The sequence below is a fragment of the Esox lucius genome, chromosome 12, assembly GCF_011004845.1.
Source record: "Esox lucius isolate fEsoLuc1 chromosome 12, fEsoLuc1.pri, whole genome shotgun sequence".
Classification (NCBI taxonomy): Eukaryota; Metazoa; Chordata; class Actinopteri; order Esociformes; family Esocidae; genus Esox; species Esox lucius.
In genome coordinates this window covers 34906538-35050716 of record NC_047580.1, presented here as the reverse complement: position 1 = coordinate 35050716, position 144179 = coordinate 34906538, and the positions used below count along the sequence as shown (strand labels likewise).

Here is a 144179-nt window from a genome sequence, read left to right as displayed (position 1 = left end):
TTAATATAGATTGCTAGCATTTCTGTGGCTAAGATGAACCGGTATGGTGAGATGGGGCAACCTTGAGGAATACCCATATTAATCCGGAAGCTTGGGGTGGTACCGCTAGGTAATAAGACACAACTACTAATATCTTGGTATAATCCACCAACCCATTCCCTAAATTTGATTCCAAAACCAAAGTGTTTGAGCGCCGAAAGAATAAATGGATGCTCCACGGAGTCGAATGCTTTATAGAAGTCTAGAAAAAGAAGGAAACCATCATCCTCTATTTCGCTTCTATACTTGATGATGTCCATTACCAACCTTATATTGTTATTGATTGATCTTCCTTTTAAGAACCCTGATTGTGTATCTGCAATAAGATCTGAAATCCCTGTTTGAAGACGAGAAGCAAAGATGTAAGTTAGGAGTTTGTAGTCTGAATTTCTGAGTGTAATGGGTCTTCTGTTTTCTATAATTCTGGGATCCTTCCCAGGTTTTGGAATTGAGATGATAACTTCATGTCTCATTGTTGGTGGAAGCACACATGTTTCAAATATTTCGGTAAAGACTTGTAGCAGCAGGTCTCTTAAATCTACCCCAAAATGTCTGTAAAAATCACCTGTGAGACCGTCGGACCCGGGGGCTTTGTTAAGAGAAAGACGACCAGTTACTGCATCAAGTTCTGTAATTGTTATTTGACTATCACATGTTTGTTCGAGGCCATCCTCTATTTTTGTAATATGTTTTGCTATAACCTTAAAAAAATTCTGACAGTCCACGCTAGAAAATTTAGAGCTATAGAGCTGGCTATAGAATTTCCAGATTTCTGAAGAGATAAATTTTTCATCTGTGACTTCATTATCATCCACCATCAGGGATCTGATGCTATTTTTTTCCTCTCCTCTATCCATTTAGCTCTGGATCTCACAAAGGCCCCATGGGCCTTACGACTATAAATGTCATCTAGTTTAGGTTGGAGGTTTAATATCATCTGTCTATCATCCTCAGTGGGGTTTGGCCTATTGCAGTACATATTCAACTGATTAATAATGTCTAGTTCTTTTTTTTCACTATCTTTTTTAATTATTTTACTGAATGAGATGGTAAATTGGCGTATTTTATATTTTGATTTTTTGGCAGTAGTCATTATTTTTGAGCAGGCTGGAGTTGAACTTCCAGTATGTGTGTGAGTGAACATTGTTGTCATTGGGTTTGATCTGTAGTAAAATAACACTATGATCTGTTAGTGGTGCAGCAGACATATCAGAGCTAATATTATAAACTAGCAAATGATTCGGAATTAACCAGTGATCAATTCTGGATTTATAAATGTGGCTTGAGCTAAACCAGGAGTATTTATATATTTCTGGATTTAAGTGTCTCCAAATATCAACCAAATGTAGTTTTTCGCAAAAGCTTGTGAATATGGTGTTCGGATGACTTGCAGAGTATCTGCAAGGGTATTTATCAAAAAAATCATCATGAACTAGGTTTAGGTCTCCACCAATGATGATGTTATCAGTTGAATGTGTCAATTTGAGATTGTCTAAATGTAAATCAATTTGTACAAGTAGGTTTCGGTTTTCTCTACTGATAATATAACCATAAATGTTGACCAAGATGAATTTCAGACCATCTATGTTTACAATAAGAATCAGCCAATGACCAAATTCATCTGCCATACGGGACACAATATGACCTTTGAAATTATTTAGGAGGATGGCGACACCTGCTGACCTTGAAGTGCCATGGCTAAAGTAAGCTTCGTCTCCCCCATTGTTTAGACCAAAATACAACATCTTCAACCTTAGAATGTGTTTCCTGCAAAAAAATTATATTTGACTTCTTCCCTTTACAAAATAAAAAAATACTCATGAGAGACATGAGACATACTCATGTCTCTTAAACCCCTTGCATTAACAGAAATTAGAGAAATGTTACTCTTTAAACTGAAAATAGAAGAAAAAACAAATAAATAAAATTAATAAATGATAAACAACAATGGATTGCTGAACTAAGCCTTCAGCCAACAGTAAAAGTTTCCTATCAGGAATATATAAGAGTAACAAAACCTCGAGAATACGTTTTCATTCAAACTTACTCGTTTTCACAATTCAAAAACCCCGGAAAGTTGTGTCTATGGTGAGACTCTTTGTCCATTAATGAAAGCATGGGGGCCCCGGAACACTGTCTTTAGACCTGCCTTCCTTGCTTGTTCAACTTTCGGCCACACAGCCATCCGTGCCTCTCTGTCTTCCTTGGTGAGGTCTTCTGAGAAGCGGATGTTGAGATCCTTGCAGACGGGGTGAAGTTTGGTGACCCGCCAGAGTTCGTCCCTGAAGTGGCGTCCTGTGAATTGCATAATAATCTGACGAGGGCGGTTGGTGTTACCCTGCCCCAGTCGATGCACCGAATCCAGGAGGAAATCCATCTTCTCCCTCCACTGTGGCACAATCTTTCCGATCATATCAGAGAATTTGTCGTGTGTTCCCTCTTGTAAGCCATTCACTCGCAGGTTCCATCTTCTTTTATAACGCTCCAGCTCCACAGCCCTTTTTTCCACTTCTACTGCTCTTTTCACCAGATCTGTGTTCTCCTCTTTTAATTGTTTCACCTGGACGTGCAGTGTTTGGCACTGTTCTTTACAATCTTTGATCTCGGCAGAGTTCAAATCTACCGCTTTCGCGATGTTGGCTATGGTCAGCGTGTTTTGCTTTAGCTCTGCTTTGAAGTCCTGCATCATGTTTTGAAGAGTGCCGATAGCAGCCAGGATCGCAGCGTTAGAGGCGTCCACCTCATGGGCTCCAGCAGTCACGACATCGTCTGGTTTTGACTTTTTCTGTGGTGCTGGTGGTTTGGAAGGAGATGTTAAGGTGTTTTTGGTTCCTCTGATATTAGTGTCCATCCTTTCTGGACCACCATAGTCGTGTTCTTGGAGAGCCCTCAGTTTGGCATTAGCTTTTGTGCTAGCCATGTTATGGTTTGCAATATCGTATTCCAGGAGGTGCTCCGGGTCACTCACACGTTATTGAATTATTATAATAAGTTTCTTACAATTTAACATTTGATATTTCCGGGTTTTTGTTGAATTAAAAGTTCATTCCGTTTATTTTTCAAGGCTTTGCTACTCAGAGCTATTCACATTGCGTCCACTCTCTCCGCCATCTTGAGCCCCCCCACTGTTTTGGAAGTGGAGTCCTGCTCCTGTGAACTCTGTCTGCTCCGTTCCACTCCAACCTCATTAAAATAAGGTAAATACAAGTAGCCTACTAACCACACATTTAAATAGGTCATATTTACAAAAGTAAAACATGAATATACTGTAAAATACGAGTACTCGTATTACTACAATTAAACTATTATAAACAATTAATCTCAATTTAGCGGACAGCTAAATCAACTTCATATTTAGTTCAATCAAGTCCAAGTACAGTACAACCTTTGCTTGTTAAACCTAGACGATATGTTATAGCCTAACTTACTAACTTAATTTAGAATAGGCCTAATACAAAAATAATTGGTAACTTCTAGCTAACGATCACCTGCTAGCTATTAACATGGCTATTAACGAGGCTTGTTGTCTTTTAGCTAACGTTAGCTAGCCCATTACATTTATTTACTAATTAAATAGCTTATAAATTTAACTTACCGAAAAAAATTCAAAGATCGATTGGAAATGCCAGATTGGTTAGCACAATCTACTGCAGAACAACCCATTATGTCTGTGTGAAATTATATCAATTATAGAAATTTAGAGATTAAATTTAAAGCTCCAATCTCCTTAGTCCTCCGAAGATCGCGAAAAAAGCCTGTTGGCGCTTAAGTGGCTCCTCGGCTCAGATAGCTGTCAATCACAGCTGTCAATCACGACGTCACACCACCGTTTTTAGAGCATTACATAACTAACTAAAAACAAACTTATTTTAAAAACAAACTCTTGAATTTACATTAGCGTGATACAAACTACAGTAAATGACAGAAGCCAGCTTCGGAAAAAAGATATTTGAAGGGTAATTTAATTGTTTATTTATAAAGCTAAAGAAATAATCACAAATAGTATGATATAGAAAGGTTATAAAGTCTAAAATGTTAGCTTTATGTCCCACGGCTGCCACCTCGTCAACTTATAACTTTTGAGCATAGCGTTATATTTATCAGTTAACGAAACTGCTTAGATCTACCAGAGCATAGTATTCATATTATCTTTAACGTTCAACGGACGTAAACGCAGTACAACAATATAACACGCGACAGTAGATAACATGAAGTGTACATTATAAACAGACAAGAAAACAAAGAGTTTACCAAGTGGCTGCACACCTGGGGCCTGTTGCACAAAACCAGGATAAGGGATTAAGCTGGGATAGTTATCCTGGATGAATTTAGCTTTGACTTGTTTGCACAAAAGCAGGCTGAATTAAACCCAGCCAAGGAGATTTATGGAGATTTATTCTTTGCAGCCAGGCTAAGATTAATGCTGGAGTCTTATGTGTTAAATCAGCTGCCGCTCTGATCCAAAATAAACGTCTTTAACAGACGTCGTTCCGTTGTCTTCTGAATGTTTTCTGCTTTATTGTTAACATGCATTACTTGTCACTATTGCTGTGACGAGTTTGATTTAAATCCTACTATTGCAGTTTAGATGGTTTGCAATGGTTGATGAATTTGCAACAGAGATTTCAATGAATTCAGTGATGAGGGCAATATACACTCACCTAAAGGATTATTAGGAACACCATACTAATACTGTGTTTGACCCCCTTTCGCCTTCAGAACTGCCTTAATTCTACGTGGCATTGATTCAACAAGGTGCTGAAAGCATTCTTTAGAAATGTTGGCCCATATTGATAGGATAGCATCTTGCAGTTGATGGAGATTTGTGGGATGCACATCCAGGGCACGAAGCTCCCGTTCCACTACATCCCAAAGATGCTCTATTGGGTTGAGATCTGGTGACTGTGGGGGCCATTTCAGTACAGTGAACTCATTGTCATGTTCAAGAAACCAATTTGAAATGATTTGAGCTTTGTGACATGGTGCATTATCCTGCTGGAAGTAGCCATCAGAGGATGGGTACATGGTGGTCATAAAGGGATGGACATGGTCAGAAACAATGCTCAGGTAGGCCGTGGCATTTAAACGATGCCCAATTGGCACTAAGGGGCCTAAAGTGTGCCAAGAAAACATCCCCCACACCATTACACCACCACCACTAGCCTGCACAGTGGTAACAAGGCATGATGGATCCATGTTCTCATTCTGTTTACGCCAAATTCTGACTCTACCATCTGAATGTCTCAACAGAAATCGAGACTCATCAGACCAGGCAACATTCTTCCAGTCTTCAACTGTCCAATTTTGTTGAGCTTGTGCGAATTGTAGCCTCTTTTTCCTATTTGTAGTGGAGATGAGTGGTACCCGGTGTCTTCTGCTGTAGTAGCCCATCCGCCTCAAGATTGTGCGTGTTGTGGCTCCACAAATGCTTTGCTGCATACCTCGGTTGTAACGAGTGGTTATTTCAGTAAAAGTTGCTCTTCTATCAGCTTGAATCAGTCGGCCCATTCTCCTCTGACCTCTAGCATCAACAAGGCATTTTCGCCGCATACTGGATGTTTTTCCCTTTTCACACCATTCTTTGTAAACCCTAGAAATGGTTGTGCGTGAAAAAAATCAGTAACTGAGCAGATTGTGAAATTCTCAGACCGGCCCGCCTGGCACCAACAACCATGCCACGCTCAAAATTGCTTAAATCACCTTTTTTCCCCCCATTCTGACATTCAGTTTGGAGTTCAGGAGATTGTCTTGACCAGGACCACACCCCTAAATGCATTGACGCAACTGCCATGTGATTGGTTGATTAGATAATTGCATTAATGAGAAATTGAACAGGTGTTCCTAATAATCCTTTAGGTGAGTGTATAAAGTCCCATTCACCGGTGTTTCTCCCTGCACCATGGCATGCCCATTTCTGAATGACGTTTTGGATGAAGAAGCGATGATATTTAGACATGCTTTCAAACGTGGGAGGGTGTTTCGGGAAACAGATCAGACCCTTTAGCTTTTCCCGACGAGTACCTGCATGAGAGGTATGGATTTACTGGAGATAGAATCCGTTATTGTGTGGCACTGCGTATTTTTTAGAAGCGACATGTTTTTATATGCCGTGGGACATGCCGAAATTCTAAATAAAGGCACTATTTGCCGTTGTATCAGAAGTGTGTTTGGCACTGAAATCCTTGGCACACATCTTTATTACATTCGCTGGCCACAGAAGAATGTGCTTCATCAAAGAGATTTCTACAAGATTGCAGGTAACATGAATTACAGATTACAAAAATGTGTTACATTACAACTGTCACAGGATATACTCAGACTATTTTGTGTTACATCTTTCCCTAATGTCATTGGTGCGCTGGACTGCACACAGATCCGCATTAAACGCCCCTCAGGGGCCCAGGAGGGAGATTGTGTCAACAGAAAATCCTTCCACAGTATCAATGTTCAGGTAAAAATTAGCCCAAATGTATTCTGTGCATGACATGTATACTGAATAGGAAACATTGCATTGTTTCAGATGATCTGTGATGCTGCCTGCATCATTACCAATGTGGAGGCAAAGTGGCCTGGGTCCGTCCATTTCACTGATAAACACAATTGTGTCAAAGGTTTTACTTGTGTAGTTGTAATAATTACATTTTGTATTCTCAGGTGAATTATCTGGCATTCTGCTGGGAGACAAGGGTTATGCCTGTGAGACATACCTTCTCACTCCCCTTGCAGACCCTCAGACAGCAGCACAGCAAGGATACAATCTTGCCCATGCAAGAACAAGGGCCTGAATTGAGATGGCATTTGGCCTTCTCAAGTCACGATTTCAGTGTCTCCACCACCTGAGGGTCACCCCAGACAGGGCCTGTGACATTACTGTAGCCTGCACGGTCCTACACAATATTGCCTGTCTGAGAAAGGAAAGGGGTCCAGCAGTGGCACCGGAGATTGAGTGGGACAATGCAGCTATATTCCCAGATGACATTAATGGCAGGCTGGTCAGAGACCAATACATTATTTCAGATGAGTGATTTCATTGTCTTGTCCTTCTCCAATAAAGGATTGTTTGTGTTACTCCTTAATTAGGCCTAATGTTTATTCGATATTATAGTAGCTTACTTTGGTTTCATAACCTCAATTTTCGTCTCACCTCACTGAACTAATAACTTTGCATAGTGTAGTGTACATTCATCACACAGGGAACACCACAATGCTTCTTAAGCTTTTTATTTTAGTGCTGTCACTTTCAGTTTGGTACTGCATCTGGATCCTGTTACATACAGATCCTTCCATCACAGGAATTCCTTGGTTCAAATCAAGGGCCATTTCCTCAGGGAGGAGATTTGTGCACATGGTTGTAAAACATTCTCGCATGAGAGTTTTATATTGTGCTTTACATGTAAGGCTACTCAAAGACTCCTACAGTACAACCAGCACATTTAGTACACAACGAGATACAGCACTGAAACCGACACATAAAACAAGCATATTAGAGCAATTAAAACAGTGTACAACTTTTCTGGAAAGTAGATATTTTTAAATCCTTCCGCATTCAGTCGGTCCGCTATTGTCTGCCAGGCTTTTTCTCTCAGTTTAATAACAGCTGCCGTATTTCCTTTTCTGCATATTATATGCTTTACGTCCTCATAACTTTCCATAATTAGTTGCTGCTCCTCGGGTGAAAAATATGCCGCACGCGTCTTCTCCATCTCTGAATCAGTGAATCTGTGATCGATACCGAGGTCTATTTAAGAACGCCGTGGACGTGCACTTATCCCGACTATCTACACCTGGCTTGACATAGCTTCACCTTCTCATCCTGGCTCGGCAAACATGCAACCAATTAAGCCGCGATGAGCGGATCACGCTAAGTCAAGCTGCGCTTTTTCAGTTATCCTGGATTTCTTCATTCTACTTTTGTGCAACAGGCCCTAGGTTGGATTAGTGGGTTACTGTAGCTATACGTTGTGTTTTCACTGTAAGTACAACGTGTATAAACGTCAATACATTTTCATAGCTATAGAACGAACAAGATAAAATAAGATTTCGTCTGGCTAAAGAAATTGTTTGACGAAGTTCACTAGCTATGTTTATTTTTAAATTTAATCCAACAAACGTTACAGTAGCTTGCTTGCAAGATAACACCGTAGTTCCTATGGCTGTGTGAATTATTTGAAAGGAAGAACACCTGCTAAAATGATATGCACAATCTCTGTTTTAGTCTTCATAATGGATGAGCCACCGCCAGTCAATAATGGAGTGCAAGTATCTTAGGTTATTGGCAACAAACTCAATACAAAAGTTGGGATTTTTTTCCCTTCAGTTTAGGTGTTTTGAATCATCTAGATCAGAGTCGTCGCTAGGATCCCAATACAGTCAGGGCTTAGCCAACCCACTCGCAGCGCCCGGGACAGAATGTACACTGTTTTTAAAGTACATGCGGCAAAAGTCGATGTACACGCTAGCGGCCTACACGTCTACAATGCCATAACGCGCAATCGTAATTATAGATGAATAGATCAGGGGCTATTTTTTTATGATTATTTTTGGTCAATTTGAGATCCAGGGCTATTCATAAAAGATCCGAGGCTATATCCCTGGACACCCAGGCCTAACGACGCCACTGATCTACATATAGCTAAAGTGTGTTAAATATTTTAACACATAGTTACCCCAAACAATCTATTTGTTACAACCTTTCCAGACAGTATTGCGAGCCAGCGTTGTGGAAACAATTATCACCCCCAGTATTTTCAACCAGACTACCTCCAAGCAAAACTGTGTTGGTCACCATGGTCCTATTTGCACTTCACTGGTCAGTAATGCCAACGCCTTTCAAAACCAGAGCGTGTCTGTATCTAACGTAGTCATGGACAAAGGGAATCAAACTAGAAGTGTAAAAACACATAGAACTACCTATTAAATAGACATTTGTGAATACATTAACATTCACTCTGTAATAAATGTGTCCCCCTCAATATCAGAGTCACTCCTACACCCTTGTTTACATCTGACTGTCTTCCTGGATGTTGGGAGGGTCTGGATTAAAAGGAAGTGAAAAAGGAAAGAAAGGAAGGGATCAAAAACATGTTACACTACACAGCACAGGACAGAAATAAAGAGTCCAGGCTTAATTCCTTTTTCTTGTACTTTTCAACTCTTGTCTGTAGTAGAGAAACGCTCAAAATAATAGTTGCAATTGTCCCTTAAAATCTCTACTTCACACAAAATAGTCACAACAATTTCTGTGACTTATGTGGGCGTCTCACAGCCCTTTCACACACACACACACGTCAGGAACCTCACAGCCCTTTCTCACACACACACACACACACACACACACACACACACACACACACACACACACACACACACACACACACACACACACACACACTGGGAGTCTCACAGCCCTTTCACACACTTGGGCAATTTTTCCAACAACAACTGTCCACACTCACTCTGCATTCATCGGCAGACCATTTTCTCCTTTTATTTCATTTGTATTCATACACTCACGTACATTCTGTTGACCCTGTCTCTTCCTGGTCTGCAGGAAGTTGTTAATTTAGAGCAAGACAATAGCTGTTTCTCAATGTCAAGGAAGGATCATTTGAAGCCAGAATTTGGAGGATGCTACGTCATGGACATCCGTTGAAGGACCGTTCCAATGTCGAGGATCCTCCGAATCCCACCAAGGACTGAGTCCTTCGTTCAGAGAATTTCCCATAGACGGCAAAGGATGCATATGTGTATCCTTCGCGCTCCTATATTACCCACAATCCTATGCGCACAGCTTTGCCAGCTCGTAAAAAAACCCCGTACCTTTGTTAAAATGGTAGTACATAAAAATAAAGTTTAACGTTTAAATGCCAGTACAAATTGCTATTAATAATTAGCTAGATACCTCACAAGCTAACGGTAGGCTAGCTAGCTAGCTAACTGAACCGAACCGAACCTGTCATATTAGCTAACAGTTGTTAGCTTGGTTGCTGTCACCGGCATTTCTTTTATAAATCACTAGACAAGTTGTACAGAAGGCGGGCCTTTTCACTGACGTAATGACGTGCACTTGGTAGCCTGTTCTATTGTACGTGTTCTTTGAATGCTAAGGAGGAGCCTGGCCTAGCCTCTGAAGGATCCTTCCTTGGAAGGACTAGTCCTACCAAGGAAGGATCCTTGACATTGAGAAACAGCTAATGCCTACCTCTCAACGTGGCCACGCATTTGTTTGTGCAACCAGACTCACAGTGCCACAACAGCCGACAGCCAGCTGGCCTGATGTCAATCTCAGCATTGATCAAAACTAGTTTGTTAATTTGGAGAGACCCATTTAGCGTCCCTGACCATCTCAACAGTGCCTCCAATTATGTTGTGGCACTGTTCCAAACGTGGAGAAAATGTTTATCAAATCCTTTCCAACTGTTTTAGCCGTAGTGGTACGGAGAGGGAAAGCCTCTGGGTAACGGGTAGCGCTGCACATGATAGAAAGCAGGTATTGATGACCTGATCTGGTTTTCGGTAGTCGACCCAGGCAATCAATCATTACTCGCTCAAACAGTTCCTCCCACCACAGGAATCGGATGAAGTGGCGCACGAGGAACAGGCTGATTCACTTTATCTGTGACCTGGCACACATGACACGTTTTACAGAACTGTACAATGTCAGACTTTAATCCTGGACAGACAAAATGTCAGAGGACCCTGTTGTGTTTTCTCATTACCCCCATGTGTAATGGACCATGCAGGGTCATGACCTGGTGACAGCACCTGCGGTCTCAACGGTGTAGGAACCACCACTTGGTAACTGCGTTATGCGCTGCCCATTTACGCATCAAGACTCATGCAACTATGAAGTAGGCGGTCACCCTAAGCTTTGCTTCCTCAGGGGACACCAATTGACTCAGAACATTTACGCAGGCTAACGTCCTCTTTTTGCCACTCGATCAGCTTCTCCGGCGTGACTGACTGGAGTGTCTTGACACGGGGCCACGACTCCGCTTTCCCCTTTCTGAGTCTGTACAGGAATAGCCACCATAGACTTTGTAGAAGGAATGTTCTGTTTGGGGTCCTCTGCCTTAACTTGCTCAAACATGTAACCAGCCAAATCCACTTCGTCACCCAGCTTGCGAGACTGGGCTCTTGTTAACACATGTTATGGAAATTTTGAACTAAGGTGCATTTGAGAAATGTCTGTCTTTCCATTGGCTGATATGTAAATCTGTACTTTGTGACACACATGTCTGTATAATATCAGAGGATTATTAGATATTTGGGCCATGTCCTGCCTAGAAGAAGGATGTATTCTTTGTCGTCCTATACATGTATGAATGAGTTACTAGTTAAAGATGCCGAGAGGGGTCTGGTGTTTGAATAGGAGACATCCTTGACCGGCACGGGTGGATTAGAGGGGTACTCGTAAATCTGTATAACCCTTTAGTGTCTCTGTTGACTATCCAGACATTGTGTCTCCTCAGGAGTTGAGAAGGATAAGGTGGGGGGACAGCCCGCCCTTTGGGTAAATTCTTATGTGACAAGACCGATGGCAGCATCTTACCACACCCCTTTTCTATGTAATAAATACGGATTGTTCATGTATGGAGTTAGAGACTCCTCGGATGATTATGTATGTAAGCTTTTGACGCGTCTCTCTCATTTGCAAATGATTTAATAAACATGTGAAATTGTGCCAAGAGAAATTTGTCTCTGTTTCTTACTCCTTTAAGAGTGTCGATACATGGAATTTCCATCACACACACAAGCAGGAAATAAATGGGGGAAATGCTTGGATCAAATTATCATCTGTACTTTTGGGCCTTGGGCTATCTACCTCCTCTAACACTGGAGTCACGTGAACACCAGCTATGTCGTTACCTAGTAACAGTGTGATTCATTTCACTGGTAGCCTAGACACTACACCAACACGGAAATGTCCTGATACCAAATCGGGACGCCAGATGAAGGAGGTGTCACGGCACAGACATGGGCTTTGTCTTTAGACCTTGTAAAAGGACATGTGAGCTGCAGTTAGTCCCAGCAGGCCAGGGCAAACAGTCTGTGAGGATTAGTGACTGCGTCGAACCAGTGTCTCAAAGGTTCTGAATACGGCTTGTTTTCCCGTTACTGAAACAACCAGCAGACATAACCGGAGCATACTCAGGATCTGGCTTTACCCCTGTCCGCAGAGCAGACCGATGTGCCTGGTACAGGCACAGTCTGAACAAACCCAACACCTTTTGGTTTAGCGGATGGTGGCGGGGACGGTTTCGGTTTACTTTTCAAAACCGGGCGGTCCGATATCACATGGCCTATTCGGTGGCAGTAAAAACACTTGCGAGTCTCAGCCGAAGGTTTAGTGTCACCGGACGATAACCGAGGCGAACGAGATGCCGATGACGTCTACGTTGGGCTTTCAAAACGAGGCCCGCCAAACATTCATCTGAAGGGGTTTTTAGAATTCCTCCAGCAGGATTAATTCCCTGATTTCTGTGACTTTGACTGTTCTAGATTTGCTGGCTGTACACCCTGTACACACACACACACACACACACTCACCCTGTACACACACACACACACACACACACACACCTCTCACCCTGTACACTCACAATGAGAGGCCCCTTGTTGTTTTCGCGGTATTTCTCCAAGGCGAAGATGTAGAAGTTGAGTGCAGCCATGGAGTACAGGAAGGCAAACACCCCAATGGTCACGAAGAACTCTGCAGAGGAAGAGTAGTCGCCAACCAGGAAGAGACGCTCGGGGGGTCCTCCTTTACAAGTCGGAGCATCGAAGTATACTCGGTGAAGCGTTACGTGCGTGTTCACCTTCATGTGGCTGGTGAGCTCAGCAGCGTGGGCCAAGGGCCTCTCGGATGTCAAAGCGTCCACGGACCCAGAGAAGGTGGTGGACCTGATCTCAGCCTGCGACGAGGAGGGGAACCACTGCCGCGAGGTCCATGACCCCGTTATGTCTGGACTGAACACCTCTGTTGTGAGTGCTGGTGTTAACAGCTAGGATCAATGACAGACTCAGTAACTTAGTGACTGGGGAAACGAAACAGCTGGGAGAATGTACCCTGTTTGGCTGTTTCATCTCTTCGCCTGCGTTCATATCGCTGAATACTCCTTAAAAAAATATCAACCGTTAAATGTATCCTCTGCGGTCGTTAGTTCACTCTCTCAGCTCTTTGTTCACTCTCTCAGCTCTTTGTTCACTCTCTCAGCTCTTTGTTCACTCTCTCTAGGTCTGGATCAGAAGGCCTGTTAAATGAAACAATTGATTCAAATTAAACCCGGTCTCTTTTTCTCCTCTAGTGTTTTGGCTTCATGAACCTGGTGCTGTGGGGAGGGAATCTGTGGTTTGTCTTCAAGGAGACCGGCATCATCGCCCCCTTCATGCGCGCCCCCCCTCCCCAAGAGAAGCAGCCCGCCCCAGACTCCTACGGCCAGCAGGGGGGGTACGAGCAGGACCCGTATGCCGGCTCCCAGGGAGGCTACCAGCCAGAATACACCCAACAACAGGGTTACAACCAGGAGGGCGGAGACTACGGACAGGCCCCCAACTCCTTCGCCAATCAGATGTGAGGTGGGAGGAACCAGGAAGGATGGGGGGAGTCAGCTGGTGAGTCACATAAAGTTACTTCCATATTGTCATTTATTTTATTGTAATTTTTCAGTGACAACGCATTACCGGTATCATGATATTGTACAATTACGCTGATGCATTGTTTGATATTATTATATATTTTTGTCTTCTCCAAACTCCTCTGGCCCAACTATGTAATGTCACAGCTTCTATCATCTGTTTCTCTCCCCAGAGGCACCTTTTCCTGTGTGTCTGTTTGTGCATCTTTCTGTGTGCTGACTAAACAGCGAACAGGAAGGGGAGGGGTCTTGATGTTAGGAAATATAGAGTAATGTGAAGAACTTGAACACAGTACCAAACTATGGAACATATTATATTAATCTCCTTTGTAATTGTATAATAGATTTTACTTCATTAATTTGCTTTTTTGTTCGCTACAGTTCCTCTTTTCATTTCTACACCACTAATCTGATGTGTCAGGCACCGCAGCAGGGCTCATAGGGACTGGAAGATGTGGTTTTCAGGCTTCGCCTGTGCTTCAGTTCAGTGTTCGAGTCATGCAGAGGCCAATATATCAGTGACATCACAGAGCTTTAGAGAAGAAAGAGGAGGTTGAAGAGATGGACTCAACAAACATGTCCAACTATACAGTTTATTCAGTCTGTGTCAGTCTGTTTATGCCATCATACCACTAAAAGCTGAACTGAATGATCCGATCTTCTAGCCATTAGCCATTGAGCTGTACATGTCTGTCCCACAATGACCTGCTGGACACCTGAACATTGTTTTGAATGGGATTTTGATTGATGGTTCTGTGTCTGAATATGGGCAAGGTAACTTTTCGAACAGAATATCATTGGAGGAGCCTGGCCATTTGAGTAGTGGTAACCATGTGAACGGATGCTCGAACCAAACAAAGAACATCAAAGAATCACCATGATCTATATGATCATAATTATGGGGCAGTAACTAACATTATAGCAAATCAAATGAGTTTATTTACTAAATTCTACCATTGCAAGCATTTAACCACATATTGTAATGCACATTAACTAAACAAATGACACTAAAACACATATAAAATAGTTGAACAAAGATATTAGAGCAACATTTGATGTCTCCACAATGTTCCTTTCTTCTGTTGTCGAACTGTCTAAGCAGCTGTAGCACAGTGCCTGGAAATATATGGTGTTTGACAACATGTTAGCAGATTGTTGGGATTAGATTAATATACAGTAAAACTACTTAATAATGTATTGATTGTAGACACAGATCCAAACAAATTAATCTGACTCAGTAGATAAAGGGCATTGTTGCCAAAAGTATCCCTTTATGCCATTATATAACCCCACTAGATCCAATAGACCCACTACATCACCCATGGTTGATCTTCTAGATAACCCATTGTTGATCCAGTAGTTATTCCAAAAGTTAACCCTTGGTTGATTCACTAGTTCACCCATGGCTGATCAATTTGGTAACCCACTAGCAAACCACCCACTTGAACCACAACCGCATTTAAATCCCACTTGTACTGGTTTGAGCCAGTGGTTGACCCAAGGACTGCTGTCTGCCAGTCTTGATGTGTTTTAAGGTGAAGTAGGCGTCATAGCCAAACAGCACTGCAGCCACTAACCCAAGGACCTGGGGGAGAACACAGGACAGACCGTGGTCATCTTGAGGAATTACCACAATACCCATACAACCAGAATAGGTAGACTCCATAGCAGGGGTACTCAAATCTGGGCTTCTAAACCAGATTCTCATTGCGACCCTCTAATCAGGGACTGATTTAGACCCGGGCCACTGGCTGGTTAAAATAATGATGAGGTAGAACAGAAAACCAGCAGGCTCTGGACTTTGTAGTCTAAGAATTGAAGACCCCTGCTGTGTAGTTTGATTGAATTAAAACCAGAGACAATAAAATGCTGTGTAACCTACCCCTCCTATAACACTGACCGCCCCACTTGGGTTTGTCAGCCAGACCAGGGAACTGACCATGTAGAACATACAGCCCGTCAGAGCACGCACAAAGTCCTGTGGGGAGGATGGGGTTAATGATGCTACTGATGACCTTCATGTTGTTAGGGTTAAAGGTTGGTTAGTAAAGGTCATGGCACAGGGGTTCCCAAACGGTTTTGGCACATATTGTTAGCAATATTTGTAAATTAGATTTTGATAAACCTTTTTAAATTAAACATCAGTCTTAATTGGTTTCCCCTGATTAAATGAAGGTTCAAAGAACTGATCTTCAATCCCTAAAAAGAGCAAAAGATTTGGTGGGATACTTACAGTGAACTGCCAGTGGATTATGAGTATCTGCTTATCCAGTTCCAGCATGAAGACGATGAAGAAGGCAGAAGCGCTAACCATCTCAAATACAGGCACAGATATCCATCCATAGTCCCGAGAAATAATGTGACAGCTCATAACGATGAGGCTCATTACCTGAATGAAATTGTGAGAAAAAAGAGATGACAGGTGAGAAATCATATTTAATATCCTCTTTGTATAGTCCAGGGGTCCCAAGGGGGACATTGCAATTGTCCAGTGCTGTCTGAGTTTGGGAGGCTAACGATCAACTATGATGTCCTCGCCCCATCACACGTCTCCTTGCAGGTGATTGGACATCAACTATGGTGGCCTCGCCCCATTGGACATCAACTATGGTGGCCTCGCCCCATTGGACATCAACTATGATGGCCTCGCCCCATTGGACATCAACAAGCTCAGTCAACCTAGAGGGGCAGAGAACGAGTTCGGAAGACATTGCCTTTCCCAAGAAACTGGGGGTCACAGCGATGAAGCAGGGTGTTAAACACAACATGTAGGGGGACAAGGGAGAGTTTAGCTAGCTTGGGTGGTAGACCATGGCACTTGTGATGCCAACATTGTGAGTTTGATTCCCATGGGGGCCGGGATGAAAAAGTATGAACTTTTATTAATTCACTGCTGTAGGTCTCTCTGGATGAGTGCGTCTGTTAAATGACTTCAATGTTAATGTGGGTTATATGTTCTTCACACTCCCTTGTAGTGGCACAGAATAAATGGGCCCAAAACGAATCAGACGTTTAGCGTCGCACTTCAATGCTCTTAGTTCTCCAGAATTTACTCTCATTGAGTCAAGCCTTGGTGATGGAGGTCACACGTTACCAAAAGGTTATTTGGTGGAGTGGTTTTCAAGGAACCAAAATATGGAAATTCTATGTTTATTTACATATCCAATGATTCTTCATTATTTCCATCCATCATCTTCCGCTTATCCGGGGCCGGGCCGCGGGGGCAGCAGTCTAAGCAGGGATGCCCAGACTTACACCACTCTGTCTTATGAGAGCCCCAGAACAGATCAGAATGTATCCCTAATTGATAAGGGGTCTATTTAGGCCGCACGATTTGGATAAAATATTGGATCGTGATTTCTTCAGCAAATATTGCAATTAAGGTTATTCCTTGTGATTTTCAAACATGGGTGTATGCAGCGCAGATAATCTCACTTTAAAATAAAGATCACAGGCTACATAATGTGCTATTAAACTGAATAGAAATCGAGTTAAAACTCAGTGTTTTCAGTTTTACAATTATTACCAATTTGAAGGTGCTGCCTCTTTCGAACTGTTCGTTTAACTGCTTCATTTAATGCAATGGCATTGCCTATGTTTGTGCCGTTATCATAGATGGCTAATTTCTCAACCCTTGAGTTATATTCTCTCCCATATTAAGCTTGTTTGTAGGCACCAACATTGAAACCGGAACTTAATAACCATGCTGTTTTGTGTGGGGGACAAATTCGACCTTCTTAGGGAGTTTTTCCTAGCCACTGAAATTCAACACTACTGTTGTTTGCTCCTTGGGGTTTAAGGCCGGGTGTCTCTGTAAAGCACTTTGTGACAACTGCTGTTGTAAAAAGGGCTGTATTGATTGATTGATTGATTGTAAGGTTTTTATTTTTCATTTTTCCCCCTCAAAGATTTCAGTTTGTTTTTCAATTGAATTGTTCACATTATAGGTCACATTAAAAGTGGGAACATTTCTGACATGATTTATCTTTGTCTGATTCTTTTACATCGCAAAAACCTGGCATTTTTACAGGGTTGTGTATACTTTTTATATCCACTGTACATGTCAAAATGTTTGAAATTGGCCACTTAAATATTTTTCTAAAAAAAAATGTAATACATTTTAAAAATGCATGTCTTAATATGCTGTCATATTGGGCAGGCTGTGGTTTGAACCTGCAACTTTACATTTCACAGTCAGGCACACTAACCACTACTCCAAACAGGTTAATTTCATTTGGTCGTGCAAGTAGTAGTCTTAGCAAGTTCGCTATATTATTTTAGAATATATTTGTGACCATAAGATGTTATGTATTTTGATAATGTATATCTATAAAATGCGTTTCAACACCTAAATGTGATATAATCAACACGTCGGTACTCGGTAATTACATTTCATCTTTTTACTTTCATAGGATCTGAAAAATGCATTTATAAATGGGGTTCAAAATACATTTTGTAATGTATTTTCTATACAAAATAAATACTGAAATGTCTTTATAAATGTTCAGATACATTTTGGAATAAAAGCTGAAATACATTTTGATAGCTGAAATTTATTTTTAATAAAGTTAAATGTATGTACAGTGGGTGTAGAAAAGAATCACCCCGCTTTAAAAAAATCACATTTTGTTGCTTTGCAGCCTGAAATGAAGACAGACACAGTTTTTGTTTCATTCAGCTGTATTTACTCAGTGCAACATATAACATCCAAGTGAAAGATATAACACCAACATGTAAGAAAAAAATAAAAAAACATAATCACTGAGTTGGAGAAAGGATCACCCCTTTGTGTCAGTATTTTGTTGAACCACCTTTTGCGTTAATTACAGCCTTTAGTCTGTTGGGATATGTCTCTACTAACTTTGCACATCTAGACGTTGCAATATTTGACCACTCTTCTTTGTAGAACTGCTCAAGTTCAGTTAAATTTGATGGTGACCGTTTGTGGACTGCTGTCTTCAAGTCATTCCACAGATTTTCAATGGGGTTTAAGTCCGGGCTCTGACGAGGCCATGCAAGGACATTCACCTTTTTCTCCTTCAACCACTGTGTGGTCCGTTTTGCTGTGTGCTTTGGGTCATTGTCATGTTGGAAGGTAAATCTTCTTCCCAACTTTCTGGCAGAGAACAGCAGATTTTCCTCAAGAATTTGACAGTATTTTGCCCCATACATTTTCCTTCTATCCTGACAAGTGCTCCAGTCCCTGCTGCAGAGAAACAACCCCATAACATGATATTACCACCTCTGTGCTTTACTGTAGGAATGGTGTTATTTGGATGGTGAGCTGTATTGGATTTTCACCAGATATATCGTTTGGCGTTGAGGCCAGATAATTAAATTTTAGTCTCATCTGGCCATAACACCTTTTACCACGTGGCCTTAGAATCTTCAAAGTGTGTTTTGGCAAAGCTCAGTTGTGACTGCATGTGGCCTTTCTTGAGGAGTGGCTTTTTTCTTGCAACCCTCCCATACAAGCCACATTTGTGGAGAATTTGTGATATTGTTGTCACATGCACACAATGACCACTTTTTGTCATGAATTCCTGCAACTGCTTCAGAGTAGCTATAGGCCTCTTGGTAGCCTCTCTGACCAGTTTCCTCTTCGCTCTTTCATCCAGTTTGGAACGACATCCTGACCCAGGGTTGTACCAAATACCTTCCACTTCTTAATAATAGACTTCACTATCCATCCATCCATCATCTTCTGCTTATCCGGGGCCGGGTCGCGGGGGCAGCAGTCTAAGCAGGGATGCCCAGACTTCCCTCTCCCCAGACACTTCCTCCAGCTCTTCCGGGGGGACACCGAGGCGTTCCCAGGCCAGCCGGGAGACATAGTCCCTCCAGCGTGTCCTAGGTCTTCCCCGGGGTCTCCTCCCGGTGGGATGGGACCGGAACACCTTCCCAGGAAGGCGTTCCGGAGGCATCCGAAACAGATGCCCAAGCCACCTCAGCTGACCCCTCTCGATGTGGAGGAGCAGCGGCTCTAGGCACTGTGCTTCTAGGCATTGATAAAGCCTTTGAAAAGACTGCCTTGCGCCTGTCCACAACTTTAGCCCGGAGATCTTTTGACAATACTTTGCCACCCGTAGTTGATTGTTTTCTTCAGTTGCACTACCAAGGACTGAAATGCTTCAGGAAAAGCTTGTTTCATGCTGAGCTAATCAAAAGGACCACAGCTGATCACAGCTGAAAGTCAATTGGCTTTGTGTGCTATTGAGAAGGTGATTAACTACACCTTGTTGGGTTTACAAGTCATTTTAGGAGGGGGTGATTCTTTTTCCAACTCAGTGATTCTGTTATTTATTTTTTTATACATTTTTTGACATGTTGGTATCACTTTCACTTGGATGTTATAAGTTGTAAATACAGCTGAATAAAACAAAAATAATTTTTGTCCGTTTTCATTTCAGGCTGCAAAGCAACAAAATGTGATTATTTTAAAGGGGGGTGATTCTTTTTATAACCACTGTATACATTTTTAAATACATTTCATAATAAAATGTGAAATACCTTTTGATACCTGAAATGTATTTTTAATTAAGTTAAATATATTCAACATATATTCATCATATATTCTACATAATTTTTGCATTGCAAAAATATAGTTATTTTCCATCAGGGGAAATGAATCAAAAACGGGTCAACATCCAGTTCCTTCAGTTTTGCCAGTGGTATAGAATGCATAGGGACATGAAACACTAAATCTACCACTGACTGATGTGGAAATGCAGTCAGAGAGTAATAGGGAGAAAATGCTTGACTTACCACTTCTCCAGCGTAAATAGTTCCTTTTCTGGTGTGCACGTAACTTTTAAATTTCAAGTGGAAGTTTTCAGTTGTTCCCTCGGCGTTGTCCATGTTCTCTGTAATTTATTCTCCGTAACTCTCTCTGTAACTTGCTCTCCGTAACTCGCTCTCTGTAATTTACTCTCCGTAATTCGCTTTCTGCAATTTGGTCTCTGTAACTTGCTATGTCGGCAATGTAGTGTTGGCCTGGTTATCAGTGCAGTTACCAGTGAAGTTGTTCCTACATTAATTTTTTCACATTACAACATGCAGTTGGGCTGTAGGTATGTGAATTTGGAAAGAAGCCCGTCAGAATACATCACATCCTGTGTTCAAAGCAGACAGACTATTTTGGCATAATTTCCTGTTACTGGTCTCCATTATCGCTGTGTTATCAACATACGGAATAAGCCTCTCTTCAGAGCCGGTTCTGGGCATAAGCAATATAATAATCCCAGTATAACAACCCAGTAACCCTGACCCTAAAATCCACCTGTTTTGTCATCCTGTAATTCAGTGCTGTTCATACTGTATATATACTGTATATATACTGTCTATATCATGTCCACCTACCTCATGTACATTACACCTGCACCAAAAAAGTACTTATTTATTAATTCCAGCATCGTTTGCACTCTGCCCCATTACACTAGATATATATAGATCACATCCACCGTCATTATGTAAATAATAATACCTGTACACAAATATTTATTTCCAGCACCCTTTATACTCTGCTGATTGCACTATTGTCTCATCAGTCTTACTATGTTGTTGTTTTGGTTAGTTATGTGTATTTATGTGTACTGTATATTGTCTCATCAGTCTTACTATGTTGTTGTTTTGGTTAGTTATGTGTATTTATGTGTACTGTATATTGTTTTATCAGTCTTACTATGTTGTTGTTTTGGTTAGTTATGTGTATTGATGTGTACTGTATATTGCAGTCTGTGACTCTTGTTGTCTTTGTTTAAGTTTTTTATGAGTAAGAACATCATGAGCCTGTATAATCCAGAGTCAAATTCCTTGTATGTGTACACATACCTGACGAATAAAGCTGATGCTGATTCCAACGCTTCCTTAACGTACGCGGCCATAGCCTCCGTTTCGGTGCGGGACAGTGGATACACGTGATCCTTTGGGAGTGCGGCTCCGTCAATGAGGTCTATCGCACAATCCCCCGGCCGGTGTGGTGGCAACACAGTGGCCTTAGCCTTGGAAAAGACCGCAGCCAAGTCCCTGTATTCGGGGGGAATTGGCACGGCGGGAGCACTGTCTGGACTCTCCACCGAGGTCGAGCCAACGGAAACACCCAAACACCTACCTTGACACTTCCGCGACCACCCCGAAAGACTGACTGGACCAGGAGATGACGGGGTCATGTAGGGACAACCAGGGGAAACCCAAAACGACTGGGAACGTGGGTGAGTCGATCACATGGAAGGAAAGGGTTTCGCTGTGTCGGTCGCCGGTAACCATAAGGAGGGGGACAGTGCATCGTGTGACCAAACCCGACCCTAGTGGCCGGCTGTCCAAAGCTCTCACGGGTAGGGGGGTAGTGAGGACCTGAAGGGGTATGCGTGAACGCAGAGCAAAGGATCTATCCATGAAATTCCCAGCTGCGCCTGAATCTACCAGCGCCTCACACTGGGAAAGCAACGGAAAGCCGGGGAACGTTGCATGGCCTCATCTCCTCTTGGAGGCACTCCGCACCTGTCCTCCCCGACCCCTGCCCGACAGCGCAGCCGCCCCCAGGTCCATGGGGACGGCCGCGTCTGGTTGGCAGGGTGGAACGGGCAGGCCTCTTCCGGGACGTCCTCGGGCAGCCAGCAGATTGTCGAGACGGATGGACATGTCTACCAGTTGGTCGAAGGAGAGGGACACGTCTCGACAAGCCAGCTCCCTCCGGACGTCCTCGCGAAGGCTACACCGATAGTGGTCGATCTGAGCCCGCTCGTTCCACCCTGATCCCGCTGCCAGGGTCCGGAACTCAAGAGCGAACTCCTGCGCCGATCTCGTCCCCTGCCGTAGGTGGAACTTCGTGCGGATGGTCAAACACGGCTCGGAAGCGGCGGGTGAACTCTGCGTAGCTGCCCTGGGTGGGCTGCTCGATGTTCCAAACGGCGGTGGCCCACTCCAGGGCTTTCCCGGACAGGCAGGAGACGAGAGAGGAGATCTTCTGTGCTTCGGTTGGCGCAGGATGCATCGCCTGGAGCGCGATGTCCAGTTGCAGCAGGAAACCCTGGCAGCGGTCCGCCGCCCCATCGTAGTCCCTGGGTAGCGGAATGTGCATCGCTCCCATGTTGGGTGGCCCGGCTTGGGGAGGCGGAGAGACGGCCGGTGCTGCGGGGTTCTGCTGGCTCAGCTCTAGGCGCTGTACTGCTTTCAAGACATTGTCCATTGCGGCGCCTAGGCTGGCCAGCATTGTTGAATGTACTTTTACCGCCTCTGCAACACCGGCCTTGCCTGTGGCTCCTTGTGGCTCCATTTCCTTGAAGTATTTGGTGGTGTGTTATTCTGTCACGTCTTCGGAGGGCGGGTTAAGAACATATTGTACGTTGCACTGACCCTGAAAATGCAGGCTTCTATTTAAGCTGGAGTTAAAACATTCATAAAATATTGTGGATCCTTGCTTGATTTAAGATGTGATTTTAAAAACAGACGAGCAAATATTCCTGAAGTTAGGTAGGAATTGCAAAAGCAGTTACAAACCATATATTAGAAAGTAATAATTGGGGCTTGAACCAGGGCTTTGTAAAGTTACTGCATAGCCTTCCACAGCTCTACCCGTTGAGCCATCAACCAGGTGGACAGTTCTAACCGTCTGTGGTATTGGACCTAACTGTTTGTTATTAATGATGAATGTGTAGCAGAAATGTTTTGACATTCACCGGCTTAATGAATTCCATTGGTTCTTGATAATTAGGCTGTAGACTAATTTAGTTTCATATGTTTTAAAGCATGGTTATAAAGCACCATGTCTTTAAAAACCCCATTAGATGGTTTCGTGACATCCGAACGTCATCAATCACCTGGTTCTTCATAATACCTAAGGCAGGAGTGGGCAAACTCAGGCCCGCGGTAGGTAATAAAACATAACTTTTTTTCAGGGGAAATAAAACATAACTCACCAGCCCATTCTTAAACTGAATCTGAATTTACATTATTTAGACATTATAATGGACCTATTGCACAGCCGAAACATTTTAATTATTGCTTTTTTCTGACCTGCAAATCATTTGAACCTCCTTGAACTGCCACCTTAACGTGGTGGAGGGGTTTGAGTACCCGAGTGACCCTAGGAGCTATGTTGTCTGGGGCTATATGCCCCTGGTAGGGTCTCCCAAGGCAAACAGGTCCTAGGCGACGGGTCAGACTAAGAGCGGTTCAAACCCCCCTTAATGAAGAACAACATTATGAGTACCGTGACGTCGCCCGGTATGGCGCAGCCGGGGCCCCACCCTGGAGCCAGGCCCGGGGTTGGGGCTCGTATGCGAGCGCCTGGTGGCCGGGCCTTCCCCCATGGGGCCCGGCCGGGCTCAGCCCGAAGGAGCGACGTGGGGCCGCCTTCCCGTGGGCTCACCACCCACAGGAGGGACCATAAGGGGCCGGTGCAGAGAGGATCGCGGGCCTAGACAACCCGATCCCTGGACACGGAAACTAGCTCTAGGGACGTGGAATGTCACCTCGCTGGCGGGGAAGGAGCCTGAGATGGTGCGTGAGGTTGAGAGGTTCCGACTAGAGGTAGTCGGGATCACCTCTACGCACGGCTTGGGCTCTGGAACCACACTCCTTGAGAGAGGATGGACTCTTCACCACTCTGGGGTTGCCCATGGTGAGAGGCGGCGGGCTGGTGTGGGTTTGCTTATAGCTCCCCAGCTCTGCCGCCATGTGTTGGAGTTTACCCCGGTGAACGAGAGGGTCGTTTCCCTGCGCCTACGGGTCGGGGATAGGTCTCTCACTGTTGTTTGTGCATATGGGCCGAACGGCAGTGCAGAGTACCCAACCTTCTTGGAGTCTCTGGGAGAGGTGCTGGAAAGTGCTCCGACTCTATCGTTCTACTGGGGGACTTCAACGCCCACGTGGGCAACGACAGTGACACCTGGAGGGGCGTGATTGGGAGGAACGGCCCCCCTGATCTGAACCCGAGTGGTGTTCAGTTATTGGACTTCTGTGCTAGTCACAGTTTGTCCATAACGAACACCATGTTCAAGCATAAGGGTGTCCATCAGTGCACGTGGCACCAGGACACCCTAGGCCGCAGGTCGATGATCGACTTTGTTGTCGTTTCATCTGACCTGCGGCCACGTCTTGGACACTCGGGTGAAGAGAGGGGCGGAGCTGTCAACTGATCACCACCTGGTTGTGAGTTGGATCCGATGGCGGGGGAGGAAGCTGGACAGACTCGGCAGGCCCAAGCGTACTGTAAGGGTCTGCTGGGAACGTCTGGCCGAGTCTCCTGTCAGAGAGATCTTTAACTCCCACCTCCGGTAGAGCTTCGACTGGATCCCGAGGGAGGCTGGAGATATTGAGTCCGAGTGGACCATGTTCTCCACCGCCATTGTCGAAGCGGCCGCCTGGAGCTGTGGCCGTAAGGTCTCCGGTGCCTGTCGAGGCGGCAATCCCCGAACCCGGTGGTGGACACCGGAAGTAAGGGATGCCGTCAAGCTGAAGAAGGAGTCCTATCAGGCCTGGTTGGCTTGTGGGACTCCAGAGGCAGCTGACGGGTACCGACAGGCCAAGCGGACTGCAGCCCGGGTGGTTGTGGAGGCAAAAACTCGGGCCTGGGAGGAGTTCGGTGAGGCCATGGAGAAGGACTATCGGCTGGCCTCGAAGAGATTCTGGCAAACCATCCGGCGCCTCAGGAGAGGGAAACAGTGCCCTACCAACGCTGTTTACAGTAGAGGTGGGCAGCTGTTGACCTCAACTGGGGATGTCGTCGGGCGGTGGAAGGAGTACTTCGAGGATCTCCTCAATCCCGCCGTCACGTCTTCCATTGAGGAAGCAGAGGATGAGGGCTCAGAGGTGGACTCGTCCATCACCCGGGCTGAAGTCATATCTGATCCAATGCTTCAGAAAGACACATTTTAATTAAATAATAAGCCACTTAAAAAAGAAAATAAGACATTGTAGAAGAACAAGAAGAACTCTCACTGGGAAGGATGAAGATGTAGCAGACCAGTGACCAAGTTAGAAAATTAAAATAGATTGAATAGATTGAACCCCTCTCTGTTAACTCACTGGTTTGCAGCCTGGGTTGGTGTCCACCTGGGGTCCTGAGGGTTGGGAGGAAGACCTCTTCATACAGATGAAACCATACAGCTTCTCACACTCCTGGGTAGACCATCTGACCTTCTGCATGACAGACAGGACAATGTCCAGGTGGAGTTAGTGACATGGTGGAGGAGTGATGGTGGAGGGGGTTAGTGACAGGGTGGAGCAGTGATGGTGGAGGGGGTTAGTGACAGGATGGAGGAGTGATGGTGGAGGGGGTTAGTGACAGGGTGGAGGAGTGATGGTGGAGGGGTTAGTGACAGGATGGAGGAGTGATGGTGGAGGGGGTTAGTGACAGGGTGGAGGAGTGTTGGTGGAGGGGTTAGTGACAGGGTGGAGCGGTGATGGTGGAGGGGGTTAGTGACAGGGTGGAGGAGTGTTGGTGGAGGGGGTTAGTGACAGGATGGAGCGGTGATGGTGAAGGGGGTAAGTGACAGGATGGAGCGGTGATGCTGAAGGGGGTAAGTGACAGGATGGAGCGGTGATGGTGGAGGGGGTTAGTGACAGGGTGGAGCGGTGATGGTGAAGGGGGTAAGTGACAGGGTGGAGCGGTGATGGTGGAGGGGGTTAGTGACAGGGTGGAGGAGTGTTGGTGGAGGGGGTTAGTGACAGGATGGAGCGGTGATGGTGAAGGGGGTAAGTGACAGGATGGAGCGGTGATGGTGAAGGGGGTAAGTGACAGGGTGGAGCGGTGATGGTGGAGGGGGTTAGTGACAGGGTGGAGCGGTGATGGTGGAGGGGGTTAGTGACAGGGTGGAGCGGTGATGGTGGAGGGGGTTAGTGACAGGGTGGAGGAGTGTTGGTGGAGGGGGTTAGTGACAGGGTGGAGGAGTGTTGGTGGAGGGGGTTAGTGACAGGATGGAGCGGTGATGGTGAAGGGGGTAAGTGACAGGATGGAGCGGTGATGGTGAAGGGGGTAAGTGACAGGATGGAGCGGTGATGGTGGAGGGGGTTAGTGACAGGGTGGAGCGGTGATGGTGGAGGGGGTTAGTGACAGGGTGGAGCGGTGATGGTGGAGGGGGTTAGTGACAGGGTGGAGGAGTGTTGGTGGAGGGGGTTAGTGACAGGATGGAGCGGTGATGGTGAAGGGGGTAAGTGACAGGATGGAGCGGTGATGCTGAAGGGGGTAAGTGACAGGATGGAGCGGTGATGGTGGAGGGGGTTAGTGACAGGGTGGAGCGGTGATGGTGAAGGGGGTAAGTGACAGGGTGGAGCGGTGATGGTGGAGGGGGTTAGTGACAGGGTGGAGGAGTGTTGGTGGAGGGGGTTAGTGACAGGATGGAGCGGTGATGGTGAAGGGGGTAAGTGACAGGATGGAGCGGTGATGGTGAAGGGGGTAAGTGACAGGATGGAGCGGTGATGGTGGAGGGGGTTAGTGACAGGGTGGAGCGGTGATGGTGGAAGGGGTAAGTGACAGGGTGGAGCGGTGATGGTGGAGGGGGTTAGTGACAGGGTGGAGCGGTGATGGTGGAGGGGGTAAGTGACAGGGTGGAGCGGTGATGGTGGAGGGGGTTAGTGACAGGGTGGAGGAGTGATTGTGGAGGGGTTAGTGACAGGGTGGAGCGGTGATGGTGGTGGGGGTTAGTGACAGGGTGGAGCCTACTTGTTTTGCTAGTTTATGAATGGGCCCCTTAGGAGCCCAACAGATGAGAAGTGTCTGCCAGGCTAGGGCCAGGCCGGGCTTGCGACACTGTGATTTAAAAGAAAATAAATACAACATGAAATAATAATACAAACTGGCGATCTCGATTAGCTGCAAGGAAGGCATGCAAGTACAGCAGCCAGAATTTCCAGCAACATCCATAACCACCACCCTGGTCCGCCAGTCCTTTGGCACTTTCCCCGACTCCCACGCAATGTTGAAGAGGCGTGTCATCCAAAACATCCCCTCCACACCCAAAGCTTCAACAATCCCACAATCTTGTGATTCTGCAAATTCTAACCTTTGACCAATCCAAGACCTATAACTGTCCTCCTGGCTTGGCTCTGTCCCTCCCCCTCTGTAAGCTCCCAAAACAGAGCCAAATGGAGGTAAAAAATAAACACCCGAATGACGTGTCATTAATGTTCTGCTGAAAAAGCCACTTTTTATAGGCAAGATCATTGAAAAAGTTGTCTTCAATCAGCTGAACAAATTCTTAAGCTCAAACGGATACTTTGACAATTTTCAATCTGGTTTCCGACCGCATCACAGCACAGAGACAGCGCTCATTAAGATAATAAACGATATTCGCTTAAATACTGACTCAGGCAAATTATCAGTGCTGATACTACTTGATCTCAGTGCTGCATTTGACACTGTCGATCACAACATACTTCTAGACAGGCTGGAAAACTGGGTGGGGCTCTCTGGGATAGTCCTAAAATGGTTCAGGTCATACTTAGAAGCAAGAGGGTATTATGTGAGTATAGGAGACCATAGGTCTGAGTGGACGTCCATGACATGCGGAGTTCCTCAAGGCTCAATTCTTGCGCCACTCCTATTCAACCTGTACATGCTCCCAATGAGCCAAATAATGAGAAAGAACCAAATCTCTTATCACAGCTATGCAGATGACACACAGATCTACTTAGCCCTATCGCCTAACGATTACAGCCCAATTGACTCCCTGCTCCAATGCATTGATGAAATAAATAGTTGGATGTGCCAAAACTTTCTTCAGTTAAACAAAGATAAAACTGAAGTTATTGCGTTTGGAAATAAAGATGAAGTTCTCAAGGTGAACGCGTACCTTCACTCTAAAGGTCAAACAACTAAAAATCAAGTCAGGAATCTCGGTGTGTCTCTAGAGTCAGACCTTAACTTCAGTAGTCATGTCAAAGCAATAACTAAATCAGCATTCTATCATCTGAAAAATATTGCAAGAATTAGATGCTTTGTTTCTAGTCAAGACTTAGAAAAACTAGTGCATGCTTTCATCACCAGCAGGGTGGATTATTGTAATGGACTCCTCACTGGCCTTCCCAAAAAGACCATAAGACAGTTGCAGCTCGTACAGAACGCCGCGGCCAGGATTCTCAGCAGAACCAGAAAATATGATCATATCACACCAGTCCTCAGGTCTTTACACTGGCTGCCAGTTACATATAGGATCGATTTTAAAGTATTATTACTGGTATATAAATCGTTCAAAGGCCTAGGACCTCAATACATTGCAGATATGCTCAATGAATATAAACCCAAACGAACACTCAGATCATTAGGATCACATCAGCTAGAAATACCAAGGGTTCACTCTAAGCAAGGAGAGTCTGCTTTTAGCTATTATGCCAGTCGCAGCTGGAACCAGCTTCCAGAAGAGATCAGATGTGCTCCTACAGTAGTCACATTCAAATCCAGACTCAAAACACATCTATTTTACTTTGCATTTAATGAATGAGCACTGTGCCACTGTCCGTCCGACTGTTTTCACTGTCCTCTATTTTAATATATTTTTTATTCTAAACTGTATTTGACTTTATATTCTTAACGGTTTTAATTTTTCTTATTTCTTCACTGTTCTGTATTTGATTTTATATTCTTAATGGTTTTTATTTTTTCTTATTTCTGTAACAGTACCTCTGTCAAATGGATGTAAAGCACTTTGAATGACCATTGTGTATGAAATGTGCTATATAAATAAAATTGCCTTGCCTTGCCTTATGCCAAATGTCAAGCTTTTGCCTACAACCTCAGGAAATGGTTTGCAACCCTTTCCCCTCATGTTCAGGTCTGTCAAGGTTTCCACAGATCACCACTCAACTGACACTTTCGTATCTCCAATTTCTTCCACTGAACTGTCAGCCTTTCACTGACAATAATTTCCACTTCCTCTTTGAATGTCTTGGAGGCAGGTCTTTGATTGAGCTGAAGTGGAGAGTCTCTACGAATTCAAGTTTCTCTGTGGTCCAAACAAGTGAAATCTGCAGTGAAAACTGCCCAGAAACAACTGTACTTCCTGAGGAGATTAAGAAGTGGCCAATTATCATCCGATCTCTAAGCTTCCTTTTATGTCTAAGATTTTAGAGAAGGTAGTTCTCGTAGTTACAATAGATTTTTTTTGATCTGCATGGTATCCTTGAGGTGTTCCAGTCTGGCCTTAAAGCATTTCATAGCACAGAGTCTGCACTTTTTTGTGATCTTATAATCTCAACAGACTGGCGATTCTGCAATCCTGATGCTTTTAGATCTCACAGCAGCATTTGACTCTGTCGACTGTAGTGTTCTTATTTCTCGTCTTGAGCACAGCGTGGGGATTGAAGGTGCTGCACTAGAATGGTTTAGATCATATCTATCAGAGAGAGTGTTTAAAGTTCTATTTCACCCTCAGCACCACTGATATGTGGGGTTCCTCTGGGTTCTAGTTTGGGGCCGATTCTCTTCTCCCTTTCTTTGCTTCCCCTTGGATCCATCTTAAAGAAATGTAACATCAGTTTCCATTTTTATGCAGACAATTCACAGATCTACTTGGCGATTAAAAGGGTGATAATTCCCTAAAAAGACGGTTAGACTGTTTTTATGACATTAAAGCCTGGATGGCTTTAAACGTTTTACATTTGAATGAAAGTAAAACCGAGGTCATGATACTTACACCCGGTAGTTCTCTTGGCGCCTCCCAATTGGCCCTGGGTCCCCTGACACCTTAGGTCAAGTCTATGGTAACTAACCTTGGTGTTAAGATGGACAGTGATTTTCAACTAGAGAAACAGATACATTCTGTGGTAAAAGCTTGTTTCTTTCAACTCGGGCTGCTCACCAAGCTGAAGCCATTTTAATCTTTCACAGATTTTGAGAGGGTTATACATGCTTTTATCACGACTTGCCTGGATTACTGCAATGCTTTATATATAGGTGTTAGCCAGGCCTCCCTCTCTAGATTACAACTGTTCCAAAATGCTGATGCTCGACTCTTTACCGAAACTCGTAAACGAGATCACATTACACCTGTTCTTGCTTCCCTTCATTGGCTGCCAGTTTGTTTTAGAATACATAAGCCCCAGCTTATATCGCAGAATTACTGAAGCCGTACGCTCCTCTGAGATCATTAAGGTCTACTGACCAGCTACTCCTTGTTGTCCCTCCAACTTAAAAATAGGGGAGATGGAGCATTCTCAGTCCTGGCCCCAAGGCTGTGGAATGAATGGCCTCTGCAGGTCAGATTGGCCCCAAGGCTGTGGAATGAATTGTCTCTGCAGGTCAGATTGGCCCCAAGGCTGTGGAATGAATGGCCCCTGCAGGTCAGATTGGCCCCAAGGCTGTGGAATGAATGGCCTCTGCAGGTCAGATTTGCCCCCAGCTTCCAGATTTTTAAATCACCACTTAAAACTTACTTTTATTCATTGGCCTTTAAACCTGCTTGAGAGTCGTATTCTGCATTTTCATTTTCCAGTTTGTAAACTTGTTTTTAATGCTTGTTTTGTTACTCGTGTGTTTATAATCTGTCCTAAAGCATGTTAATGTCCAGCACTTTAGTCAACTTGGTTGTTTTAAATGTGCTTTACAAATAAAGTTGGATTGGAAGTTGGATTGGATTGACGAATCAACCCTGGGCCCCCATTCCTTCCAAAGGGCCACTGGGAGGCTGCCTCAGAGGTGAGCGTCTTTGACTACATCCAGGTCTCACCTGCAGTTATATTCACGTTGATGAAATGGCCTCCTGGGCCACAAACCTTTCCCAGTTCTTTTGTTACAGTGCGTTTTCACTTTGTCATTATGGGGTGTTGTGTGTAGATTGATGGTAAAAAGACAGGAACCTGAGTAGACAAGACATGAGGAGGGGAGAGTGTGGTGGGAGTCCTTCAGAGCCTTGAGCAGTCTTAGCCAGAAGTCGTCTTTTCAGGAAATCTCGGCTGCTGTCATGGTTACTGCAACTGTTATGACCATTTTTTTTTTTTACAGGGAAACGTCATCTCTGAGGATGACTGAGGATTGTGTTTGTTAGGACATGTAAGCACCTAAACCTTCTGGTAAACTGTTTCTTTGAAAGTTTCAGAGCTTTTGGGCAAAACAAACTATTGATCCGATACAAGATTGCAGCCTACATTGTCGGAACCCAGAGCAGATAGAGATCATCTGACTGATGCACTAGTTCCTCAGAAATGTTGTAAAGGATGGCGGCCACGGCTTTGCTTGTTTCTGTCAGACCTTTTGTCAAGACCACCACAGAATGAATCCCAACCTATTGGTCATAGAAACAAATAGTCTGGAATACTGAGGACACTGTGGAAGTAAGAGAGAAAAAACATTGCCCATGATGTTGTCATCTTTATTGAAATTTCCCCACATGGATCCGATAGGAGAAAGACAGGTCACATGATAATTTTGGTCAACCTGTTTTCTCCATAGCCTTTATGTAACTAGTGTCTTCCACAACAACATCATCATCATCATCATCAATGCTAAATATATATCATATACAAGAATTACACCACAACCCCAAGGCAATAAGAGTACCACAAGACATATCAAACACCATCAACAACAGAGTATCTGAAGAGCATATTTATAAAAGAGAAACGCAAAAGACATTGGGCTGAGCAGAGAGAGACAGGGAAAGACAGAGAGGAAGAGAGAGAGCAAAGGAAGAAAGGTGTGCTTCGCAATATTCAGTTTCTACATCATAGAAAAGCTTTTCAGACAAAAACTAAATTTCTTAGTTACTAATGTTTCTGGCATTGCGTCACGTTCCCGTCGGGGCATGCTGGAGGCTTAAGAACATCGAAACATGCAGCCTGCTGTGTGGTGGCCCGTCAACTTCCTCTCCCTAAAAGTTTATCAGTTCATCATTACTGAGAATCAACCCAGAGTCCCAGAGCAGGGTAGGACATTCAGTTGTTACATTTTGTCAATTCAGGAAGGAAGTTGAAAATCCATTCCAAGTCTTGAAATACATTTTTTATATTTTCTTGAATTGATAAATGAGTTGACTCCTGACCCTGCATCTTGGGATGCTGTAAACCAACCAAAATGTGTTTTCAAGGACTGGACACAGACCAGAAGTGAGAAAAAAAGAGACATATACATATCATACCGGTCAAAGGTTTGGACACGCCTACTCATTCAAGGGTTTCCTTTAGTTTCACTATTCACCACAAAGTAGAATCAGAACTATTAAATAACACATACGGGAATCATGTACCAACCAAAAAAGTGATCCACAGATCAAAACTATATTTCATATTGTAGATTCTTCCACAACCATTGATTTAATGACAACCTAACACACACCTGGCACTCTCAAAACACTCTTGAAGGATTTGGTGTGTCCAAACCTCTGACTGGTACTGCATGTTTACGAGAGCTTTAACTGCAAAATTTAAAATATTGCACTGTAATAGGATGAGGTTGAATGGTTCCCTGGCTCGGGAATCTTTCATTTTCTGTCCTAACTATGTGTCAGACACATATTTTACAGGACAGATAGTAAGTAATAGACTAAGAATGGGAGTTAGAGAGAGAGAGGGAGTTTGGAACACTGTATCACCAGGAAATGGAGAAGACCACAGCGGTAAACACACACACACACACCATCTCAGCACACTCGGATCACCTCTGGGTCCCACTGTTACAAAAACACCAAACGAGGACAATCATGGCCACCAGTTTGCATAAAACACTGACAGTACCAACAGTAAGGAGTGTGATGGGCCTTGAACAGCACTACAGGAAGTATTCAACATTACCGTGCTCTTCTGTCACTGAGGTTCTCCTGCGAGGCCTGTACTGCACTTTACACGTTCAGCTCAATGTTCTATACATTTGACAGAGGAATGAAAAAGGCCAATCATTCAGTGAATTCCTCTGTAGACTCTTTGATTTCTCTCACACACACCGTGAGCTGTAGCCTGGTCCTAGAATAGTTTGTGCTGTCATGTTAAAGGAACAGGCAGGGAGTGGTATGATGGCATAAACAGACTGACACTCAGGCTAGAATAAACTGTATAGTTGGACGTTTGTTGAGTCCATCTCTTCAACCTCCTCTTTCTTCTCTAAAGCTCTGTGATGTCACTGATATATTGGCCTCTGCATGACTCGAACACTGGAAGTGGTTTTCAGAAAACTGAACTGAAGCCTGAAAACCACATCTTCCAGTCCCTATGAGCCCTGCTGCGGTGCCTGCCACATCAGATTAGTGGTGTAGAAATGAAAAGAGGAACTGAAGCGAACAAACAGGCAGATTAATGAAACAAAATCAATTATACAATTACAAAGAATTTGGTACCAAAATTAAGTGCAAATTGTCGCACAGAGGAGCAATTGGTGTTTGGCAGAATTATTGATACGATAATTTATTTACTAAACTGAAAAAAACAAACATTAGAATATTGCCATACATAACATTACGAAATTCGTCTATATATTTGTTCATAGTGATTATCTATACAACACAGACAAATACATTCTCTCAAATATTTTTATATGACTATTATGAACATTGTAATAAATTTTTTCATTGTTGCTAGCATTATTTTGTTTTTTATAATAATAATTTTTTTAAATATAATATGTTCCATAGTTTTGTATTGTGTTCAAGTTCTTCACATTACTCTATATTTCCTAACATCTAGACCCCTCCCCTTCCTGTTTCCCCCACCCACCCCTGTTTAGTCAGCACACAGACAGATGCACAAACAGACACACAGGAAAAGGTGTGGCATTGTGGGTACTGGAGCACCCCCCCCCCCACCTGCCACCCACACCGCTGCCTCTGGGGAGAGAAACAGATGATAGAAGCTGTGACATTACCGGAGGAGTTTGGAGAAGACAAAAATATATAATAATATTAAACAATGCATCAGCGTAATTGTACAATATCATGACACCGGTAATGCGTTGTCACTGTCAAAAACATTTAAATAAAAACAACAACCATAATAACAACAACAATAATGGAAGTAACCTTATGTGACTCACCAGCTGACCCCCCCCCCTCCTTCCTGGTTCCTCCCACCTCACATCTGATTGGCGAAGGAGGTGGGGGCCTGTCCGTAGTCTCCGCCCTCCTGGTTGTAACCCTGTTGTTGGGTGTATTCTGGCTGGTAGCCTCCCTGGGAGCCGGCATACGGGTCCTGCTCGTACCCCCCCTGCTGGCCATAGGAGTCTGGGGCGGGCTGCTTCTCTTGGGGAGGGGGGGCGCGCATGAAGGGGGCGATGATGCCGGTCTCCTTGAAGACAAACCACAGATTCCCTCCCCACAGCACCAGGTTCATGAAGCCAAAACACTAGAGGAGAAAAAGAGACCGGGTTTAATTTGAATCAATTGTTTCATTTAACAGGCCTTCTGATCCAGACCTAGAGAGAGTGAACAAAGAGCTGAGAGAGTGAACAAAGAGCTGAGAGAGTGAACAAAGAGCTGAGAGAGTGAACAAAGAGCTGAGAGAGTGAACAAAGAGCTGAGAGAGTGAACAAAGAGCTGAGAGAGTGAACTAACGACCGCAGAGGATACATTTAACGGTTGATATTTTTTTAAGGAGTATTCAGCGATATGAACGCAGGCGAAGAGATGAAACAGCCAAACAGGGTACATTCTCCCAGCTGTTTCGTTTCCCCAGTCACTAAGTTACTGAGTCTGTCATTGATCCTAGCTGTTAACACCAGCACTCACAACAGAGGTGTTCAGTCCAGACATAACGGGGTCATGGACCTCGCGGCAGTGGTTCCCCTCCTCGTCGCAGGCTGAGATCAGGTCCACCACCTTCTCTGGGTCCGTGGACGCTTTGACATCCGAGAGGCCCTTGGCCCACGCTGCTGAGCTCACCAGCCACATGAAGGTGAACACGCACGTAACGCCAAAGTCCTGAGGTGAAGGGCGAAACAGGAAAACGGCGTTGACATACAGGTACAACAAATGTGTCAGGAAAAGGGGGAGGGAGAAGCAAAGGTCCACATCTACATTGTATAAATGAGGTATGGATTTAGTACAATTACACACACACACACATATGCCGAACTCTCAGCCTGTACACACACACACACACACCTACGCCCACATCTCATCCTGTACACACACACACACGCACACACCTACGCCCACCTCTCACCCTGTACACACACACACACACCTACGCCCACCTCTCACCCTGTACACACACACACACCTACGCCCACCTCTCCCCCTGTACACACACACACACCTACGCCCACCTCTCACCCTGTACACACACACACACACCTACGCCCACCTCTCACCCTGTACACACACACACACACACCTACGCCCACCTCTCACCCTGTACACTCACAATGAGAGGCCCCTTGTTGTTTTCGCGGTATTTCTCCAAGGCGAAGATGTAGACGCTGAGTGCAGCCATGGAGTACAGGAAGGCAAACACCCCAATGGTCACGAAGAACTCTGCAGAGGAAGAGTAGTCGCCAACCAGGAAGAGACGCTCGGGGGGTCCTCCTTTACAAGTCGGAGCATCGAAGTATACTTGGTGAAGCCTGGTGACAAAAGACCAATCAGTCAATGAATCAATCTGTCGTTCACTCAATCAAACAACTCAACAAACAAACTCAAACCAATCGCTGATTTGCTGAAAGTTGTGGTACATCAAACCAAATACTATGATTATTCAACTCTGGTCCTTGAGGGCTGAAACTCTTCTGGTTTCCTCTTCTGGTGATAACGGGACTGGTTCTGATCTGGGGCACCAGGTGAGTGTAATCAACTAACTGCTAAAAGTTCTGTGCAAAAGGTTAAGCCAAAATTTGTTTTTTTACGGTTCTAGTCAGGTTGGTAACCAGTTTATAACAATAGTGAGACACCTAGTGGAGATGTGGTGTTACTAATTCCTTTTCTTCATTGATTTCCCTGGACCAGTGTGATGTATGTTGGGAGAAACCTGCTCACAAGATGTGTGTTAACTTCCTTACTGATACCAACAGAATGCTTCAGTTCAGTTGTTTAAACCCTGGCTGCAAACACAGCCTGTCACACAAAAACTAAACCAGCCTGTCACATAGCAACAAAACCAGCCTGTCACATAGAAACGAAACCAGCCTGTCACATAACAACAAACGCAGCTTGTCACATAGAAACAAAACCAGCCTGTTACATATACAATAAACCCTGGCTGTCACATAGCACAACTACTTCCTGTAACATTGCAACAAACACAGCATGGGACATAGCAACAAACCCAGTCTGTCATATAACAAAAAAGACAAGGTTCATCCCAAACTTTCAAAATGTTCACTTTCAAGTTGACTTGATTTGTCCTAACCCACGTCCACCCAAACAAAAATCAATGAAATATAACTCAGATGACAATTCACATGCTGCTGAAGCACAGTCACAATGAAGTATATTAATGTGTGTATGATGCACTTGTGACCAGAATTCAAATAAGACTGATGTCTGTCAGCCTAAAACCCAAAGAAACCCTGACTGACCTGAAGGGGTATTCAAACTCCACTTCTATGCTGAGATCACTCTCTGTCCTGTTTTTACACTCCACACTCATCTTAAACATCCCAGAGTAACTCCCACATGTTGAGAACGCAAAGATGGCAAAGATCTGCAGGACAGACAGAAAAAGAAACAAAGACAGTTAAGAATAAGACCATTTCACACTGTTACTTTGTGGGACATCTCTATGAAGGTAAATCACTGAAATAATTATTTGCATTTGTAGAGTAGATTTGTAGCTGAAACCCAAATTGTAACTGATTATTTGTAAACATAAAAAAATCTGTATTTGCAGTCTCAGATGTGTTGATGATGTGTTCTGAACATGTACAAGAACTCTATTTCTATATGTCCTATACAGGAAGTGCTGTAATCTATTTCTATATGTCCTATACAGGAAGTGCGGTACTCCCCAGAAATGCAAAATTTCCTGGCTAATTCCAGTAGATTTAATAAATCCATCACATTCACCCACTAGGAGATTAGGTTAATGTAGTATGTAACCCAGTAGGCCAGACCAGATGTGTGTGTTTGTTATTGTAACGGCGATGCATGAGGAAAATCTAGACGCTATTACATTTTCCAAGAGATGGTATGCCATCTGTCGTGTTCTGCTGGTGTGTGTGGGTGGGGGTGTGTGTTGGGGGGGTCATGCTCAGCCTTCACGACTCCAGCTGGACTAGCCAGCAAGCATAATAATTACTGCCCATTTATTCCACACAGCGATGAACACTGGTTCCCACCCATTTAGCTAAGCCTAGTTTCACCTTCTGTTTTTGTAATCTATTTCTGTTACGTTTTTTGTGTAAACTGTAAAATAAGAGGTTTTTTCATCTGCCGTTTTTTTTTTATCTATTTCTGTTATGTTTTAAATAAACTAAAATAAGAGGCTTGTTTCTTGGCCAAACCTAATCAAAATTACACATTTGTGTCGTTACCCTGTAATCAGTTGATGGACAAGGCTTGATGGAAATGTATGCTAAAGTGTTAGAATTTCAATATTGATCAGGGGAACTTAACCAATGTGTTGACTGCTGTCCAATCAAAATCAAATCACATTTGATCAGAGTTGATTTGAGTCCTCGTCCAAACCAGAGAATATCAATGGCATTTTACATGTAGACTCTCATTGACTGGTCCAATGTGTCATGACTCTCTGCAGCCACTAGATGTCCCTGTTGTTCTTGTCATTACCCTGTAATGGTTGCCCACTGGTGTTCTCTTGGTCAGTGGTCCGCAGAGTTGGGGAGTAACTGATTACAAAAAAACAGTAACTGTAATCAGTTACATTACCAACAAAAATATTGTAATCGGATTACAGATACTTCTGAAAAAATTTATGATTACTTTTGGATTACTTCAATTTTAAAATAATAGGTGCTTGAAATAAATATGACACCTTGCATGTTTGAGTTTATTATTTAATGTTTTAAAAAACTGCGCGACTCAGTTGTGTGTGATCATCATGTGCGCAAAAGTGGTTTGGCATAACCAAATTAGTGACTGATGAAGCGCTAGTTTAATTTCCACCGGTTTTGGTTGGTTGGATGAGTATATCTACGGTAATAATAGCCAAGCCATATCAAATGTTATTTAGTTATCTACTCAATGCATCTTTCTCAGAACAATGATAAGCAATAGGCCTACCTGGTGTTATATCTTTTTCAAATTTCAAGGTTTATTTACCAAATGCACCGAACAACACAGCCAGGACGAGTTGCACCGAAGAACTTAGACAGGAATTGTTTAATATATCAGACAGCTATTTGTTAGATAGCTGTAACTTGGCGCTGCCTTCAAGATAAAACATATGGAATTTACCACGACATTTGAGGAGAAAAGGGGTGTTAGGAAGCACTCTGTCAAAGGATGATTATTTGCATTTGACGTGGCCACATCAATTCCGTCCATACAGGTAGACAATGTGATTCTGCTTACTTTGCATCTCTGAAAATGTTGTTCATTATATCTTAATTTTTTATCTTAATTACTTTTTTCGAGTAATTGCCATTTATTTTTCAACAGTGTTTTGAAACAATTAAAATCATGAATACAACACAAATAACAGAATAGGCCAATACATCATTAGGTTTTGGGTTATGTTCAGATAAAAAGTCAGATTCTGGAAGATCGAGGTTTATTGGATTCATTGGAATGACTGAATATCTGACAGATCTTAAGCATGTAATGTAGAGATGTAGCCCAATCATATTGAAGTAAAAAGCAATGGTTTACAAACCTATTTCCAAAAGCACTGTACACAACCCATAAGGTAAAATGCTAATTCCGTTTTTGGCCAGCTATATAAACTCTAACATTGATTGATCCTGGTAAAGGTGTTCAATTGGTTATAGGTTATTCCTATTTTTTTCCCCCCAATGCCTCTTTATACGAAAGTAATCTAAAAGTAATTCAAAGTAATCCAATTACGTTACTGAGTTTGAGTAATGCAAAAGTTACATTACTGATTACAAATGTGGACAGGTAACTAGTAACTGTAACATCCAGGATGTTTCTGCTTCTTCATTCAGACTGGTTTTAAATAAGAGTATGTGAAATCTTCCACAAGCATATGTCAAACAGGTAGCAGGTAATTATGAAAGTTAGAACTACTCTTTTACCCAAAAGAGATTTCATCCTCTTGCCCACTTGTGGCTTGCCCACTTCAGGTTGGTGGAGATTTCGTGCCTCAAGTGGAGGAGTTTAAGTATCTAGGGGTCTTGTTCACGAGTGAGGGAAGGATGGAACGGGAGATTGACAGACGGATCGGTGCAGCTTCTGCAGTAATGCGGTCAATGTATCGGTCTGTTGTGGTGAAGAAAGAGCTGAGCCGCAAGGCGAAGCTCTCGATTTACCAGTCAATCTATGTTCCTTCTCTCACCTATGGTCATGAGCTTTGGGTCATGACCGAAAGGACAAGATCCCGGATACAGGCGGCCGAAATGAGCTTTCTCCGCAGCGTGGCTGGGCGATCCCTTAGAGATAGGGTGAGAAGCTCGGTCACCCGGGAGGAGCTCAGAGAGCCGCTGCTCCTCCACATCGAGAGGGGTCAGCTGAGGTGGCTTGGGCATCTGTTCCGGATGGCTCCTGAACGCCTTTCTGGGAAGGTGTTCCGGGCCCGTCCCACCGGGAGGAGACCCCGGGGAAGACCTAGGGCATGCTGGAGGGACTATGTCTCCCGGCTGGCCTGGGAACGCCTCGGTGTCCCCCCGGAAGAGCTGGGGAGAGGGATGTCTGGGCATCTCTGCTTAGACTGCTGCCCCCACGACCCGGCCCCGGATAAGCGGAAGAAGATGATGATGATGATGATGATGAGATTTCATCCTGATTTGTCCATAGTAACCTTCCCAATCTGACCCCAGGATGTGAACACCCTCTCCAACGCTGTGGGGGTCTCCCACACACACAAAAACAACACATTTCTGTACATATATTGATTGCACACATTTAGCCCGTCTAGTATTTTATATTTAATTTTGTATGTAACAAGGCGGAGGAGAGAGGATGAACGAGCCAATGAGAAGCTGGTTGTGATGAGGTGGCCGTGAGGGTGTGTCACTGGGTTAACACCCCCACTGTGTCGATCAGGGCCATGGGATTTTTAGTGACCACAGAAAGGACACTCATTTATCGAATGATTTGATATAGGACGGCATGACTCCTTCACTTCCCTGTGGTAGTGGGGTTTCATCTTTAGACCAGATGGAATAGTGCCTCCTGCTGGCCCCTTCAAGCATCTGTTTTCCCATCCAGGGACCCACTGGGACTGACCTTAACTAGCCGCCCCCCTGCAGTGGGATACAGGGTGCTGGGCTCTAAGGCTTATTTAATACCTACACACCAAAACAAAATGCAACACTCCATAATTTACCTTTTGATTCGTATAAGAGACTCACGGCCCCTTCCTGTAGGAGCACAGGGCCCGCAATACAAACAGGGCCCGCAATACAAACAGGGCCCGCAATACAAACAGGGACCGCAATACAAACAGGGCCCGCAATACAAACAGGGCCCGCAATACAAACAGGGCCCTTTTAATACATTGGAAAACCTGTAAGATCTGCAGCCCAGGGCCATACACACTTGTAGCCCAGGGCCATAAAGACCTGTAGCCCAAGGCCATAAAGACCTTTAGTCCAGGGCCATAAAGACCTGTAGCCCAGGGCCATAAAGACCTGTAGCCCAAGGCCATAAAGACCTTTAGTCCAGGGCAATAAAGACCTATAGCCCAAGGCCATAAAGACTTGTAGCCCAGGGCCATAAAGACCTTTAGCCCAGGGTCATAAAGACCAGTTGACCAGGAACTTGTAGCCCAGGGCCATAAAGACCTTTAGCCCAGGGTCATAAAGACCAGTTGACCAGGAACTTGTAGCCCAGGGCCATAAAGACCTTTAGCCCAGGGTCATAAAGACCAGTTGACCAGGAACTTGTAGCCCAGGGCCATAAAGACCTTTAGCCCAGGGTCATAAAGACCAGTTGACCAGGAACTTGTAGCCCAGGCCCATAAAGACCTGTAGCCCAGGGTCATAAAAACCAGTTGACCAGGAACTTGTAGCCCAGGCCTATAAAGACCTGTAGCCCAGGGTCATAAAGACCAGTTGACCAGGAACTTGTAGCCCAGGCCCATAAAGACCTGTAGCCCAGGGTCATAAAGACCAGTTGGCCAGGAACTTGTAGCCCAGGCCCATAAAGACCTGTAGCCCAGGGTCATAAAGACCAGTTGACCAGGAAGTTGACCAGGAACTTGTAGCCCAGGCCCATAAAGACCTGTAGCCCAGGGTCATAAAGACCGGTAGACCAGGGACTTGTAGGCAAATGGTGGTCACACCAGATACTGACAGGTTTTCGGATCCCCCCAATACAGTGAAACTGTATTTTATAGTGGCCTTTTATTGTGGACAGCCTAAGGCTCACCTGTGCAATAATCATGCTGTCTAATCAGCATCTTGATATGCCACACCTGTGAGGTGGATGGATTATCTCGGCAAAGGAGAAGTGCACACTGACACAGATTTAGACAGATTTGTGAACAATATTGGAGATAAATAGGCCTTTTGTGTACATAGAGAAAGTCAGAATTTTGAGTTCAGCTCATGATAAATGGGGGCAAAACCAAAAGTGACACCAATGACACCATACAAAGCCTGTATATCCCATATTAGTGTATCAGTGGTGAGAGGCGGCCAACATTATACTGTAAATAACACCACTGATGTTCAACATTAGCAGCTGCAATACAAACCAGGGCTTCCCTAAATACAGATATTCATCAATAAATTAAAGATGCGAATACGTGAGAATGCCGGTCATTGCCAGACTCTCAGAACTACAGTGTATAACAGAACCAGTACACAGTGTATACAACCTTAAAGAAAATATATCGCCAATGAAAAGGCTGAAATCAAAGCTGTAAACAACCTATCTTCAGCTTTAACAAGTGTTAGAGTGTCTTCAGCTTTAACAAGTGTTAGAGTGTCTTCAGCTTTAACAAGTCTTAGAGTGTCTTCAGCTTTAACAAGTCTTAGAGTGTCTTCAGCTATAACAAGTGTTAGAGTGTCTTCAGCTTTAACAAGTCTTAGAGTGTCTTCAGCTTTAACAAGTGTTAGAGTGTCTTCAGCTTTAACAAGTGTTAGAGTGTCTTCATCTTTAACAAGTGTTAGAGTGTCTTCAGGTTTAACAAGTGTTAGAGTGTCTTCAGCTTTAACAAGTGTTAGTGTCTTCAGGTTTAACAAGTGTTAGAGTGTCTTCAGGTTTAACAAGTGTTAGAGTGTCTTCAGGTTTAACAAGTGTTAGAGTGTCTTCAGCTTTAACAAGTGTTAGTGTCTTCAGGTTTAACAAGTGTTAGAGTATCTTCAGCTTTAACAAGTGTTAGTGTCTTCAGGTTTAACAAGTGTTAGAGTGTCTTCAGCTTTAACAAGTGTTAGTGTCTTCAGCTTTAACTAGTGTTAAAGTGTCTTCAGGTTTAACAAGTGTTAGAGTGTCTTCAGCTTTAACAAGTGTTAGTGTCTTCAGGTTTAACAAGTGTTAGTGTCTTCAGGTTTAACAAGTGTTAGAGTGTCTTCAGGTTTAACAAGTGTTAGTGTGTCTTCAGGTTTAACAAGTGTTAGAGTGTCTTCAGGTTTAACAAGTGTTAGTGTGTCTTCAGGTTTAACAAGTCTTAGAGTGAAAATGTCAGGAAATCTCTTGTACACAGCCACATTTAAGTGTCCACAGATTGTCTTTAGGATTAAGGTCTGGGCTCTGATTGGGCCATTTCAGGACACTAATCTTCCTTTTTGCAACCCATTTCTTTGTTGTTTTGGTTATGGACGTTGGATTATTTTCATGTTGGAAGTGCAAATTATTCTATAACTTCAGCTTTCTGGCAGAGTGCAGCATGGTTAGCACTAAAATATCTTGATACTTGGCGCTATGCATTGTCCCCTCTGTCTTGACCAGAGCCTCTGTCCCCAGTACGAATCAGTTCCATATCATGATGCTACCACCACCATGTTTGACAGTAGATGTATTTCTGATGGGCTTTGCACCAAACATGAAATTAGTAGTTCTAACTTGTTCTCATCAGATCATAACATTTTCCAGCATGGTTTTGGTAGACTAAGTCTTCTAGCAAAATGTATATAGGCTTATATGTTCTTTTTTATGAGCATTAGCCACCATCTTGGCATCCCATCTCACAGCTCAGATATGTGGAGAATGAGTACAATGGCTGCAATATGCAGGGAGTGTGCAGTTTCTGTCAGAAATTCCTGCTGCTCCTTTGGAGTTGATGTTGGCATCTTGGTAGCCTCCTTGATGAACTTTCCGCTTGCCTTGTCATCACTTTCAGATGGTCGCCCTGACCTTTGACATGTCCTGGAGGTACCCTCTTGCCTCGACCTATGTGTTCCGTGATGCAGTTACTGCCTTTTAAGTTATTTTATATCCTAAAATAATTGCTTGCACCTTTCCACAGTAGGATCTGCAAAAAGCTTTTGTTAGCTACTTGTGGACCACAGCTCTCTCTGCAGTATGCAAACAGGGCCACTTCAAGGACATCCCACAAAAACAGCTCATTTTATTTAGGGTTAATCAGAATCACTTCAATTGATGCCAGGTAGTGGATTTGGTATGTGATTGGTAAAATCTAAACAGAGTTACAACTCCCAATCTACAGGGTGTGATGAACCAAGGTGTTGACACATTTTTATTATTTTTCAACCTAAATATTATTGGTTATCAGACCTTTTTAAAACCAAAATGTACTACATATACAAAAAATAATGTATTTAGCATTTTCAATGAGGCTGAGTAGACTTGTTATCCAGTGTATGTTGACCTATGAAAAACTCAAGGACTTTAGACTTCTAACAGACTACAGAAGGGGAGAGGAAAGGAGTGGTACAAGACAGAGGAGGCATTGAGAGAAACCGAGAAAGACAGAAAGAGAGAGACATACAGAACGGAAGTCAGAGAGAGGATGAGCAAGTGTAAAAAAAGAGAGCGAGAATGGGAAAGGGGGAGAGAGGGAGAAACAGAAATGGGAAAACAGAGAGAGAGGGAGACAGATAGAGCATAGCAAGTGGGAAATACAGAGGGAGAGACAGAAAGAGAGAGGGAGACAGAGGGAAAGAGAGATACAGAGAGAGAGAGAGAGAGAGAGAGAGAGAGAGAGAGAGAGAGAGAGGGAAAAAAAGAAAGAAAGAAAGAAAGGGAGAAAGAAAGTGTGAGAGAGATAGAGGGAGACAGAAAGAGAGGAAGAAAGAGAGGGAGGGAAAGTGATGAAGATGGATGGAGAGATATGACTTACCCATTCCAGAGCTTTGATGAAGCCCAGCGGAACCTTTAGAACTCTGAACTGTCCTCCCGCGACCAACTGGAACCAGAAGAACTATTATTCAAAATCACATCGGAAGAGCAACGCACTGCTGATGCAGTATACTGAGTAATGAAGCACAACACACGCAGTGGATGTTTGAAAGAACTGGAACTCATTTACATGTTATTAACATACTCCAGCCCAGTTTAGATGTACAGGTACATGAATCACGCATCCTTTTGTCCTGATCACTTTCCTGTAGGAGCACAGGGCCCGCAATACAAACAGGGCCCTTTTAATACATTGGAAAACCTGTAATATCTGTAGCCCAGGGCCATAAAGACCTGCAGCCCAGGGCCATAAAGACCTGCAGCCCAGGAACCAGTAACCAAGTGGCTGTAGAGACCTGTAGCCCAGGGGCATAAAGACATGTAGCCCAGGGATTCATAATTCAGTTTATTTACCTTTATGGTTGAGACAATTTAACAAACCACAGGAAATATATTTTTATTTACCATGATTAATTTTTGCCCCAGATTAAATCATTTGATGTTACAATACCTGCACCATCATAGTAATTTCACTGTTCTTGGGTATGTTTACCCAAATCACTATCTATGGGAGGGACCTGTGATTAACAGGTACACATACTGATATGGAAGCAATTTAACAGACGCGTCATCCAGAGGAATTTCCATTAATGATTACATAATCATTTTTCGTACCCAAATCCATCGGAATCGAACCCATCAACCTGGTGTTGCAAGCGCCACGCTCTATCAACTGATCTCCAGGGGACGGGCTACCTAACAGTTCTATCTATCAGAGAGGGATGACCACTCTATCGCGTTTTCATGCATTATTCATTTCCGCTTAGATTTGCGCAGACTGATTTCGCTTAGATTTGCGTTGTGTGATTGTCAATAGAAGTAGGCCTGTTTCTCTCAATCATTTGACAATATTTCTATAGGAAACATGCAGACAGGAGACTCGGGCTGCAGTATGAATGACATGGCATCTTAAACGCAGTCAATAACCTATAGGCCTAGAAAACATGACGACTTCAGATTTGTTTTGCGTCGGTGGATTGAATACGGCTACAACCTCCAAATTAATATTAGCTTGCAATAGGTGTGGGTATCGTTACATTTCAGGACAGCATAAACAGGTCGAGATATCTGAGTAGCACAGACCAGAGGTACGAACGCACGGCGTAATGGCCTGCCAGTTACGCCGACCGGTAGCCCGACCCGCTAAAAGGTGCGGTTTTGCTTGGACACGACACCATTACGCTCTATGGGTATAGCGCGAGATACTCCACCGGCATTATCATCCGAAGCCGTATCATAAACCGTATCCGAAAACGCATCATGGCTATGGATGGTTTCTCACTATATAGGATAAATCGTTCGTATTTGTTATTACAGAATCAGACTAGGAAAACATTTAGAGCTAATATGACGACAGGACGGACACCATTTCATGTACAATTACCCCTTTAGGACAGTGGTCATGAATTCAAATAGAAAATAGTTATATTCGCCCGAACAATATCGAGAGGAATAGCCCAGCTATATTTTTGATTTAAAGCACCTATATTGAGATTGAAAATAATTGCTATTATAAGGCCTATCTTTTAACAGAGATGCGGATGATAGAAAGCCTAGCCAATAGGGGGGGGGGTAAAAGTGAGCTGCCATTTTACAATGCAATCTTAAGAATTACAGTTGCACATATTCCATGCTTGGATAGGTTTAAAAGGACGTAGTATAATGCCTGAAACACTGAAGATTTTTTTAAATACATTTCACACTCATGTATGAGCCAACACATATCCAGAAGATGGATTGGCTAAATACATTTTTTCTATCCTTTCTAATACACATCTTTGCGGTTTATTTATATTATTAGGCTATATATTCATATCACCAGTCACATACCACGAATCTGTGAGGGCCTATTTGAAATCATATTAAATAAAAATGGAAAAAACCTTCATAGACTATTTTAATAAGTATAATCACATACATATTTGAACTGACAGATGAACGCATTGTCACAATTTTTTATCCTTCAGTATTCATTGATGTGCGTCTGTATTTCAGTCAACAAACTAGGATGCATCATTTCAGAACTAACACCACAGATTACCACACAGAAAGGTCCATAACCAGTCGGTGCGTAGTCAGTTCATTATGTCACAGTTATAAATTGAGTCATACAAAATATCTAGATGTTCAGAGCCCTACCTGATTCACAATATCCATCTTGGTCGCCTTCCTCGTTGATCTGAGATGTGGCGAAACGCGGGAGGGAATTCGTCACAACGGAAACAGAACACGGTGGGGGGACGGATAACACTGGAACAGCGCAACTGCGTCAGTGTGGAGTATATTGCGTGTGATACGTAAAAGACGAACAAGCACCGAACACCAATGTCAGACTGGACCATCGAATTAAAGACATGTATTAAGGCAAGGCTCGAACCCAAGTGTTTTGTGCAGTGCCACAAGATAGCGTTCATTGTGTTAAGATAACATGGCATTGGCAAGGTTTAATGTCCATTAATAGAAAAATTCATTTTGGGATGGTTAAGCATTTCCAGGTAAAGATGTAAAGACAGCCAAACAGTTCTGAGACACCAGGCTATAGCCTTACCACATAGCTTTACCACATCTCCACCTCTATCTCAACACCTCTCTCTCTCTCTCTCTCTCTCTCTCTCTCTCTCTCTCTCTCTCTCTCTCTCTCTCTCTCTATGGAGAGAACTATGGAGGTGCTCAATTGAAAATGTGCTTGAGACCCAGCCATCATCTGGACCTACTGATATCTGGATGTTTACACTACAAAATAATTTAGCATCATGAGACTTCTTCAATATGTCTGGAACCATGTAGCTGTATGAGGAAGAGGGGAGAGTCAGGGCTACAGCTTGAGCCACCCTCTTTTCAACATTTAAATCAATCAACAGACAAGACCACTGGAATGGTATTTAACCCACAGCGCCATCCTACTGGCCTCAGAAATAAAATGTCTACTGTGAGAAGATGATATGGTGCTTCTGTGTCCAACAGGGAGGGGCTACAGCAACACCTAGATCTCCTGTGTCCAACAGGGAGGGGCTACAGCAACACCTAGATCTCCTGTCTCCAACAGGGAGGGGCTACAGCAACACCTAGATCTCCTGTCTCCAACCAGGGAGGGGCTACAGCAACACCTAGATCTCCACCAATTCTGTTAAACCTAGATCCTGACAGTGAATTTCAGGGAAATAAAATAATTGTGTAGTAAGTGGAAATGATGCCTGGGCTACAAACATACATTTCACTTAGACCCTGTAGCCTTACAGAAAACAGAGAAGCAACAATAAGGACCAAAATATACAAACTGGGACAAGCACCCATTTAAGGCGTGTAGAATACCACAAAAGTATTCTCAGAGTAAAGCGCAAAACCCCAAATAATGCAGCACTGTGAATTTATCCACCAATTATCTACATTCAGATATGAGCTGTCAAACGGTCTACCCACCTAAAGGCGAGTGATCCTTAAACCTTCCATAACAAAGCCTTCATCTACAAAGAGATGAACCTGGAGAAGAGCCAGCTTCAGCCAGCTGGTCTTTTGCCTTTGTTCACAAACACAAACAGAGAGCCCCAGGATAGCAACTCAGACACAACCAAATCATGGTTGATCTATTCTTTTGAAAGGACAGAAATACGACAGAAATACTGTGTGCCTCACCTTGGGATTAGAACCAACACCTTTCGTTTACTCGCACAATGCCTTCGACCACTGAAGCAGGCTGTCACTCAGTTTCCCTTTACATTGGAATGACATCGGTGCCCATTGTCTGCGAAGGCTGACCTTGAAAGTACAGGTGTTAGAATTGTTGCATCTTCAGGAACAGCGCGGTATCTTAGTACAACTGTTAGGACGACTGCTACTTCCAGAGTGTATTAGTTCAGCTGTTCTCCACCAAGTCATTTATGATCTTACAGTGATACCTAGCTAGTAGTTGCATTATTTCCGACCTGTTATTCAGACAATGAAATGTTCCATAATGAGACTATGATGTTAAATAATAAGAATAATAAGAATTATACAAAAAAATTATAAAGCGCTTTTCAAAGACCCAAAGACGCTTTACAATACATACATAACAAACAACTACAGATAGTACAAACGCTAGCTAAAAGAACAAAAACTAAATCAGGGGAGGGGTCAAACAACATTGGGCTGGGGCTGGGGATAGGCCGGTTTGAATAGATGAGACTTGGAGTGGTGGAGGAAGATGGCAACAGATTTAAAGTCACTGAGTGAGTCCAGTATGACACTGATTTGACTGTCTGTTTTATGTGTAGTTGGAAGCTGAGTGAGGAGTCCAGTATGACACTGATTTGACTGTCTGTTTTATGTGTAGTTGGAAGCTGAGTGAGGAGTCCAGTATGACACTGATTTGACTGTCTGTTTTATGTGTTGTTGGAAGCTGAGTGAGGAGTCCAGTATGACACTGATTTGATTGTCTGTTTTATGTGTTGTTGGAAGCTGAGTGAGGAGTCCAGTATGACACTGATTTGACTGTCTGTTTTATGTGTAGCTGGAAGCTGAGTGAGGAGTCCAGTATGACACTGAGGTTTAGTGCATGAGGGGATGGAGATACAACAGAGTCATCAACAGTGAGGGTTTGGTTAGTGTGGATTTTGTACCAAGTAGTAAAAGTTCAGTTTCATAATGGCTCCATGATGCTCCAGAATGAAACAATGTTCTGACGTTCCATAATGATGCTATGATGTCCTAATGTTCCATAACGACTATGATGTTCTGACGTTCCAAAATGAAACTACGATGTTCTGACGTTCCATAATGATGCTATGAGGTTTTAATGTTCCATAAAGACTCCAAGATGTTCTGACGTTCTATAAAACTATGACATTCTGACGTTTCCAAATGAGAGTTTGATGTTCTGACGTTCCATAATGATGCTATGATGTTCAGTGTTGATGGTCAACCCTAAAGCCAGTCCGTTTTCATATGAAGGTAATAAACCAAATGAGTACGATTTATATTAAGCTACAGTATAGGATGTATTATTGCAGGCCTAATAAAGACGTTTAACTTGAGGAAATTGAAAATAAGAAACTTTCATATGTTCTTTTATAATGACATTTGATGTAATCACCATTTTAATGCATCCATATTTTTTTTCATTAATTTGTTTGATCGATCCATCCATCTAATTTTGGCCAGGTTTTGAAGCCACCTTTGGGCAATAGGTCAACCAATTCTTGATTCATTAATTACCTGTGGCCAGTAGATGGTGCTGACACAGCTTGAAAACATTTAAGAAAAACAATTTAAAAAGAATGCTTGGTTCTCTTCAGTTCTCTTCTCAGGTCACGAAGAAACAATTGTGATCCCTCCCTTTCCCACTGGAAGTCCCAATCAGTTGATGTAAACCTTCAATGGAGGCAAAGTCTGTGATATTATTCACTATACTCTGTGGCGTTTGTTCAGGAAGAGTTTCATGTCCATATCCCGCCACTAGAGGGCAGCAGAGCTGAGCTGTCCGGAGCCAATGACAGTACAACTGACATCAAAGGATCCTTTATTATATTCTGTGTGTCATTATTCAACAAGAGCTAAAATAAGGGCTGATGTGAAATAATATATAAGAAAATATCTGGACATTTCACCTAAATTACAATCAGAGGCAGGCTCTACAATTCTTTTGAAACAATTTCTTTATTGACATAACATTATAATGCATTAGATTAGAATAACACAGAATCATAGAAATTAGGAAAATCAATGATGTTTTGACGACAAATGACGATGTTTAAAAAAAAAACTTCTGTTATAGTCTATGAGCTAATAAGACATGCAATTGAGTAAATGCCATAATCAAATGAGCACTTTGTATATTAGCACTTTGTATTTCCAGCATGTTATACTGCTTATAAGCCCAGCAAGAGCAGGATACAAATAATCAATGTGAAAAAAAGAGAATGAAATGAGATTAATGTAATTAAAAAAAGAAATCAATCACAGGTCATTTAGGCTGTGTCCATAATGGTGTCCAGTTCTGTAAGTGTTACACTACATCCAAGCAGAGCCCTAATGGGGTTTGGGGAACAGGCTGCCTTTAGGTTCACAAGCCTGGGAATAAAACAAACAAAATAATTAAACATGTGATACAATGTGACCTGTCCTCCTTCGGGAAGGAACGTGGACATGATATCTAATACGACGAGGAACATAACAGGCCTTTTCCAATTCAGGGATATTGATTCAAATTCATTAATGGAAAAATCCGTAGTAAAATGAATTCATGAATTATTCAACAACATTTATAATTCATTTCATCATTCTCATCCTGAATGATTTTGGACCAGGAGAAAATGTAATCTATTCTTAATTTTACTTTAAATAGCCAATCAATCAAACTTCAGTTAACCTCTGAAAACCCTCAAAGCAGAAAATAAGGTGGATTTGAGTTTATTTAGTGACATGAGGAAAAGTAAATGTATTAATTGTTTAATTATATATATTTTTTACTGAATTTCAAACTGAATTGAACACAACCCTGATAGCAGAAACATCACGCTGGCAGGACGTAACAACACTTAACAGCTCTGTTTTACAGTATTTCACATTTTTGCTTTACTCAGAAATGTCAGAAAATACATTACAAAAAAAATCTAAAGCTGAAAATGAAAACATTGCTATGTACAGTTTATCAAAGAAGATAAGGTCCATGTACAACATGATGCGCAATAAAAAGGTGTCCAGAATTAGAAACGAACACAATTTGATGCAAATGTGTTCCTGGGCCATGACTCAGCTAGATGAGTCACCCAGCAGATTGAGTCTGAGTCACAGCAACAGAACAACTCCACTATCTCTCCCCCCAGACTCTCCTCTCTCCCCCCCGACACTCCACTCTCCCCCCAGACTCTCCTCTCTCCCCCCCGACACTCCACTCTCCCCCCAGACTCTCCTCTCTCCCTCCCGACACTCCTCTCTCCCCCAGACTCTCCTCTCTCTCCCCAGACTCTCCTCTCCCCCCCCTGACACTCCTCTCTCCCCCAGACTCTCCTCTCCCCCCCCGACACTCCTCTCTCCCCCAGACTCTCCTCTCCCCCCCGACACTCCTCTCTCCCCCTGACTCTCCTTTCTCTCCCCGACTCTCCTCTCTCCCCCGACTCTCCTCTCTCTCCCCGACTCTCCTCTCTCCCCCCCGACTCTCCTCTCTCTCCCCCGACTCTCCTCTCTCTCCCCCGACTCTCCTCTCTCCTCAACTCTCCTCACTCCCCCCGACTCTCCTCTCTCCCCCCGACTCTCCTCTCCCTCCCCCCCGAACGCTCCACTCACTTTCTACATCCTTTATATTCCATTCCTCCATCCCCTGTCATCTTATTGACATGTCAAACTCTCACCCACCTCACGTGCCCCATCCTATCCAATGTCCTGCCCTCTACAGAGTGCCCTTCTCAGGGTCCTGGTCACAGAGGACCACCTAGGGAATAGGGGGCCATTAGGGACCATTCAAACTCTTTTATTCCCCTTTATTTCCTCCAGTCCAACTCTGTCTCTCTTCTATAATAACTATGGATCATTGTGTCATCTCTCCTCCTCCCTCTTCCATCTGTACCATATATTACCTTTCCTAAAGCCTATTCTGTATCTAGTTGTTTTCTTGATCTGCCTTTCTACCCAGGCGCCTTTCTTAATTGCATATCAGACGTCCTTTATCTGTTTCTCTTAACCTGTCTTTCTAAACATTATATCAGTTATTTTATTTGTGTCTATCTAACTACAGCCAAGATGGAGGGACTCTGGACAACCGCCAGTCCATCTGTCTCTCTCTCTGTCTGTCCCTCTGTCTTTCTGTCCATCATCACCTCCCGGAGAGGCCCTCTCTTTTGTCCATTGAGTGTGATCTACTCCTGATCACAGTGAGCTCAACCAATCCCTGATCAGTTACGATCAATCAATCAACTAAACGAGTGATTGGCGTCCAGATCAAAAGGAAGTGACACAGGTCATCTCGTCCGCCAGGTCTTCCTCGTCGTGGCCCGTCCTGATTGGCTCCTCGTCACTGTACAGGGTTCCGATGTCAGAATTGTTCAGGAAGCTGTTGCCCCCGCCCCCTCCGCTACCCCGACTCAGCAGGTCGCTGGCTGCACTCTCCATTTCGTCGATGGTCATGTGACATGCGTCGGCGATCTCCCGCTTTGCGAAGGCCACAAACTTGGGGTCCTTGGCATAGAGCCCGAGCCCCTCTGAGATTAACACCTACACAGGGAGAGAGTCATTTATTGGTTAATTGGTTGGTTCATTAACTGGTTAACTGTTTAAGGCTAGTGTCAGTCACCACTGTCTGGTCTGTTGAGCTAAGGTCCCATTCCCTCCATGAGGGTCCTGTGACCCACTGGCCCTGAGGACCTCTTTCTGTCCATGACCACAGTCCACCAGGCGACACGGCCATTTTGTTTTAACCACTCAATAGTGGTTCCCACTGTGCATCAATATCTGCATTACTTGCTATTTGGGATTTCAGGCTGGGTGTCTATATGAGCCCTTGGTTACGACTGCTGATGTAAAAAGGGCTTCATAAAATCAGCTTGATTGATTGGCTGAAAACATTAAGTGGAGGGGGAAGAGTGAGGCAAACTAAATTAAACACACGAAAATGTCATCAGCATTCAATTGATCTGCCTGTGGACGTTCAAATCAATTCGCCTGCAAAGGCCAATCACAGTGTCACTCACCGCCTCCACCAAGCTGTCGGCGCTGCCCCTCTTGTCACTGTAGTGGGGGCTGAGCTGCGTGGGGACCCTCAGGGTGGTGTAAGCCCGGTAGGGGGCCTGGGGACCCCCCGAAGGGCCAGGGAGACCAGTGTACCAGCCGGCGGGTCCGGGCCGGGGGGTCGCGGCCGTCACGTTGGCGCCCCCGCCCTTCTTGTCCCCCCAGATCCCAGGGCCACCACCGCCACCCCCTGCCGCCTCCTCCTCCACCAGGATGAGAGGAGCGTAGAGGAGCCGACCGCGGCGGGGACACGGGTTGGCCCAGGAGGCAGAGGAGCCCGTGGAGGAGAGACTGCTGCTGTGACGAGACTCGTAGCTGCCGTATGTCTGAAGAGACCCACGGGTTACCGCACAACCAGAATTCACCACATTCCTTACCTGAGTGTGGGTGTGTGTGTAGTAGCCCTGGAAAACCCATGGGAAACCCCTAGTAAACCCCTGGTAAACCCATGGGAAACCCCTGGGAAACCCCTGGTAAACCCCTGGTAAACCCCTGGTAAACCCCTGGTAAACCCATGGTAAACCCCTGGCAAACCCATGGCTTTTTAAAGCTTGGGGTTAAGGTTAGGTTGACAAGTTCGTGTTAGATATCTGGAAACATTTGGGTCTAAAAACGTCCTGTGTGATTGAGTTTCCCAATGTGTTTACCTGTTTGTTTACTTGTATGTTTACCTGTGTGTTTACCAATGTGTTTACCTGTATGTTTACCTGTGTGTTTACCAGTGTGTTTACCTGTGTGCGTGTCCGGCAGGGTGGAGAGTTCTGGTGGTAAGTTCCTGGGATCGGGAGATCATCATTACTGTCCTGCCTCCTTAGACACTGAATGTTAAAGGACGGCTTTCGCCCTGTGAGAAATCAGAAAGTAAACAGGAAGTCACACATTGGAAATACAAATAAGAAAATATGCCAGCACCCGGAATGTAAAAAGTCTGAAGACGGAAACAGGGGTCAAAACAGGAAGTCCCCGGGTGGAACCAGAAAGTAACCCGGAAGTCACATGGCGGAACCAGGAAGTAAACAGGAAATCTCATGAAGAAAACAAGAAGTGAACCGGAGGTCAGGGTGTTTCAGTATGGTTCTATACTTTAGACCAGATCCCATAGAAACACAGTAACAACATGAGGAGCACAAACAAAAAGGCACGCCGTAATATTGAGGCCCACAGCACGCAGCATACCGAACCCTGAAGATAGAAATGTCAAGGATAGAAAAGAGCTGTTACCTTACTCTACATGTCAGTAAGATGCTCATCTTTTCTAGGGCATATATTTCTACCTGATAGTTCCCCAACGTCAATCCCCATGTAAAGCGGCCCTGGTGTAGGGATGTTACCGGTAGGTGTGGCGGGAAGGAGCCGTCTCCTTGCTGTCCTTCGCCCATTTCCGTAGCCATTGCCATAGTTACCGTAGGCCATGTTGCCGGGGGTGTTGATGTTGTACAAGTGGTCACGGTTCCCAGGGTACAGAGGAGGGTCGTCTGGGTAACGAAGTCTGGGCAGGGAGAATATAACACAGATGAAGACACACACAAATGCACAGACACACACAGACACACACACACGCACACGCACACCCACCTCTCACGAGGTTTGAGGCGCTCGTCCTCCTCGTCATAGTAACCCTGCTCTTCTTCGTAGTCCTCCTCTCCTCCAGCCATCCCCCCATTTCCACCCTGGACAGGAGAATACCTGTCTCCTCTGCTGTCTCCTCTGCTGTCTCCTCTGCTGTCTCCTCTGCTGTCCCTTCTGCTGGAAAGGGAGAAGAAGAGATTGACTGGCTGCATGATTATTATGAAGGCATTAAATGGTAGCGTCTGTGAATGGATCATGGGATGCAACCATCTCACTTCAGGGGGTATCAGTCAGGTGGTCCATGCGAAGGCTTAGTGTTTCATTTTAGGGGGGGTAGAGTCTTCACTGGTTTCATTACCGTCTATTCTTAGACCTCCCCAGGACCTAATCAAGCACCTCTCCTAGAACTGCAAATATGGGACATTTTAGTTCTGGGTTTTCGAGATACTTAGATGCTCACCTTGAATACTTGTAAGAATTCCTCCTGCTCTGGGCTGGCTGGTCAACCAGTCCATTCTTAGCTGAAGGGTGTCGATGATGATGGTTCAGTGAGGACCTCAGGCTGCCTTCTCTTCTCAGTCCGTCCTGCTCCAGGAGACCGCCTCCATTTGGGGTCTTGGAGAAGGAGGCAGAGCCTTGGCGGGACAGACCACCATTGGAGAGTCTCTCCCCTTGTGTCCCCTCTCCTCCTGTCGGAGTGATGGAGTCTCGTCTCTCCTTACTCTCGGGGGTGTAGCCGTTATCGGCCTGTGGGGAGATGGGGGTTTCAGGACATCAGTTGTGCATGGCGATGAACTGAAGGACTATTGTTGATTAATAAAACCAACTGGTTCTGAATCAAAAATAATGTATTCTTTCCCACTTCTGACACCCAGGTGATGACACCCATTTTGAGTGACTGGAAAACATCTTGTCTTCAATGTTGGTCCGCAGCCTCAAGCTCAAGCTGAACAAGACAGAACAGCTCTTCCTTTGCGAGAAGAGTGCTTCATCACGGTTGACACCAAGGTCCAAAGAACCTTGTGACCCAGGACAAAACCCCACCTTTCTCCACAAATAACAAGGTGTTGACTTGCTCCTGCAGGGTCATACTTTGCAACATCTAAAAGTGAAACCCCATCTAAAACGGCACAGGTACTAATCCAGGCACTTGTCATCTCACGTCTGGACTACTACAACTCAGTGTTGTTAGGGCTCCCTGGGTGTGGCACATTACCCCTTCAACTGATCAAGAATTCTGAAAACCTTCTTGGTGTTCAACCATCCCAATGTCACCCAGTTCTCCATCTCTAACCCCCCTACCTACACCCAGTTCTCCATCTCTAACCCTCCTACCTACAACCAGTTCTCCATCTCTAACCCTCCTACCTACACCCAGTTCTCCATCTCTAACCCTCCTACCTACAACCAGTTCTCCATCTCTACCCCCCCACTTACACCCAGTTCTCCATCTCTAACCCCCCTACCTACAACCAGTTCTCCATCTCTAACCCTCCTACCTACAACCAGTTCTCCATCTCTACCCCCCCACTTACACCCAGTTCTCCATCTCTAACCCCCCTACCTACAACCAGTTCTCCATCTCTAACCCTCCTACCTACACACAGTTCTCCATCTCTAACCCCCCTACCTACAACCAGTTCTCCATCTCTAACCCTCCTACCTACACACAGTTCTCCATCTCTAACCCTCCTACCTACAACCAGTTCTCCATCTCTAACCCTCCTACCTACAACCAGTTCTCCATCTCTAACCCTCCTACCTACAACCAGTTCTCCATCTCTAACCCTCCTACCTACAACCAGTTCTCCATCTCTACCCCCCCACTTACACCCAGTTCTCCATCTCTAACCCCCCTACCTACAACCAGTTCTCCATCTCTAACCCTCCTACCTACAACCAGTTCTCCATCTCTACCCCCCCACTTACACCCAGTTCTCCATCTCTAACCCCCCTACCTACAACCAGTTCTCCATCTCTAACCCTCCTACCTACACACAGTTCTCCATCTCTAACCCCCCTACCTACAACCAGTTCTCCATCTCTAACCCTCCTACCTACACACAGTTCTCCATCTCTAACCCTCCTACCTACAACCAGTTCTCCATCTCTAACCCTCCTACCTACACCCAGTTCTCCATCTCTAACCCTCCTACCTACACCCAGTTCTCCATCAGCTACCCCCCCACCTACACCCAGTTCTCCATCTCTAACCCCCCTACCTACACCCAGTTCTCCATCTCTATCCTCCTACCTACACCCAGTTCTCCATCTCTATCCTCCTACCTACACCCAGTTCTCCATCTCTAACCCCCCCCCCCCACCTACACCCAGTTCTCCATCAATACCCTCCTACCTACACCCAGTACTGGGTTGTGTGGTAATCTCAGTTAGCCATCTACAGATGGAACTGTTAGTCTCTGGGGTTAGTCACTGTATGTTACATTTGGGGTATGGCAGGGGAGTTACAAATCAATAGAAACATCATACAGTACACAGTGACCTTATAATCAGCTTCATCTTCCTCTAACTCTTCCACCATGCCCTCCTCCTCCTCTTCCTCCTCCAGGTCAGCTGACATGGCCATTCTCATCTCTGGCCCCAGGTCCTGAAGTGTCCTCAGACCAGCTTGACACAACTGACGGACAGACAGATGTATGTCAAAACAGAACAAGACAGGGAGACCTAGTAGGCAGCATGTATCAGGCAGGAAGACCTAGTAGACAGCATGTATCAGGCAGGAAGACCTAGTAGACAGCATGTATCAGACAGGAAGTCCTAGTACACAGTTTGTATCAGACATGAAGACCTAGTACACAGTGTGTATCATACAGGAAGACCTAGTAGACAGCATGTATCATACAGGAAGACCTAGTAAACAGTATGTATAAAACAGGAAGTCCTGGTAAACAGCATGTATCAGACAGGAAGCCCTAGTAGACAGCATGTATCAGACAGGAAGACCTAGTAGACAGTGTGTATTGGACAGGAAGACCTAGTAGACAGCATGTATCAGACAGGAAACCCTTGTAAACAGCATGTATCAGACTGGAAGACCTAGTACACAGCATGTATCAGACAGGAAGACCTAGTAGACAGTATGTATAAGACTGGAAGACCTAGTAAACAGCATGTATCAGACAGAAAGACTTAGTAGACAGCATGTACCAGACAGGAAGACCTAGTAAACAGCATGAATCAGACAGGAAGACCTAGTAAACAGCATGTATCAGACAGGAAGACCTAGAAGACAGAATGTATCAGACAGGAAGACCTCGTAGACAGCATGTATCAGACTGGAAGACCTAGTACACAGCATGTATCAGACAGGAAGACCTAGTAAACAGCATGAATCAGACAGGAAGACCTAGTAAACAGCATGTATCAGACAGGAAGACCTAGAAGACAGAATGTATCAGACAGGAAGACCTCGTAGACAGCATGTATCAGACTGGAAGACCTAGTACACAGCATGTATCAGACAGGAAGACCTAGTAGACAGTATGTATAAGACTGGAAGACCTAGTAAACAGCATGTATCAGACAGAAAGACTTAGTAAACAGCATGTACCAGACAGGAAGACCTAGTAAACAGCATGAATCAGACAGGAAGACCTAGTAAACAGCATGTATCAGACAGGAAGACCTAGAAGACAGAATGTATCAGACAGGAAGACCTCGTAGACAGCATGTATCAGACAGGAAGACCTAGAAGACAGCAAGTATCAGACAGGACTAGTAGATAGTATGTATCCCTGGAAACCTTTGAGAACCTGTTGGAATCCCTGGGAACATTTGAGAAACCTATGGGAATCCCTGGAAGCCCTTGGCTGGTCTGGCTGATATAAAGATATTCACCTGTAGAACTGTGGGTGATTAGGATTATGGCTAGTATGAATCAACCATATGAATCTGTAGAGCTGGGTAGGGCTAAGGGTCCGGGGTCAGGTGTCATAGGTTATATTAACCTTTAGAGCTGGGTAGAGCTAAGGGTCCGGGGTCAGGTGTCATAGGTTATATTAACCTGTAGAGCTGGGTAGGGCTAAGGGTCAGGGGTCAGGTGTCATAGGTTATATTAACCTGTAGAGCTGGGTAGGGCTAAGGGTCCGGGGTCAGGTGTCATAGGTTATATTAACCTGTAGAGCTGGGTAGGGCTAAGGGTCCGGGGTCAGGTGTCATAGGTTATATTAACCTGTAGAGCCTGGTAGGGCTAAGGGTCCGGGGTCAGGTGTCATAGGTTATATTAACTTGTAGAGCTGGGTAGGGCTAAGGGTCCGGGGTCAGGTGTCATAGGTTATATTAACCTGTAGAGCTGGGTAGGGCTAAGGGTCAGGGGTCAGGTGTCATAGGTTATATTAACCTGTAGAGCTGGGTAGGGCTAAGGGTCAGGGGTCAGGTGTCATAGGTTATATTAACCTGTAGAGCTGCGGAGGTGCTGGTGGGGTCGGCTTCCCCCATGTCTCCTTTCTCCTTCCTCTTCCTGAACTTCCTGAAGTAGTCCTGGATCAGGAAGGTGGCGTAGAACTTACCAACTGTTACGTCCTCCTCTGGGGAGGGGAGTCAGAGTAATGGAAGAGCCAGGAGACAGATTAAAAAAAGTTAGAGAGAGAAGGAGAGAACAAGCCACTGAGTGTAATTCCTAAATTGACTGAACGGAAATGGAATTGACCCCAACACTCTCAAACGGGGAGAAAGATACGCAGATATGCAGTTTCAAATACTGATGCATTGATCTAGCATGGCTGCTGCATAGGGTTGGAGTAGGTTGTAAATATCTTGATCCAACCGTACTGGTCAAGCTAAATGGACTCCAGAATGTATAATTGGTCTATTCCATAAACCCTCCTTGCTTATGGAATAGTCTGCCGTCCAAACTTAAACTGGGGACCCCATTTTAAACATGATTTTATTTTGTGTTGCTTGTAACTGCTTTGGGTAATGGAAGTTCTTGTGCTGTCAGGGGAATAACCTCTATGTAAATGTGTGTGTGTTTTTTTGTTTTATCTGAGACCGTTTTTGTTGTGTCTGTTTTGTGTTATTTCTTAATCATTGTACCTACACTGTATGTGTGAACATGTATACGAAGGCCCAACTGTAAAAGGGACCTTGGTCTGTGTTCCTTGTTGAAGCAAAGGGATAACAATAGTTGGGTTAGGGAGTTAGAGGGTTAACAGTAAGGTTAGGGTGTTAGAGGGTTAACAGTAAGGTTAGGGTGTTAAAGGGTTAACAGTAAGGTTAGGGTCTTAGAGGGTTAATAGTAAGGTTAGGGTGTTAGGGTCAGGGGTTAATAGTAAGGTTAGGGTGTTAGAGGGTTAACAGTAAGGTTAGGGTGTTAGGGTCAGGGGTTAATAGTAAGGTTAGGGTGTTAAAGGGTTAACAGTAAGGTTAGGGTGTTAGGGTCAGGGGTTAATAGTAAGGTTAGGGTGTTAGAGGGTTAATAGTAAGGTTAGGGTGTTAGAGGGTTAACAGTAAGGTTAGTGTGTTAGGGTCAGGGGTTAACAGTAAGGTTAGGGTGTTAGGGTCAGGGGTTAACAGTAATGTTAGGGTCTTAGGGTCAGGGGTTAACAGTAATGTTAGGGAGTTAGGGTCAGAGGTTAACAGTAAGATTAAGGTCTGAGGGTTATTTTAAGTTAGTCTAAGTGTGCTTGTTTCTGGCCAGAAGGTAATGCACTACTTCAGCGTGTGCTGCCCCCAGTCTCACCCTGATGTGGGGGGATGACCTCGTCCAGAATCTTGGGCTTCATTCTTTTCCAGATCTTCTTTATAATGATCCTCAACTCCTCGTTCGCCTGGTCCGGGTTACCTGTAGGATTGGACAACGGATTGATTGATAAACTCATTGATGGATTGACAGATGGACTTATTGGTTGATTAATGGATGTAAATTTGATACCCCTATTTTACAGGGGAAACTTTGATGCCACTGATATTCTTGTGCCCCTATTTTACATTCAGGTTGACTTTAGTTACTTGGCAAATGCTTTAACTACTAGGCTACCTGCCACTCCAAAATGACTAAACGACTTAATGATAAATGCATTGTCTATCGACTGATCATAATATACAGTATGTGATGTAAAAAAGGTAAATATTGAATCTCGATACAGACAATACAGACCCTCCGTTTTGATCTTCAGGGCTGTTCTGACCAGGGCAAACAGAGTGGCGTTGAACGTCACGGTCCCATCACTGTTCAGAGGCATATTCATGGCCACCAGACGCTGAGGAGAACCAGTGGAGAGAGAGAACCCCAGGATGAAGGGAAGAAATGGAGAAATAACAACAGGAACAGACGAGGAAGAACAGGAAGAAGAGAGGAGGAACAAGGGGAGGAACAGGGGAGGAACAAGGGGAGGAACAAGGGGAGGAACAGGGGAGGAACAAGGGGAGGAACAGGGGAGGAACAAGGGGAGGAACAAGGGGAGGAACAGGGGAGGAACAAGGGGAGGAACAGGGGAGGTACAGGGGAGGTACAGGGGAGGAACAGGGGGAGGAACAGGGGAGGAACAAGGGGAGGTACAGGGGGAGGAACAGGGGAGGAACAGGGGGAGGTACAGGGGAGGAACAGGGGAGGAACAAGGGGAGGAACAGGGGAGGAACAAGGGGAGGAACAGGGGAGGACCAGTGGAGGTACAGGGGAGGAACAGGGGAGGAACAGGGGAGGTACAGGGGAGGAACAGGGGAGGGACAGGGGGAGGTACAGGGGAGGAACAGGGGGAGGGACAGGGGAGGAACAGGGGGAGGTACAGGGGAGGGACAGGGGAGGTACAGGGGAGGGACAGGGGAGGGAGTACCATATCATAACGTGCGTCAGAAAGCATAAATTGAATATTCATCCTGTTTTTGTTTAAAGAAATCCTCTCCACAGTATTAGAGGGTGCTGGCAGGTCAGTACCTTGCAAGCAACACGATGAGGACAAAGCTTCCCGAATCCCAGAGGTGGCTGGATCCTTCGTAGCAGAGCCACCACATCCAGATGTTTAATACGCCCCCTGGGGGGGGGCACAGCATGTTTTAACACATAACACTGGATCACTGAAATCATTCTAATCTCCCACGGACAGATTATCACAGACAGGAACAGGAAACTACAAAACTATCCGAGATAATTGTACATCTGGATAACTGAGATTAACATCATCCTCAAATCACAAAGTCTACACATCGAAACTAGATATAAATAAATATACAGAGAGAAGCGAGGGGTTTGCAGAAAGGAAAGAGAGTGTGCATCCGAGCAAGCTGTGGGGGAAAATATGGAAACAGGGAGATTGCGAGGGGAAAAAAACTAGAGAGAATGAAAGAAAAAGACAGAATGATGGAAGCAATGTCCTACTTGGCCTCTGGGTCATACTCTGACCAGATCCTCTTGAACTCATCCAGATGATGAGGTCCCAGGATGGACCAATCACGGGTCAGATAGTCAAAGTTGTCCATGATGACAGCCACAAACAGGTTGATAATCTAGAAAAGAGATCAAAAGCAGACACAATGCAAATGCAAGTGTCCCCAAATTATGGACACATTTAAAATGTTTTAACTGTTGTAAACATTAGACCCCGACACATTTAAAATGTTTTAACTGCTGTAAACATTAGACCCCGACACATTTAAAATGTTTTAACTGCTGTAAACATTAGACCCCGACACATTTAAAATGTTTTAACTGCTGTAAACATTAGACCCTGACACATTTAAAATGTTTTAACTGCTGTAAACATTAGACCCCGACACATTTAAAATGTTTTAACTGCTGTAAACATTAGACCCCGACACATTTAAAATGTTTTAACTGCTGTAAACATTAGACCCTGACACATTTAAAATGTTTTAACTGCTGTAAACATTATACCCTGACACATTTAAAATGTTTTAACTGCTGTAAACATTTGACCCTGACACATTTAAAAAATGTTAACTGCTGTAAACATTAGACCCCGACACATTTAAAATGTTTTAACTGCTGTAAACATTCGACCCCGACAAATTTTCGTGAAGAAACGTTGGTGGCAGTAGTTTTAAACACTGAATGTGTGAGTTACATTTTTGTTATTGTCAGATCTGTTAAGCCCTTGCCCTCTCAGCAGGGAACACCCCTGACCCCCACCCCACCCTCCGCTCACCAGAAAAGCACACAGCATGAAGAAGCTGATGAAATAGACGATAGCAAAGTTACTTCCACAGGTGAACTCTTCTCCAGGCAGGTAGTCCGACTCTGGGTCACACCTTTTGCCTGGTAGACAGACAGGCCGGCAAAGAGAAAGACATATTTACATTTTACCTATTTATCAGGACAGTTTTAACAAGGGCAACATTCAGTCCTGAGTTCATACATTCTAATAGTTTTTCATACTTTCCCCCCTGGGGCTTGAACCCACAACCTTTGGCATTATAGGCTCCATACTCTATATGCTCTTCATACCTGGTAGACTTGCCAGCATGATCTCCTGCCATGCCTCACCAGTCGCACACCTGGAGACAGAGATGAATGGCGGTCATGGCTCAGGGTTTTTGAGGTCATTGGAGCAACAGTACCCAACCTGAATCAGGAAGGGTTCTTCACACTGAAGATGCAGGGGACCCCAACATGTTCCTTGAAGAACCCCATTTTATTAGTTCCTCAAAGAACCTTTTCAAGAACACTGAGATTATTTCTATGGGGGGTAATTTTTTAGGGTTCTCTAAGGAACAATTCAAAGGATTTCTTTAAAATACATTTAAAAGAAAAGTTTTGAAAACCTCAGGGAACCCTTAAACCAAGAGGACCATAACAGGGAAATTGTGCCTTAACCCAAAGTCATTCTTGAGACCTTGTATACTAGAACATTGAGTGGATCAGTAAGTGACTCAGCTGTCTTGCTGCTCCTCTGTCCCACCTGAACAGAACGAGGACAGCCTCTGTTCCACCTGAGCAGAGCAAGGACAGCCTCTGTCCAAACCTTAACAGAGCGAGGACAGCCTCTGCCCCACCTGAACAGAGCGAGGACAGCCTGAGGAAAGGTCTGGAAGTTGTTGTTCCTGTTGATCTGAGTGTAGTCCTGCATGGCTATCTTCCCAAACGTCTGGAATGGTGGAGCGAGAAGGAGAGGAAGAGAGGGAGGGAGGGAGGATAAATAGTGATGATCAAAACTGAAACATTTTGGAGAGCTTTTGGGATTAGCATGGACCAAAGCAAGAAGGGGTTTTAGAAACAGACGGCCCTCACCTGCATGCCGATGACAGCGTAGATGAAAAAAATCATGGCGATAAGAAGTGCCACATAGGGAAGGGCCTAAAAAACAGACAGACAGAGTTATAACAGGCCTAAAAAACAGACAGACAGAGTTATAACAGGCCTAAAAAACAGACAGACAGAGTTATAACAGGCCTAAAAAACAGACAGACAGAGTTATAACAGGCCTAAAAAACAAACAGACAGTTATAACAGGCCTAAAACACAGACAGACAGTTATAACAGGCCTAAAAAACAGACAGGCAGAGTTACAACAGGCCTAAAACACAGAGACAGAGTTACAACAGGCCTAAAAAACAGACAGAGTTACAATAGGCCTAAAAACAGACAGAGTTACAACAGGCCTAAAAAACAGACAGAGTTACAACAGGCCTAAAAAACAGACAGAGTTACAACAGGCCTAAAAACAGACAGACATCATTTCCGTCCTGGTCCCACTGTCTCAAAGACGTAACCAGTTCTATTTTTTAAAACTGTTCTTTGTGGTGACAGGAGCAAGAATGAAAAATCTTGGTGAAAGGCCATTATTAATATTATGAGTTCACAACTGACTCATCTCAAATAAAATTATGTTTTGTTATGTTTACATTGTCATAGTTAGACTGAGTTGTAAAAAACAATAATTAATAAATGTTATAAAATGTGACCCAACTGACACCAGGTTTGTGATTTGGACAGAATGGAATCTCCAACCAGGACCGGTTCCAGGCTTAAGAGACATAAACAGTCATTCAGGGCCCCGATCGCTAGGGACCGCTAGGGGAGGGGGCCCCAAAAGGCTAGAGCCGGCCCTGCCTCCAACCTCTACTTTCTATAGCCAGTTATTTGTCCTGGTCACATGACCTGGCAGAGAAAACTCAGGACCCGACCACTAAAGTAGGACCCAGAGTTTTTCACTGTCAGGCCACAGGCTCAGGGGAACCTCGTAGCACCCATTGTGAGCCCTGACCTGGAGGGACTTGACAAATGTCCAGAGCAGTGTGCGAATCCCCTCCCCCTTGCTCAGCAGTTTGACCAATCGCATGACCCGGAACAGACGGAAGAAGGTGATGGACACTCTGGAACTGTCGTCAGAACTCTGGATGGGAGACAGACAGCACACCGTATTAAACCAATTAACATTGAACTCAGAAAGAGAAGAAGATCAAGAGAGAGGTAAAGAAACAGAGATAAAGGGACAGAGAGAGAGAGATAGATAGAGGCATTAACAGTATATTAAATCAAATTACACTGAACTGAGGGAGAATGAAAAACAGAAAGAGAATAATCAGATTCAGAGAAAACAGACATGATAGAGAGATAAGACAAAGAATGGATGACAAGAGACGGATAATGTTAATGCTAATGTCAATCATAATGTTAGTGGCAATGTAAATGATAATGTTAGTGGTAATGTTAATGCTAGTGTCAATCATAATGTTAGTGGTTATGTTAATGATAATGATAAGGTAATATTAATCATAATGTTAATCACAACATTAGTGGTAATTTAAATAATAATGTTAGTGGTAATGTTAAACATAATGTTAGTGGTGATGTTATTCGTAATGTTAGTGGTAATGTGTATGATAATATTAGTGTTAATGTTATCATAATATTAGTGGTAATGTTCATCAGAATGTTAGTGATTATGTTAATGATAAGGTAATAATAATCATAATCTTAATCACAACATTAGCAGTAATTTAAATCATAATGTTAGTGGTAATGTTAATCATAATGTTAGTGGTAATGTTAATCAATTTTTTAAAAATAATTTCAGTTGTAATGGATCCTCCCAGGAGCAGAGTGAACATCATTATGCTCGAAGGGATACAGAATATTCCAACAGAGATTATAAAATAAAAGCAATCATTTACATAGATTGTAAGTTACTGTATGCAATCTATGATGTAAATCTAATTGGCTATCTAAATGTATTACAGTATAATCTATTTTAATCATCTAGTCTAAAACTGCTTGAATTACCTGACCCCAGAGCACCCTCCATTACGAAAAAGATAAGACATGGAAATGATCAAAATGGAATGATAAGAGAATGGGGTCATACTAACAACCATAACAACAACAATAACCACACACAACAACAACCACACAAAAACAGAACAAAAACATCAACAACCACACAAAAACAGAACAACATCAACCAAAACAACGACAATGCAAACATAATATTAACACTTAAATGAGTGTATATGTATATAAATATCCAGGTATCTATCTATATTCATACATAGGGAGAATATCATTATTGTTATTCACCTGTCATGGGGATTATGTGTGTAAGAGTGGACTTACGCTGAATTCTGTCACCACGATGTCCACAACACTGCCCACCACAATCAGAGCATCGAAGGAGTTCCAGGCATCGATGAAATAATGCTGAACCGATGTACAAAGACATGTATTAAAAGACAAAGAAGAAACAGGAAGGGAAGGAAAAGGAGGGCAAGCTATTTAGAAGGAAAATAAATGAGTCCCCCTGAGTCATTTAGCAAGCAGTTTGATAGGGTAAGAGGTCGGGGGTTAGATTCTCACCCTGAATCGTAGAGCCAGCAGTTTGAGTAGCATCTCGGCTGTGAAAAGGCCAGTGAACACCATGTTGAGGATGTCCATCACATGACTGAACACCTTGGACTGTTCATAGTGCTGATAGAACAGAGAGACAGCTAATCAAACAGACAGGTAGTCAAACAGGCAGGTAGAGACAGGCAGGCAAACAAACAGGTAGAGACAGGCAGACAGATAGATGGAGAGACATGCAGACAGACAGGCAGTCAAACAAACAGGTAGAGACAGGCAGACAGATAGAGGGACAGACTTACAGAGAGACGGTAAATAAACAGGCAGACAGACAAGCAGATAGACAGGTAGATAGACAGGCAGACAGGTAGATAGACAGGCAGACAGGTAGATAGACAGGTAGATAGACAGGTAGACAGACAGACTGTAGACCATGTTGTGGAAAAGTGGTGGTTAATATAAATTGTATTTACTTCAGTGTATGTTTAATATACTTTGCAAGTGTGTGTGTGAGTGTGTGAGTGTGTGAGTGTGTGCATGTGTGTGAGTGTGTGCATGTAAGAGTGTGTGAGTGTGTGTGTGTGTGAGTGCGTGAGTGTGTGCGTGTGTGTGAGTGTGTGTGTGAGTGTGTGTGTGTGTGTGTGTGTGTGTGTGTGTGTGTGAGTGTGTGTGTGTGTGAGTGTGTGTGTGTGAGTGTGTGTGTGTGTGTGTGCTTGGTTACCTGAATAGCCAATGTGACGGTGTTCAAGAGAATGAGGACAAACATGACGTATTCAAACGCTGTAGACTGGACCAGGGACCAGAACTTATACTGCACTGGGTTCTTTGGGATATACAGCTTCAACGGCTGGGCCTTCAGAGCATACTCCACACACTGCCTCTGTAGGACGGAGGGGACCGGGAGGGAGGGGTTGAGACAGAGCGATGAGGCGCTGATGTGAGAACTCAAACACACAACACTGTTACCTGGTTCTGTTGGATGGGGCGGGGGGAGTGGGAGGGAGGGGGAAGGTTGTTATGGAAACACACAACACCGTTACCTGGTTCTGTTGGATGGGGCGGGGGGAGTGGGAGGGAGGGGGAAGGTTGTTATGGAAACACACAACACCGTTACCTGGTTCTGTTGGATGGGCGGGGGGAGTGGGAGGGAGGGGGAAGGTTGTTATGGAAACACACAACACCGTTACCTGGTTCTGTTGGATGGGCGGGGGGAGTGGGAGGGAGGGGGAAGGTTGTTATGGAAACACACAACACCGTTTCCTGGTTCTGTTGGATGGGGCGGGGGGAGTGGGAGGGAGGGGGAAGGTTGTTATGGAAACACACAACACCGTTACCTGGTTCTGTTGGATGGGGCGGGGGGAGTGGGAGGGAGGGGGAAGGTTGTTATGGAAACACACAACACCGTTACCTGGTTCTTGTCCAGCTCGCAGTTCTTATACTCAGACTCGCCCTGCTCTCTGAAGGTGATGATGACGAAACCGACGAAGATGTTCATCATGAAGAAGGCGATGATGATGATGTAGACGATAAAGAAGATGGAGATCTCAACGCGATAGTTATAGACTGGACCATGGTGTTCCCCATTGGCATCAATCGCCTTATACAGGAGACTACAGAGAGATGGGGGAGACATGGGGAGAGAGAGGGGGACAGAGAAAGGTGAGAGATAAAGGGAGAGAGAGGGGGGACAGATAGAGGTGAGAGATAAAGGGTGAGAGAGGGGGGACAGATGTTTAGAAGGTGGGGGAGGGAGAGAGACACATTCAAACCCCCAGGAGTGGAAGGGAAGTTCTTATGGACTCGTCATGATGAGTCCAGAGTCCTTGACGCGACTCGACCCGTGGCACTGCTCAGGGTGACGGTGTGAGACGAGACAACATGTGTGTGTGTGTGTGCATCCTATGTGTGTACATAATGTGTTTCCATCTGTGTGTGTGTGTGTGTGTGTGTGTGCATGTCTGTGTGTGTGTGTGTGTGTGTGCCTGTCTGTGTGTGTGTGTGTGCATGTCTGTGTGTGTGTCTCTGTCTGTGTGTGTGTGTGTGTGTGCCTGTCTGTGTGTGTGTGTGTGTGTGTGTGCCTGTCTGTGTGTGTGTCTCTGTCTGTGTGTGTGTGTGTCTGTGTGTGTGCCTGTCTGTGTGTGTGTGTGTGTGTGTGCCTGTCTGTGTGTGTGTGTGTGTGTGCCTGTCTGTGTGTGTGTCTCTGTCTGTGTGTGTGTCGGTGCGTGTGTGTCTGTGTGTGTGTGTGTCTGTGTGTGTGCCTGTCTGTGTGTGTGTGTGTGCCTGTCTGTGTGTGTGTCTCTGTCTGTGAGTGTGTCGGTGCGTGTGTGTCTGTGTGTGTGTGTGTGTCGGTGCGTGTGTGTCTGTGTGTCAGTGCGTGTGTGTCTGTGTGTGTGTCTCCGTGTGTCTGGTGTGTGTGTGTGTGTGCTTCTTTTATTACCTTGTGGGGCCAAAATGTCCCCCTAAGTACAGTAAAACCTGTAAAACATGCCTCGTGGGGGAAATTTCTTAGGGCCCCATGAGGGGAAAGTCAATTTTCTGGCTCAGGGTTTAGGGTCAAACTTACAATTTATTTTAGAGTTAGAATTGGGGTTTCTTTAAGGTCCAGGCGTTGTTGGTTAAGTTTAGGGTTAAGGTTAGGCATTACATCTAGGTAAAGTTTAGGCATAAATGTTACTTTATTGAGGTTAAGGATAGGGTTAGGGTTAGATTAGGGTTAGGGTTAAGATTAGAGCAAGGGAACATGCAATGTGTGTGTGTGTGTGTGTTTGTGTGTGCGTGTGTGTGTGCATGTGCGTGTGTGTGTGTGTTTGTGTGTGTATGGGACTCACGCTGGCCAGCCCTCGAAGGTGGAGACAGTGAACAGAGCCATCATGCCCATAAGGACGTTGTCGAAGTTGAAGTCAGAGTTGTGCCAGATTCTCTCCCTCACCATTGGGTGGCTCACATCCCCATCTTTATAAACCACAAAGGTCCCCCTGCAAGGGACACACACTCACAGTGTTTAGGGTCCTATCTCTAGGTTAATATGGTCCTATCTCTAGGTTAATATGGTCCTATCTCTAGGTTAATATGGTCCTATCTCTAGGTTAATATGGTTCTATTTCTAGGTTAATATGGTTCTATTTCTAGGTTAATATGGTTCTATTTCTAGGTTAATATGGTCCTATCTCTAGGGTTAATATGGTTCTATCTCTAGGGTTAATATGGTCCTATTTCTAGGGTTAATATGGTTCTATCTCTAGGGTTAATATGGTCCTATTTCTAGGGTTAATATGGTTCTATCTCTAGGGTTAATATCGTTCTATCTCTAGGTTAATATGGTCCTATCTCTAGGGTTAATATGGTTCTATCTCTAGGGTTAATATGGTTCTATCTCTAGGGTTAATATGGTCCTATTTCTAGGGTTAATATGGTTCTATTTCTAGGTTAATATGGTCCTATCTCTAGGGTTAATATGGTTCTATCTCTAGGGTTAATATGGTCCTATTTCTAGGGTTAATATGGTTCTATCTCTAGTGTTAATATGGTTCTATCTCTAGTGTTAATATGGTTCTATCTCTAGGGTTAATATGGTTCTATCTCTAGGGTTAATATGGTCCTTTAAATCTGCCAGTATCGTTGAGTCTTTCATGTGGATATTATGTCGTAACTTACTTGCACTGCTCAGGCGTGTGTTTAGCTTCATCTGTACAGCGGTAGAATTTACCCTGAAACACCAAGGTTTTGCATTATAACTTTTATTGTGGTGTGGGGCAACGCATACTCTAATCACAAAGGAAATGTTACTCCTCGTAGAACTGCAGTACAGTGAAAAACTACAGAAAGAGTTGTTTTGTCCTAGATAATATGCATGTGGAATACAGGTGTAGGACGCTAATTTGAAGCATTTGAACCAGTAGGAAAATAACCTGTGAAAACAATAAACGCACAACTTTGTCAAGTAATGTTTGTCAAGTAGTGTCAAGCCATGTTCTATCAGGACATACGTGACATTTCAACACGCTTTCGAAGCCTTTTCAAACGGATCAAGGTGCTGTGTGTGTGTATTTAATGTGTATGTCTGTCCATGTGTGTGTGTGTAATGTGTGTGTCTGTCCATGTGTGTGTGTAATGTGTGTGTCTGTCCATGTGTGTGTGTGTGTAATGTATGTCTGTCCATGTGTGTGTGTGTAATGTGTGTGTCTGTCCATGTGTGTGTGTGTGTAATGTATGTCTGTCCATGTGTGTGTGTGTAATGTGTGTGTCTGTCCATGTGTGTGTGTGTGTAATGTATGTCTGTCCATGTGTGTGTGTGTAATGTGTGTGTCTGTCCATGTGTGTGTGTGTAATGTATGTCTGTCCATGTGTGTGTGTGTGTAATGTATGTGTCTGTCCATGTGTGTGTGTGTAATGTATGTCTGTCCATGTGTGTGTGTGTGTAATGTGTGTGTCTGTCCATGTGTGAGTGTGTGTAATGTATGTGTCTGTCCATGTGTGTGTGTAATGTGTGTGTCTGTCCATGTGTGTGTGTGTGTAATGTATGTCTGTCCATGTGTGTGTGTAATGTATGTCTGTCCATGTGTGTGTGTGTAATGTATGTCTGTCCATGTGTGTGTGTGTAATGTATGTCTGTCCATGTGTGTGTGTGTAATGTATGTCTGTCCATGTGTGTGTGTGTAATGTGTGTGTCTGTCCATGTGTGTGTGTGTGTAATGTATGTCTGTCCATGTGTGTGTGTGTAATGTATGTCTGTCCATGTGTGTGTGTGTAATGTGTGTGTCTGTCCATGTGTGTGTGTGTGTAATGTATGTCTGTCCATGTGTGTGTGTGTAATGTGTGTGTCTGTCCATGTGTGTGTGTGTGTAATGTATGTCTGTCCATGTGTGTGTGTGTAATGTATGTCTGTCCATGTGTGTGTGTGTAATGTGTGTGTCTGTCCATGTGTGTGTGTGTGTAATGTATGTCTGTCCATGTGTGTGTGTGTAATGTATGTCTGTCCATGTGTGTGTGTGTAATGTGTGTGTCTGTCCATGTGTGTGTGTGTGTAATGTGTGTGTCTGTCCATGTGTGTGTGTGTGTAATGTATGTCTGTCCATGTGTGTGTGTGTAATGTATGTCTGTCCATGTGTGTGTGTGTGTAATGTATGTGTCTGTCCATGTGTGTGTGTGTAATGTATGTCTGTCCATGTGTGTGTGTGTGTAATGTGTGTGTCTGTCCATGTGTGAGTGTGTGTAATGTATGTGTCTGTCCATGTGTGTGTGTAATGTGTGTGTCTGTCCATGTGTGTGTGTGTGTAATGTATGTCTGTCCATGTGTGTGTGTAATGTATGTCTGTCCATGTGTGTGTGTGTAATGTATGTCTGTCCATGTGTGTGTGTGTAATGTATGTCTGTCCATGTGTGTGTGTGTAATGTATGTCTGTCCATGTGTGTGTGTGTAATGTGTGTGTCTGTCCATGTGTGTGTGTGTGTAATGTATGTCTGTCCATGTGTGTGTGTGTAATGTATGTCTGTCCATGTGTGTGTGTGTAATGTGTGTGTCTGTCCATGTGTGTGTGTGTGTAATGTATGTCTGTCCATGTGTGTGTGTGTAATGTGTGTGTCTGTCCATGTGTGTGTGTGTGTAATGTATGTCTGTCCATGTGTGTGTGTGTAATGTATGTCTGTCCATGTGTGTGTGTGTAATGTGTGTGTCTGTCCATGTGTGTGTGTGTGTAATGTATGTCTGTCCATGTGTGTGTGTGTGTAATGTATGTCTGTCCATGTGTGTGTGTGTAATGTATGTCTGTCCATGTGTGTGTGTGTAATGTGTGTGTCTGTCCATGTGTGTGTGTGTGTAATGTATGTCTGTCCATGTGTGTGTGTGTAATGTGTGTGTCTGTCCATGTGTGTGTGTGTGTAATGTATGTCTGTCCATGTGTGTGTGTGTAATGTATGTCTGTCCATGTGTGTGTGTGTAATGTGTGTGTCTGTCCATGTGTGTGTGTGTGTAATGTATGTCTGTCCATGTGTGTGTGTGTGTAATGTATGTCTGTCCATGTGTGTGTGTGTAATGTATGTCTGTCCATGTGTGTGTGTGTAATGTATGTCTGTCCATGTGTGTGTGTGTAATGTGTGTGTCTGTCCATGTGTGTGTGTGTGTAATGTGTGTGTCTGTCCATGTGTGTGTGTGTGTAATGTATGTCTGTCCATGTGTGTGTGTGTAATGTATGTCTGTCCATGTGTGTGTGTGTAATGTATGTCTGTCCATGTGTGTGTGTGTAATGTATGTCTGTCCATGTGTGTGTGTGTAATGTATGTCTGTCCATGTGTGTGTGTGTAATGTATGTCTGTCCATGTGTGTGTGTGTAATGTATGTCTGTCCATGTGTGTGTGTGTAATGTGTGTGTCTGTCCATGTGTGTGTGTGTGTAATGTGTGTGTCTGTCCATGTGTGTGTGTGTAATGTGGTACCTTGAAGAGCTGGACACCGATGCAGGCGAACATGAACTGCAACAGGGTGGTGACGATCATGATGTTACCGATAGTCTTGATGGCCACAAACACACACTGGACCACGTGCTGTTAACAGGAGATGTGTTAGGTACTGACCGATTAACACACAAAGAACACAACCACACACACACACTGGACCACGTGCTGTTAACAGGAGATGTGTTAGGTACTGACCGATTAACACACAAAGAACACAACCACACACACACACTGGACCACGTGCTGTTAACAGGAGATGTGTTAGGTACTGACCGATTAACACACAAAGAACACAACCACACACACACACTCACTCATTACCTTAAGTCCTTTGGCTCTGTTGATGGCTCGAAGAGGCCTGAGAACACGAAGAACACGGAGAATCTTGACCACAGAGATCGCACTCGAACTGGGAACAAGAGAGAGGCGGAGAGAGAGATAGAAACCAATAAAAATTTGAGAGAGAGATATAGCGAGACAGAAAGTGAGAAAGAACGATGGGGAGAGTGACAAAGACAGGCAGAGAGACGCTGTGGTGGAGAGACTATTAACAGAGACGCTGTAGTGGAGAGACTATTAACAGAGACGCTGTGGTGGAGAGACTACTAACAGAGACGCTGTAGTGGAGAGACTATTAACAGAGACGCTGTGGTGGAGAGACTACTAACAGAGACGCTGTGGTGGAGAGACTATTAACAGAGATGCTGTGGTGGAGAGACTACTAACAGAGACGCTGTGGTGGAGAGACTATTAACAGAGACGCTGTGGTAGAGAGACTATTAACAGAGATGCTGTGGTGGAGAGACTACTAAGAGAGACGCTGTGGTAGAGAGACTATTAACAGAGATGCTATGATAGAGAGACTACTGATTAATTGGCTGATTGATTGTTTGACTGATGAATTGATTGACTCACTGAAGGAAGAAAGAGATTAGAGACACAGAGACAACGAGGAGATCCAGAAGATTGAACCAGTTCCTACAGAATGAGCCCTGGTGGAGAAACGCCCCATGGACTGTCATCTAGAGAGGAGAACGACAAGGAAGAGGAGAAGGATGAGTTGATGAAAAAGAAGAGGAGTGAGGAGAAGTAAGAGGGGTGAAGAAGAGGACAGGCAGAAGAAAGCACTGTTAAAACAGATAAAGAGGAAACACCTTGAGCTCTGACCTGATATTACAAACCCCAGTTCAATGCTGGCGGGGTCCCAAAGGAGCTTCTACACTGGCTGGGTCCCAAAGGACCTTCTACACTGCATAGAGAGTGCGTAACTTATGATGCCATCGCTGAGTGTCAGTGCTGTTTGCAATGCCCCAAGACTTACAAACCTGAGACACGCCACAGAGACGAGGAAACCATGGTGTTCTTTACCTTCAGTATGATCTCCACAGTGAATATGGAGGTGAAGGCATAATCTGCATAGCCCAAGACCTGTAGGGTGGAGATAAACATTAAAATACAGATTTAGAGGCAAATTAACTAAAGACGCAGGTTGGGCGGATGTAGAAGAGGAACAGGAGACCTGACACAACCATCCAGCGACTGCTGTGTTTGACACAGCAGGAACCAATTCAATATGCCCGAACCATCTGATCGTGTGCTGTAAGTAAACAGTCTCTGCACCATAGAAACCAGAATAAATTAAACGACTGCTTTGCAGACTGCCTGGAACACATCCCCTTCCATGCTGTGTGGACTTTGAGGGAATTGGTGAGTGGTGTGTGACTATTTTGCAGAGTGGCTGCTGATTGTATTTTACCAGAAGGTCTAGAACGCATCCCATTGCCACCTTGAACGCACCCACTGCCCACTTGAATGTGTCCACTGCCCACTTGAACGCGCCCACTGCCCTCTCTGCCTTCCTGCTGATTGTATGTTACCAGGCTTCTCTTCCTCAGCTGGCTGTAATTGGCGCGTCTAGCATGACTGAACCAAATGTGCAACCGGGACAGCTGCTCTCTCTCCCGCTCCCTTTCTCGATCAGAAAAACATTCTCCCTCTCGCTCTCCCTCACACACTCTCTCTCCTGTCACCTCCCCAGTCTCTCTTTTTCTCCCTCTTTCCCCTGTGACTGTGTCTAAGAAGTCCGATCATTCAGGCTTTTGCCACGCTGTTAATTCTGGGAGGGATCCAAGGTTTCTTACAGTGTTTGTAGGTCGGGCTCCAGTGTCAGGTGATGTAGCGGGCGGCATCTTCGACTGAGGTAAATGCTGCCATCACCTTTAAGAGACTTACGTTGTTCCGAAAGGAGTGCGCTCTGATGGGGTCCTCCGCGGCCAGGGAGCAGCTACTGAGGATGATGAAGACAAGGATGAGGTTGCAGAAGATGTGGTGGTGGATCAGGTAATGGCATCCACGACGGATCCTGAAGAAAAAAATATATATAATTCTCGGGATTTCAAGGTTTGAGAAGATAGTGACACTGACAATCAAACAACAAGATAAATCTCTAAATACAAATGTACCAAAATATAAATGTACCAAAATATATATATATATATATACCATTTTAACCCAATTTTTCTCTGGTCACAACATTGAGAAGTCCACATGGGGATCGTAGCCTGATTTTGACCCCACAGTCGGTTCGTGAGACTCTACGATGTGCCCTGAGTGCCAAACCATTCTGCCGTCCACTACTGCGTTCTCAAACAGGAAGTGTATTCTGACACTCACGCTGGAGGAGAACGCATTCCTTGACCAAGACCAAGCTGGCCTGGACCAGGGCAAACATAAGGGACCAATGAGCCCTCGGATGGACTCCCGGGACTGTCTGTACGCCACCGCCGAGATTTGAACATCTGATCACAAAGGCAGCACCTTAATGGGCTCAGAACACGTACTGCTCGTACGACAGCGTAGTGCCATGAGACATCCTGCCTCAACTTTAAAGGGCTACAAAGAATGTCTACATAACGGTGCCTTGTATTGGTGACAATAGAAATGGAAGTTTACAGAATTATCTTCACACAAAAAGAGTGTCATTGAGTCCAGTCTAAAACAGACACAAAAAACAACTCAAAAGTCTCTCAAATAAATATGTAAAATACATACATATAGAGAACCTATTGACAGGTGTGGGCACAGGGAACCTACTGACAGGTGTGGGCACAGGGAACCTATTGACAGGTGTGGGTACAGGGAACCTACTGACAGGTGTGGGCACAGGGAACCTATTGACAGGTGTGGGCACAGGGAACCTACTGACAGGTGTGGGTACAGGGAACCTATTGACAGGTGTGGGCACAGGGAACCTCTTGACAGGTGTGGGCACAGGGAACCTACTGACAGGTGTGGGTACAGGGAACCTACTGACAGGTGTGGGTACAGGGAACCTACTGACAGGTGTGGGCACAGGGAACCTCTTGACAGGTGTGGGCACAGGGAACCTACTGACAGGTGTGGGTACAGGGAACCTACTGACAGGTGTGGGTACAGGGAACCTACTGACAGGTGTGGGCACAGGGAACCTACTGACAGGTGTGGGTACAGGGAACCTACTGACAGGTGTGGGCACAGGGAACCTACTGACAGGTGTGGGTACAGGGAACCTATTGACAGGTGTGGGCACAGGGAACCTACTGACAGGTGTGGGCACAGGGAACCTACTGACAGGTGTGGGTACAGGGAACCTACTGACAGGTGTGGGTACAGGGAACCTATTGACAGGTGTGGGCACAGGGAACCTCTTGACAGGTGTGGGCACAGGGAACCTACTGACAGGTGTGGGCACAGGGAACCTACTGACAGGTGTGGGTACAGGGAACCTACTGACAGGTGTGGGCACAGGGAACCTACTGACAGGTGTGGGTACAGGGAACCTACTGACAGGTGTGGGTACAGGGAACCTACTGACAGGTGTGGGCACAGGGAACCTACTGACAGGTGTGGGTACAGGGAACCTATTGACAGGTGTGGGTACAGGGAACCTACTGACAGGTGTGGGCACAGGGAACCTATCGACAGGTGTGGGCACAGGGAACCTATCGACAGGTGTGGGCACAGGGAACCTATTGACAGGTGTGGGCACAGGGAACCTATTGACAGGTGTGGGCACAGGGAACCTATCGACAGGTGTGGGCACAGGGAACCTATTGACAGGTGTGGGCACAGGGAACCTATTGACAGGTGTGGGCACAGGGAACCTATTGACAGGTGTGGGCACAGGGAACCTCTTGACAGGTGTGGGCACAGGGAACCTACTGACAGGTGTGGGTACAGGGAACCTACTGACAGGTGTGGGTACAGGGAACCTACTGACAGGTGTGGGCACAGGGAACCTCTTGACAGGTGTGGGCACAGGGAACCTACTGACAGGTGTGGGTACAGGGAACCTACTGACAGGTGTGGGTACAGGGAACCTACTGACAGGTGTGGGCACAGGGAACCTACTGACAGGTGTGGGTACAGGGAACCTACTGACAGGTGTGGGCACAGGGAACCTACTGACAGGTGTGGGTACAGGGAACCTATTGACAGGTGTGGGCACAGGGAACCTACTGACAGGTGTGGGCACAGGGAACCTACTGACAGGTGTGGGTACAGGGAACCTACTGACAGGTGTGGGTACAGGGAACCTATTGACAGGTGTGGGCACAGGGAACCTCTTGACAGGTGTGGGCACAGGGAACCTACTGACAGGTGTGGGCACAGGGAACCTACTGACAGGTGTGGGTACAGGGAACCTACTGACAGGTGTGGGCACAGGGAACCTACTGACAGGTGTGGGTACAGGGAACCTACTGACAGGTGTGGGTACAGGGAACCTACTGACAGGTGTGGGCACAGGGAACCTACTGACAGGTGTGGGTACAGGGAACCTATTGACAGGTGTGGGTACAGGGAACCTACTGACAGGTGTGGGCACAGGGAACCTATCGACAGGTGTGGGCACAGGGAACCTATCGACAGGTGTGGGCACAGGGAACCTATTGACAGGTGTGGGCACAGGGAACCTATTGACAGGTGTGGGCACAGGGAACCTATCGACAGGTGTGGGCACAGGGAACCTATTGACAGGTGTGGGCACAGGGAACCTATTGACAGGTGTGGGCACAGGGAACCTATTGACAGGTGTGGGCACAGGGAACCTATTGACAGGTGTGGGTACAGGGAACCTATCGACAGGTGTGGGTACAGGGAACCTATTGACAGGTGTGGGCACAGGGAACCTATTGACAGGTGTGGGCACAGGGAACCTATCGACAGGTGTGGGTACAGGGAACCTATTGACAGGTGTGGGCACAGGGAACCTATCGACAGGTGTGGGTACAGGGAACCTACTGACAGGTGTGGGTACAGGGAACCTATCGACAGGTGTGGGCACAGGGAACCTACTGACAGGTGTGGGTACAGGGAACCTATTGACAGGTGTGGGCACAGGGAACCTATTGACAGGTGTGGGTACAGGGAACCTACTGACAGGTGTGGGTACAGGGAACCTATTGACAGGTGTGGGCACAGGGAACCTCTTGACAGGTGTGGGCACAGGGAACCTATCGACAGGGAAGTTGTGACCTCGGGCGGGACTCACGGGTTGGTTTGGCTGAGACAGAAGAAGGCGCTGCCCTCAGGGATCGGGGTGACCTTCTCCTTGGGGGGGAGGATGTCGGCCACACTCAGCTGGATACCGACCGTGGCCTCTGAAAGAGTGACAGAGTAAGACACACTCCGTCAAGCGCACACACACCTGATCTGAGCCATCGTTTCCTAAAACCTCTCCAACAGCACACTTCCTCTTTCTGCCCGATATGGTCCTGGAATCCTGAAGGCCTTTACTGGTTAAATCTGATTTGGAGTCCAATTCTGCAATGTATCCAATATATTGCGGTTTTGGGGGGGTTGTAAAAGAGGGTTTAGGAAACACTGATATAAATCACTGGCTGAGTCACAGCAGTGAGGCGGTTACCAATGAGACTGGCTTAGTCAGTCTGTTCATCTCTATTTTCGTCTATTTCCATCCTCTTAAAAATAACTAAGCCCTGTGCGACACCAAAGCCCTCCCGTAGTCCACGGGGGCAGAGGAGACTTCCTGAATGTCCCCTCTAAAGCTTCCTGAATGTTCCTCAATATGTAAATTGGGTCGCCAATAGTGACGGCCCCATGGGAGGCAAAGCCAGACATTGCCCATCCAGAGCCAGACAATGTCTGTCCAGAATCTATGCACAGCCAATTTGTTTTCCCTTAAAATGCTTTGCTCTTTTAACCTAGTCCACATGTCATTGCATATTACATTTTGGTGGAAGATTCTGGGAACAAGACCTCTACCCCTCCATCTGAACAATACAAGGTGGACAAGACCTGTACCCCTCCAGCTGAACAATACAAGGTGGACAAGACCTCTACCCCTCCAGCTGAACAATACAAGGTGGACAAGATCTCTACCCCTCCAGCTGAACAATACAAGGTGGACAAGACCTCTACCCCTCCATCTGAACAATACAAGGTGAAGCAGCCGACACATTTGCAAGACAAGGAGGTGAATGCAGGTGACGCTTGGGTTCTGTGTGAGCTCATCTGTGGAAAACAATGGATAAAGAGGACGCAAATTCTACAAGGTATAGGTCCAAATCCCAAATTAAGTGACTATAAAATATTTGTAATTAATGTGTTACCGCTGACACTGAAATGCCAACTGGCGATATAAAATGAAAGCAAGAGAACCGGCACTGATGATGTAGAGGTTCTACCACCTTACAGGTTCCAGTCAGCAAAGCATGACGTTCAAAGCATGGTTCCTTTTTCCCACGACACCAACCAGACGTTTGGGTGCCACAGTCCTTCCGTACAAAACAGTTACTGCAGTAAACGTGACTACTGGCGTTACTGAATGTGCATTGTGGCCTAAGTTCATTCGCCAAAGTTTGAATAAGTTAGCAGTAATTAACTGTAACTGTTGCCCAGGTTCAGTGTTATAGTTTGGACCTGACAGGGTTCAAAAGCATCTCTTCTGTCCTCTGCTGGCCCCAACATGGGCTTGAACCGGGGACCCTCTACACACACTGACCACTGTCCCCATACGAAGATTTCAGTACTTTTCATTCCCAAAAGTTCTGGTCCTGCAGTGGAACGGAAAGGTCTCAGCATGCATGGCATAACCGACGAGTGCTAGCGACTGAACGCTACGAGCGCGCGGCCCTAACAAGCAAGCCATATCACATCAGCGACACCTAAAGCATACTGGACGCATGGTTGGATGAAGCAGACTTGGGTCAAATACATGTTCATGAGGTGCGTTTGATTAAGCTTGCCGGGTTTGAACTGTTCACAGTTCAGCTTGGGGCGGCTAAACCAAACGCACAAATATTAAAAGTATTTGAAGGATGCATTTGATCCAGGTCTGAAGGACGGCTGTCTCACCTACTCCTGCATGCTCCCCATCTTCTGATGCATGCTCCTCACCTTTTGTTTTGACAGGATCGCGTACAGTTAAAACATAAAACAAATACATACATAAATGAATAGCTTAGCTGTATCTACTGTCCCTGGGTACAGAGGGCAGGTAACCAATGAAATCATTCAACATCCAGACAATTAAAGAGACTTGATGAACATTTGTAAGATCGTAAAATGAGAGGCCTCTGAAAGGGGTGTATAGACATTCAGCTAGCACCTGTTTACGTGTTTACGTGTTTGTGTGTTTGTGCCCTTTCTCACCTTCGGAGTGGTCTGGCTCCTCTTCCTCTTCATACTCTGTCTCGTCATCAACATCAATCTGAGACCAAGAGATCAAATACGTTCAGTATAAAAACATGGGAGAACTCCACCTCCATCACAACAACAACAATAAACAAAAAGCAACAACATCCTTTTTACCTTCAGTTCTTCACCCTCTCCTTCCTTTGTCTCTTCTTTCTTCACCCTGTCAAGTACAAATCAAGGATTTAAACATGGGCCTCCCACGTCTCAGTGTTGTCCCTCATCCATCCACATATCCATACACTTTCTCATCCATCCACACATCCTTACTCTTTCTCATCCATCCACACATCCTTACTCTTTCTCATCCATCCACACATCCTTACTCTTTCTCATCCGTCCACACATCCTTACTCTTTCTCATCCGTCCACACATCCTTACTCTTTCTCATCCGTCCACACATCCTTACTCTTTCTCATCCGTCCACACATCCTTACTCTTTCTCATCCATCCACACATCCTTACTCTTTCTCATCCATCCACACATCCTTACTCTTTCTCATCCATCCACACATCCTTACTCTTTCTCATCCGTCCACACATCCTTACTCTTTCTCATCCGTCCACACATCCTTACTCTTTCTCATCCGTCCACACATGCTTACTCTTTCTCATCCGTCCACACATCCTTACTCTTTCTCATCCGTCCACACATCCTTACTCTTTCTCATCCATCCACACATCTTTACTCTTTCTCATCCATCCACACATCCTTACTCTTTCTCATCCATCCACACATCCTTACTCTTTCTTCGCATCCCCATCTCCTCCAGCTAAGTTGTCCACGGCGATAGCCAAGAAGACGTTCAACAGGATATCTGACGCCAGACCGTCAAGGACGAAGCACAGACAAAAGGGGAATTCTGGAATACTCCGGGTGTTTTCTGTCTTTGCCAAACCAGTGGGTATTTTCCAGAACCCTCAAGGAAGTGAATATTGTGTGTACTGTTTAAATATGTGTACTGTAGGAGTACTAATGTGTACTGTAGGAGTACTAATGTGTACTGTAGGAGTACTAATGTCTACTGTAGGAGTACTAATGTGTACTGTAGGAGTACTAATGTCCACTGGAGGAGTAGTAATGTGTACTATAGGTGTAATAACGTGTACTGTGGCTGTAATAACATACTGTATGTGTAATGACATGTACTGTGGGTGTAATAAAGTATACCTCAGAAGTAGATGTATTGCAGGAGTATGATAATAATGGATTTTTTTTTTTGACAAAAACATTGTTGAATACCTAGAGGTCCAAACACTGTGGTCATTCCCTGTGATCGGACATCAAGCAGCCAAGTCATTACTGAAGGATACAGTTACCACAGATAAACAGGATGACAAAGTAGATGCAGATGATCATGCCAGGGAAGACAGGACCTCCATAAGCCATGATGCCATCATACATCACTAAGTTCCAGTCTTCGCCTGTCAGAATCTGGCATCACATATTGATGTGTATAAATATGTCATTTATATACAGAGAGAAACAATACTCTGTGTTTGTCATTATTTATAGCATTTAACAAAAAATGTAATTGCATATTTTCAATCAGAAAGTCTTGATTGTGAACAGAGCACAATGTTGACACATTCCTTAGATTTTACAAATAACACCACCAATATCAAAACCTGGTGTTACACTGCGAAGCAGTTTAAAGCCTCATTCACTTCCTTATAGTCACTATTTATTCTTACTCTATGGAACACTTCAAAGTCTTTTTAAACATTACTAAGCATTATGAAGCCTTATTCAAGTTCCAGTAAGTCATACTGTAAAAATGGTTCTAAACCAGTATTAAGCATTGTAGGACTTTATGAAGGCCAGTTCCGGCAGGGTCACCTGGAAACAGGTAAGCAGGGCTTGGGAAAAGGTGTCAAAGGTACTCCTCTTGGTCTGCGTCTCGTCGAAATTGAACTTTCCCCCAAAAAGCTGCATGCCAAGCAGGGCGAAGATGATGAGGAAGAGGAACAGTAGCAGTAGCAGTGAGGCGATAGACTTCATGGAGTTGAGCAGCGACGCCACCAGGTTGGACAGAGCTGTCCAGTGACTGGACAGATAGACGGACGTTACTCGGGCAACACAGCAGATCTGAACCCACCACATAGAGTGCAAACAGCAGTGAAGGACGATGAAGCCCCGGGATGGACCTATGACCTACCGTGTGACCTTAAAGATCCTGAGGAGACGGACGCAGCGCAGCACGGAGATGCCCAGAGGCGGCATGATGTCCAGCTCCACCAGGGTGGTCTCTGTGATGCCTCCACACACCACGAAGAAGTCGAAGCGGTTGAAGAAGGCCTTGAAGTAGCCGGTCCGAGACGTGCCCAGGGCGTACATCTTCAGCAACATCTCAACCGTGAACAGAGACAGCAGAACCTTGTTGGCGATGTCTGAGGGAGGCCGGGTGAGAGGGTCATCGAGACGGTTGGGTTGGTCTGTTGGGTCAGAGCCCCGTTGGTGTGTGTGTGTGTGTGTGTGTTACCCACCCTGCACCTCCGTGAGCCACTGTGGCTGGTTGTAGTGCTCCGAAGCGCTGCAAATGGTGTTCAGGAAGACCAGGAACAGAACCAGCCAATAGAACGTCACAGACTTGACCGCCACTCGACAGTTCCGGCGACACACGCGGTTCCACCGCCTCAATGTTCGACTAAAGTGAGGAGCAGAGCAAACACACACACAACCTTTCTCCTTCACAAACTTTAAAATACGATTGGTCTCCTAGATACCATCGCATGAAATAATGCTGGTCTCCAAGTAACCATCCCATAATTCACAATGAAACAAAGGCTGTAGGATTGGCAGCAAAAACCTAGAGGTTAGAGGTTAAAGAGATAGCCCTGGAGGATTAAGAGAGCACAGATCCCTCAAACTCAAATCTGGACCTTGAAGCCAGTTCCAATCCATATTTTAATTTCAACCCAATAATCATGGACTAATATAGACCTGGGACACCAGGTGTGTGTCAGTAATGATGATGTAAAACAGGCTGGCTCCAGACCTTGTGGGTAAGAGTAGCCACTCGGTTAGATAGATAGCCAAGAGGTTAAAATGACAGTCTAGAGTTTAGAGATATAGCCAAGATGTTAGAGTTTCAAGATATATCTTCAGTGGTTAAACAGATTTTCTTTTTATGCAATAGTCATGTTAAAGAGTGTACAGAAAAAAACATGTTTGCTGTTTAATAGACTTTATGAATGGACTTTGACTGTGTTAACATTAAAAAACAGATAATTCCCATGAACTTCCAGAATGGACTGAGACTCACCAGCAGCTGTTCATCATAATTAGAGCGCTGATGACATCAGTTAAAGGAAAAAGAGCAGACAACAACAGGTTAAACTATGGACTAGAAAACAGGACTTTGTACTAGAAAACAGGACTATGGACTAGAGACAATGACTATGGACTACTGACAAAGACTATGTACAGGAGAACAAGACTATGGACTAGAACATAAGACTGTAACCACAAAAAAGGCCCAGAAATTGTGCATTGATTGTTAATTGATAAAAAACCAAAAAAACATCTGATGAACAAAGTAAACATCTTGAATGTCACATCCCACATCACGTCACATCCCAAAATGCTTATATAATGAAGATAAACGTGTATGTATTTAGATGTTACCAGCAGGCGGCACAGCGATCAGTGTGTTCTTCATCAATGTTTTCTGTATTGGTAGAGGCTGTTTCACTGGCTGGAAGACTCGCTGAGAGAGAGAAGAGAGAGGGATAGCAAAAGAAGAGTTATTGCAGCCAGCAGCGTGGTTTGGAGGGTGAGTAGGGGATACCCTAATGCCCCAGGGCAGTGAAGGGGACAATGCCCTGGTTTGAGTTCTGTCTTTTGGAATGGGACGTTAAACAGGTGACCCGACTCTGGTCACTAATGATCCAACAGGTTGAAAGAGCATGGGTGATAACCCTGGTGTCAGGGTGAAATGCCCGGTGACATTATCATATCCTCACGTCCGCGTAATCATTGACAGCTTTCAGTTCGCTCATTTCCTTCATCACTACAATAAGAAAAGGTTTGAAATAAATTATAGCTAATTGGCAAAAATAAATACAAAATGTTCATCACTGGGCCAGCAATAGACAGGTTGCTGGTTTGATTCCATGAGCCGACCTGGTGAAAGATTATGTTGTGGCGTTGAGCAAAGTACTTAACCTTAATTTTTTCATGTAGCTCTCTATGCATAAGAGCATCTGCTAAATGTCTGAACATGTAAGATATTTAATAGAGGAGGAAGCAAGGCCTGAAAGGGACATATGAGAGTGCGTGTGACCGAGAGGAGCAATCTACTTGAAATAGAGTCAAGTGATTTCTCAAGAGACAAACTGAGAAAGAGGCCCATTTATAGAACAAGGAGGTGTGTGTGTGTGAGTGAGTGAAAATAAGGCTTTAGCCTGCTCTCCTCATCGAACTGCTCAGTTAGCTCTCAATGTGAAATGGTTACAGCAACACCCCTCCATTCACTCACTAACACAAACACACATAGAGCTGCCTACCATGTGTCTCGTTTGAGTGGCTGAACCATCCAGACTTGCCTTTCTTCTTGTCTGAGAGATCCCCCAGGTTGGGACCTGAGGACAAACCAACACACATCATATTACAACCATTCACCATTCAGACCTTAGGACTCTTTCACGCATGACACATTTCATAACAACTAGAGGTTTCAATACACCAGGGGGGTGTCATAGATGAACTGACTGCTACGTAACACCTGTTAAGTCACCTGGGTGGTGTCATAGATGAACTGACTGCTACGTAACACCTGTTAAGTCACCTGGGTGGTGTCATAGATGAACTGACTGCTACGTTACACCTGTTAAGTCACCTGGGTGGTGTCATAGATGAACTGACTGCTACTGAACACCTGTTAAGTCACCTGGGTGGTGTCATAGATGAACTGACTGCTATGTAACACCTGTTAAGTCACCTGGGTGGTGTCATAGATGAACTGACTGCTACGTAACACCTGTTAAGTCACCTGGGTGGTGTCATAGATGAACTGACTGCTACGTAACACCTTTTAAGTTACCTGGGTGGTGTCATAGATGAACTGACTGCTACGTAACACCTGTTAAGTCACCTCACAAAAATAAATGCACAAACACATGCATGAAAACACAAACAGACACACACACAGTGCTGTGGTACTCACGTCTGTTCCCGTCCTCGTCAATCTCGTCCATGTCCTCTGCCTGGGTGATCCAGTCCATGTACCCAGACAGGTCCTCCTCCATCTGCTGCTTCTCCCGGAGCTTCTGGAAGTCTCCTCGTGCCTGGGCCTTCTCCCTCTCCTTGGAGAACTCTCTGCACGCAACGTAATACACATCCAGTCAGCACACACAGAGAGCAAGCACACACACACACACACACAAGTGTGCACGGTGATGATACTGACCCACTCAGTACACCCAGAACCAGGTTCAGGACGAAGAACGAGCCAAAGACGACCAGGCTGACAAAGTAGACCCAGGGCATCTCAAAACCTATAGCATCATTCATCTGGCGGAAGAAATAACACAATCATTTACTTAAACTACATTTGAGTTGAATATATTATAATTGATGGAATTACGGCTGTGAAGAATAAAGCAGAGAACAGTAGAGTACAGTAGTAGGAGTATAGTAGTATAGAATACAGTAGTATAGAGTACAGTACAGTAGAGTAGAGTACAGTAGAGTAGCGTTAATAGATTACAGTATTTGTTTGTGTTGTCTGGTTCTGACCCAGTGGATTACAGTGTATGTTTGTGTTGTGTGGTTCTGACCCAGTAGATTACAGTGTATATTTGTGTTTTGTGGTTCTGACCCAGTAGATTACAGTGTATATTTGTGTTGTGTGGTTCTGACCCAGTAGATTACAGTGTATATTTGTGTTGTGTGGTTCTGACCCAGTAGATTACAGTGTATATTTGTGTTGTGTGGTTCTGACCCAGTAGATTACAGTGTATATTTGTGTTGTGTGGTTCTGACCCAGTAGATTACAGTGTATATTTGTGTTGTGTGGTTCTGACCCAGTAGATTACAGTGTATATTTGTGTTGTGTGGTTCTGACCCAGTACAGTACGTCGGTCCATCCTTCCATAGTAATACATTGGAACACGGTCAGCATAGCAAAGAAGAAGTTGTCAAAATTGGTGATTCCTCCATTGGGTCCCGCCCACTTCCCTCTGCACTCTGACCCGTTAACTATACACTGACGACCGTGACCGGCGAACGCACAGGGCACTGGGTCATCTTCTGCATAGTTATCTGGAGGAGAGATGGGGGTGAGAAAGGGGTGAGTGTAAAGAAATGCTCTCAAATCAATGCTTATAGTCTATAACCTCATAACATTAACCTCATTGTAAAAGTTTGATTTCAAATTGTTTAAGCCAAAAGATAAAAGATAAGATAAACTGTCCCAATGCTTACAGAGGTCTTTGAATGTCCTGTTCCTCTCCAGGGGAGATGCATTGGGTCAGGTGTGACAGGTGTGTCAGGTGGGTCAGGTGTGTCAGGTGGGTCTGGTGTGTCAGGTGTGTCAGGTGTGTCAGGTGGGTCTGGTGTGTCAGGTGTGTCAGGTGTGTCAGGTGTGTCAGGTGTTTCAGGTGTGTCAGGTGTGTCAGGTGTGTCAGGTGGGTCTGGTGTGTCAGGTATGTCAGGTGTGTCAGGTGTGTCAGGTGGGTCTGGTGTGTCAGGTGTGTCTGGTCTGTCAGGTGTCAGGTGGGTCTGGTGTGTCAGGTGGGTCAGGTGTGTCAGGTGTGTCAGGTGGGTCAGGTGGGTCAGGTGTGTCAGGTGGGTCTGGTGTGTCAGGTGTGTCAGGTGTGTCAGGTGTGTCAGGTGTGTCAAGTGTGTCAGGTGTGTCTGGTCTGTCAGGTGGGTCTGGTGTGTCAGGTGGGTCAGGTGTGTCAGGTGGGTCTGGTGTGTCAGGTATGTCAGGTGTGTCAGGTGGGTCTGGTGTGTCAGGTGTGTCAGGTGTGTCTGGTCTGTCAGGTGTGTCAGGTGGGTCTGGTGTGTCAGGTGTTTCAGGTGGGTCTGGTGGGTCAAGTGGGTCTGGTGTGTCAGGTGTGTCAGGTGGGTCTGGTGTGTCAGGTGGGTCAGGTGTGTCAGGTGTGTCAGGTGTGTCAAGTGTGTCAGGTGTGTCAAGTGTGTCAGGTGTGTCTGGTCTGTCAGGTGTGTCAGGTGTGTCAGGTGGGTCAGGTGTGTCAGGTGGGTCTGGTGTGTCAGGTATGTCAGGTGTGTCAGGTGGGTCAGGTGTGTCAGGTGTGTCAGGTGTGTCAGGTATGTCAGGTGTGTCAGGTGGGTCTGGTGTGTCAGGTGTGTCAGGTGTGTCTGGTCTGTCAGGTGTTTCAGGTGGGTCTGGTGTGTCAAGTGGGTCTGGTGTGTCAGGTGTGTCAGGTGGGTCTGGTGGGTCAGGTGTGTTCTGTCAGTTGTCTACCTGTGCCGATGTAGTAGCAGGTCTTGTGCATACGTCCGATGAAGAGCTCCAGGCCGATGATGGCGTAGATGATGATGACGAAGAGGACCAAGAGGGCGATGTGAAGGAGAGGTAACATGGCCTTCATGATAGAGTTCAACACAATCTGCAGACCTGAACACACACACACACTGGTCAATATACACCCCACACACACACACACTGGTCAATACAAACACCACACACACAAACTGGTCAATATACACACCACACACACACGCTGGGCAATACACACACCACACAAACACACATTGGTCAATACAGATTCCACACACACACACACATTGGTCAACAGACACACCAAACACTGGACAATACACACACCACACAAACACAGACACATCGCGCAGTTGGGATTAGTCATGGAACTAAACATGTTCCCTGTTTAAATGATGATGAGGAACAGAATGATAAATGTTAGCATAGGGGAGCCTCACTACGGCCAACTAACATGTTGTCGTGCGGTTGAGTGTGCCACTGAAACTGCAAAACAAGAACAAGGAATTTGATCGTTTGTGCGGCACGTTTCTCAATAACGTGTTATTGCAAAAATACGGTAGACACTTCAATAACACGAATGTCAATCGACATCCAAAATACCGACTTGTAGCGATTTAACTGGTGAGTAAATATTTTGAGCGGAAGATGTCAGCCTCAGTCTGTGAACCAGGGACTGATGTCACACTTCAGAGAGGTACAGAAGAAGTCATTTGTGAGTCAACATTCCTGTTGACTTTGCCAATAAGAAGTAAAAAGTCACAGCTTGTTTAAACCTGGGGTCATCACCGCCTGGTCTGTGTGTGTATGTGTGTCATGACGTGTAAGTTTGCATGTCTTTCTGCATGTGTGCATGCGTGTGTTGGGACTAGAGCCCTCAGACATGTTCATGTAGCATAGTGGCCTTGAGAGTCAAAGTGAGTCAAGTCCCTGTGCAGGAGACTCTGGAGGGCTTTGGTTAGCAGTGAACAGTGGAGAACACAAGCAATAACACAACTGAACAGAACCGACCATTCAACGTTACCAGAACGCCACAGTGAACCATGGAGAACACAAGCAATAACACAACTGAACAGAACCGACCACTCAACGTTACCAGAACGCCACAGTGAACCGTGAAGAACACAAGCAATAACACAACTGAACAGAACCGACCACTCAACGTTACCAGAACGCCACAGTGAACCGTGGAGAACACAAGCAATAACTCAACTCAACAGAACCGACCACTCAACGTTACCAGAACGCGACAGTGAACCGTGGAGAACACAAGCAATAACACAACTGAATAGAACCGAACATGCGACATTACCAGAACGCAACAGAACACAATAAACCATGCTATACAACAGGAAGCCTTCCGAACGGAACAGAACCAACCATGCAAATGCAACTAGAACCCGGTGAAACAGAACAGAACCAAACACATATCATGAGTTGAACCCTGCAAAAAAGATATCCAAACAAAATACCCAGCACATGCTGCAACACACATCCTTTCTTCACACCACCAGAACTAATCAGACCTGTGCCAGTCTCCTCTTTAATGTCATGGACTATACTACCGCTAAACAAGCCTCCGTGGATGTACAGAACACACGCCAGCCACAACTCACTGGGAACTCCGGAGACGAGCCGCAGTGGCCGGAGAACTCTGAATGCTCGGAGGGCTTTGACGTCCAGACCGCCAGGCTTCCCCGGGACGTGGTGAGTCGTCGCTGCTTCCCCTGTGGCCTTATGGGTCATCGTCTCCAGGATGACACTGAACAGCCTGGAACACACATCACAACATCACAAGCCGACACGTTCCAATGAATGACTGGACAATGGAGGACATGTCTACCATCCACGCAGGCTGGGAGTCAGCTAGCGTGCTCTGTGGGCAGCGATATTAAGGTCACATTTCATTCACATTGTTTTGTTGTTGTTGTCACTGTGCATCAACCTTGTGGTTTCAGACTAGGTGTCTGTAAAAGCACTTTGTAACTGCTGATATAAAAAGGCTTTAAAAAATTAATTTGATTCATTGATTGAATAAATGAAGATACAAGAGACACCAGACAGACTGAGAGAAAGACATGGACAGATAGAGAGACACACACAGAGATAGTGAAGATAGAGAGAGACAGGCAGAGAGGGTAAAAGGGAGGAGAGAGAAAGGAAAGGAGAGAGGGAAAGACAGAGAGAATGACAGAGGGAGGAGAGAGGAGAGAGAGTGAGGAGATCGAAGGGAGTCTGGGTCAGATTATGAGACCAGGGAGGGACTGAGAGACATTGACCGCCATATCATTCTAGAGCCAGACAATCCATAAGAAGGAGAAACATGGATGGAAAAGGGGAGATATTGGCAGGAGGGGTGAGAGATGGATGAGAGAATAGAGGTTGAGATGAATGGAGAAGGGGTGAGAGATGGAGGAGAGGATGGAGGTGAAGAGATGAATGGAGAAGGGGTGAGAGATGGAAGAGAGGATGGAGCTGAAGAGATGGATGGAGAAGGGGTAAGAGATGGAGGAGAGGATGGAGGTGAAGAGATGGATGGAGAAGGGGTAAGAGATGGAGGAGAGGATGGAGGTGAAGAGATGGATGGAGAAGGGGTGAGAGATGGAGAGATGCTGACGTGGATCAGGGCTTGTTCCCTACTCTGCTTCCTGAAGTCAACCATCATGTCCTCGGTTTTACTGATTGTGTTTTACTGATTGTGTTTTACTGATGGTGTCGATGACAACCAGAAACTACGACGTCGGTCTGCAGGAAGAGTGTAACAGAACAGCTCGGTGGCAGGAAGTGTGTAACAGAACAGCTCGGTGGCAGGAAGTGCGTAACAGGACAGCTCGGTGGCAGGAAGAGAGTAACAGAACAACTCAGTGGCAGGAAGAGTGTAACAGAACAGCTCAGTGGCAGGAAGAGTGTAACAGAACAGCTTGGTGGCAGGAAGTGTGTAACAGAACAGCTCAGTGGCAGGAAGAGTGTAACAGAACAGCTTGGTGGCAGGAAGTGTGTAACAGAACAGCTCAGTGGCAGGAAGAGTGTAACAGAACAGCTCAGTGGCAGGAAGTGTGTAACAGAACAGCTCGGTGGCAGGAAGTGTTTAACAGAACAACTCAGTGGCAGGAAGTGTTTAACAGAACAGCTCAGTGGCAGGGAAGAGTGTAACAGAACAACTCAGTGGCAGGAAGTGTTTAACAGAACAGCTCAGTGGCAGGGAAGAGTGTAACAGAACAGCTCAGTGGCAGGGAAGAGTGTACCAGAACAGCTTGGTGGCAGGAAGAGTGTAACAGAACAACTCAGTGGCAGGAAGAGTGTAACAGAACAGCTCAGTGGCAGGAAGAGTGTAACAGAACAGCTCAGTGGCAGGGAAGAGTGTAACAGAACAGCTCAGTGGCAGGGAAGAGTGTAACAGAACAGCTCAGTGGCAGGGAAGAGTGTAACAGAACAGCTCAGTGGCAGGGAAGAGTGTAACAGAACAGCTCAGTGGCAGGAAGAGTGTAACAGAACAGCTCAGTGGCAGGAAGAGTGTAACAGAACAGCTCAGTGGCAGGAAGAGTGTAACAGAACAGCTCAGTGGCAGGGAAGAGTGTAACAGAACAGCTTGGTGGCAGGAAGTGTGTAACAGAACAGCTCAGTGGCAGGAAGAGTGTAACAGAACAGCTTGGTGGCAGGAAGAGCGTAACAGAACAGCTCGGTGGCAGGAAGAGAGTAACAGGACAGATCTGTGGCGTCAGCTTTGGAGCGACAGTAGAATGTGTTGCGCTCGTCTCGGGCATCAGTACACATCGCACTGGCAAGTAACGATCAAGAAGTTGGTCGAGAAACGCGAAAACATGGAGTTGTATTGACTTGTCTCATATGCATCGACAGATAGCAATGGGGTTGCTTCAGGGTGACACTGAATGCTTCAGTGTCGGCTTCCAGCAGGATCTGTTTCTCTGTCTATCCAAGGTCAATAGGAGGTACTAAGACTTATTTTGTTGAAACAAAAGAAAAATTTCGCTACACATTTTCAGTCAACTAAATAGACAGGGGAGCAGATACATTGACATAAAGTTGAAGAGAGAGTTTATTTACCCCACAATGACAATGACAAAGTCAAGTAAGTTCCAGCCGTTGCGTATATAGGAGCTGGGATGCATAACTAATCCATATGCAAGGATCTTCATGAAGGTCTCGATGGTGAAGATGATTAGAAACACATACTCCACCTTTTCCTGAGGAAAGAATAAAATAAAAAGCATCACACAGTGTGGTTGTCACAGATGCCAAAATGATATAGTGTATGTATGTATATATGTATGTATATATGTAAATATATAGTGAAAATAACAATAGAAAATAACAATAGCAATATGTACAGTCAACCCGGGAAGGTTATTTTTATATGAAATGTTTGGGCAACAGTATTAGCAGATATTTTAGTAAAGACGTTATTGCATGGTCAGGACGACATGACTAAGTGCTTTTCTTTGTCACAACACAAACACCCGTGGTGTAACTGTTTAGACATACAAGGTATCTGGCCAAAACACCACAGCTAAGACTTGTCCTGGATGCAGCGCTTAGCCGTGGTATATTGGCCATATATCACAAACCCCTACAGATGCCTTATTGTGCTTATAAACTGCCTGCTAACATAATTGGAGCAGTAAAAAGTAATGCTATGTCATACCTTTGGTATATAGTCTCATACCACGGCTGTCAGACAATCAACATTCAGGAATGAATAACAGCAAAATGCTTGGTGGAAGTGTTTCATTGTTCTCAGTGATAATATAAACCAGTCATAAATATCAAGACTGACTGGGCGATCCAAACACATTCAGTACCAACCCTCATCAGAGTGCCTCCCACAAGTACCATCTAAAACAGACCTGGGCAAGATAAAAAAGAAAACTATTGACAGGAAAATATTTATTTGCAGATGTCGTAGATAAAGCAACTTGCTTAATATGTTACGCTAACGTTACAGTTTTTAAAGAGTACAATTTGCAGAGGCACTTCCTGAGCAAGCATGCAGCGAAATACAAAAACCGTCACCCGATGCTACAATTCAACGAGTCCAAGCGCAGATGCAGCCTCACTGATGAACATCTTGCAGCAGTACCGCACAATTCTTCAACAGAACCGCACATTGCTTCAACAGAACCGCACAATTCTTCAACAGAACCGCACATTGCTTCAACAGAACCGCACACTTCTTCAACAGTACCGCACATTGCTTCAACAGTACCGCACACTGCTTCAACAGAAATGACTCCTGACTTCACCTCACTTGTCTACGCCCATACGAGGTTCTCCTGTTCATATTATACGAGCATTTGATTTGAGTGAAAATCTTGAGAAGTGATTTCATAGACTTATGTCTGCCCTAATAACTATTATACCTATATAACTGTTATACACTATACCTTATGTAATGTAGCTTACTCTGTTGAGTTGAATGTTAAGTATTAAGGCAAATATGTGTTGCAACATTTCAGTTGAGTAATAACACTAAAAAGGGATTTTTAAGCCCTGCGCCTGCCATAATAGCAGTTGTTAACAAAAAAACTAAAGAAAAACATTGTTAAAGTCAATTAAGTTCAATTATGAAAACGGTGTTGCATGGAAAATAAATATGCATAAATATAATATGCAAGTTAACAGAGTTAGCTATGTTGTGTGTTTTTTAGGCATGTTGGTTAAAAAAGTAATCTGGCCCACGATGCTCTCTGGCATTTTCAGTGTGGCCCCCCAGTGAAAGATATTGCCCACCCCTGATCTAAAAGGTCCCTCAGCTGGCCCAGGCAAAGTGTCCAACCAGACCAAATTTGTTGGAATAAGACACGTTATGGACACAATTTGATGTAAAACCTGTTCCTTTGGATAGGACCTCAGTGTCTCTGGAATGTGTCCTTTTGAATCCAAGCAATGCTTTCTCTAACTTTCCTGGCATCCTGTTTAAACCTTAGGAGGACGTGGCCTTGGACCATGTCCTGGGACTACCTGGTCCAAAGGACCCATGGCTGTCCCTGTCCAAGGTCCTCCAGGTTATGTTGCAGATCAAGTTGCTGCCTGATGATTCCTGCTACCACTGCCCTCACCCCACCCGATTGTCCCTGATTGTCCCTGATTGTCCCTGTCCTTGTCCACCTGGTTATGCAGCTGACTTGAATTCTGTTTAAAGACTGAACGCAGCCCGCATGCATATAATTAACCTGCTTGTCATTGCAAAAACACCAGATGTGGCCAAAAAGTTTACGCACTCTAATAATCTTCACCAGGCACAGCCAGAACAGGACTGGCCCCCCCTCAGAGTCTGGTTCCTCTGTGATTTCTTCCTAAATTTCAACTCTAGGGAGTTTTCCCGAGCCATTGTGCAACAACCCTGTCGTTGTTGCTCTTTGGGGTTTCGGGCCGGGTGTCCGTAAAAGCACTTTGTGACAACTGCTGATGTAAAAAGGGGCTTTATAAAATGCGTTTGACTGTTTGATAAAAAAAGAAAAATGAGAAAGAAAAGGTTAATACAAAATATAATCTTCAAAATGACAGTAAAAATGTACAATGACAACAGGAAACACAGGGTAAAATCCAAGTATAAACTGTAGATATTCATGTGGACAGATGTCTGTATCCTAACACTGACACAGACATTTATTATATACCAGGCTGTAGCACAATAACATCACTCTGCGTTACATAAGGAACCCACTGTATCTCACACTAATTACATTCAGCATTGTAACTGTAACTGCCTTGTACATATTACTGTAATAGTAATGCCTGCTATGTAAGTTTTACACTCTAATGTTTATGACTGTCTGGCACGTTTACTGTAATAATTATGCCCACCTGGTAAGTGTTACTGTAATAATTATGCCCACCTGGTAAGTATTACTGTAATAATTATGCCTACCTGGTAAGTATTACTGTATTAATTATGCCTGCCTGGTAAGTATTACTGTAATAATTGTGCCTGTGTCAGGGCCTGGCAAGGGTGCCTCTAGGCATCTCTGTGCTCCTCTTTTGATTGTCCCCAATTAGAGGTAGCTGCCCCGTGTTGCCTCTGATTGGAGACCCTGTCCTTTCTGTCCTTTGGTTTTGTGGATCATTGTTTGTGCTCTGTGCCTTAGTTCGCGGTTGTGCCTCTCCTTTTATTTGTTGTTTTGAGTCGCCCCAAATAAAAGGAGGTTTTACAGCTCTGTGCCTCGTGTCCAGCCACTCGACCGTGACAGCCTGTCTGGTACGTATTACTGTAATAATTACCGTAAACCTGCCTGGTGTTTTGTCATACCATTTAATAATACAGGAGATGGCAATAAAAAACTGGCTTTTAGAACAGCTGCACCCCAAACCCCATCCCCAGTCCAAGCCCCATTCTCAGTCCCACCTCCAATCCCACCCTCAGTGGCTATTTGAGGTGTAGAACTACGTCATGTGTTGTACCGACACAAATTGAACAAATGAAAGACCCAGTGGACTAGGGGTGTCCAGATGCCACTGCCTCCAGAGCACATGTCTTGCTGCAACATGGGTTTAAATCCGGCCCACTGCCTCCAGTGCACATGTCCTGCTGCAACATGGGTTTAAATCCAACCCACTGCCTCCAGTGCACATGTACTGTTGCCACATGGGTTTAAATCCAGCCCACTGCCTCTAGTGCACATGTACTGTTGCCACATGGGTTTAAATCCAGCCCACTGCCTCTAGTGCACATGTACTGTTGCCACATGGGTTTAAATCCGGCCCACTGCCTCTAGTGCACATGTACTGTTGCCACATGGGTTTAAATCCGGCCCACTGCCTCCACTGCACATGTACTGCTGCAACATGGGTTTAAATCCAACCCACTGCCTCCACTGCACATGTACTCCTGCCACATGGGTTTAAATCCAGCCCACTGCCTCTAGTGCACATGTACTCCTGCCACATGGGTTTAAATCCAGCCCACTGCCTCTAGTGCACATGTACTCCTGCCACATGGGTTTAAATCCAGCCCACTGCCTCTAGTGCACATGTACTGTTGCCACATGGGTTTAAATCCAGCCCACTGCCTCTAGTGCACATGTACTGTTGCCACATGGGTTTAAATCCAGCCCACTGCCTCTAGTGCACATGTCCTGCTGCAACAACAGTTTAAATCTGTCCCACTGTTCTTTCACCCAAAAACTCTCTCCTCAATCTCGTAAAATGAAGCATATCACTCCCGAAAAAAATAATTGTAAAAAGAAAAATGAAATGCACTGAACCATTTTGATAGACTATTGTATGTCTTGTGACTTTGTTGTTCTGGGTAAGTAAAACATCACCTGTAACTGTATCACAGGCATGTGCCTTTGGTAGCTTATATTGTCAACCACTGACTGAAATCTCTGATGTGTTTATACTAGTGAACACGCTCCACTGTGAGAAGAGGGGGAGGGAGGGAGTGAGGGGGAGGGAGAGAGTGAGGGGGAGGGAGAGAGTGAGGGGGAGGGTGAGAGTGAGGGGGAGGGAGGGAGTGAGGGGGCAGGGATAGAGAGATGGAGAGGTGGCTGGGATGGAGAGGCAGAAAGGGGATGAGGGGGAGGAGAGATAGAGCGTAAGCTGCTTATCAGGACCCAGAGCCCCTACACTCAACTGGCAGAACGCAGCCTGGATCCGTATCTTTTTAAATTTAGTCGGGATTTGACCCCTGGTATCACCGTGACTTGCAGTAGAAACAGTGAAGTTTAAACCTGAAAAAACACTTTGCCCAGCTCTGTGCAAAATGTTGACAATTGCAAGAAAATTGCTCTCCTCCAGCGAGAGGGGTGTTAGCAGCAGGAACTGTTAGGGACTGGATGCTTTGCATGGAGAGGGTTTGTTATTATGCTGATGAATGTAATATATATTTGAAATATATTTGAAATATTTGTGATCAGACCTTCTGAAAAAGTACAATTTTCAGTATTTCTCCTGCCCTCTCAAGCCTTTGCCCCCCTCTCTCTATCTCAACATGTCAGTTTCCACTTCTTCTTTTCAACTCTCCCTTTCTTTATCACCAACAGATTCTGGCAACTTTCGCCCGTGACTACAACCAGGGGGAAACTCCACACATTCAGTTGATCAATCCATTTTTGATGAAGACATGTCCCTTATGGGGCACACGTCTTCAGAATGTCCTAACTGACCATAACAAACCAGGTTAAATCTAATTTCCTTGTAACCCACAATGGAGTTGTCCTGGGTTCCCCTGTGGGATATTTGTTGTTCATTCTGGATTTAAATAATATTTATATGCCTAAGAGAAACTGTCATTTTCATTTTTATATTGATGACTTAGTACTGTATGCTGCTGATGACTCTGTACGGTAGGCTGCTACCTCAACTCTTCATCAATCGTTAACACACCTGCAGTCAGATTTCCAACTGTCCTCAACTCTTCATCAATCGTTAACACACCTGCAGTCAGATTTCCAACTATGACAACATTCCCATTGGAAATGAATTTCCATGCTGTTCTCTTCCCAGAATCAAAATGTGGATGATCTCAACATCATCACCCTGGATGATTGTCATAGTTTTCCCTCCAACAAATACTTTGGGATTTTGGGTAGATGATAATCTGTCATTTTAAACACAGACTGCTGAGCTTGTAAAGAAGCTAAATATTAAAATGTGTCTTCTCAGCACATAAATTAAATTGTGCAAGCCACTGCAGTTACCTTTCCCACACATCATTGTGTTTTATGCATTTGGCTGGGTATCCCTGACTTCTGATAGGGCCAGACATTATTTGATGGGTAAGGATGTACTGGAATAAACATACTTACTATCTTATCAAACATTTAAATCATTACTGTTTTTGTAACGTGTGTGTGTGTGTACAACATTTCCATTTATGTTTTTATTAAAACAGTAATCCAGATCTTAGCTGTAAAAGAGACCCGAGTCTCAACTTCACTTCTCTCTAAAAATAAAGCTAACACATTTTTTTTTTAATGGTTTGTATATTTGTATATAACCTCAAAACATATTTGAAACTATTCTACTTTGGGTAGCTTCCTTTGGGTTTACTTGCCCTCAAAATCCCCCTCACATTAAGGTAAACTCTACTCGGATGGACCGTGACATGCCTTGGACAGGCATCCTAATTAGTGTGATGTAGTGTGTTGTTTGTTGTTGAGTCTTTAAGCTCTGTAATTTAATCTAGGTGCTGATCTGATCCTGTCTGTCTGACTGTCTGTCTGTCTGTTTGTCTGTCATTCTATCTATCTGTCTGTCTGTTTTTCTGCCATTCTATCTATCTGTCTGTCTGTTTGTCTGTCATTCTATCTGTCTGACTGTCTGTTTTTCTGTCATTCTATCTATCTGTTTGTCTGTCTGTTTGTCTGTCATTCTATCTGTCTGTCTGCCTGTGCCTGTCTCCTTCCCCGTCATTCTATTTGTCTGTGTCTGTCTGCCTGTCTGTCAGAGTCAAAGGCCTGACCCCTTCAACATCACAGTAACACAGTAACTCCATAGTTGTGCCAGCGCTGAAGAAATACCATGTTAGCACAGCGAGTAGAGAAGTGGGCTGTTGAACAGATTTATTAGAATCTTTTTATTGGATCAAATTTGAACGAAGCACTCAGAGCGGTTCTAATCCTCCGGGTGACATGGTAGTGTCCTGCTATGTCACCGAATGCACACGCTTCTGCCTTCACGCTGAATCCCCGCCAGGACACAGTCGGCCATTAGGCCAATGAATGATACCCAGAAAAGGACAACGCTTGGCTTCGCTTCTCTTACGCACACTCACCCCCTCCTTGTTTTGCGGTTCATGTTGTTTTGACTGCGTTTAAATAATATGTTTGTGACTTCTGACGAAACAACCACACAGACGCGTAGAAAGGGAATGCCTGGAGCCCAGTAGAGAGCAAATTTGGGAAACATTTTCCATCTTTCTGTTCTGTGTCACATATTGTTGCTCTGATCTAAGCCCCAGCTGGGGCCGTTCTGCCATATTGCATCTAGGCAGTGCTAAATTAAAACTGGGAAGGAGTGGATTATATTACAGCGAAGAATAAGTTTGTAAATAAGATAACCTAACATGCAGGAGTAAAAAGAAACATGAGAGGGGTCAACATGAAGGGAAAGCCAGGAATTTTCAGTCTCCACATTCCTCTCTTTTTGTCCTGATAACCAGATTATGTCTGCTTTTTGGTGACCCTTGTCAGAGTGGGGGGAACATTGTTGAAATCTGTATGAAATTTATACATTCATTATAAGAACATACAGTAACAGCTGTCCAGTAGCAATGAGATAATTTTCGTTCACTACATACTGGAGCCATAAGAAGAAAACTCCAGCACGCATCAGTTCTGTGGGTGAAAACACAGGCGATCAAGAGAGAACAGACAGACCTGTTCGTGCAGATAGAAAAGCAACAAATAATACCAAAACCCGACACAGACCCTGACCAAAACCCTGACCCAAACCCTGATCAAAAGCAGACCCAAATCCTAACCTAAACTAGACCCAAACTCTGACCAAAAACCTTACCCAAATCCTTACCCAAACCCTGACCAAAACCAGACCAAAACCCAGACAAAAACCTAACCCAAAATCCTGACCAAATCCAGACCAAAACCCAGACCAAAATTCTGACCAAAACCAGACCCAAACCCTGAACAAAGCCAGGTATGGTGACAGCCCTGGCTGTACCTAATCAAGAGGTATGGTGACGGCCCTGGCTGTACCTAATCAAGAGGTATGGTGACGGCCCTGGCTGTACCTAATCAAGTTGGTGGTGAGTGTACTTTCTATTGGACATTAGTTCACATGCTAGCAACCCATCAAAGTGATGAGGTGAACCATCTCTCATAAACTGTGGATTAGAAAATGTATCGTTACGGCAGTAGCTATGTTCTCCTCCCCCTCTTCCCTGCCATGTCAGTCAGGGCCTCCTCCCCCTCGTCCCTGCCATGTCAGTCAGGGCCTCCTCCCCCTCGTCCCTGCCGTGTCAGTCAGGGCCTCCTCCCCCTCCATCACCAGCTCCCTGGAGCCAATCACCACATGGCCTACTACTTATGTCATCACAGCCGTGGTAAAGGGAAGATCCTTTGGCACAGGTAATGTGGCGTGCAGATACGGTATTCCACAGGTAATGTAGCGTGCAGGTACTGTATTCCACAGGTAATGTAGTGTGCAGGTACTGTATTCCATAGACATGTAGCATGCAGGTACTGTATTCCACAGGTAATGTGGCGTGCAGATACGGTATTCCACAGGTAATGTAGCGTGCAGGTACTGTATTCCACAGGTAATTTAGTGTGCAGGTACTGTATTCCATAGACATGTAGCATGCAGGTACTGTATTCCACAGGTAATGTAGCGTGCAGGTACTGTATTCCACAGGTTATGTAAGTAACAGGTATTGTAAAGCAAACATAATGTAACATACAGGTAATGTAGCCATGTATCTGCCCATCCATCATCCACCGATCCACCCTGACTGACTGACTGCCTGGCTGAATGACTGCCTGGCTGAATGACTGATTTGCACATTAATTGGCTGAATGTGTAATACAACTAGCCACCCTGATCACTTTATAAGTACCGGTAACATTTCCAAAATTGTCAGCAATGTAGTTGGTCACAGCAGATGTTTAGATTTTTTAATCTTTATTTGTACATGATAGTCTGATGAGATCAAATATTTTTTCTCCAAATCAGACCGGTTTCAACCAAGATAGTAGAGGAATCAAATGCCTTTAGCATAGTGTTTGAGGCCTGAATATAAATTACATCACTGTAATCTAAGACAGACAAGAGTGTTCACTATTCCAGCTCTTTTCTATCCTCCCGAGAAAAACAAGCCTTGTGTCGATAATAAAAACCTATTTTCATCTTAAGCTACTTTAGCAGCTTCACAGAATGATTAGTAAAGGTCAGCTTGTCATCCAACCAAGATACTGGTACCTTTAGATTTGCCCTATGGAATGGTCAATCAAGATATCAATGACTTTGTTAACAAGCCGTTTCGCATTTGAGAATACCATTAATTCCATTTTTAGAACCAGCTTCAAATTGTACTGATTTTGCTGAAGCAGTCTGAGTTTTTTTAAAAGCCAGACTCACACTCCTGTTACTGAGTAGAGACTGGTATCATCAGCATTGATCTGAGTAGAGACTGGTATCATCAGCATTGATCTGAGTAGAGACTGGTATCATCAGCATTGATCTGAGTAGAGACTGGTATCATCAGCATTGATCTGAGTAGAGACTGGTATCATCAGCATTGATCTGAGTAGAGACTGGTATCATCAGCATTGATCTGAGTAGAGACTGGTATCATCAGCATTGATCTGAGTAGAGACTGGTATCATCAGCATTGATCTGAGTAGAGACTGGTATCATCAGCATTGATCTAGTTACTAGCTGTCTCAATATATCTTCCAATGTTGTTGCTATAAACAATATGACAAGAAAGCTAAAAGGGTTGATATATCTCCAAAATTCCAGGGATTTCTAAATTGTGGTTTAAGAATTCAAGATTTCCTACCAGAAATGATCAGAAAGATTCTGATCATTACTAAGCAGAGATACATAGATCCTTTCTTCAACCCAACTGAAACAGATTCTTTCTTTAACCCAGTTGAGAAAAATAGATCCTTTCTTCAACCCTGTTGAGAAAAATAGATCCTATCTTTAACCCAACTGAGATAGATTATCTATTTAAGCCATTTGAGATAAATAGATACTTTCTTTAACCCAGTTGAGATAAATAGATCCTATCTTTAACCCAGTTGAGATAAATAGATCCTATTTTTAACCCAACTGAGATAAATAGATCCTATCTTTAACCCAGTTGAGATGAATAGATCCTATCTTTAACCCAGTTGAGATAAATAGGTCATATCTTTAACCCAGTTGAAATAAGTAGATCCTATCTTTAACCCAGTTGAGATAAATAGATCCCATCTTTAAACCTGTTGAGAAAAATAGATCCTATCTTTAACCCAGTTGAGATAAATATATCCTATCTTTAACCCAGTTGAGAAAAACAGATAATATCTTTAACCCAGTTGAAATAAGTAGATCCTATCTTTAACCCAGTTGGCATAAATAGATCATATCTTTAACCGAGTTGAGATAAATAGATCCTATTTTTAACCCAACTGAGATAAATAGATCCTATCTTTAACCCAGTTGAGATAAATAGATCCTATCTTACACCCAGTTGAGATAAATAGGTCATATCTTACACCCAGTTGAGATAAATAGGTCATATCTTTAACCCAGTTGAAATAAGTAGATCCTATCTTTAACCCAGTTGAGATAAATAGATCCTATCTTTAACCCAGTTGAGATAAATAGGTAATATCTTAAATCCAGTTAAGATAAACTGATAATATATTTAACCCAGTTGAGACAGACATTTTCAGTTGTGCTGGTGTTGTACTCACCAGATCATGGTTGGTTGAGTTTGAGTCTTCCTCAGGAAAAGGCTTGGAGACCCCCAGGGCTATGCAGTTAGCAAAGATGGCCATCAGGATGAAGATGTCAAAAGGTCTGGAGAAGACAGGTCAAGGATCCAATAACCAACAACAACAAAACGCAGACAATCACTAGTATTTTCAACTAGTACTTCAGCTACTACTGGTAGAGCTGAATACTACTTCTAAAACTACTACAGCTACTACTACAACTACTACCACCCTCACTGCCACTATCACCACCATGACTACTACCACTACAATTACTACCCCTACTACTACCACCACTATTACTACTACTACTACCACTACTACCATCACTACTACTACTACTACTACTACTACTACTACAACTTTAGCTACTATTACTACAAGAGATACTGCCCATACTACTTTTACAACTATTACAGTTACTATTACTTTCGCGAATACTACCAATAATAATAATTATACAACTACTACTACTATCAATAATGATAATCATACTATTACTACTACTACTACAACTACTACTACAACCAATAATAATTATTATACTACTACTACTACTAATAATAATACTACTAACAATGTGACCACCCTCCATACTAAAATCAATTGTAATTAAATAATACATTGCAGTTAACTACTTTCCTACTCCTATTAAAGACCAATTAAACCCCTTTTTCTATCTCTTTCAATAGTTACTCCAGAAGTCTGCCCCAATACACCATTCCCTGGTATCTCTTCCCCACTCTCTGTTTACTTCTTCTCATCACTCAGCTCTCCTACTACCTCTCTGTCCATCTCTCTCTCTCTCTCCAACTCTCTCCATCACACCATCTCTCTGTACCACTCTACTCCTCCTCTAGCACGCTATCTCTGTCTCCCCTCTCACTTTCTCCCCCAAGCCAGTTAACAACCAGGCTCATTGGGCAACTGTCTTCTGTGAGCAGAACCCAAAGTCTGTGGGTTCGATTCCCAGAACAACCTACACCTACAAAAGCATGCATGCGTGAGTCACTTTGGGAGCAGCAGGTGGTTAGATCATCTGACCGGTAACCAAAACGTTGCAGAATTGAATCCCCAAGCTGGCGAGGTGTTCAATCTGTCCTGTCGCTGAGAAAGGCAGCTAACCCCAAATGCTCCGGTGTCACTGCTGTAAATGAGAATGTGTCCTCGGTCACACCTCGCTGCTGAGATAAGGGTAAAATAAATTGTATGAAACGTTTATAGGAAAGGATACTTCCACTCCACAATGGAGAGCGCGGCCCGGCGTATGGGGTTGTTGAGTTTCAGGCAGTACAGGGCCCTGGGCGCTCTCTGCACCTTGTCTGAGCCCTGCACCACTTTCTTAGGGTGATGGCTCTTCTTCCTCTGGGTCCCTGTGGAGCTGGTCGTAGAGTGGAGGGTGTCTGTTCTCTTCATCCGCAGACCTCCGTTGTCGTCCACCCCATCCTCCGTCCACGCCATGTCTCCTTTCTTCTCCCCTCCCTCATCCCCCTCTCTTCCTCCCTCCTCTTCCTCCTCCTCTTCCTCTCCTCCACCCTCCTCTCCTTCGTCAGTGTTAATGTATCCATTTCGGCCGTTGCCTGGAGAATGGGAGAGTGGAGGGAGAGAAAAGAGAGGGGTAGGACCAGACATGTCCTTCAGTTAGTAACAAGAGTATGACGTTTGTCTAAGTAAAACGTCATTAAATCAATGGAATGATTGTACTAAATGTAAAGAGTTAACAGTGTAATGTTCTAAATCCACTGAAAAGACTTCCTGATCACACTGCTACTGTGAGATTTGATCTGAACCCTAACCTCAACCCAGATCCCAACTCTCATCACATTGCTACTGTGAGATTTGATCTGAACCCCAACCTCAACTCAGATCCCAACTCTCATCACATTGCTACTGTGAGATTTGATCTGAACCCTAACCTAAACCCAGATCCCAACTCTCATCACATTGCTACTGTGAGATTTGATCTGAACCCTAACCTCAACCCAGATCCCAACTCTCATCACATTGCTACTGTGAGATTTGATCTGAACCCCAACCTCAACCCAGATCCCAACTCTCATCACATTGCCACAGTGAGATTTGATCTAAACCCTAACCTCAACCCAGATCCCAACTCTCATCACAATGCTACTGTGAGATTTGATCTGAACCCCAACCTCAACTCAGATCCCAACTCTCATCACATTGCTACTGTGAGATTTGATCTGAACCCCAACCTCAACCCAGATCCCAACTCTCATCACATTGCCACAGTGAGATTTGATCTAAACCCTAACCTCAACCCAGATCCCAACTCTCATCACATTGCTACTGTGAGATTTGATCTAAACCCTAACCTCAACCCAGATCCCAACTCTCATCACATTGCCACAGTGAGATTTGATCTAAACCCTAACCTCAACCCAGATCCCAACTCTCATCACAATGCTACTGTGAGATTTGATCTGAACCCTAACCTCAACCCAGATCCCAACTCTCATCACATTGCTACTGTGAGATTTGATCTGAACCCTAACCTCAACCCAGATCCCAACCTTATGACGTCAACACCTTTCACAACTGCAACTTCAGATTTGATGTCTTGATCACATCACCCCAGTAGAAAACTGAGTAACTTGATGAAAAATCCAGTAGTATTGTAATAAATTAGTGTCAGTACAGTCGTTTTCAAAAGCTGAAACCAAGACAGTCTCATGTTTTCCCCAGAACCTAAACCAACTAAGGACACACTCAGCTCGCAGCTACATGTAGACCCTTGAGAACCTAAGAACTCAGAGGGGATTGCTTCACATACACTCTCTGAAGAATGATGTGTAATCTAGACAGTGTGTATTAGTAAGCAGTGTCAGTAGTGTATTGTCAGTAGTCAGTAGTGTCAGTAGTGTGTTGTCAGTAGTCTGTTGTCTGTAGTCAATAGTGTGTTGTCAGTAGTCAGTAGTGCCAGCAGTGTGCTGTCAGTAGTCAGTAGTGCCAGCAGTGTGCTGTCAGTAGTCAGTAGTATGTCAGTAGTCTCTGTAGTGTGTTGTCAGTATTCAGTAGTGTCAGTAGTGTGTTGTCAGCATTCAGTTAAGTCAGTAGTGTTGTCCGTAGTCAGTAGCGTCAGTAGTGTGTTGTCAGCATTCAGTAAAGTCAGTAGTGTTGTCTGTAGTCAGTAGTGTCAGCAGTGTGTTGTCAGCAGTCAGTAGTGTCAGTAGTGTGTTGTCAGCATTCAGTAAAGTCAGTAGTGTTGTCAGTAGTCAGTAGTGTCAGTAGTGTGTTGTCAGCATTCAGTAAAGTCAGTAGTGTTGTCTGTAGTCAGTAGTGTCAGCAGTGTGTTGCCAGTAGTCAGTAGTGTCAGTAGTGTGTTGTATTTGGTTCCCGGTAAGGCAGCCGGGCCATCAGCAGGGTTAGAATGGTGATGTATTCTGCTGGAGAAAACCGGCGTATTGTAGAGAACAGCTGTGACCTATTTCTCTGGAGCCGAGAGGAGCACTGACTGAGAAGGCAGGGAGAATTGTGGGCCGTGGTTTATGTGTTAGTACCTGAGGATGCAATACTGCTAATACACACACTACTGATACAAACGGCCAACTGACATACACTGCTGACAGACACACTACTTACTGACACAGAAACACTGCTAACTGACAAAGACACTATTAACTGACACAGGCTACTCACTGACAAAGACACTGTTAACTGACACAGGCTACTCACTGACAAAGACACTGTTAACTGACACAGGCTAATCACTGACAAAGACACTGTTAACTGACACAGGCTACTCACTGACAAAGACACTGTTAACTGACACAGGCTACTCACTGACAAAGACACTGTTAACTGACACAGGCTAATCACTGACAAAGACACTGTTAACTGACACAGGCTACTCACTGACAAAGACACTGTTAACTGACACAGGCTAATCACTGACAAAGACACTGTTAATTGACACAGGCTACTCACTGACAAAGACACTGTTAATTGACACAGGCTACTCACTGACAAAGACACTGTTAACTGACACAGGCTACTGACTGACAAAGACACTGTTAACTGATACAGGCTACTCACTGACAAAGACACTGTTAACTGACACAGGCTAATCACTGACAAAGACACTGTTAACTGACACAGGCTAGTCACTGACAAAAATAAAGATCTGACACACACTGACAACTGACATATACTGCTAACTTACACACACAGCTAACTGAAGCAAACTGCTACAGACACTGTCAACTGACACAACTGCTAAATAATACAAAACTGATACTCGCAATACTGACACACACACACACACACACACACTGCTAACATATTATCCTTTTTTATTGAGAATTATTCATTATATGCAGTGGTGAGTCAAACACTGTTTTTACATTTTAATAATTGTTTTATTAATATTATTTTCACACTATATGCAACGTACATCACAATACATATTGTGTGACTTGTTAAAATAAATAAAATTTGATTTGATTTGACACACTACTGATACTGCTAAGTAAAACACACTGACATCCACATACACGCACTCACACACACAGTTAACTGGCATAAACACTATTAACTAACACAAACACTAATGACACATATAATGCTAACTGACACACACACTGTAAATGCTAACTGACACACCCAAAGCCAGCTGACAAAGAAAGTGTCGTAATGAAAGTGTACGAATACGAGAGAGAATCACATTCAAATAGCTTATTCTAGTACTATTTTTATCCGTGGTCCCGGGGCTGCATTAAGATTTAGGCAATCCTATCAGACAACGATATCACCGTGGTCAGGAAAGCCTCTCAAGGAGCATCACACTGAGCTGGTAACAGCAGGAGACACAAAAGTAAAATGTTCAATAAGTGGGAGCAATTAAGTTCCCAGTTCAGCGATGACAGGCGGCCCTTTAAATGGAAATGAGCTGCATGTCTTGTCAGCCACTGACAGCGTTTATGGAGGAAGCGGTCCGGATTGCTGATTGGGTGTTCCGTGTGCTCGTTCCATCACCTTTTGATCGGCGCTCACTTGGCACAGTGGGATCCGTTGCGGTACTCCCTGTTTTCCTTCGGGGCATGTTTCTAGTGTAACATGTGTGCTTTTGGAACAACAGAACAACCATACGACAGCACACATTCGAAAAGATGTCAGCTATGAATGCATAGATTCAAACTATGAAGACAGGAATTCAGTTAGATTCTGAGCGAAAGCATTTGGGTATAATACAGGGTTTTTTTATATTTACAGAGAGTTCCTTGAACTTCATGGCTTGGTTAATATATATATATATATATATATATATATATATATATATATATATATATATATATACAGTATCTCACAAAAGTGAGTACACCCCTGACATTTTTGCATATATTTGATTATATCTTTTCATGTGACAACACTGAAGAAATTAGACGTGGCTACAATGTAAAGTAGCGAGATTACAGCTTGTATAAGTGTAAATATACTGTCCCCTCAAAAGAACTCAACACACAGCCATTAATGTCTAAACCGCTGGCAACAAAAGTGAGTACACCCCTAAGTGAAAATGTCAAAATTGGGCCAAATTAGCCATTTTCCCTCCCCGGTGTCATGTGACTCGTTAGTGTTACAAGGTCTCAGGTCTGAATGAGCAGCAGGTGTGTTACATTTGGTGTTATCGCTCTCACACACCCTCATACTGGTCACTGGAAGTTCAACATGGCCCCTCATGGCAAAGAACTCTCTGAGGATCTGAAAAAGCCTAGGCTGTAAGAAGATTGAAAATACCCTGAAACTGAGCTGCAGCATGGTGGCCAAGACCATACAGCGGTTTAACTGGACAGGTTGCACTCAGAACAGGCCTTGCCATGGTCGACCAAAGAAGTTGAGTGCACATGCTCAGCGTCATATCCAGAGGTTTTTGGGAAATAGACGTATGAGTTCTGCCAGCATTGCTGAAGAGGTCGAAGGGGTGGGGGGTCAGCCTGTCAGTGCTCAGACCATACGCCGCACACTGCATCAAATTGGTCAGCATGGCTGTCGTCCCAGAAGGAAGCCTCCTCTAAAGATGATGCACAAGAAAGCCTGCAAACAGTTTGCTGAAGAAAAGCAGACTAAGGACATGGATTACTGGAACTATGTCCTGTGGTCTGATGAGACCAAGGTAAACTTATTTGGTTCAGATGATCTCAAGCATGTGTGGATGCAACCAGGTGAGAACTACAAAGACAAGTGTGTCTTGCTTACAGTCAAGCATGGTGGTGGGAGTGTCATGGTCTGGGGCTGCATGAGTGCTGCCGGCACTGGGGAGCTACATGAATGCCAACATGTACTGTGACATACTGACGCAACGCATGATCCCCTCCCTTCGGAGACTGGGCCGCAGGGCAGTATTCCAACATGATAACGACCCCAAACACACCTCCAAGACAACCACTACCTTGCTAAAGAAGCTGAGGGTAAAGGTGATGGACTGGCCAATCTTTGGGGCATCCTCAAACGGAAGGTGGAGGAGCGCAAGGTCTCTAACATCCAGCAGCTCCGTGAGGGCTCCAGTGGCAACCTATGAAGCCCGGGAGAACCCCATGTCGCAGATTTCTGGAAAATAATGGTGGCCACACAAAATATTGACACTTTGGGCCCAATTTGGAAATTTTCACTTAGGGGTGTACTCACTTTTGTTGCCAGTGTTTTAGACAGTAATGGCTGTGTGTTTAGTTATTTTGAGGGGACAGCAAATTTACACTGTTATACAAGCTGCACACTCACCACTTGTAGCAAAGTATAATTTCTTCAGTACATGAAAAGATATAATCAAATATTTGCAAAAATGTGAGGGATGTACTCACTTTTGTGAGATATATATATAACAGTCTGCGAAGCTCAAGGAACTCTACATAGACCTCCGAGAAAGGCTGGCGAAGGTTTTAGAATATGTTCCCCGGAGAAAAGTGGGTTCCATCTTTGCCATTGCCATGACAACGATCCCAATGGCCACTCCAGCAGAGCTTCTTCCGAGATGGGACAACCTGCTAGAAGGACAACCATCTCTGCAGCACTCCACCAACCAAGCCTTAATGGAAAAGTAACCAGAAGAAAGACACAACCTACCATCTGTAGGACCGTGAGGGCATGAGGAACAATACGATCTGGTCTCCTGAGACCAAAGTCAAGACAACGCTACACTGGCTTTGGTATAGGTCTGGGAATATCCTTGAGTGGCCCAGCCAGAGCCCAGACTTCAACACAACGGAACATCTGTGGGGAGACTTCAGATCATCTAATCCAATCCAACTGAACAGAGCTTGAGAGGATCTGTGAGGCAGAATGGGACACTGCCCGATTCCAGGTATGCAAAGCTAGTTGAGGCGTACCCAGGAATCCTCAAAGCTCTGAAGGTGTTGAATAAAGGGTCTGAACTCTTTAGTACACTGGACATGTCTCTTTTTTCCATTCAAATATCTAGCACAAATGACTAAAAACCTATTTTCGATTTGTTAATATTGGTTGGCAAAGCTACGAATTTGATAAATGATCAGTTAAGACTATAACAGAACAAAACGAGGCGAGAGTGATGGGGCCTGAATACTTTCCACAGTATGTAGTATATTCTTGAAGTGGGGGCTCCCCAACGAAAATGCGGCTTAGGGCCCGGAGAAAGATGAGAGACGGCCCTGTATACTGATGCAGCAATGCTGTTCTTAAGGATCTCCTTACGTTCTAGCACTACAATCCCTTCCATACTTTGAATCAGGTGCCTCTCTAGGCCACTCACCAGGATTGAGAAGCACTCATTGCTCTCCTGTTAGGTAATAAGTTGGTTACTAAACCAGGTAAACTCTGGTTTAGTATATCGTTTGGCACCCTATATTCCCAATATCGTGCACTAGTTTTGAACAGACCCCTAAATGCGCCCTGGTGAAAGAAAGTAGTCCACTAGATAGAAAAGGACGATGCACTCAATTAATTACAGACATTACAATAGGAAATGAAACAGTTCCACATGGCGGATCCTCGTGTCTTCTTCTTTATCATTGCATTAGACAATTGCAAATCTATTTGTCCCCTGGACGGCTGATGACGTCCATTATGTCGTGTATCTGGTGTCATCATTAGATTTATACCAGGCTAATTCAGTTCAGGCGTGGACGTGAATCAATTAAAAAGAAAACGGAATATAATATTGCCCATTTTACAAAGGTATTTAACCTTCTCTAAAATAGGCTAACTGTGGGGGGTGGGGGTGATCACTGTGAAATATCTTACTGTAATTATAACGTTAAATGATTTGCTCTTTGTTAACACAGCATTGAGAACTACAGATGACCGTCGGTTTGGTTGTCTGTCAATGTCAACGTGAGAAATACAGGCCACAAATGTTTGTGAGGGAAACAGCTGTCCACATCTGCCAAAAAGGTGACGTGCAACGAAATGTAGGTCTATAGTTTTGCTCAAACTATGCCAGAGACGGTCTACCTTTCACTCCTCTAACTGACATATGTACAGTCATTTTAGGTGAACAGTTTTCGGCAAATTCTGACCAAAATGAAGTCGACTAATAAATTAGAAAAAGTTGCGTTTCTGTGTATTGAGCCATTAGTCTAAACGTAGGTGCTTCGAAAGAATCAAACATTGTGTAGAAAATAAATAGTCCTAAGTGAAAAACAACCAGAATTCAAATGAAAATTACAGGAAAAAATTATTATAGGCTAGAGTGAGTTGACAAGGTTCTTACTTTTGCGATTGTCCTCATACATGTCGTGCATTTTCGCCTTCAGCTGATCGCAGAGAAATGCATTATCCTAAGACAGTTGTTCCACTACTTCAGTGTATATTTCAAGTTTATATCCCAATAAAAATATATCCAAGTTTACATGTTTGTATATCCAAAAGACAGACGAACTTGTTAAAATATTCAATTACTTTCCATTCCAAAATTATTTTCACAGTAAAACCATTTGAATATAAAAAGGAGTATAAAAAGGACAATCCAGTGATTTCAAAAAGACTAGTATTGCTTTAAAAAAATAAGAAAGATATTTGCAATCTTTTCAAATTAATCTCAGGACGTTGTTTCTCTCATGTCGCTATCTGTCTCCGCATTTAAACCATCAATTCAGGATTAAAGAAAAATTGAGTCGATTAAAGGGGACGGCAGCCCAGAAACTTATTAAAGGCAAGGACGCGCTCAGCGGCAGAAGGTTAAATTGTACGACGAGAAAAAATTCTGGGCTTTGAAGTCAGCTGATCTGTAGCCTAACACGGCAACAAAATGCTATTTATGCGCATCAATATTTAATTAATAATATGATTAGCACAAGTAGAGAACAAATAAGTTCTTAATCCATTATGGCTTTTTAAGCTGACATGTTTAATGTCAGTCTATGACCTCAGTTTTGATCTGTTATTTCTTTCCCTGAGCAAGGCACTCAAGCCCAAATTGTATTGCGGTAAATGAGAATCGGTTCTCAGTCAACTTATTGGGTAAAATAAGTGTAATTGTTTTGTTATCCAGGCTGTGGTGACCCCTCTCCTAGTGCACATGAAACAAGTTTAGACAAATATAAACAATTATTATTATTGTCACTATGTTATTTAACACATTTGTTTGTAAATAATTTCTCTGGAATCAACCAGGTCATCATGTGTATGTTAAGAAGAGCAGTTCTTTCTGTCTATTAAATATGGACTGAGATCTTGAGAAGAGATCCTACATAACCCACCTCCTTTCTTATCTGTACTGTGGTCTGACACAGAGAAGAAACTGGCAGCAGGACCATAATATTCGGTCTTTGTTTCAAATAATTATTTTTCAGGTTCTTTCATCTGTTATTAGTTTTTTTCTATTGTATGCTACCAATCGTACGCAAAAAAATGTATGACCAAATAAAATGCAAAGGACTAAGATTCTATTCTACAGTATCCTATTTCTTCTAACACAGTGAAGACTCAAAGACCTTGGCGTATCAAATGGCATTCTACTCATTATATAGTGCGCCAGTATCGACTGCTGTTCTATAAGAGATCATTTGAGTACACTATAGGGAATGGTGTCCCATTTAGAACAGAACAGCTGTACAGAATTCTACCGAGTGAAGCTCAAAGGTTCCGTTCGCTCGTCACTGAAGGTCACATGCAAATAGTGGCACGAGTGACAGGGCAGAGAACTAACGGTTCATGTTTGCCATCACATTAAATTACAACCTGCATCCTGAGCTGAGATAAAGGTGCTGCTATATGCCCTGCGTTGACATGAATTCTGTCTGACGTGCCAGTGGCATGCAACACATCAGACACTATATAATGTCTCAGTCCCCACGTTCGCCTTACAACGCACTAACTTCAAACCCCCGGCTCTTGGGGACTCTGACAGCAATAGGGCGCCATTTGGGCCCCAGGCTAAATCTTTGTAATCCCTGTGGATGCTACGAGGATTTGCTGCTCTGGTCATGTTAAATTCCAATGTCAATTTGTGCAACAGAAAATTGGGAAGCGGCATTCATGTCACAGAATGTCACCGCGTACCATATAAACCGTATCAATGTGATCTACGTCCTTTCAGAATGAATGAGGAAGGGCTGATTGCACTTCTTATCTTTCTTCCGTGTGGCGTTCAGTGTGGACAGAGTTTACTGTGAGAGGTACAATATGCCTGATGATGTCCTCTTTCTCCCTCTCAGGCTTAAAAAAGACAATTAGACCTTTTCCCACCGTTTGAAGGTATTCTTTGATAGCCATTCCAGGACCAATGAGCATTATGGGAGAAAGGAGGTTTTCCCATTTCAGTCCTTGCCCTTAGAATTTTCATGAACTGCTCTCTCTCTCTATCTATATACAGTATCTATCTGCGTTTCTCCCTATTTTGTACCTTTATTTTACTAGGTAATTTACTATTCTCATTTGCAGCCTATGACCTCTACCACACCTTCCATTCCCCATCACCCTGAAGTCTCTAGTAACTATGGTGGCAAAAAATTACTTTTCCAGAATTCCCTGTCAGAAGATTCCCAGAAATATTTTCTGTTTCTTTGGGGGGTGGATTTTAACCTGATTTTACTTTTCTTACATTGTTTTTGTAACCCTCCTAGTTGATTACCTGACAGCTACAGCAGTAAAACACCTAGCTGTGGTTTAGACCACCATATAACCATGTTAACTTCATTATTTTAACATTCAGGTTAGAGAAACAGTGAGGGTACAGGACCAGGAATAAATACCTGTGTATGTTATCACAGTTCAGTAGCACGTTAACCGTCATAGAATTTGACATAAAATTAAATGTAAAAAACTACACAGGCATAATTTCACCTGCTAAGTGAAGGCAAACGACAATGGCCAAACCCCCCCCCCACTGTGACTGACATGCGCTGATGAGCTCACATGAAAAAGATGACATCATAGTTTCTCACTCATTTACATAAAGTGGGTATCCAGCGCCCTCTCCTGTTCATCTGTGGTGCATCAACTGTAAATGTAAATTGTGTGTAAACATTTTAAAGGTATTAAAACGATTCAATGATGGACCTATGCTGGTATGTATTTTTTTTCTCAGTTGTTACCTGAAAGTGACCTCTGAAACCAGGTGAGAGATGATCCTAACTAATTAGTGACCTAATTAATTAATCAACTACAAGGTAAGAACTACATTATTAATTAGTACAATTTGTGCTCTTAACAAGTTCACCCGGCACAGCCAGAGGACTGGTCACTCCTACAAGCCTGGGTCCTCTTTAGGTTTCTTGCTAAGTTTCAGACTCTTTTAGGGAGTTTTTCCTAGCCACTGTACATCAACACTGTTGTTGCTTGCTCCTTGGGGTTTTAGGCTGTCTTTTGTAAAAGCACTTTGTTACTGCTGATGTAAAAAGGGCTTTATAAACAAAAACCTGCAGACACCTCTATTGAACCGGTTTGACACCTGGGTCCGAAAGATATAGGACCGAGTGACATCTCAGCAGTTTTCACTAACTTAGGCAGAATTCCCAACTGAATTTATTTTCTTCTGAGGCATAAAACTACTCCTCACATGTCCTAGAGAATTGAATCGGCAGAAACATGAGCTGGATCGATGGAAACACATTTTCTTCTACCTTTATTATTTTCAAAACAGTTAAGGTACACTTTGGGAAAGTGCACTCTTTGTGAGAAAGGAGAGAAAACTGGAAAAACTGGAACTGTCCGTATCATCTAAAACTCTCTAAAACTCTCGCTTCTCAAAATCTGCCAACCCAGTAGAAAGCTGGTCTTCGGCAGATGGCTCACACTGGTCATTCTTAGTCAACAGATTTTTTGGTCGCCGTTCTTTTTAGTTTTCTGTCACAAGTAGATAAAATATCTCGACCTTGACACTTACTCCTTGCAAAAAGTATAAAAAATTCTAAACTGAAACATCATTTCGCTAAGTCTCCACTCAGCTCGTAATATTACACTAAATTAGCTTGGGTATAATAAATTGCATATCAAATTAATGAAAGGCCTTGAATATACCTTGGAGCATTGTCAAGACAGCTATAAAGACATGTATGTCACCACCACTAAGCAAGTAGGAGGATGATCAGAGAGAATTGTTTGAATTCTGTAGCCATGTGGCAAACCATTCTGTGGTCTGAAAAAGGTTTAATGGAACTTGTTGGCTTAAATGCATAGTGATACGTTTGGAGCAAACCCAAAATCCTTTGAAGCACATCAGTAAGTACACCACATGTAAAGCCAACTGTAAGTAGTACCAAGTAAAAACTCAAGAGGGTGGAGAGTGACCTATTTATGATATTTCAGTTTTGTATATTAAATTAACTTTTACTTTTACCATACCTCTATTGACATTGACTTTGGAAAGTATTCAGTCCCCTTAAATTTCTCTAAATATTCTTGGGTTGTCGACATAATTTATAATAGATTTTATATATTTTTTGCCATCAATCTACATACACTACCCAATAATGACAAAGTGAATAGACCTTTTTTGAAATGTTTGCCATTTATTGAAAATCAAATTAGGCTTGGATTCCAATTGCTATATCAAAAACAAGGTACCACTCAATGCCTTTCTAATACCATCCTTACAGTGAAACATGGTGGTAGGAACATCATGCTGTGGGGATGCTTCTCAGTGCTAGGGACTAGGAGACAGATTGGGATTGAGGGAAGGATGAACAATGCAAACAACAGAGAGATCTTTGAAGAAAACCTGTTGCAGAGCACACAGGACCTCAGACTGGAGTGTAGATTCATCTTTCAGCACAACAACAACACATCCAAGGACACAGCCAAGACAATGCTGGAGTAACTTTGGGACATGTCTGTGAATGTCTTTGAGTGGCCCAGCTGGAGCCTGGAGTTGGACACCATTGAACATTTGTGGGGAGAGCTGATTGCAGTTTACCAACTCTCTCCATCCAACCTGACAGAGCTTGAGAGGATCTACCAGAATGAATGGGAGAACCTGCTCAAATACAGATGTGCAAAGATGGTAGAGGCATGCCAAAGAACCCTAGAAAATGGAAAGCAAAGCAATTACTGACACCTACACTGCTCTTTTACTCAACACTACTACTAGCTCATAGAGATGGCGGTGTCAATACTGTTGCTAATGTATTGTGTAGTCATTAGATACTCCTTCATGCACTGTAATTTTAAAAGTTATTTTTTTATAATTATATTGTAATGTGTTGTCATTAGATATTTATTCATTGTAATGTGTTATAATGAGGTATTTCTTCATGCTAATGTGTTAGAATAAGGCAGTGTTTCTCAACACTGTACCACCCCCCCCCCCAGGGGGCATTCAGGGGATGCTGGAAGCAATATTTTGGAAAGGGGGGCATTGAAGTGCCCTTGGGGGGCATTTGTTTTAGGGCGAGTTTACACTGAAGATTCACAACAATATGAGTTTCAAGTTTCAAGTACTTGCAAAAAACTGTGGTCTGCAACATTAAAACCTGCCAGTTTACGCAGTGACTGGATGAGACGGTGTATCGTAACTCTTCTTCTCCGTCAGCTTCTTGTGGTGCAGCTCCGTCAGAGTATCATCTATAAAATTTCACCCACATGGCTTTGACTGTGTAAACTCTGAAAAATTTACACTTTCTTTCTTGGTATTACCCATGGAATTTTTTTCTCTTAAAACCGTTAATTTCTCTAAGGAGACACACTGTGAAAGCCTTGTTATCGCAGTGGTTACACATTTACAAGAGGGATATTCTGCTGTGGGACTTCCCCTGAAAGCAGCTTAGCGTCCAGCATCCAGACGCACATTAAAACACTATTCAATACAAGTGGCTTTTTTGACATGACTGAAATAAACCCAGGCGCAGGGCTCACTAACTTTCAAAGGTTTTTTACTTATTTCCTTTGAAAGTTAATCCTTCTGCTTTTACCCCTTGATAAGTGCCAGCTTGTTTTCCATAAGAATGATCATTGTTTGGCATTTCTGATTGGCTGGTGTTTAATTAGGATTTGAATGTTAAATTGCTAGCGGTTTCTGATTGGCTGCTGTTTGTTTTCCTGGGAAACAAATTAATCTGTTGTTTGTCATTCAATTATGTACTTTTCTGATGATAATAATAGTAACAACTTTAATAATAATCATAAAAATAATAATCATTAATATTCAGGGCAACTAGCCTACATCTTATTTGCTGGGGGGCGGTGAGGGACTTGGATAATGGATAGAGGGGCGCTGGCCCAAATAAAGTTGAGAACCACTGTTAAGGTATCTCTATGTTCATTTGTTTCAATTATTTATTTTTTAATTGTAATGTATTGTATTTATGTTTCCCTTCATTTTAATGTGTTATAATGAGTTTTCTTAATGTTATAACTAGGTGTCTGCTCATGTAAGACTAGCTTTCTCTTCATGTTAATATGTTATAATTAGGTATCTCCTCATGTAAGACTAGCTATCGCCTCAAATTAATGTGTTATCATTTGGTACATTGTCCTGTTAATGTGCTGTAATTAGGTATATATTCATGTAACTGTGTTGTAATTGGTTATATAATCATGTACTTGCATTATAATTAGCTATCTCTTCCCGTTAATGTGTTATAGAGTAATTAGGTATCTTTTCATGTTAATTTGTGGAGCTGGTTGCAAACTCAGCACTACGATCTTCACTAGCTAGACTCAGCAGCAGTACCGCTACCTCTCTAACTGACACACTGCTACTCTCTCCCTCTCCCCCTAATTCTCTCTCCCTACCCCACTCTCTCCCTAATTCTCTCTCCCTACCCCACTCTCTCCCTAATTCTCTCTCCCTACCCCACTCTCTCCCTAATTCTCTCTCCCTACCCCACTCTCTCCCTAATTCTCTCTCACTACCTCTCACTAACTCACTCTGTCGCACTGCTTCTCTCTCTTCCTTCTCTTATAGTCTTTCTCTCCTCCCTTTTTCTGCTCCCTCTGTCACACACTCTCTACAGACTGCAGCTCTTAAGGAGCTATTGCACATCCACATCGCTATTGTTCATTGAAACACAAGCATACACAGAGCTATAATTCTTAACCTAACCTGTCATGTTAATTACCCTAACCCTGCACATTAATTATCCTGTCGTGTTAATTACCCTAACCCTACACATTAATTCATCTAACCTGACATATTAATAATCTTAACCTGCCACGTTATATCTCCTAATCGGCTATGTTAATTCTCTAGACATCTTATTTTAATTCTCCTAACCTGCCACATTAATTCTCCTAACATCTCATGTTAATTCTCCTAACCTGCCACATTAATTCTCCTAACATCTCATGTTAATTCTCTAGACATCTTATTTTAATTCTCCTAACCTGCCACATTAATTCTCCTAACATCTCATGTTAATTCTCCTAACCTGCCACATTAATTCTCCTAACATCTCATGTTAATTCTCCTAACCTGCCACATTAATTCTCCTAACATCTCATGTTAATTCTCCTAACCGGCCACATTAATTCTCATAACATCTCATGTTAATTCTCCTAACCTGCCACATTAATTCTCCTAACATCTCATGTTAATTCTCCTAACCTGCCACATTAATTCTCCTAACATCTCATGTTAATTCTCTAGACATCTTATTTTAATTCTCCTAACCTGCCACATTAATTCTCCTAACATCTCATGTTAATTCTCCTAACCGGCCACATTAATTCTCCTAACATCTCATGTTAATTCTCCTAACCTGCCACATTAATTCTCCTAACATCTCATGTTAATTCTCCTAACCTGCCACATTAATTCTCCTAACATCTCATGTTAATTCTCCTAACCGGCCACATTAATTCTCATAACATCTTATTTTAATTCTCCTAACCTGCCACATTAATTCTCCTAACATCTCATGTTAATTCTCCTAACCTGCCACATTAATTCTCCTAACATCTCATGTTAATTCTCTAGACATCTTATTTTAATTCTCCTAACCTGCCACATTAATTCTCCTAACATCTCATGTTAATTCTCCTAACCGGCCACATTAATTCTCCTAACATCTCATGTTAATTCTCCTAACCTGCCACATTAATTCTCCTAACATCTCATGTTAATTCTCCTAACCTGCCACATTAATTCTCCTAACATCTCATGTTAATTCTCCTAACCGGCCACATTAATTCTCATAACATCTCATGTTAATTCTCCTAACCTGCCACATTAATTCTCCTAACATCTCATGTTAATTCTCTAGACATCTTATTTTAATTCTCCTAACCTGCCACATTAATTCTCCTAACATCTCATGTTAATTCTCCTAACCGGCCACATTAATTCTCCTAACATCTCATGTTAATTCTCCTAACCTGCCACATTAATTCTCCTAACATCTCATGTTAATTCTCTAGACATCTTATTTTAATTCTCCTAACCTGCCACATTAATTCTCCTAACATCTCATGTTAATTCTCCTAACCGGCCACATTAATTCTCCTAACATCTCATGTTAATTCTCCTAACCTGCCACATTAATTCTCCTAACATCTCATGTTAATTCTCCTAACCTGCCACATTAATTCTCCTAACATCTCATGTTAATTCTCCTAACCGGCCACATTAATTCTCATAACATCTCATGTTAATTCTCCTAACCTGCCACATTAATTCTCCTAACATCTCATGTTAATTCTCCTAACCTGACATGCACATTTTCATAATCACCCATGTTAATCCTCCTAACCGTCTACAAAATGTTCAGTTTTGTCAAATCGAACAAAAGCTGTATCCTTTCCTGTGAATACCAATGTCAACTGGCACCACAACGCTGATAAACTCTGAGGCTGTCTGGGGTACTCATGGATACCTCAGCTAGTGCCTTCATGCTCACAAAGCTTTGCATCGGTCCTCTGTAGGGGACCAACGTGATCTCCTCTTGCAGGGAAACCCGGCCCTGAACTATGTTAAACTGTGTCAGTGTGTGTGTGTGTCTGACCCTACCTAAACATGTGTGTGGTGGTTAGGATTCCATGCACACCTTTCTTCTCGGAAAGACTGGGGACGCTTTAACCAATTTAGAAAAATAAATCATTTGATAGGAAATAGCTCATATGGCTCAGAGCCAAGGCTTTAGTAGTTTGGCTGTAAGCCACTGGGTGACATGGCCTTGGGGCGACCTTTAGCCTCACTACGATATCTTACTCTAGAAATGTGGGCCGGGAACCACAACACAAATCAGACACTCGGGATGTTCCTGGCTCCAGGACACTGCAGATGGGCCGGGAACCACAACACAAATCAGACACTCGGGATGTTCCTGGCTCCTGGACGCTGCAGATGGCTCGATGGTGGGAGTCAACTATGTCTCCTTCCAGCAGAGGATCTTTGCTGTGACGTCACACAGACCAGTAAACAGTGGGCACCTTGTTGTGCTGAAGTCAGCAGAAACACAACCATTAGCGCAGCATTGGTGTTGCTGCAATGAGAGAGAGAGAGAGAGAGAAGACAAGAGGGAGAGAGAGAGGGTAAGAGAGAGAGAGAGAAAGACAAGAGGGAGTGAGAGAGAGGGTGAGAGAGAGAGACAGAGGACAAGAGGAGGGTGAGAGAGAAAGAATAAAGCGTGTCTGGTGGCTGGGGAGTTCATTAGACAAGCTTCAGTGAATGGGACCATCAATAACAAAAGATCATTAGTGAGAAAATGGAAGAAAAATACAGGATTGTGTTAATAGTTGTTATCCACAATCGCCAGCAGTGTGATTTTGTATTATACAGTATCTGTGACCACCCAGCATGAATGCTGATCAGTAGAAGTAACGAAGCACAGCAAACATGTCTGATATATGAATATATGCATACGCTACATGATGAATATGGAACATACTATATACATGAACCACACGCTAAAGTGACCTGTTTCAACTCACTACATCACAGACCCAGCAGCAGTCAGTCAACCAGTCAACCAGTCATACAACCAGTCAGCCAGTCAACCAGTGCGACAACCAGTCAACCAGTGCATGAGTCGGTCAACAAGTCAGCCAGTCACTCAATCCCAATACCCATTCCCTACACGAGGGTCTTCCTCCTGACAGGCCACTACTGTAAATAAGATTTGATTCTTAATTGACTTGACCGGGGGAAAAAAGGTAAAAATAATTAAAATAAAACGTAATTTACTCTGTCAATCAGTCAGTCAATAGGTCAGAATGTTAATTATTTACTATCCGTTTGTGGGAAGATCATTGTCCAACCTGAGGCCTGGTAAGGGATAATACAGAACCATATGAGATTAAATACGATTAAAAGAACATAAATAAACATTGCAATATTTTTTTAAATGCAATTAAATGCAACATCTGCAAACATTTCTGTAGAACATGAAAAATAAATAGTTGTGTAAAACAGTCTATTGTCCGATTTACACACCCAGTGCTTAATAATAACCATTTCACATATTAGGCTACTTCTTTAACACTGTCCAGTCAGAGGGTTTTGCCCATAGGCTACAACCACGACACCCCAGAGTCATCAGTCACCCTGCATGACCTAATCAGAGCTCTGGCTTTTACCGTTCAGACCTCACAACGCAACCGGTTTTCAATGCGATTCAGGAAAAAAAAAAAACACTGGTCAAATTCGTTCTGAGACAAACACAACACCCACAACTGTATTTCAGGGATACGATGTCTGTTCAAACCACACCAACACACACTATCCAATCCTCTCGGACTGAAGGCGGTCTCTGTCGCTTTTCACTCAGCGATCCCTCCCCTACCCTACAAGCCCTGCAATCCCTCTCCCATCCACTCGCGTTACTTTCTCTTGTTATCACCGTTTCCTTATTGCTTTCTCCTATGAGTAGCGAGCGAGAGAGAGAGAGTGCTGGAGGGTGAGCAAGAGAGTGAGAGAGGCTCTAGTGAATGCGCCGTAATTTTGACCTGTGTTCCACTGGTTCCATTAGCTATTACAGCCCGCAGGCATGGCTACCGCGTCGGACAGTCAGCAGCAGCAGCAGCCGTAGAGACGTTTCCACGCCGCTGCCGCCGAAGTCTTTTCTCTCTTTCAAATCTTCCCAGTGTATTGTCTAGCTCTATGCCTGCGCAGTGCAATGGATTTAAAACCTATCTGATACCAACCTGCAGTGGTCAGGCAGGCAAGGCAGCGTTAGGCTACACCGAGGGACCAATCAATATCATCAGTGGAGTACAGATCAAAAGGGGAGCTGCTAGAGGGGGAAAAACGTCGCGGAGGAAGGAGGCTGGAATTATGAAGGTACGCCGTTGTAAGGAAATTAGCATTTTGCGACATTTTTGTTTGAGGCAATTTAGTCATCTGTTTGCCATAGTAACCATTCCACCCAGGATTCAACAAGACTCGTTCTGCTCTATTCCCAACCACCCGCCAGGGCTATGGCTCAGCTTCCATACCTAAGCAAGCAAGGTTAGCCTGTGTGTGTCCATTTATGTGATAGGCTATTGTGCTTCAATACGCTGCAATTCGCTCCGCCGATCGGTCTCGCCGTTTACTAGCTCTTTACCCGTACAAATGTATGGGTCCCCATGCGCTCCCTGCTAAACGCTCCCACTACGCCACTTGCTTTTCAGGAGGCTATCAAAACGAAACCCCTGCTTGTGCCCTGAACACATCTGGCGAAGGATTATCAAGAATGTATTTACAGGAATTATTTAGACCCTGGTCCCTGACCCTGGCTAACATGACTCGGTGTTTGCGAACGCAGCTGTGTGGACATAGTATTTTTTTTCCATTTTGTCCATACGTCTATGACAGCGGTTGGTCAGCGTGTAGTGTGTATGAGCAGGATAGCAGTGGGTTATACGCTATATGCCATATATGTTATTAGTGTTGCCGAAAAATATCGGCGACGGTGCTATAGATATTCACTGTGTTTTTATGTGTGGCTGAATTATGTGCGGACATGCCTTCTCTCATCTCTCTCTGTTTAAAAAGGAGATTGTGTGTGGGAGAGAGAAAGTAAAAGTGTGCGTGATTGTGGCTGTGAGAAACATGTGTGTATATGTTTGTGTCAATGTGAATGTGTGTGTGAGAGAGAGATGAGTGTATTAATGCGTGTGTATTTGTGTGTATGTGTGTGAGAGAAATGTGTGTGTGATAGTCACAAAAAAGTCAGTTGAAGGTGTGAACACTGGGTGATATTGTCCCCAACATGGAGAACTGACAGTGTCATTAAGGCTGTGGTAAGGAATGGACTCCAGAGATTCATCTGAGGTAATCTACCCTGCAGTCGCCTGTACGAAAACAGACATCCGCTATCGAAAATCAGCGAAATAGTGGTGGGAACCTGCTGTAAACCATCCAACCAATCAAATACCTGTCAAAGACCTCCAGCGGTACTCCGCTGTGTGTGAGGATGGTTGAGAAATCACAGATTTCCTGAAAACTAGAATAAGGAAAACTCTCTGCAAAATGTGTCCCGGTCTTAGAACAGGATAACCAATCACACAGCACGAACAGCATGTGTGAGGGTTCTTGCAATGTAACATTCAATTAAAATATTCCTCCAAGTTTAGTGTCCTATTTCGCGGGAACACCGGAATGACCTTGGAAGTTCAGGACCTCTGAGCTCAGAAACCACACAGAAGTGTGAACATGGAGACTTTGCTTGGTTTTCCAGGCTACATAGCTAGTCCAACAGAAACATTTAAGTTGTTGCCCTAGCCAACATTATAGACAACTGTTATGCATGGGTAACAAATGCTGTACGAAAATACATGACCACAAACTGTTCAGATCAATAAATATACCATAAATAATATATATATATATATAAAGAAAAAGGTTCAGTGGTCTCTGAATTTGTTCTGGAAAAAATTCAGAGACCACTGCACCTTTTTCTTTCCTTTCCATAAAAGTTGAAAAGGAAGGTTTTGAGTGAGGAACAGAAGGGTTAAAATTAAGAGACCACTGCAAATTGAACGCTTCTGTTCCTCACTTACAACTTTCCTTTTCAACTTTTTTGGAAAGGAAAGAAAAAGGTGCAGTGGACTCTTTTTTTCCCCCGGAGCTGTATATATATATATATATATATATATATAATATGCATTTGCCGTTCTTCCAAAAATACTGTTCAAAATTGTGGCCATTTTTGTTGCCCTGTGGTGAAGGAAGTCCTGGTTTAACTGTTAGGTCAAGTTTGAGGAATCCACCTTGATTTTGTTATCTGTAATTCCACAGATAATGTTTTCATGGCGTTTAACACATCAGTTTACTGGAAACATACGCATTCCAGCAGATGTTTGCTTATGTTCCCAGCTCCTTAACAATGTGCGATAATGACTCCAGGCTATGTTTCCACCATCTCCAATACGTTGCGTTTCAGATAGACAGGTGTGTGTTTCCTGGGCGTTCCAACGCTGTAATTCTGTTAGCTGAGAGGACACTGGAGGGGTTATCCTTCATTAGCTATGATTACACAGTCAGCATTCACCTCACCTGCACTCCTCCATCCAGTCAGGCTTTCTCTCACCTGCACTCCTCCATCCAGTCAGGCTTTCTCTCACCTGCACTCCTCCATCCAGTCAGGCTTTCTCTCACCTGCACTCCTCCATCCAGTCAGGCTTTCTCTCACCTGCACTCCTCCATCCAGTCAGGCTTTCTCTCACCCTTCTCCGCCTTCCTCACCAGCGGGCCTGCGCCGATGTAACTGACCGTCACTCCTCTTGCAACGCTGAGGGGTGAATATGCTGCTGGGAATACATAGGCTGTTCATCAGTCCGCGTGGGCCTTCAGTGGGGCGCAGTGCTCTGCCATTGAAGAGGGAGATCTGGAGCAGGGTTTTCCTTTTGACACAGAACACGGCACATGGCGTCTAAGAGCTGAGTGTGGGCTGTATAGTGTAAGTCCTGACCCAGTAATACTTAAGCGTTTGACAATAACATTTAGTTTATCTCTCCACTATTACCTGTTCATATCCAGAAGTAGTAACAGTTGTAAAGGTGTGGTTGTAGTGGTGGTGGAAGTAGTAGCAGATGTGGTTGAAGTAGTAGTAGTTGTAGTACAGACAGTATAGTATTTGTACAGGTAGTAGTAGTAATTGTGGTAGTACTTGTACAGGTAGTAGTAGTAGTAATTGTAGTATTGGTAGTAGTAGTATAAGTGTTAGTAGTATTGGTACAAGTAGTTGCAGTAATTGTAGTTGTTGAATAGTAGTATTTGTAGTAGTAGTGGCACAGGTAGTAGTAATACTTGTAGTAGTGATAGTAGTTGAAGTGGCACAGGTAGTTGTTGTAATTTTACTAGCAATCTTTGTAGTAGTAGTAGAGGCACAGGTAGAAGTAATTGTAGTAGTAGTGGCACAGGTAGTTGTGGTAATTGTAGTAACAATAGTTGTAGTAGTTGTGGCATGGTTTCTTATTCTAACCACAGAACAATACTATATAGATTCTACAGTAGTATAGAATATATTTATATGAAAAGGGTCCTGCATGGTTTCTGGCCGATATGCGTTTGTGTGCAAGGAAGTGTGTGTTTGTGTCTAGCCTGGATCCCACACAGGAATACTATACACAGCTAATAGTGGAATGTCATGCTCTGCATGGATAGTAATAGTCGTGATGGATGCCAACCAGTTTTTTCCAATCCAGTCTTTTTCTCAAAGAGAGAATCACATCCACTTTGTCTACACACAACCTGGGACAATATACATGTTGAAAAACTATTCAGTCACTTTAGGTAATTGAAAAGCCCTACGTTGTTACCACGTATGATCATTATTAACATTATCATCAGCTTTCTAACATTATTAATAGCATCAGCATCTCAATTATCACAACCCTATCAATGTTATGCTTGGAACAATAGTACCACAGACTGTCTCCAAGGCTTGAAGGCTGTCATGTACACTTTAGGGAGATTTAAGCTGTTATGTAATGAACAATAGTCTATATTATAACAGATACTTGCCTCTAGCATGATAACAGAAGACATGTCACTGATCTAACGTTATAATGGCACATATAAAACCACAAATCTAGCGTCCTAGCTGCAAATAAAGCACCAATTATTGATATGTCTGCAGTCAGAATGCTAGATGAGTGTAGTATAAACAGATACAGCAGTAGTCCGATATGCCTCCCTAATCTAGCATCCCTCCTACTGTATGTCGTGACCCAGCACTTACTATCTACAGGATTTAATTAAGCATGGTCTAACTTGAACCCATTCCCTGGACGGCATTCTCAGACTCTCTGACCCAGTGACCTATCGTTATGTCAGTACGTATTTGTCCTCTTGTGGTTCAGTGTTTGCTTCTCAGATTCCTCTGTATACTACTGGGAATATTATTCTATGATTATTAATAGATGTGAAGACAGACAGATGAACCAGAACACTTAAAGTGCTTTTTTCACTCTGTCTCTCATCATTTTAATTATTCCCTTTCATCCTTCCTCTCTTTCTGTCTCTTTTTCTCTGTCACTCTGTCTCTTCCTTCCTCTTCCTGTCTTTATCACTTCCTGTCGTTAGATTTTTCTGTCATTCTCTCTCTTCTTTCTTTTCTTTCTGTCTTTCTCACTGTCTTGTCTTTTCTCCTTTTCTCTGTCATTCTCTTATACACACTCTCTGTCTCGCCCTCTCCTCTCTAATCTGGCCTGTGGTGGTAAACTAACAGCTCCATGTCAATGTCTGGGTGATTTGGTGTTGTAGACATTTTGAATTTGTTGTTCATTTAAATGTGTATATTTATGTGCTTGCTGAATCTGGGGAAGAAATAGGTTTACCAATCGTCATGATTTATATGTATATCCAATATAATTTATTTATTTAGCAGACACTATTATCCATATCAAATTACAGTGGAGAGTGCACACATTTAAAAAGAAATCTTTGTACTGGTCTCTCATAGGAATTGAAAACCACCACCACACTAACTGATCGACATGGGGCAACCTGTAAAGCTGTGACGATTAACCAAGAACTCTATTATATTCTAGTTAATTAAATTCCACCCAGTGAATAGTGTATGGAGAAGAGAAGGTGGTTGACATCAGTGAAGTTTGCTAGAACAGAAGGACAACAGTTAGCATAACAGAGAGACAGGCACAAACACAAAGATAAAAGGAGGCACACGTGGAAACTGAGCTGCACTTCCTAACCTCCTGCAAAATCTAATGAGCACATTAGAGACAGATTTTCCACAGATGACATGGAAGATTAAATTAATTCAAATAAAATGAATAAAAAATATGTATATCATTCTCACTACAGTCAAATTTTTACATTGTAAAAACACTACATTTTATCATCTGAAATTTTGTGTTTACAGTATAGTATAGTTTTTTGTTATTTTTGCTGATGTTTTGGTTATTTATGCTGTACAAAGGTAAAGTATAACATATCACGCATCACATCCAAATCGTCCAAAAGTTTCAAAAATTGATTGTGAGCCAACAATGGCCCTTACAACCCCTTTAATCAGGAATAGTCTAGGGTTAATTTCTCTGTGCATGATAGTTCCTGTAATCTCTGACTGAAATTAGACAATCCACTTAGAGGAGAGTTGTTCGGCAATCCACTCACATCTGATTTAGCGGGGACATTGTGCTGTGGTGGCTGTTCCGGGGTGACTGTTTTCCGTGGCGACAGTTCTGTGTTGACGGTTCTGTCGTGACAGCCCCGTGGGTTGGGGTGGTGGGGGTGGGGGGGGGGTATGTAACCGTTTTCCAGATATGGAGCAGGTTTTAATTCCTGTTGATGTGGCTGACATCCAGTCATCCTCCTTTATCCTCCTGCATGGTCAGATATGAATCCCGGAGATTTCTGGCCCGCGTCCCAAACCACGCCCTGTTCCGTACGTCGTGCACTAGGTCAGACCAAGACCTCATGGGCCTGGATGAAAAGCAATGCACTGCATCGGGAATAGTGACGGCATTGGGACGGCCGCTCCCTGCAGACCTTTTAGATTAGACCCGTTTCGAACATTTCATTATGACAGGTCGCACGAGACAACGGACGGCATTGGTTTTTTAAGGACCGTATGAAGAATAATTTGGTGTGTTACCGACGTTTTTTGCTTCAGGTTTCAGGGATATTACACAGACTGTTGCCCTCATGGTTTATCTCCTCTAACTACCTCACTATATCGGGAACAGGCAGGGATTGGTCACTGGCGGTTGCTGACCTTTAAACTTTTGAGCTATGCACACCTTTGTTTGCTCAGCCTTGCTTTAGTCCAAACATGGTCATTGCTCCACCTGTGGGATTAGCTCACGCTGTCCATATCAACACGGTTAACTTCCATCTTTCCCTCCTCCGTTTCCCTCTCCAACTGCCCTGCAGCCAGGTGTTTGTTGACTTTAGGCCACCGCTTAGGATCATGGGTATTCTGACTCCTGTGCTACACAGCACTGCTCTTTACACTCCTCTTGTACCCAGGTTGGAAGGTAGGGAGGAGTGGAGAGAGAGGGAGGGAGGGGGGGAGGGTGAGAGAGGAAGGGAGGGTGAGAGAGGGAGGGACTAGCACTAAGTCTCTGTATATGCTATGGAAGAGCAGAACGATATTCTATATTTATATGCTTGTTGAGTCAGGGTAAGAAAGATATCCTATGTCTCCTCTAGACTCCAGTAGTAAAAGAAAAGGTTTAAGCCACATCACTCCCATATTTAGTGTTTTACCCCTGAGGGCATTCCGGGCCACACTTCAATACAACAAGAAAAACTTTTCAATGTGAAGAGATTATGTCTCTCAGTTTTTTACTAATAATACTACTGATACTGCTGACATTACCAATAGTAGTGATACTACTGACACTACTGACATTACCAACAGTACTGATACTGCTGACATTACTAACAATACTGACACTACTAACACTGCTGACATTACCAACAGTACTGATACTACTGATACTGCTGACATTACTAACATTACTGATACTACTGATACTGCTGACATTACTAACATTACTGATACTACTAATACTGCTGACATTACTAACAGTACTGACACTACTAATACTGTGGACATAACCAACAGTACTGACTCTAGTAATACTGCTGACATTACCAACAGTACCGACACTACTAATAATACTGATACTGCTGACATTACCAACAGTACTGACACTACTCATACTACTGACATTACCAACAGTACTGATACTGCTGACATAACCAACAGTACTGACACTACTGATACTACAGTATCTGATAAATGCCCACTATATCAATATTCAGTTATATATTCACTATATAGTCTATTCACTTATTCAACAACTAGTGTACATTCATCCTAAGTGAGTTACCTTTGTTTGTCTCCCAGTTTAGCTCCTGCTGTGACCATCTGCTATTTCACATTAATTGGACACACTAGCACCAATCTGTAGTAGCCTATGTCTTTGTCCATATTGCCAGGAAATGAGTCAATATAGATAGTTAGTATTGTTTGGTTGGTTGGAGGCAATGGCTGGCCACCTCCTGCAGCTAGCTGCTGTTTCTGTCAATAGCTAGCAGGGATCCATTAAAGGCCTTAGTTAAGCGTATGTTTTGGCAATGCCTGTTGTGGTTCTGTTTTCTCCTCTGTATTCTCTTCCTGTATGTCGAGGTGTGGTTAGCCCCGTTCCCTGTGCTACCCTGTAGTGAACTGCGCAAACCTGTGGTGATCTGTACTTACTTGTGGTTATATGTGCTAACCTGGGATGCGCTTTAGTGACCTGTGCTAACTTAGAGATGCACCAATAAGATTTTTTTTTGGCGGATACCAATAGCCGATGGTCATATACCACATTCGGCTGATATTTTGTCATTTCTGTGCCTGTCTACCCTGGCATCATTATTTTGTTGTTGCTTCTTAGAGATTATTTCTGTAATTGTACAATGCCGGGATGTAAATGTAGTCAATGAGGTAGGTAAGGTGTCTAACTCTTAAAACTGCATTAACAAATTACATTGTTGTTCTTTGAATAGGGATACATTTGCTAAGGAGTAATTTGTTTAAATTAGCTGTTTCTGAAGATCGTTAAGTGCTCTAACTGCGTTTGCAGCTTTAAAAGCACTTCACTCTTCTAGGCAGGGCTTCCAGATACGTTTTTGGTTCACTGGCAAATGTGCCAGATAGATTCAAAATGTACCAGCCACTCATTTTGACTGCCAACCTCCATCCTTTTACACCAGACTGCCAACTTCCATCCTTTTACACCATGCACAAGACGAACGAGTATGCGCGATCGAATCATAAGTATGATTCGGGAAAAAGTATTTATTGTAACAAGTAACGTGGTACATTGTAGATCAATTTACAAAACATATTTTCACGTCATAAATCACATTTATTTAAATTTAACTGAAGTCCGGAGGCTTTTGCGAAAGTATTGATAGCTTGTAATGCTGTCCCCGGCTAGAGCTATCCCCGGAAATGTCACCGTTTTTAACTGTGCCTCAAAGACTAACCACTTGCTCGCGCTAGTTTTAAATAAATCTGCTGTGGAAAACTCTAATTCAATCAAATCAATCAATCAAATTTATTTATGAAGCCCTTTTTACAACAGCAGTTGTCACAAAGTGCTTTACAGAAACTCAATCCACAACATCACCACCTACGTCTTTTCAGGGTTTCAATCGTTTGAGGTACTAGCTAGTATTATAATGTGACAATTTCTTTAATTGATAGACGATCTGCTCTATAATGTTTTAAATAGTTTATGCTAGCTAACGTTAGCTATGTAGACTATGTTAGCTAGCTAGGTTAGCTAGCTACTGTCATGGTAGGTAGGTTAAAAAACATTCACGTGTAAACATGCAGTGGGCGGGCTATTTTGAAAATATCTTTCTATTAAATGAATACACAATTAATTGAGAATATTTATTTGTAGATTACATTTTTAATGGTTTGGCATGGTGATGCGTAGTGTGAAAATGTCGCTGAAAGGTAAAAAGTAATGGAAGAAAGAAAAGGAAGATGAGGTAAAGTCTATTGTTTATGTTTTTCAGTTTTGCTCATGTTTTCTTCTGCTGTTATTCTTCTCAGACTACCAGGACCACTGAATGTCTGTTCAGATTGGACATTTCTATCTTCTCTGTAGTTTCTCTGTAATATAGTTGTTTTGTCTGTCTATCCCAGTGTGCCTGTTCAACTAAATACATGAAACCAGAACTGTCCTTTTCTGTTCCATAGATAATAACATTGGATGTTTAATGATATATTGACCGCCGAACTGGAAATGTCCCTGGTTTTCATTTCAGGCTATGGTAAAATTAACAAATTGGAAACGTTGAAAAGCACGATGAGTCTGAAATATCGAGAACATTTTAACCAAGCGATTGCTGGCCGATATTTTGGGTGACCTGTGGTAACCTGTGCTAACCTGGGGTGACCTGTGCTAACCTGTGCTAACCTGTGATGACCTGTGCTAACCTGTGCTAACCTGGGGTGACCTGTGATGACCTGTGCTAACCTGTGCTAACCTGGGGTGACCTGTGCTAACCTGGGGTGACCTGTGATGACATGGGGTAACCTGTGCTAACCTGGGGTGACCTGTGATGACCTGGGGTGACCTGTGATGACCTGGGGTGACCTGGGGTGACCTGTGAGGACATGGGGTGAACTGTGGTGACTTGTGATGACCTGTGGTGACCTGTGCTGCCCTCTGCTTCTCCCCATTATAGGTCTGTCACAATGTCTAAGGCCACAGTGAAGAAGCTGCACTGGCGCTCCAAGGTGCAGGAGAGTTTTGTTCCCCTGGGGGGCGGGTCTGGGGAGCTGGGTGTGGCCATCGGTGGTGGGGCCGACTATGGAGAGTTCCCATTCGTCACTGCAGCACCGGGAGGTGGGGCCACAGTGGGTGACGTTATCCTGGAGATTGGGGGAACGCCTGTCCTGGGAATGACTCTGGGAGATGTGAGAGGGGTCCTCAACTCCTGCCCCCATCCAATACGTATCAAAACGGTCTCCCCAGGTATGCACACACACACACACGCACACACACACATTCTCTCTCTCACACACACACACTCACACAGACACAAACAGACACACACACACACACACACAATAATAAAACATGAGAGGGTACTCAGGTCTCCCATTCCATACGCAGCATAAACACCAGGTACTGGAATTAAGTTCGTTTTATAAATAATAAAATCTGAAATCACTTTGTTGCTCTCCAGGGCCCTTATTCAGAGTGCTGATCTACGATACGTGATCCATAATTAATAATACCGGGGGGGCCACGGGGTAGCTCAGCGCTCTGAGACAGCTATGAATACAGAACCAGATCTATAGCCATTTACTCAAGGCCTGAGTCAGCCTTGATGGAAAACATAGACTTAAGTTATTTTATTGAAGTAAAAAAATAAATAATAATCTTAAGTCGCTCACTGTGCCCGTATGGCGTAGAACTGGCCCTCCTTAGTACATTTTGGTACATCTCCATTAAAAAGGCCACAGTTTGGCTGGTCCCATATTGTCGTGTTCGTACACTGTCCAGAAGACTTCTGATAAACATTGGCCACGCTCTCCAAGGCCAGTACTGAAAAAGGGAAACTGTGTTCCAGTACTGGGATCTTTCTTCCTGGGATGAGTGGCAAAATATCTTAAAACTACAGCGTCTAGTCACATTGAATGATTTTACATCAATGATAACATCTGTGGTGGATAATGAAGGTCGGGGGGGTGGGGCTTTATGTCTTATAATTAGTGGGAGTTATGTGCATGTCTCGTCAGAATAGGGCGCTTACTTCAGACAGTCTCCTCTCAGGATCCCCAACATCAACCACGTATCTGTACGCTATTAAAGCTGATTCAGCGTTCAACCGCCCACTTCCTTACAGCAGTGAAGATTCTCCTAGCATACATTATCACATTGATATGATGTGTTTATTACTTGGCAGGCAACCATTTCTTCCTGGCTGTTGACAGTGCTTATTTCTTTATGAGTGTGACAGCCTGGCCTAGCACTCTCTCCAGTCCACAGGCAGCATGGCTAAAGTTCAGCGGCCTACTGAGGTTTCAATGACAACTTATCTCCTGCACGCAGAGTCTGCGTCTATGAACGATAGTACTTTGAATCTATTTAGAGTAGATTTAAGAAGGAATGTTTTTACCTTTGATGACTTGTCAATAAAGCAAAAACTGAGACACTATGAACTTGTGACTAGCAAGTATTACTTGGTTATTTTAGCGGCCAATCAGTGTAGTTTTGTGGTCTGTGTGGAAAGATGCGTCATTTATCCAAGTTTTGTTCAAATCTGAGTCATAGCAGTGGAAAGTAGTGGTGCTGGTGGTGTTTCCCCTCTGTCATAGCCTCAGCACCCCCTGACGAGGTTCTGAAATGCACTTTTACCGGTTGGCCGCTACTGATGCGTGTGTGTAGTTTGTGGGTACACTGGCGAGACGTGCGTCACTAGTGTTTGTGGGGAAGAGTCGTCTGATCGTTCTTCAGTGCGACGCGTGTCAGTGCTGCCAACGGGCTGCATCTAATTCATGATCCTGATGCGTGTCACCACCCCAGATGCGCACGCATTGTCCGTCCATTACAAATGCTGCCCCGCATGCAACCATTCAGCACCCCCTGACCAAAACGTCATTGTAAAGTAATTCACTGTAAAATAGTTCACTGTAATACTGCACCCTGTAGATCAACTCAATGTTAAACAGCTCGCTGTAATGTAGAGTGGCTCACTGTAAAATAGTTAACTATAGAGTGGCTCACTGTAAAATAGTTAACTATAGAGTGGTTCACTGTAAAACTGTTAATTGTAGAGTTGCCAAATGTAAAGTTATTCACCAAAAGGAGTGGACAGTAGAGTAGTTATTTTTAAAGTAAAATAGCTCAATGTAAATTAGTTCACTGTAGAGCAACTTCATGTAAAGTGGTTCACTGTAAGTGGATGTGATCTTCTTTACTCAATTAATCTCTGTGGACATCATGGAAGCCTGGATGTAGAGTAAGATTTATTACCACCAGAGAGAGCAGAGTAGGAGGAGGAGTGAAGGGATGAAGACGAAGAGGGGAGTGGAGTTGAGGAATGAAGTCTGTCAGATGAAGCAAGGAGGGAAGTTGATAGGAGGAGGAAATCCATCAGTGGAGGCTAGGAGGGGAGAGGAGAAAAGCGGTTACGTCTGAGGTGGAGGCTAGAATGGATGAGGAGGAGAGGGATGAAGTCTGTCAGTGGAGGATAGGAGGGGAGAGGACGAGAGGGATGACGTCTGAGGTGGAGGGTAGAATGGATGACGAGGAGAGGGATGAAGTCCGTCAGTGGAGGCTAGGAGGGGAGAGGAGGAGAGGGATGACGTCTGAGGTGGAGGCTAGAACAGATGAGGTGGAGAGGGATGAGGTCTGTCACTGGAGGCTAGGAGGGGAGAGGAGGAGAGGGATGAAGTCTGAGGTGGAGGCTAGAACGGATGAGGAGGAGAGGGATGAAGACAGTCAGTAGAGGCTAGAACGGATGAGGAGGAAGGGGATGAAGTCCATCAGTGGAGGCTAGAACGGCTGAGGAGGAGAGGGCTGAAGTCCGTCAATGGAGGCTAGGAGGGGAGTGGAGGAGAGGGATGAAGTCTGTCATCCATTTCTTTCTCTGAGTTTTCTTTCATTTTTGAATATTGTTTCATACTGTCATAGCTTTGTGAAGGGCCTTACAAAATACATTTTTGTTGTTGCTTGATTCTGTTCAGGTAGATCACTCTTCAAGTAGTTAGAGTCATTTTTTTAGTGTAGTTAAGGAAACCCAGGTCCCAGCTCCCAGCATGCACAAAATGACCCAGATCAAACAAATACCACACACACACCTGTTCAGCTTGCAGCAACGTTCAGAGAACAGGGAAAACAGGGTGTTGCTGTAATACTGTCCTGTGTCTTCCATCAGGGTCAACGCTGTGTAAGGACCTCAGGTTGTATTTGAGTAAGTGTTTCACGCCAGGATCCATGGACAGCCAGCTACAGCAGGTCATCCGAGAGAACCTCTATCTCCGTGCTGTCCCCTGTGAGTACCAAACTGACTACTATCACAATAATAATCAAATCAAATGAAAACCAACCAACACTTGACTGAATTGCAAGCAAAATGTAACAAACAAAATAAAATTGAATAAAAATAACAACAAATGTATAACTATGATAACCTTGACACACACACAAACACACACACGCAGACACATACACACATGTACACGCACACACATATACACAAACCCGCATACACACCCTATCAGGCATGATAACAGAGGACAACAGCGTAGCCAGCGAAGCGCCGGGCTGCCCGAAGGTGCTGACGGAATAAAGCTGCTCACATTTTAAAACGCATCAGCAGAAATGAAGACGTGAAAAGTTCAGTGGCTGAACGTCTGAGAGAGGCAGTCACTCTGTTTCCATGGCAACTGTCATCAAGCATCAGCGCCCGTAAACTGATTGGTCCTGACAGGCCTGTGGTGGGACGGCGTCCCCAAATGTTGACCTACTCCCTGGACAGAGCACTACTTTAGGGGCTCTTGTTTTAGGGCCCTGAATCACAGTAACACACTATACTGGAAAAACTGTGTCATTTGGGCCACAAACTTCTTCCCTTGTCAAAAGCCCGCTCCCCAGCCTCCCCAACTCCATGTCAGCAGGTATAACTCATGACTCATTCAGAGGTCGGCTGATGTTTGTTGTTCGGGTGTAAAAAGCAAACAGAACATTAGAATTCTCCTTTGCCACGGAAAGCACTCTGAGCCCCAGGCTGGAGAAGCACTTATACCTCTAATCTATTATTGGTGTTATTAATATACTGTTAACTTAATTGTTGTGATTGATAGGTTCGTTATTGCTTTTGATTGAAGTGGTACAGGGGAAAGGTTAAGAATAAACACAGTATCTAAGTGCAGTTTCACATTGTCCAGGGGGTCAATCTAGGGCCAACATACTGGGCAGAACACACACACACACACACACACACACAGTCCCTCACAACGCACATAAACACACACCTCCAGAGAAAGGCATCAGCTCATTGAGAGTGGAAGTAAGTGGTTTGTTTTTGTTGATTAACAGCCTTTTAATAGTGACTGAAATATGCCTTTCTCTCTTTTCACGCCTTTCCAGTCATTTATATTCCGTCAGGATATTCTGTATAGCACACAACCAACACATTGGCCTAATGGTTCCATGTCATATTCCTTATGTTTGTGTTTGGGATGTAATTAGTTCATTGTTCCATTTCAATGTACATGCATTCCCATTCTGCATATGGGTTTTAGGTGTGCTTTAGAAATCACAGATCTCTTCTAAGATCAGGAACATTCATGGGGGCCAACACATTCCTGTTGTCATTGAGCTGTAGGTGTGTCTGCTGTTTGGCCCATATAAATTACATTATCCTTGTGGGTGCCTGTGGTCTGGTGATTTTTTTGTCATTACCTCTTACATGTAGTACAGTGAAATTACCACTACCTGTAGTACAGTGACATAACCTCTTACATGTAGTAGAATAATCTCTTACCTGAAGTTTTACATGTGCATGTTAATAGTGTTTCCTGTAGTACTACAGGTGTATGTATAATGTTGTCTTCTGTAGTACTACAGATGTATGATAATATTGTCTTCTGTAGTACTACAGGTGTATGATAATACTGTCTTCTGTAGTACTACAGGTGTATGATAATACTGTCTTCAGTAGTACTACAGGTGTATGATAATACTGTCTTCTGTAGTTCTACAGGTGTATGATAATAATGTCTTCTGTAGTACTACAGGTGTATGATAATAATGTATTCCATAGTACTACAGGTGTATGATAATAATGTCTTCTGTGGTACTACAGGTGTATGATAATAATATCTGTTGTAGTACTACAGGTTTATTACAAACCCGATTCCAAAAAAGTTGGGACACGGTACAAATTGTGAGTAAAAAAGGAATGGAATAATTTACAAATCTCATAAACTTATATTTAATTTACCATAGAATATAGATAACATATCGAATGTTAAAAGTGAGACATTTTGTAATGTCACACCAAATATTGGCTCATTTTGGATTTCATGAGAGCTACACATTCCAAAAAAGTTGGGACAGGTAGCAATAAGAGGATGGAAAAGTTAAATGTACAGATAAGGAGAACCAATTTGCAACTTATTATGTCAATTGTCAACATGATTGGGTATAAAAAGAGCCTCTCAGAGTGGCAGTGTCTCTCAGAAGTCAAGATGGGCAGAGGATCACCAATTCCCCCAATGCTGCAGCAAAAAATAGTGGAGCAATATCAGAAAGGAGTTTCTCAGAGAAAAATTGCAAAGAGTTTGAAGTTATCATCATATACAGTTCATAATATCATCCAAAGATTCAGAGAATCTGGAACAATCTCTGTGCGTAAGGGTCAAGGCCGGAAAACCATACTGGATGCCTGTGATCTTCAGGCCCTCAGACGGCACTGCATCACATACAGGAATGATACTGTAATGGAAATCACAACATGGGCTCAGGAATACTTCCAGAAAACATTGTCGGTGAACACAATCCACCGTGCCATTCGCCGTTGCCGGCTAAAACTCTATAGGTCAAAAAGAAGCCGTATCTAAACAGGATCCAGAAGCGCAGGCGTTTTCTCTGGGCCAAGGATAATTTAAAATGGACTGTGACAAAGTGGAAAAGTGTTCTGTGGTCAGATGAATCAAAATTTGAAGTTAATTTTGGAAAACTGGGACGCCATGTCATCCGGACTAAAGAGGACAAGGACAATCCAAGTTGTTATCAGCGCTCAGTTCAGAAGCCTGCATCTCTGATGGTATGGGGTTGCATGAGTGCGTGTGGCATGGGCAGCCTACACATCTGGAAAGGCACCATCAATGCTGACAGTTATATCCAAGTTCTAGAACAACATATGCTCCCATTCAGACGTCGTCCCTTTCAGGGAAGACCTTGCATTTTCCAACATGACAATGCCAGACCACATACTGCATCAATTACAATGTCATGGCTGCATAGAAGAAGGATCCGGGTACTGAAATGGCCAGCCTGCAGTCCAGATCTTTCACCCATAAGAACATTTGGCGCATCATAAAGAGGAAGGTGCAACAAAGAAGACCTAAGACAGTTGAGCCACTAGAAGCCTGTATTAGACAAGAATGGGACAACATTCCTATTCATAAACTTGAGCAACTTGTCTCCTCAGTCCCCAGATGTTTGCAGTCTGTTATAAAAAGAAGAGGGGATGCCACATAATTTTTGAGATGTGTTGATGCCATGAAATTTGAAATCAACTTATTTTTCCCTTAAAGTGATACATTTTCTCAGTTTAAACATTTTATGTCATCTATGTTGTATTCTGAATAAAATGTTGAAATTTGAAACTTCCACATCATGGCATTCTCTTTTTATTCACAATTGTACAGTGTCCCAACTTTTTTGAAATCGGGTTTGTATAATATTGTCAATGCAGGTTTTAACAGACAGCCTCAGAACAGTGAGATTTCAAGGGTGGCCTGAAACTGTGTGTGTGTGAGAGGATGTGATTTTTTGGGGATGTATCCATAGCTGATTCTCATGACCTGTTTCTCATTCAGGTACAACCAGACAGCCTCGGGATGGAGAGATATCAGGGGTGGACTACAATTTTGTATCTATAGAGGAGTTCTTTTCCCTGGAGGAATCTGGTGCCCTGCTGGAAAGTGGCAAGTTCAAGGGTCAGTGGTGATTTTGAACTGTAAATGTAAATTAATTGTCTTAAAATTAGTATATTGAATCCAGAAATCAGCACCTATTTATACTGCTGGTCTTGAGTATAATATAACGTGTATTAAACATGATGTAAAAGTATTGAACATATCATTTGTGTGAGACAGACTGCGTTTCAGATAATAAGAGCAATTTAATAATAATAATATTTGAAGAAAGAAAAGGAGAATGGGAGAGAGATTGAACGATAGAAGGAGAGGGCTACAACGATGTGTTGAGTGTGTTGGAACATAAAATATTGCAGGTTTCTGAGTGTGTGGGTGTCCCTGTAAGTGTGTGTTTGGCCATGTGTGTCAGTGTGTGTGTCAGTGTGTGTGTCAGTGTGCGTGTCTGTGTGTGTGTCAGTGTGTGTGAGTTATTCAGTAAAGAGGCTTTTCTCTCTAATCTCTATTCCTGTCGCTTCCTGCACTGTCCCTCTCGTTTTTCTCTCTCTCTTTCTTAATTCTCTCCATCCAATCTCACAATGGTGGCGACTGATGTGAAATACTCTGAACATGAACGATTGGACTGAAATAGACCTCCACTGCCACGAGTTACACACCAGTATTCGTTTTTTAGATCGATGGTATTGCCCTCTGATTCTTCAGTGTCTTTGTGTTATATGTTGAACTCTTGTTTTAGTATTCAGTGTTTTCAATATTGTATATTCACACGATACAAATACTTTGATTTAGAAAATGTTATCTGTGGTTGGGTGTTTGTTTCTTATGAGGCACATATTCTTACAAACTTTATCTACAATAATGAGGAACATTCCTCACTGTATTAAAAGGACAATCTGAAATTCTACAAACTAAAAAGCTGATTTGTGTCAATGGCTGAGTAATGAGGCTGGAGAGATAACAGCCAATCGTGCTGTCAATGTGATGGATGCAAGGTCATTCCTACTGTCCTCGTCCAGTTAAACTCACCTGACCTCTGCCCTTCTCTTTTCCTCCTATCAGGGAACTACTACGGGACGCCCCGCCCAGTCCACATTGGCCCAGAGAGCCCACCAATCACGTACCAAGAACACCGTAACCTGCTTCGGAACTTCAGGACACGCAGCAAATCACTCAGCAACCTAGAGAAGGCTGTTGAAGAGGGAGAGAACAGTGAGGAAGACTCTGGATTGTCAGGTAACTAGCAATAAGCAAATCGACCCTTGCCTTTGGTCAGTTTTGCCCATGGGTCTATTCTATGTTTTTTGGAGAATTTAACAACCTTCAGCATTAAACTCTGCCGCGAACGAGAGTGTGAGAAGTCACCGGAGCGACTCACCTGCATGCAGAGAAACATGAGAGGAGGAGTTGTGCTCCGGAGGAGGGGGCGATTTCGCCTCATTGAGGACCACAGCTGAGCCGCAAAGGCAAAAAGATCAAATCACAGAATGATAGTCGGCAACCATGTTCACTGCCCTCCGTCCACCAGGTGGCACACTTTCTCAATCTTAACACACGCCGGTCACATGGTCAGGTCGGTTCGGCTGTTTCACTGTGTTTCACAGAGTTTTAAGAAAAAAGGGTTCTCCCTTAAACTGAACCAAAAAGTTTCTGCAATGGGGATATATTCAAATAACTAACCAGGTTGCGATGTGATGGCTCAGAGATGTAAATTGGGTTACACTTCTATACTCAAATATGATTCGACATACTCTACAAGATTCTCTACAGATGTTCAGATTATCAACCAGCTATCAAAATGAAATAACATGCTTTCTAAGTTTTTGGGTAGGATTAGGTTTAGAATGAGTGTCAGTGTTAGGGTTAGGGCAAGGTTTAAAGTTAGGTACAGGATTAGGTTTAAGATTAGGATTACGGGTTACGGGTTAGTTTTAGTTGGTAGTTAATTTAAATGTTATTGATAATTTATAGATTGTCTGTCAAGTGTTTACATATTGACTATCCAAATAAAGTGTTACCATAAACTAGACCCAGGGGATGTGACAGCATGTAAATGCCCTGTAAACTAGACCCAGTGGATGTGACAGCATGTAAATGTCCTGTAAACTAGACCCAGTGGATGTGACAGCATGTAAATGCCCTGTAAACTAGACCCAGGGGATGTGACAGCATGTAAATGCCCTGTAAACTAGACCCAGGGAATGTGACGACATGTGAATCTCAGTGAACTGGACCCAGGGGATGTGACAGCATGTAAATATCAGTGAACTGGACCCAGGGGATGTGAGGGCATGTAAAGACCCAGTGAACTGGACCCAGGGGATGTGATGGCATGTGAAGACCCAGTGAACTGGACCCAGGGGATGTGATGGCATGTGAAGACCCAGTGAACTGGACCCAGGGGATGTGACGTTATATGTAGACCTAGTGAACTAAACCTTGACAGTGAATTACAGCAGGCAGAGTTAAAGGGTTATTTTAAGACGGTATGTTCTGTATGTGTGGGTTCTCTTGGCAGCAGGCTCAGTAGGTGCCAGCAGTGCCCCGCCCACAGCTCTAGCCATCAGCCAATCGTGGGACTCCAGGGAAGGTGTAGTCGTGGAAAATGGAGGGAGCAGCATTGCCACAAGGGGAGGAGTGGCACTGCCCGAAAACTGGGAGCTGGCCTTCAGCGACTCGGGAGAGCCTTACTATATAGAGTGAGTAATATAGAGGGAAAAGAGAGGAGAGAGGGAGGAGAAAGGGAGGAGAAAGGGAGGAGAGAGAGAAAGGTATGAAGAGTAAAAAGGGTGTAAAGAGGGAAGAGAGGAAGTAGAGAGAAAGAGGGCTAAAGCCGGAGGAGAGGGAGGAGAGAGAAAGCAAAGTGAGCATAAAGAAAGGGAAGAGATAGTAGAGGGAGGAGAGAGGGAGTATGTTGATGATTATGACAATGATAATGGTGATGACTTGTGAGAATGATTAGGATTGGGATGATGATGGCGATGACTAGTGAGAATGATTAGGATTGTGATGATGATGGTGATGACTAGTGAGAATGATTAGGATTGTGATGATGATGGTGATGACTAGTGAGAATGATTAGGATTGTAATGATGATGGTGATGACTAGTGAGAATGATTAGGATTGTAATGATGATGGTGATGACTAGTGAGAATGATTAGGATTGTGATGATGATGGTGAGAATGATGATGATGGTGATGACTGATGAGAATGATGATGATGGTGTTGACTGATGATAATGATGAAGAGTATGATGATGATGGTGATGACTGGTGAGAATGATGATGACAGTGTTGATGGCGATGACTGGTGAAAATGATTAGGATTGTGATGATGAGGGTGATGACTGGTGAGAATGATGATGACTGATGAGAATGATGATGCTGTTGACTGATGAGAATTATGAAGATTATGATGATGATGGTGATGACTGGTGAAAATGATGGTTATGGCTGGTGAGAGTGATGATGGTGATGACAGTGATGATCTCTTTCTCCCCTCAGTCATAACTCCAAGACCACCAGCTGGCTGGACCCCCGAGCTCAGAGCAAAGAAATCCTTAGCAAGAACGAGTGTGAGTATTAACTTTTTCCTGACCTTACTAGAAAGCAGGCAGTTTTGTGTGTGTATGTGTGGAAGAGTGGGAGCGAGAGGTGAATTAGGAGGAGATGGAGAATGGAGGAGAGGGATTGAAAGGTGGATTAGGAGGAGATGGAGAGTCGAGGAGAGGGATTGAAAGGTGGATTAGGAGGAGATGGAGAGTGGAGGAGGGAAAGTGAGTGGTGGGGGTGAGATTATTTTTATTATAGCCCCAAAATAAATATCTATAGAAAGGAAAAAGTAATGTACACTCTATCCACCTACAAATGACATTTATTAGAAAACATTGTCTGTCAACTGCTGAGAGAGATATTGACCTACCTGTCACTGAACAGCAGAGGGCACTGTTGTTTAGTTAGTTGACGGCCTGATCTGGTGCAATCAAACACTTTCTTTTACATGGGCAGTTTCGGACAGTCTGTCAGTTTATTATAGAGATGTGTTCCAAATGTTGAATCTGCAGAAACCAGGACTGGTTTATAAGGGAAGGAGTGCGATTTACTATAAGAGTTTTGATGCTTTTGACAAAAGCTGTATGGGAAAAAGGTTAATCGGTCTAAACTTTCCCCTGCTAGTACCTGAGTTCACTGACCAGCCGGCGGAGCTGAAGGGCTATTCCATCCACACGCGTCTGTCTAAAGGTCCGCGGGGGTTTGGCTTCAACATAGTGGGAGGAAGCAGACAGAGAGAGTTCCTACAGGTCTACAGTGTGACACCCGGAGGACCACCCGCACTAAACACAGGTGGGATTAACACTGGTATAATGAACACAGGTGGGATTAACACTGGTATAATGAACACAGGTGGGATTAACACTGGTATAATGAACACAGGTGGGATTAATACTGGTATAATGAACACAGGTGGGATTAACACTGGTATAATGAACACAGATGGGATTAACACTGGTATAATGAACACAGGTGGGATTAACACTGGTATAATGAACACAGGTGGGATTAACACTGGTATAATGAACACAGGTGGGATTAACACTGGTATAATGAACACAAGTGGGATTAACACTGGTATAATGAACACAGGTGGGATTAACACTAGTATAATGAACACAGGTGGGATTAACACTGGTATAATGAACACAGGCAGGATTAAAACGGGCATAATGAACACAGGTGGGATTAACATTGGTATAATGAACACAGGTGGGATTAACACTGGTTTATTGAACACAGGTACGATTAACACTGGCATAATGAACACAGTTAGGATTAACACTTATAATTAACATGTGTAGGATTAACACTGGTATAATGAACACAGTTAGGATTAACACTTATAATTAACATGTGTAGGATTAACACTGGTATTATGAACACAGGTGGGATTAACACTGGTAAAAATGAATACAGGCAGGATAACACTGGTATAATGAACACAGGTAGGATTAACACTGGTATAATGAACACAGGTAGGATTAATACTGGTATAATGAACACAGGTGGGATTAACACTAGTATAATGAACATAGGTAGGATTAACACTAGTATAATGAACACAGGTAGGATTAACACTGGTATAATGAACACAGGTGGGATTA

The 144179-nt window shown here is 43.8% G+C and overlaps 5 protein-coding genes across 11 annotated transcripts in view; 1 reads left to right on the top strand and 4 right to left on the bottom strand.

Moving 5' to 3' along the window:
- The window catches only part of LOC105009456, a 20299-nt gene extending 7156 nt beyond the window's left edge, over positions 1-13143 (bottom strand). Inside the window, exons 1-2 of the mRNA XM_029123896.2 lie at positions 13108-13143; positions 12642-13043 (exon numbers count right to left, since the gene is read on the bottom strand). Coding sequence (XP_028979729.2) covers positions 12642-13043; positions 13108-13143 — 438 coding nt within the window. The remainder of the gene's footprint in view (positions 1-12641; positions 13044-13107) is intronic.
- Positions 13144-14597: 1454 nt separating this feature from the next.
- Positions 14598-20780, bottom strand: LOC105008774 (proteolipid protein 2 (colonic epithelium-enriched)). Its single transcript, NM_001303964.1, is given in 4 exon segments — positions 14598-15261; positions 15559-15654; positions 15910-16065; positions 20442-20780. Coding segments are annotated over 4 exon segments (471 nt in total). The 5' UTR covers positions 20535-20780; the 3' UTR covers positions 14598-15135.
- An 11180-nt stretch (positions 20781-31960) lies between these two features.
- Positions 31961-47292, bottom strand: sypa (synaptophysin a). Its single transcript, XM_020052023.3, has 7 exons — positions 47171-47292; positions 44913-44978; positions 37108-37232; positions 35958-36156; positions 35321-35512; positions 34630-34937; positions 31961-34423 (listed from the first exon to the last, which is right to left on the bottom strand). Exons 1-6 carry the CDS (start codon positions 47186-47188, stop codon positions 34668-34670), a joined length of 870 nt encoding a protein of 289 aa, XP_019907582.2. The 5' UTR covers positions 47189-47292; the 3' UTR covers positions 31961-34423; positions 34630-34667.
- Positions 47293-52282: 4990 nt separating this feature from the next.
- Positions 52283-112112, bottom strand: cacna1fb (calcium channel, voltage-dependent, L type, alpha 1F subunit). 7 transcript variants are annotated; one of them, XM_034296022.1, is made up of 49 exons: positions 111782-112112; positions 104312-104657; positions 103057-103162; positions 92738-92877; positions 90289-90443; positions 88637-88789; positions 87272-87468; positions 86615-86718; positions 86372-86523; positions 85713-85787; positions 84832-84913; positions 84470-84496; positions 83691-83851; positions 83363-83594; positions 83044-83251; positions 82518-82638; positions 81949-82021; positions 81320-81365; positions 81161-81218; positions 80864-80905; positions 79038-79146; positions 75740-75869; positions 74876-74935; positions 74423-74529; positions 73829-73916; positions 73487-73594; positions 70710-70762; positions 69884-70030; positions 68464-68665; positions 67777-67935; positions 67071-67181; positions 66831-66914; positions 65482-65610; positions 64506-64571; positions 64271-64362; positions 63723-63772; positions 63424-63533; positions 62637-62764; positions 62196-62292; positions 61410-61521; positions 61002-61103; positions 59717-59847; positions 57804-57938; positions 55761-56047; positions 55307-55477; positions 55006-55220; positions 54463-54575; positions 53695-54057; positions 52283-53218 (listed from the first exon to the last, which is right to left on the bottom strand). In XM_034296022.1, the coding sequence occupies exons 1-49, from the start codon at positions 111810-111812 to the stop codon at positions 52946-52948; spliced, it is 6441 nt and encodes a 2146-aa protein (XP_034151913.1). In that variant the 5' UTR covers positions 111813-112112; the 3' UTR covers positions 52283-52945. The 7 variants fall into 7 exon arrangements, with proteins under 7 accessions (XP_034151913.1, XP_034151918.1, XP_034151914.1 ...); XM_034296027.1 differs by having other exon boundaries at positions 55063-55220; XM_034296023.1 differs by having other exon boundaries at positions 55307-55474.
- A 10125-nt stretch (positions 112113-122237) lies between these two features.
- The window catches only part of magixa (MAGI family member, X-linked a), a 48260-nt gene continuing 26318 nt past the window's right edge, over positions 122238-144179 (top strand). The window contains exons 1-8 of the mRNA XM_034295900.1: positions 122238-122725; positions 132092-132381; positions 135293-135409; positions 138966-139085; positions 140082-140255; positions 141538-141718; positions 142525-142595; positions 143197-143364. Coding sequence (XP_034151791.1) covers positions 132102-132381; positions 135293-135409; positions 138966-139085; positions 140082-140255; positions 141538-141718; positions 142525-142595; positions 143197-143364 — 1111 coding nt within the window. The 5' untranslated portion in view covers positions 122238-122725; positions 132092-132101. The remainder of the gene's footprint in view (positions 122726-132091; positions 132382-135292; positions 135410-138965; positions 139086-140081; positions 140256-141537; positions 141719-142524; positions 142596-143196; positions 143365-144179) is intronic.

Bases quoted from the DNA above. Each gene is read 5' to 3' on its own strand.
- cacna1fb (XM_034296022.1), bottom strand. From the start codon at position 111,812: ATGCACGACATGTATGAGGACAATCGCAAAA. The intron at 67,936-68,463 runs GTAACGGTGTTG...TCCGTCCTACAG, and splicing joins GCGAGCTGGACAAGAACCAG to AGGCAGTGTGTGGAGTATGC. The intron at 65,611-66,830 runs GTAAGTCCACTC...TCTCCCATCCAG, and splicing joins TCGTGGTGACAGAATTCAGC to AGTTCTGACGACAGTTCCAG.
- sypa (XM_020052023.3), bottom strand. The intron at 37,233-44,912 runs GTAAGTCATATC...TCTGTCCTGCAG, and splicing joins TCATCAAAGCTCTGGAATGG to ATCTTTGCCATCTTTGCGTT. The intron at 35,513-35,957 runs GTGAGTGTACAG...CCTTCACCTCAG, and splicing joins ACAACAAGGGGCCTCTCATT to GACTTTGGCGTTACGTGCGT.